Source organism: Myxine glutinosa, chromosome 2 (assembly GCF_964187855.1).
Source record: "Myxine glutinosa chromosome 2, kmMyxGlut1.1, whole genome shotgun sequence".
Lineage (NCBI taxonomy): Eukaryota > Metazoa > Chordata > Myxini > Myxiniformes > Myxinidae > Myxine > Myxine glutinosa.
This window is the reverse complement of record NC_136262.1, coordinates 128484755-128613818: the sequence shown is the minus strand read 5'-3', so window position 1 is coordinate 128613818 and position 129064 is coordinate 128484755. Positions and strand designations below refer to the sequence as shown.

The following is a 129064-nucleotide window of genomic DNA, read 5'->3' as shown; positions in this document are numbered from 1 at the left end:
AGGAGAGCGAACAAGCAACGTGTCCGGAAGGAGAGAAAGAATCAATATAGAATTCTTTGTCTCAGGAGGTGAGGTGAAGGGGAGAAAACAAAATAAAAGAAACGAGCAATACAGCGAAGGAAATAACCCAAACCGACAAAACACCGACGGGGGGAGGGAAGCCCCAAGTCACCAGGCCGCGCACGAGGTACGACCCAGAAAACGATTAACTACACACAAGTTTGTACGAACCACAAACCAACACCAACTAGAAACGCACAATAACACGTACACAGCAAAATAACCAGTGGAAATTTGACAAAGACAAGAATGGGAAAACACTCAAACTTCGATGCCGTGGAGAGCTCGAAGTACGCCTCACTCGCTCGAGGAACCGGAAGTCTCTTACAAATACTCTTACACTCCGATATACTCTTACAAATAATCCCTCAAATAATCCTGAGCAGCCCTCTGAAGTTTTAATGAAAATTAATGAAACAAAACCTTTCCTTGATGAAAATATACCAAATAGTAAAAAAAAACTAAAAAATTAAACACAAACTTTGGAGTATCGAGAACTAACTAGACTAACCAACAAGAACGGCACTCTTCGACGTCAACAGATATGCTTCCGCCCACATTCTTTCATCATTATACGTACTTGGACCAAGTTTGATTTAAATCCCTTCAGCTGTTCTCAAGTATCACATTTTTACCTGACATGACCTCTTACTTTTGACCTTTGACACAAAAATGTAATCAGATCATATTTCCATCATAATATGTAGTTACACCAAGTTTGATCAAAATCCCATCACTGGTTCACAAGTTAGCACAGTAACAGAATATTTACAGTGCATTCAGAAAGTATTCACACCCCTTCACTTTTTTCACATTTTGTTATGTTGCAGCCTTATGCTGAAATCGTTTAAATTCATTTTTCCCTCATCAATCTACACTCAATACCCCATAATGACAAAGAGAAAACAGGATTTTAGACAGTTTTGCAAATTTATTAAAAAGAAAGAACTGAAATATCACATTGACACAAGTATTCAGACCCTTTGCGATGACACTTGAAATTCAGCTCAGGTGCCTCCCATTTCTCTGGATCATCTTTGAGATGTTTCTGCATCTTGATTGGAGTCCACCTGTGGTAAATTCAATTGATAGGACATGATTTGGAAAGGCACACACCTGTCTATATAAGGTGTCACAGCTGACAATGCATATCAGAGCAAAAACCAAGCCCTGAGGTCGAAGGAACTGCCTGCAGAGCTCAGAGACAGGATTGTGTCGAGGCACAGATCTGGGGAAGCCTACAAAAAAAATCTCTGCTGCATTGAAGGTTCCCAAGAGCGCAGTGGCCTCCATAATTCTTAAATGGAAGAAGTTTGGAACAACCAGGACTCTTCCTAGAGCTGGCCACCCGGCCAAACTGAGCAATCGGGGGAGAAGGGCCTTGGTAAAAGAGGTGACCAAGAACCCGATGGTCACTCTGGCTGAGCTCCAGAGATCCTGTGTGGAGATGGGAGAAACTTCCAGAAGGACAACCATCACTGCAACACTCCACTGATCTGGGCTTTATGGGAGAGTGGCCAGACGGAAGCCTCTCCTCAGTGAAAGACACATGAAAGTCCACTTGGAGTTTGCAAAAAAGCACCTAAAGGACTCTCAGACTGTGAGAAACAAGATTCTGTGGGCTTTTTCGGTTCGGCACATCAGAAAGCTCCAGAAGAAGTCCACAAAAAAGCATGGTACACATACACACACATGACATACAAAGACAACACACACACACACAACAAACACAGACATAACACACACATGACATACCCAGCCATGATACACACATAGATATGACACACACACATGACACACACACACACACGACACACACAGACATGACACACACACACAGAACACACATGACATACACACACACACAGACACATGACATACACACAGACACATACACAGACACATGACATACACATACACACACGTGTGTGTGTGTGTGTGTGTGTGTGTGTGTGTGTGTGTGTGTGTGTGTGTGTGTGTGTGTGTGTAGGAGACCAGATGGAAAGGAGACAAGGCAAGGAGACAAGGCAAGGAGGCTGGTTGGAGGCTACAAGCTGTTGCAGGCAGGTGGGGATGAAAGGAGTAATGCCATGGGAATAATAGTATCAGAAGAGATCAGCAAGCAGGTGGTCAGAATGGAAAGGTGGGAGGGTCAGGTAGTCATGGCAAGGGTGGAGATACAAAGGCAAATGGTGTGTGTGGTGTCGGTATATGGACCACACACAGGAAGGACTGGGCCGAATTCAGAGCAGGAATTCAGGGACACACTGGAGAGGATGATGGGAATGGTTGAGATGGAGGTGATGCCGTGCATTGTGGGGGACTTTAACACGAATGTCTGAGCCAGGTTAAGAGGATTGTGTTGGTAAATTTAGTTGGGGAACGAGGAATAGAGAGGTTCAAGAGCTGGCGGAGCAGGTAGTGAGGAATTATATGGCCATAGCTGGTTAATTCTTTCAAAAACGGGAAAGTCACAAGAATACCAAGAGGAATGGAGAGAACGGAACTGGTTTTGGTGGTGGTAAGGAAGCAACAACTGTGAAGGGTTAAGGATTGTAATGCAGTGGTGGGGGAGCATGTTGCCACCCAGCACAAGTCTGTGGTGTTTGTGGTGAGGATGAAGAAAAGGACCGAGGTTAAGAGCAGGGTTCGGAAGGTTATTAGGTGGGGGAAGTGCAGGGGAAACATTGCCGAAGACAACAAGTAGAGGGTGAGGGCCAGGTAAAAGCAACTTAGCAATGAAGCGGAAGGGTTGTAGGAGGAGTGGAAGAAGTATGGTGAGGCATTGAGGGGACTTGCAGAAGTGTTGCATGGAGGACGTCAGGAAAGGGGCACCGTCTCGGGATAGAAACCAGGCATGGTGGATGGAGGAGGTATTGAAGGCAGTTGGTGAAAAGAAGGTTAGAAGAGGATAGATTGAGGCAGCTGGATGTGGGCTTGCTGCACCTGTATGGACAGAAGAAGAAAGCAGCAAGGAGAGCTGTGGATAAGGTGAGGAATGATATGGAAGAGGAGGTGTACAAAAAGTTTTAAGAGGATGGTGGGTGGAAGATTATCTATGAATTGGTGATAGGTACAAGGATAGCAAGGACATGGAGGAGATTGGGACATGGATGGGGTGATTAAGGATGGTGGCGGGAGGCTAGTGACAGAGAGGGGTGCGGTGTTGAAGGTGTGGGAAAGATATTTCAAGGTTGGACTCGGAAAGAAGCAATGGCGAGCTGGTGATACCGAGTTATGTGGAGGGAAAAATGGAGTTTGGGGAAATCACGTAAGAGGAAGGGTGGACAGCATAGAGGAGGATGAAGAAGGGGAGGCGCCAGGCATTAATGAGGTGTGTATAGAGGTGATAATTGCAACAGGAGAAGTCCGAGTCAGTTGAAAAAAGGTTGTTGAATGTAAGTATGCATGTGTATGAGAAGGTTCAATTCTGGAGGGTAAATTTTTTTTTTTTTTTGTATACAGAATCGAGGCTCGTGAAAGAGCTAACATTAATCACACAAAAAAAATCAAACAGACACACAAAACATATAATAAGGGTAGCAGTAGACAAGATGGGGAGCGAAGGGGAAGCACACAAATGCAACTTTTGAGAGCAGGGACATCGGGAGATCTGTGGGAGGGCTTGGGGGGAGGAGGCGTGGGAAGGGGGGGGGTGGGGTGGGAGTAGTATAAAACACAAGGACACCAAGGACTTCCAGGAAAGAAGTCGGTATTTCAAAAAAGTGAATCTGGGGTGAAATTATCGGGGGAAGAAGAGATCAAGGTTTTGGATGGGGAAAGATAAGAGATGGTGGTGAACAGCTGTTTTAAAGACCTGGAGGGAGGGGTGGGATTGAAGGAAGTGGGGAGGTTTGTTCCAGAGGCGGGAGAAAAGAGGAATGAAGGAGTGAAGGTGAGCAGAGAGCAGAGATTTTGGCAGTTTAACCATTAGAGGGTTGCAGGCAGATCTTGTGCGACCTGTGGGAATATTTGGGGGACAGAGCAGAGAGAGAGCTGGGGGGCAAGGCCGGAGAGGAGTCGGTAGAAGATAGAAAGACCACCAACCTGCCTGCGGTGAGCAAGTGAAAGGCCCTCGGAGTTAGCTTCATCACGGGAGATTCCAATGATTCTGAAAGCTTTGGTTTCAACAGCGTGAAGCCGAGCTAGGTGTGAGGCAGGAGCACCGACCTGACCCAGAGGGGAGAACCGTATTCCATTGAGCTGCGGATGAAAGCCTTGTATGTGGTGAGGAGGTCAGGTGTGCCAAGGAAGGACTTCGCACGATGGAGGATGCCCAGTCGGCGACTGGCTTTGGAGGCCAGATTTGAAATGTTGTTTTCCCAGGAAAGATCATGGCAGATAGTGAGACCCAAAAGCTTGAGTGACAGAACTTCTTGGAGAGGATTATTCAAAAAGTAGATGGGAGGGTTGTCCAGTCGGTCTTTTCAGAGAGACATAAAGTTGTGCTGATATGGAAGAGGAAGGGAGATGTTCAAGATCTAGGGAAGTACAGATGAATTACACTCCTTTGTCATGTAATGAAGGTGCTGGAGAGGGTTCTGGGCAGGAGGATAAGAAAGAGTGTGTTCAGATGGAGATCAGTGAAGAGCAGCAGGTGTTAGAATGGGTAACGGGATGATGGATGGGATGTTCATGCTGAAACAGAGGGTGGAGAACAGGTTGTCGGTGCAAGGAGAAATGGCATTGGTATTTGTGGACCTGGAGAAGGCCGACAACACTATCCCGAGAGAGATGCTGATGGCAACACCAAGATGAATGAGTGCCGGAAGCAGAAGTTAGGTTGGTGGAAGGGATGTACAATGGAATGAAGGGAAGGGTTTGTTAGATCCTGGGATGTCGGAGGAGTTCAATGTTAACATCGGTTTAAGGCAGGGAAGAGCTCTCAGCCCACTCCTGTTTATCATGGTGATGGAGCAGGTAAGTAGGAAGGTGAACACGAGTGGAAGTATGGGGAGTATATTGTATGTGGACGATCTGGTTGTTGTGATGGAGAGTGGGCAGGAGATGCTGGAAGTACTCGGGGAGTGGAAGTAGTTATTTGAGAACCATGGAGGCAGCAGAGAGAATAAATGAATATCGGGTTTGAGGAGAAGGAGATCAGACAGGGGAATTGGCTTGAGTATCTGAGGGGGGAGGGGAAAACAGGGACCAGGGAGGGTAAGACTGAGGCAGAGGAGCAGAGTATTCAGGTGGGTGCAAATGTGTGGAGAAGGGTGGAGGGAGTAATGGCAGACAGAAAAATATTGTTGCGGAACTCTGACGTCGGCTCTCCCCTTATCAAGGGGGGTTAATCCCCTTGTCCTTTTATCTGGCCGACGTGAGTCCTGGAAGTTATAACGTTCCTTCCGGTCGGTGGTAAATAGGGTTGTTGGTCGATTTTTAGTCCTATTACCTAATTACTACCACCGACCGTAAAGCAAGGAAATAACTCCCGATCGAACCACGGATATTGATGGGATTTGCCGAGCGGATAGCAATCCGCGATCCGAGCTGTTAACAGGTGACTAGACCCGATTGTAGCGGTTCCGAATCGTGCCACGCTTACCCAATTAGAGAAAAGATGGATGCGATCGGATAAGAGGAAACCAGGAAGAACAAGGCAATTTATTACAAATGTACAGAAAGAAGAGGAAACGAAAGAAGGGAATGTACAAGGAAGAGGAAGAAGCAGATACACAGGGCAGTCTTAATTACAGGCTTAACTTATTCCCTGGACAAACGGGCCCGTCTCTCACACACAGACACTCAAACGGGGATTGTAGAGCAACAGGTTGATGGTCACCAGCGTGTCCACTGTCCAGGCTCCAGTCCAGCTCCGGTCCAGGCAATGAAAACCCCGGCAGGCAGCTCTTCACAGTGTAACGCGAACGGACAATTATATCACGGGGGGGAGGCTGGTATCCTGGCGGCGTACGTAATAGTTGCACACTCGCGCCAAACGCCTCCTCTCCAATGTCCTGTGCGCAAGCGCCAATTGTGCAAGTCCTTTCAACCACGATCAAGCGCATTCGTCCTCGCAGTGCTGTTACCAGTGCGCTCTCCCAACAAGTCCTCGCAGCGCACGCTTTCGCTGGAAGTTCTCCAAAATCACAGTAGTCCTTTTACCAAGTGCTCTCCCAACAAGTCCTGTTAAATGTGCGCTCTCCCAATAAGTCCTTTTAAATGTGCGCTCTCCCAACAAGTCCTTTTAAATGTGCGCTCTTCCAACAAGTCCTGTAAAAGGGCTTTGTGCGCTCGCTTTTATAATCCAGCCAGTGATCGCTCCGCGAGCCCAAAAGCCATGCCTATCAGGCGATGTCCCTCCAGCCCTGGTTGGCTGGTTATGGCTTACTGGCCCCGCCCTGATGGTTGGGTGACGTGGCCACACCTTCTTCCTGGCGCTCCACCCCCTTTTTCTGGGCTTCACCTCGTGGCTTATGGCGGCGTTTGAGCAAGCTCAAGCTTAAGGGCAGCTAAGGCTGCTGGTTTGGGTGGAAGCCCAGCGAGGTTGCACACGCCGCTGGCCCTAAAGGGCGAGGGCGATGGCTAGCGCTTAATGGCATCGCTTGGAGGGAGGCTGGCAAAATGGATGGAATGAACGCAAGGGGGCCTATTCTTATTTGATTGGCACAACGCAGATTCAACTATTGGAAAATGGCCTTATCTAAACACGTACTAAGGAATAACTGAAGTCCTATGGTGACCTATGTGTTGCTTGTGGCCTATCTATGGGGTGCTACCTTTAACCTTTAATGATGTTTATATTTACAAGAAGTGTGGGTTCTCAAAACCGCAACAATATGAAGGTGATTGAAAGGGAGGGTTCTAATGTCCTGCGTAACACCAGCCTGTCTTTACAGTCTGGAGACAGTGGTACTGACAGACACAACAACAGAGGCTGCGGGTTTGTGAGAACAACTGGGTAAGGAGGATTACAGGAGTGAAGAGGGTGGATAGAGGGAGAATGGATGAACTGAGGGAGGAGATTGAAGTGCAGATGAGCTTGACGGGGAGATTGGTGAAATGTCGGCTGAGATGGGCTGGACACTTGGTGTGGATGGGGGAAGAAAGGATGGCAAAGAGAATGGATAGGTTGAGGGAACAAGGTAGGAGGAAGAGGTAGACCACGGTTGAAATGAGAGGATTGTGTGAGGAGGGATATCAGTAAGGTGGGGGTGGTTGGAGAGTGGAGAGGATTGGCTGAGGACAGAGTTATGTGGAGGAGTATCGTGGTGAAAGCAGGGCAGAAGCTTGGTACCATCGGACCTCACACATTATAGAGAGAAGAGAAGGAGAGAAGTATCTTTACCGATGAACCACCGATTCTCCCTAACCAAGGGCAACACTCACACGAAGGTAGAAATCAGGAATTACCTCCGCCACCTAAGGTGGGTGGAGGTTATGTTTTCACCCTTGTCTGTCTGTGAACACTATATCTCAAAAAGTTGTGGATGGATTTAGACAACATTTGGTGGAGAGGTTGGGTGTGTGACAAGGACGAAATGATGAGATGTTGGTGAAGATCCGGATACGGATCCATATACTATAAAAAAATTTTTTTTTAATGATTCTTCACTATTGAAAGATGGGGCCAAAAACGAAATATATCATTATATTTTAAAAAGTTGGATGTATTATGACAACTTGGTGAATGAGTTGGGTTGGTGACACAAACAAGTCGATTCGATTTTGGTTCAGGTCTGGATCCAGATCCGGCCTATCAGTGGGATACAAAACAAACTGTTCCACCTGGGTGATGTTCTCGCTCACACTGAAACTCCTACTCTCATGGAGAGCTGTGTGATGGTGAATGAGAGACGAAGGAGGGAAGGTAGAAAATTGCACAGTATTCGTGATTGATGTCTCAAATGATGAAGTTTATTTTGAATGGATGTAACACACACACACACACACACACACACACACACACACACACACACACACACACACACACACACACACACACACACACACACACACACACACACACACACACACACACACACACACACACACACACACACACACACACACACACACACACACACACACACACACACACACACACACACACACACACACACACACACACACACACTTGTATTCAGTTCATTGTCAGAATGGGGCAGGATGTAGATGACGAGTACATTGATAAACTTCAAAGGAGTAGGGTTTAAAAAAAAAGAAAGAAAAACAATTGCTTCTTGAACACTAGAATCTACATTTAGTGGAAATAAACAAATTATGGAAATAATTGAGAAAGTTAATGCAAATAAAATGCAAATATAATCAACAATTGTCATTCATAGGTAAGTAAGCCCCCTAGCCCCCCAACCCCCGTACCCTACCCCAATGCTGGAGCTACACATCAGTTACCGTAAAACTGGAGTTACGAAGCAAAATGTGACCCCCAAGTTTAAATCCCATGTACTATTAATGACCACTACATCTGTAACAGCCCCAATTATTCCCACCTTGTGGGGTAGGCTGGGGAAATTTTTTTGTCAGGCCTTTCACGAACCGGCTGACAAGGCCAGACGTTTGACTGAGGTGACAGGAATTTGTAACATGTTCAGGGCGCCGGCGATAACTCGCCGACTCTTCATCAAATACACCGCGGGAACTTTAAAGCCCGCCAGCTTACGCTGGCAGATGGGACGCCCGGCTTAATGTCCATCCGAGGAACGGCGCACTTTGCAAATAATAAATTTTTCTAATTTTATTGTCAACTCACACGCTGAAAAGACCAGGGAGAATTGCCCATGACTAAACATAACATGCATTTGCAAGCTGTGGAAAACACATGACAATCATACAAACGGGTTAATGACCTTCTTCAACAACAGTCAAAAAACAAGGACAACATATCATGATATCTCGATCTGTTTACAAATCCGAGGTGTCGGCTCTTTCCAGGAGCTCCTGCGATATGTGCCAGCCTATATCCCTGTAAATGCACATAAGATAGCTCCGCAAAATCCTTCAATGCACTCGGAAAGCAGTGGGCTGACGGGCCACCACAGCGGAACAGGAAGTTGTATACTGCGTCGTATCTTCTACAAATCAATGTCTTGCCGAACTGATCCTGGCTTCCTATAGATGTTTGAGGTGACCCTGGAATGGTCAAAAGGAATAACGGGGGAAAAAGGAATTTTCAAACAATGGCAAAAATTACTCATACACCTGGTGCATCAAAAAAATTAATTTCAAGCCAAATTGTCATTAAAAAAATAAGGAATTACAAGAACAATGCAAGTTTGACATCACCTTTTGTTGCGCCAGAAAACATAGCATGCCACCAGCACAGCCGCGAGGCAGCCGAGCCCAAGTAGCACGCCCAAAATGATGCCAACGTGCGTCTCTACAAAGGAAAACAATCATATAAGGTAAACTACAAGCATCTATCAGCACGTGTCTACTCACTGCAGTTTCATTTTTCATCAACAGTAATCGCCCTTAGACTTGCCTGCAATGAGCATCTGAAAGGTGCAAGAAATGAGCTAACATTTTGAAGTAAGCTAACAAGTACACATTTGCATAAATGAACACAAACCAATCACCAGACATTTGAACACAATAAAACAATTCCAGAAGCGGTCAAATTTGGTGGTAAGGCTTCTTCTTCTTCTTCTTCTTTCTGACGTCATCAAACAAACTTAACTCAGAAACGTTATCAACGGCACATTCACCAGCATGCAGTGCATTCATAAAGTATTCAGTCCCCTTCACTTTTTTCACATTTTGTTATGTTGCAGCCTTATGCTGAAATCGTTTATATTCATTTTTTCCCTCATCAATCTACACTCAATACCCCATAATGACAAAGAGAAAACAGGATTTTAGAAAGTTTTGCAAATTTATTAAAAAGAAAAAAACTGAAATATCACATTGACATAAGTATTCATACCCTTTGCTATGACACTTGAAATTTATCTCAGGTGCCTCCCATTTCTCTTGATCATCTTTGAGATGTTTCGACACCTTGATTGGAGCCCACCTGTGGTAAATTCAATTGATTGGACATGATTTGGAAAGGCACACACCTGTCTATATAAGGTCTCACAGCTGACAATGCATATCAGAGCAAAAACCAAGCCATGAGGTCGAAAGAACTGCCTGCAGAGCTTCAATGCAGAGACAGGATTGTGTCGAGGCACAGATCTGGGGAAGCCTACAAAAAAATCTCTGCTGCATTGAAGGTTCCCAAGAGCACAGTGGCCTCCATAATTCTTAAATGGAAGAAGCTTGGAACAACCAGGACTCTTCCTAGAGCTGGCCACCCGGCCAAACTGAGCAATCAGGGGAGAAGGGCCTTGGTAAGAGAGGTGACCAAGAACCCGATGGTCACTCTGGCTGAGCTCCAGATATCCTGTGTGGAGATGGGAGAAACTCCCAGAAGGACAACCATGACTGCAACACTCCACCGATCTGATCTTTATGGCAGAGTGGCCAGACGGAAGCCTCTCCCCAGTGAAAGATACATGAAAGCCTGTTTGGAGTTTGCAAAAAAACACCTAAAGAACTATCAGACTGTGAGAAACAAGATTCTGTGGTCTGATGAAACCAAGATTGAACTGTTTGGTTTCCATCTGGCCATTTCCGTCTGGCACGTTGGAAGCAGGAACACCATTCGTGACTCTAAAAGGAATTCTTCGAAATTGGTACAACCGCTGCCCTGATTCATAGGCGGTATAAGGTCGATTGGCTTCTCTAATCGGTATCTGATGATACGCGCTGCAAAGATCTAAGGTGCTGAACACCTGGTAGGTAGCCACCTCCCGGACCATATCGTCCATCTTTGGGAGCAGGTAGGGTATAACGATTCCAACTGAGTATAACGATTAATCGTTTGTGAGTAGTCAATTACCATTCGCTTCCAGTGGTTAGGACTAGCGACCACGAGTACTTGGGCTCTCCACAGCGAAATACTGGTCTCGATAATTCCCTACCGTAACAATCGTTTGGTTTCGCTCTCAATAAATTGAGCGTCCGCCCATGAATACCGTCTGAACTTCACCATGACCGGATGGCAGTCGGGAGTTAAACATGGAAACAGCAATGGGGGGGGGGGGGGGGGCAGTCGATGGTCATTTCTGTCAAACCGCATACCGAGAAGGTCTTGGCACTGGCTCTGTCGAATTGCAATTCCAGTCTCCTGTGACGGTTTCAAAAATTGTGACCCAATAGCACATGAGCACAGATTTTGTAGTACTAACAGTTTAACATCCGTATACATTACTCCGTTGGCCACCAGATTTACAACACAGATCCCCTTGGTGCTTGGCGGACGCCATATAGACCCGGGTAAGTCACCGGGTCGGCATGGTGGGACATCCGTGGCTTCGAACCAGAGCGTAGCTGACAAAACTGTCACTGCTCCCCGTGTCAATCAATGCATCAGCATCCCGGCCGTTAATCTCCACAGGCATCACAGCTTTGACTAGCCCGAGAGGAGCAGTCATGGTGAGCGGGTCGGTTCGTGACATGAAAGTCCCCGCCAGTCACCCGCTTGGCTTTGCTCGATCGGCAGACCTTAGCATAATGGCCCTTCCAGCCACACTTTTGCACAGCGTGTCTCTCGCCGGACAAATGGACCTCAGATGTCGCCTCTTGCCGCAAAAATAACATTTTGCCGTCGTCCTTGCAGGATTCACCACAGCAGTAGTTATAAGTTCGTTCTCCTCTGCATCCGAACTCACGACGAGCGATTCATCCCAGTGGGTGTTTGCCCGCGCGGAAGCACTATCCACGGAGATGTCGGCCTCCGGGTGCTTTGTGGCAACAGCTGCACTAGCCGTCATGTAGGGTCTCCTGTAGGTTTCGGATCTAACCTGGGCTAGTTGAAGTACCCGGGCTTGGTCAGTAAAGACGCAGTCTCAGTCTCCAGCAAGCGCTGCTGAATGGCCGGCGACTGAAGTCCAGTTATGAAAACATCCCGCATGAGATCGCCGATGACCTCGAAGGCCATCCGATCAGGCAGCCTAGTCTTTGCCGAGCCGTACATATTGCTCCAGGGACTACGTCGTCACCTGTCGTCGGGTAGCCAGAAGATGCCGGGCATATATCGGACTCTTCGGTTTCACATAGAGTGGGCGCAAAGTTGCTATGGCCACCTCATATGTCTCACAATGAGTGAAATAATCATAGACCGTGTTTGACACATTGCAGTGGAGAATGGTCAACCTCTGCGAGTCCGAGAGATCCGGAACAGTCGACATATGGTGTCCGAGAGCTCGTTCCCAATAGGTCCATTGGCTTGAGGCATCGCTGGCATGTGGATCGCCATTGAATCTTTCCAGCTTAATCAGCTTCTCCATGGCTCGTAAAGTCAAGATGTATGCATGTTTGCTTTCTTTGTGGAACTAATAATCTGCATTCTTGTGTTGTAAGATGGGTAGAGATATAGTTCAATAAAGCCTCATTTCTAGGAAGAGGTCTGAGTTTTATTTCACAACACGTACCTTGCCTTGGAAACAAGATCTACTCAAAAGAATTAACAAATATAATCAGAATCTGTATTCGGATTTGAGGACCAGATCTTTTTTTTTTTTTTTTTTTTGTACAGAGTCAAGGCTCGTAATGCTACCATATTACACACGAAAACATGCTGGGAACCATAAAATGTACAATAAATAAAGGGAGTGGGAGAGAAGATAAAGGGAGTTGGAGAACCAGAAAACAATATCTCTCCACTCTCAAGACTGAACTCTCAAATATGTCTCCCTCCTCCAAATCCTGGTGGTGTCTGTTCAAAACTGTGTCTGGTGTTTGTTCCCCACCCATCCCCTCCCTTACCGCAAACGGCTACACAGCTGACACCGCAAATGACAAATCTGAATGCCTCAACTCTGTGTTTGCCTCAAAATATTGTGTCCCAAACCCATCTCTCTCTGTACCCACCTTACCCAGTCGAACCCAGCTGCTCCTGGACTGTGTCCTTCTCTCCTGACAAGGTGGAGAAGTTTGTCAAGCTTCGACTCCGATTCTGCAACTGGAACAGATGGAATCAGCCCACGGGTCCTAAAATCCTGCTCTACCGCTCTATCTCACCCTCTCTCTCTGTTCTCTTCACCCTCACTTTTGCTCAAGGGCATCTGCCATCTGCCTGGAAATGAGCCAACATTACAGACCAATCAGACCAATTACAGACCAATCACCCTGCTCCAAATAATCAGCAAGGTCATGGAATCCATCATCACTTCTGACATCATATCCATCCTCTTCACCAATGGCTTCATCTCGGATCATCAATTTGGATTCAGACCAGGTCACTCTACTCTGGACATGCTGCTCCTGCTGTCTCAACAATGCATGGAGGTCCTCAATGCCAAACAGGAAATCAAAGCCGTCTCCCTTGACATACAGTCACGTGAAAAAGTAAGTACACCCCATGTAAAGTTTTGACTTTTTCAACATATTTCAACATACAGCTATTTGATCTTCATTTCAACAATATTAATAGATAAAGGTGATATAATATAACAAATATCATGAAACATTTACATTTTGTAGTCCATTGTATAATTTAAATAAACATAAATGTAAATTTCACATGTGGAAAAAGTAAGTACACCCCTACATTTATCACTACTTCAAATACCTAAAATTAGAATCAGGTGCACCAGCTCAGGTGCAAATGATTAGAACATCGTTAAAGGATCTTGGAGGAACCCGTCTTAATTAAACCTCAGACATTTAGTTTGGTTTGCTCTTTGTTGTTGAAGTGTGCGGCGTCACCATGCCTAGATAAAAAGAGCTCTCTGAGGCCTTCAGAAAGAAGGTTATAGATGCCTACAGCTCTGGGAAGGGATTTAAAAAGATCTCCAAACAATTTGAAATCAATCATTCGACTGTCCGGAATATCATCTACAAGTGGAGAAGATTCCAAACAACTGCCAACTTGTTCAGGCCAGACCGCCCCAGCAAGTTCAGCCTGAGAGCAGACCGCAAGATGCTGAAAAAAGTCTCCAAGAACCCTAGAATGTCATCACGGGACCTACAGGTAGCTCTTGCCACTGTTGATGTCAAAGTGCACGAGTCTGCCATTAGAAAGAGGCTGCACAAATTTGATCTACATGGGAGGTGTGCCAGGAGGAAACATTTGCTGTCCAGAAAGAACATCAGGGCAAGACTAAAGTTTGCCAATGAACATCTAGGCAAAGACCAGCACTTCTGGAACAATGTGCTCTGGACAGATGAGTCAAAGGTAGAGCTATTTGGCCACAGTACCAGAAGACATGTTTGGCGAAAACCAAAGACAGCATTTCACCACAAGAACCTGATACCAACTGTAAAGCATGGTGGTGGAAATATTATGGTTTGGGGAAGCTTTGCTGCATCAGGGCCTGGGCAGCTCACCATCATAGAATCCACTATGAATTCTTCATTGTACCAGAGGGTGCTTGAGGATAATGTGAGGCCATCTGTCGGGAAGTTGAAGCTCAACTGAAGGTGGACCTTGCAACATGACAATGACCGTAAACATACCAGTAAATCCACCAAGGAATGGCTGAAAAGAAAGAAATGGAGGGTTCTGGAATGGCCAAGTCAAAGCCCGGATCTAAATCCCATCGAGATGTTGTGGGGGGATTTGAAACGAGCTGTGCATGCAAGAAACCCCTCAAACATCGCACAGCTGAAAGAATTCTGCATGGAGGAGTGGGCAAACATTTCTCCCAGTCGATGTCAGAGACTGGTAGACAGTTATAAGAAACAGCTACTTGAGGTTGTTTCTGCCAAAGGGGGCAATACCACCTATTAGAGCCAAGGGTGTACTTACTTTTTCCACAATGCGAAATTTGCATTTGTGTTTATTTAAATTTTACAATGGACTACAAAATGTAAATGTTTCATGATATTTGTTATATTTTATCATCTTTATCTATTAATATTGTTGAAATGAAGATCAAATAGCTGTATGTTGAAATATGTTGAAAAAGTCAAAACTTTACATGGGGTGTACTTACTTTTTCACGAGACTGTATCTCGTGCCTTCGATACGGTCTGGCACGCCACCCTGCTCACCAAACTCTCCTCTTATGGTATCCAAGGTAACCTTCACACATGGCTTCCTCACCTCCCCTTCCCCTTCCCTCTGGTCGCAGTCAACGTGTGGCCCTGAATGGAATTCTCTCATTTCCCCCTTCTTGTCCAGGCTAGAGTTCCTCAAGGCAGGGTTCTGGGCCCTGTGCTATTTCTGGTCCTCATGAATGGTCCCTCTGACTCTCTGGAAAATCCTCTCTGTGTCTTTCCTGAAGACTCCACTCTCTGCAGCTCCATATCTCAACCATCACATCGGCAGGCAGCAGCCTCTTCACTCTCTACAGACCTGGAGAAAAATCACAAACTGGTCAAACAAGTTGAACATGTCTTTCAATCCTGACAAATCTCACACTCTCACTATGTCTCTTCGAAAAGACCATCTGGACAACCCTCCCCTCTACTTTCTCAACAATCCTCTACAAGAAGTTCTGTCAATCAATCTCTTGGGTCTTACAATCTGCCATGATCTTTCCTGGGAAAACCACATTTCCAAGCTGGCCCCCAATGCCAGTCGCCGACTGGGCATCCTCCGTCGTGCGAAGTCCTTCCTTGGCACACCTGAGCACACATGACCATTGACCACATATAAGGCTTTCCTCCACAGCTCAATGGAATAATGCTCTCCCCTCTGGGCTGGTGCTCCTGCCTCACGCTGTTGAAACCAAAGCTTTCAGAATCATTGGAATCTCCCGCGATGAAGCAGATTGTGAGGGCCTTTCACTCACTCACTCCAGGCAGGTTGGTGGTCTTTCTGTCTTCTACCGAATCCTCTCTAGCATAGCCCCCCCCCCCACGCCCCCCGCCACAGCCACAGCCCTGTCTGTGCTCTGTCCCCCAAGTACACCTACAGGTCGCACAAGATCTGCCTGCAACCCTCGTCTGGTGAAACTGCCAAAATCGAGACTCTCTGCTCACCTTCACTCTTTCATTCTTCTTTTCTCCCTCCTCCAGAACAAACTCCCTCACTCTCTTCAATCCCACTCCTCCCTCCAGGTCTTTAAAACAGCTGTTCACTACCATCTCTTATCTTCGCCCATCCAAAACCTTGATCTTTTCTACCCCTGTTAATTCACCCCAGATCCACTTTTCTGAAATACCAACTTCTTTCCTGGAAGTCCTAGCAGTGTCCATGTGTTTTTCTTACCTCACGCCCCCCATCCCCCTTCCGACGCCTCCTCCCCCCAGGCCCTCTGCCTCCCACGGGACTCCCGATGTCCCTGCTCTCAGATGTTGTGCTTGTGTGCTTCCCCCTCTCTCCCCATCTCGTCTCCCGCTCCCTTTATTTTGTCGTGTCCTTGTTTTTTTATTTTGTCATTAATGTGAGCTCTAACACGAGCCTCGATCTTGCATACTACAAAAAAAAAAAAAAAAAAAAAAAAAATTGGTTTCCCACAATTCAGTGAGCCACTATGCAAATGTTGTTAAAATTTGAAGTCAATCGGATGAAAATTGTTGATTTTGGAAGTTTGACCTAGAGTTGACATTTGACCTTTTGACCTGAAAAATAGTTCGATTCCCAATTCAGTGAGGCACTCTGCTAATGCTGTTAAATTTTCAAGTCAATCGGATGAAAAATGGCGATTTTAGAAATTCGACTTCCAGATGACCTTCAATTTTTGACTTGCGAAGTCCCTAAAATAAGTTGTTGGCCTATGATGACCTCAAAAATAATCGGTGGTTGGATTCAGTGACCTGGTATGCAAATCATCTTAAAATTTCAATTCAATCAGATGAAAATTGAGTATTTTAAAAATCTGGTCTGTGTTGACCTTATGGCCTATGTTGAAATACTTGGTTGTTGAATTCAGTGACCAGATATGCAAATACTCTTAGAAATTCAAGTAAACTGGATGAAAATTGAGGATTTTAGAAATGTGACAAAGTTGGTGACCGTTGGCCTATGTTGACCTATTGACCTTTTGACCCCTAAAACAATAGCCTTCTTGCTTTTGACCAACTCTACCATTTGGTGAAGTTTCGTGAAGATCGGTTGAAAATTGTGGCATGTAGGCGACTGACATACAGACAAACAGACAGACAGAATGAAAAATCGGTCAGAGACCGAGGACTTGCCGGAATGTACTTTTTTATCGGCCATTTTGGACAAATAACGGCCAAACCACGTGACCGATGACGTCATCATTATTTGTTTTCTAAACTAATTTATTCCTTGATGATGCTCAAGAAATTTCATCTTGATCGGATGAAGTTTTGTACTTGTCGAATTATGACGTCATAATGGAGGCACCGATGACATCATTAACATATTTTATTCCCCATGGAGAATTCTTTACAATGTGCCATGTCTCAATTTTTTCTATTGAGCACTTTCGGATATATAGAGGTGCAAAGTTTTTCGGTTTTTCCAAGATGGCGGCCGAACCACGTGACCGATGACGTCATTGTTTTTTTTCTCCACCAGTTTATGCCGATATGGCACTCAAGAAATTGCATCTTGATTGGATGAAGTTTTGTACTTGTCGAATTATCAAATTATGACGTCATAATGGAGGCCTTGGGCCGAGAGTGTTAAAAATTGGGCAGTCTATTGCAGGGTAAGACAAATATGTGTGTAAAGTTTGGCGATTCTATGTGCAACGGTGTAGACGTAGTACTGCGCAAAGTCAGACAAACAGACAAACAGACAAACCAACCAACAACATACTTGCTGGAATCTTTTCCGGCAAGTAATAACACACAAGACCAACCAATATACTTGAAAAATCTTCGATTTTGCAAGTAACAAACAGACTCAAATGCAATACCATCTCCTCTGGAGAGGGTAAAAAAACAAAAAAGCTGAAGGAAACATTTGGATTTGAATGGTAAACACCAAGCCAGCTTATTGATGACCTTCCAGATAGGCTAATCTGCCTGCTCCTCGTAATCTGGGTGACACGTGATATAAAATCCACAACATGTGACTTAGGACAGCATTGGATGGGCACCAAAATGATGTCATCAAAAAGGCAGCACCACCCAAACATCACCCAAACCCAAATATCAACTCTCATTGAGGTGAAAGTTTACAACTAGTGTCCAGGATTATGGTCACATGTTCCTTGTACAATAAAAAAATAAAAAATGAAAAAGAGGAAACACACCAGCTGTCTTTGTTTTGCCAAACGATGCCAGGACCTCACGAGAGTTCAACAGCTGTGCTTTGCGGAAGTTTCTCTCCAGAACCGTTGTGGTTTTTCCCTCGTTTGAATGCAGAACATCATGCCGCAAGTGGTTCAGCTGGAAAAGACAGATGAGACCCTTCTTAACCAATGTAGAGTCCATGTAGAAACCCACCCACACACTCCCTGCAGACAAAAACATGAATTCATTGCACAATTGCCCTGTCAAGAGTGCCGTCACCCATATTGCCCCCAGAGGTGATGTCGCCCCAGCCTTATAATGTGCTCACTTCAGCCAATGCCTTCGGTAATTCAATTGCACATTGTTTCATTGAAAACCCTGTGCCAGATTTTTTAGGGTGAAGAATGTCGTCAGACAAACTAAACAGTACGTTCACGATTCAAGTTCGGTATCTTATTTCAGCTATTAACCTTAAAAACTGCTATTGCCAGTCAATTTAATGGGTTTTTTTTCTAAGGTAACATCCTGGACAATCAGGGCAAAACACACTGACTACTCTGGGTCACATCTGCCACTCAACCTTGTTCAGCAAAGCCTCTGAAACGAATGTTTTGGAGATTATTCCGAGGAGAAAGTCAAACAGACAAATTATGGATCTGACTCTGGAAAATCCTCTATGAAAAATCCTCTTCCCTGATGACTCCACCCTCTGCCGCTCCATATCTCAATCCTCAGATCGGCAGGCAGCGACCTCTTCACTCTCTACAGACCTGGATAAAATCACAAACTGGTCAAACAAGTGGAACATGCCTTTCAATCCGAACAAATCTCACATTCTCACTATGTCTCTCCGAAACGACCATCTGGAAAACCCTCCCATCTACTTTCTCAACAATCCTCGAGGAAGTTCTGTTGCTCCAGCTTTTGGGTCGAACTATCTGCCATGATCTTTCCTGGGAAAACCACATTTCCAAGCTGGTCTCCAAAGTCAGTCACCGACTGCGCATCCTCCGTCGTGCGAAGTCCTTCGTTGGCACGTCTGAGCTCCTCACCACATACAAGGCTTTCATCCACAGCTCAATGGAATACTGTTCTCCCCTCTGGGCCGGTACTCCTGCCTCACACCTAGCTCGGCTTCACGCTGTTGAAACCAAAGCTTTCAGAATCATTGGAATCTCCCGCGATGAAGCCAATTGTGAGGGCCTCTCACTCACTCACCGCAGGCAGGTTGGTGGTCTTTCTGTCTTCTACCAACTCCTCTCCGGCCTTGCTCCCCCAACTCTCTCTGTGCTCTGTCCCCCAAATATTCCTACAGGTCGCACAAGATCTGCCAGCAACCCTCTTATGGTGAAACTGCCAAAATCAAGACTCTCTGCTCACCTTCACTCTTTCATTCCTCTTTTTCCCGCCTCTGGAACAAACTCCATCACTCTCTTCAATCCCACTCCTCCCTCCAGGTCTTTAAAACAGCTGTTCACCACCATCTCTTATCTTCCCCTATCCAAAACCTTGATCTTTTCTACCCCCGTTAATTCACCCTAGATGCACTTTTTTGAAATACCAACTTCTTTCCTGGAAGTCCTAGCAGAGTCCATGTGTTTTTTTTACCTCTCCCACCCCCTCCCCCCTTCCCATGCCTCATCCCCCCAAGCCCTCTCCCTCCCACAGATCACCTGATGTCCCTGCTCTCCATCGTGTTCTCCCGCTCCTTTTATCATATGTTTTATGTGTCAGTTTGTCTTTTTGTGATCAAAGTTAGCTCTTACACGAGCCTCGATCTTGTATACATTAAAAAAAAAAAAAAAAAAAAGACCATGGGACTCCTTAACATTCACCAACGAATGTGGGTACATTTCAAACCCAGTTTAACATCCGTTGGAGGGATGGCACACACATTGATGATTCAACCAGTCTGTGAAACACCAGGATGACAGTTAATAGCTGGGCCGAGATTCAAACTCAGGCTAGACAGTTTTGAGGTGGGTGTGCCACTGTGCCATCCTCTCAGCCAGGTCGTATCTTATTCTTAATGCACTATTAATAAACAAGCAGCGAGTCCATGTTGTACTTGTATCTTTAAAATGTATCTCGTCTGGTATGATGTGGTTTTTTTCTGGTTGAATGGTGAGCTTCGCCTTTGTACGGAGCTTTTCAAATGCAGGACCGAAAGCGGCTGCTGGAAACTAGGGACAGCCAAACGCATATACAGACACCAAACGTCGCATTATATAAATATATAATTCTTCCTCAACAAGTTTTAGACATATCCGCCTTTATTATTCCTAAGAAGAGCCTGCATTGCCAGTCCAGTCACAAGCCAAGATACCTGATAAAAACCCAAACATACCTGTTCTTTCGACACCTTGATCGTGCCATTGAAGACCGTCCACGTGACTACTTCTAAGCACGGTGGTGAAGTGAGTGATCCCGGATAACGAAAGTATCGTCCAAGATCATCTGGCAAGAGGCCCAGCACGTTGAAGCCTGGTATTGAAGTCGACTGCCCTGCACAGTACAGACGAGGCTTATAAATAAATAACTCTCGATTCAGAAGAAAGACAAGAATGACTGCACTTTGGTTACAACCTGTGACAAAATCCAGTAATGGGCTTATTGGGAAACGTACATTTAAAGCACTCTTAAAAGATGAACAGCATGATTGGGAAACATACATTTAATGCACTATTAAAAGATGAACAGCATGATTGGGAAACGTACATTTAATGCACTATTAAAAGATGAACAGCATGATTGGGAAACGTACATTTAAAGCACTCTTAAAAGATGAACAGCATGATTGGGAAACATACATTTAAAGCACTCTTAAAAGATGAACAGCATGATTGGGAAACGTACATTTAATGCACTATTAAAAGATTAACTCAACACCTCTTATCCATGTCAGCCTCCACCACAGTTATATTAGAGCAAGCTGATTCATCACATGGTCACACATTGTTTAACCCCAATATGGGGCTGTTCAAAAATTATGTAACACTTATTTTATAGGGAAGTGCATACTGATGGGCTTGATTAAACCTTACTAATAATTTTTATTCGACATAAGCTTTGATTTTTTGGGGTCCTTCATCATGAGTAACACTCGACCCAAACAAAGCCAATGGAAATCTGACGCAACAAACCCAGGCAGTGTATAATTAGAGGCAGAGGATGTCTTCGGCCCACCAGGAAACCAAGATGGCGCCCATATCATTTTGTTTCGGTGCCATGGTGGGTGGAGTCTAGCGACAAATGTACATGGGGTTCTGCAGCTGTCCGACCAATGGGTGCACATTTCAAAAATCGACCCCGCATAAGAAGAACCACAATAACAACAACCACCATGTGGAGCTCTTGTAAACCTGAGACTTGACACAGGTAAAAACAAGTTAGTTTTATATAACTAAAATGAGCTGGGGCATGAGATAAACCTGAAGGCAGTTTAAATACAACACAGACCAAGGCCAAAAGTCTGTAAAGGTCTGAAGGGCCTAAATTGTCAAAGGTTTGAAAAGATTCAAAGGGTCCAGGGGCTTAAAGTAAAATGTCAGTAAGGTCTAAGTGATTCAAAAGGTCTAAATGTCTCAAAGGTACATTATAATAGTATGTAATTACCTCTACACACACATGAACAGTTGGGTAACGACATGGCACCCATTGTAAAATTTGCCAAACTATTATTCTATGGCATTGGGTGGCACTGAGAGTGGGATGGGCAGAGGAGGGCATTATAATGAAAACTGTTGAAAGTACATGGCTAGCACCCTTGGTGTGAAACAGTGATGGATTACACTTGGCCATAATCCCTAAAGACAAAAAAAATGAAATTACTATTAGAGGGCTTATGGGAGATTTTTGCCAATGCGAATTTCGACACCAATTACAATATAAATTAGAAAGAGCATTCAGAGATCGCAGACTCCCACCAGGACTTTTTGTGTGGTGTTTGGGTGCTGGTGTATTTGTGTGGTGTGTAGATGATACAGACGACAAATGGCCCCACTGCGGCAGGCCATGTGTTACGTGCTCCTCCCCAAACCCCGGTCACCGTGTACCTCCGAGCCCCGAGAGGAGTCACGGCAGAAAGATCTGTTATACTGTGTGTCAAAGATCAATGGTGAAACCACACCAATTGTTACCAACAAAGAAGTATTGTATTAAGGTCACACAAGAATAACAGTACAATAACAATATTAATCAATTGTACAACCAATATATCATTCCTATGATGGTACAATCAGTTTCGTACAATATAACTCACTGTGCTCCAAGTGAGCGAAAAGAACATTCCCAATGTCTCTGTCCCGGCATCAAGCCAAAGTCGATCCATGCTCCAGTGATCGTCAGAACGATGACGTATCGAGACCAGAATCCTGTTCGGTTGACAGTCACACTGCCAAAGATAGGCAAAGGTGTCCTCAAGAGGCGACTGGGAAATCACACCTTCGGGTATGGATGTTCAACGGCTCCCCACATGGTGAACCGCAAGTTCCCACTCGAAATCCACGTTACACATGCAAACCAAGCTAACGGTTGGATGCGTTGAAATAGTTGGAGCGAGGTGAAAAACCTGGAGCGATGCGAAATCGGGAGCGAGGCAAAATGGCCAACGGTCCGTTCTCGAGACGTAACAACACTCCAATGATTCTCTTCGGAATCAACCGCAAACCCTGTTACGCAGGTTTATCTGTCACAGTGATAACAACTCTGTCGCAGGAATCCCTTTCCCAGGAAACCCCAAAATTCGCTAGTGACCCCCGTTCGCCAGCGTTTGCTCCAGACCTCCAAGCAGCTCGGCTCCTTCTCTGATCTCACTTGCTCCGCCTCCTTTTTCCTCTTCTTCCTCCTCTTCTTCTTCGTCCGGTTCCAGATCCGGTTTCCGGTTTCTTTGAAAACATTAGCTTTTTTTAGCTTTTGAAAACAGTTATCTCTATTTCACCTAAGTGATAACAATAATAGTACATGCAACCAAAAATGTTTACAGTGGATGAGAACCACAACAACGGAAGTGACGAATCCGTAACACTTGGTACAATCCCTCAGGCCTTCTTCCACCATCTTGCGTCCTCAATGAGGAACAGTTGCCAAGCGTGTGTCAACGCAAATGGTGGTCAAACCAGATACTTAGCTATTAACTGACTGCTGGCCGCACCCCTCTTTGAGCCTCTGGAGACACGTCTTGCACACACGTGTTGACATGTCAACTGCATCAACAGCTACAGCTACAGCCACGCCACCAGAAAATAATTTGAAACTTTATTATTGCTATTATGGCTTTATTATTGCAATTATGGCTTTATTATTGCTATTATGGCTTTATTATTGCTATTATGGCTTTATTATTGCTATTATGGCTTTATTATTGCTATTATGGCTTTATTATTGAAACTCCTGGCATTAGTAAACAGCATTTCTATACCTTTTCCATTTCTGTAATTACTTTTGCTGCCTGACCTTATCAATCATGTTTTTATTCTCAGTACCTTCATTTATAGCCTTTCCACCCTCCTCTACCCTAGAAACACCATTCATTCTCCAATTCCCACTGCTAATAGTGCTGCCCCTCTCCGTTTGGCCTATGTATGTAGCCTATTCTGGAAGTTCACCCTTTGATTGTTTCCTGAACCCCCAAACCTTGCTACCGACACTAATCTTCGTTTGTTTTACACCATTTTAGACCGACACCAAAACCTTGCCGAAACATCTATCACTTTACTTATGAATCACATTCCCTTAATCTCAGAATACCATAAAATATTACCTCACAGCCATTTGCTTTCAGTCACCTAAGCTATATATCCTTTACCTATTTATTTTAATCCTCTGGGGTCAACATTCCCTATATAATTTGGTCCAACGTGTATTACAGCCACTGTTACTGCTAGGACCTAACAAAATATCATTTGACGTTCCTCCATTGTCCCCAACTCCCGCTCATTTGGAACAACACACAACTCTACGTCTATGATACTTCATGCAGGATTATGTGCACATATTTAACAGTTTCATTGCCAATAAAAACACCATCCTTCAGGCCTCAACCCTGTCTGCACTCACTCTGGCATTCCAGCTTTACCCAAGCCTGCACTTGGTCTAACCTCAACCCTGCCCACGCTCGCTGCATCATCACTCCCAAACTCTTCTGCAGACTCGGTCCACAAACGGAACGACTCGGCCAGCCACCTTAACCGTCAAGCCAAGGGTGCAAGGTGGTGGAAGAAGGCCTGAAGGATGTCATTCCAGGCCTGTACCAAAGCCTGCCACAGCGGGGCCAACGTCATCAGCTGGTTTTGAAGACGGCGCAATCGTCATTCCAATTCATCCCACACATGTTCGATGGGTGAAAGATCAGGTGAAAGAGCTTGCCTGGGAAGTGTGGGAATGTTCTGTTGCGACGAAGTAGGTGACCACTCGTGTTATCCTGTTGAAGTGTGCTGTGATGTACATGAACCTTCCTTGGACGTGAGGATGGAGAACTTCATCACGGTACAGAATACCTGTCAAATTGCCATCAATAACTCGAGCTACGTTCTGTAATGTTCGGTGATGCCTCCCCACACCACCACAGTTCAGCTGCTGAACGACCAACGTTGCACAATACATGCGCCAGTGCAACGTTACCCTTCCCATCGGTAAGCACGACAACGACCATCACCACTGTCAAGATGGAAAATTGACACCTGTAAAGAGGAATGCAGCCCAATCCTGTCTTCTGAACCTCAGACGTTGCCTTCACCAAGCTAGACGCAAATGTCGATGATGTGGAAACAAAATTGGATGTACTACTGGTCATCGTGGTCAGATGTTATAATCAGCACCGATTGGCCGCATGCCAGGGATGCTGTGAGCTGTCAAACTTCTTGTCTGGAACACATTCCTAAGGTAAACCAACCGGATATGGTTATCCTGTCAACATGACGTCACACGTGGTCGCCCAGAACGTGGACGGTCTCCGATGTTGCCAGTTTGTTGATAACGTCTCGAAAGTGACAGTGCGGCGTTCCGACGAACACCAAAACACCTAGCCACAACGTCTTATGGCATTCCTGTCTGAACGACGCCAATAGCAGGAAGACGTTCATTTTCGGAAAGGAGTGGCATTCACATGTACAATGTTTACATGTCAAAATGTTTTTCACAGCTGGGATTGTTCACCGGATCGTGCTGCGTCGCAATTTGCCCAGTGCCACGTGTAGCAATGTCATGTGACTCGGTACACATGCATGCCAATGTGTGCGTGCAGTGCGCAGTATACACGTGAAAGTTCTGGATATTTATGGGTAAACATGTCGAGGCCATTTTGGCTGACCGTCATATTGCTCGGGTACATGTCAGTATCATTTTGTGTAAACATTTTATGGTGCTCAGGAACTGTTTTCTTGGGGGAGTGAAGCTTGGGGGGGGGGGGGGGGGGGAAGAGTTCATGGAAAGAAGTTCATGAAGAATTCAGAAGGTCAAGTGGAAATGGAAAAGTATCAATTATGGGGGATTTCTCTTTTCCCTGGATACATTGTGCCCATGAACAAGGAAAAGGCAGAGATGGTGAGGATTTTCTAGGTCTAGTCCTTTTTAAATAAGCCCACGAGGGGGTCCGTTGTTCGACCTCCTTTTCAGTTATGACCACATACGATAGAGGAAGTGAAAGTAGGACAGCACTTCCGACAAAGTGATCATAGCAGCATAGTATGTGCAAGTGTTCTGTTAAGAGTTACAGTTCAGGATAGTAATGGCTATTTTTCATTTTTCCAAAAAAGATGGATAAAATGAATGAGGGGGGGGGGGTGGGAAGAGATTGGCGGGGGGGACACAAGTCCTTTCCTCGGAATACTAGTTTGGATTTTAACTCCTAAGGACAACTGCATGCAATTTCTTATTGCGGTGGAAAACAGTGCTCCACTGCAAAGGATAAAGAAGGAAACTGTGGTGAAGGTTTTGCCAGAGGACAGAGTTAAGGCAAAACGAATGGGTGTTGGCAAAGGTGAATAAAGTACAGGTCTAGCCAGTTTCACCTAAGTCCTGCCAAATAGGGTAAATCCACTTTCATAAGCATGTAAATATTCCTCAGTGTAAGGAACGAGCTCACAGGGATGGTGAAATCTCCTGTAAGCAACTCTAGTTACCATCTGAAAGCCAAACAGCAACAACGCTGCATGTTTGGTAGAGCGCACACCTCCACCAGGCTGAACGGTTCATGTTTTGTATCCCACTGACAGGCCATTTTGGCCTGTCAGCACCGATTGGACCCAGACACCGACTGGACCCAGACACGAACAAAAATCGAATTGGCTTGTTCTTGTCGCCTACCCAACTCATCCCCCAGGTTTAGTCATAACTCGCACACAACGTTTTGAAATATCATGTTATGTATCACTTTTTGCTCTATAACTTAATGCTGAAGAATCACTTACAAAATTAAATAACTCTCATATCCAAATCCATATTCAGATCTTCACCAAAATTGAATCGATTCGTCCTCGTCACACCCAACCTGACCACCAAGTTTCGCCAAATGTGTCCACAACGTTTTGCGATATCGTGCTATGTTTCGGTTTTGCGCTTTCTCCCAATGGTTAAGAATTACTTGAAAAATTCTCGGATCTGAATCCAGATCTTCACCAAAATCGAATCGTGTTGTCCTCGTCTCAAACCCAACCTGTCCTCCAAATTTTGTCCGAATCCGTCCACAACTTTTTGAGCTATCCTGTTCACAAACAGACAGACAAACAGACAGAGGTGAAAACGTAACCTCCATCCACCTATGGTGGTGGAGGTAAATATCATGGGAAAAGACGAAAGTGTTTATTTAAGAAATAAAATCGAAAGTATAACCTTTAAATTTAAGGTACACCGGCTTGTAGGAGGTGATGGGGTGAAGGAGGGGGTGATAAAACAAAATGCGATAGTTGAGTGGAATGGAATGTACTGCAGACAAAAACAAAAAAACGAAATTAAGGTGAAAAGGTGAAAAAAAAGGAACTCCCATGCAAAGATAATAAAACTTTCAGTGAAAATTAACCACACATGTTCAAAGTAAAACCAAAATGACGAAATCGCTTTATCCCATGAAGGGAGCTTCGTTCTGCCATTGAAGGCTGAGGTCAAGAGATTTCATCTGATGACAATGGGCGATGAAGGAGCAGCTGGAGTATTTTCAATTCCCTTGTTACAATTGTTCTTTTTTCGATGCAGGATCAAGGCTCATGGAAGAGCAATGTTGTCATACCCTTCCTCCCGTCCATGGTACACTGAAACGTGTGGTGGGGCAGTTGCCCTAAAACAACTTGCCTTTGCCTCTTGGAAGGCAAATCCAACTGAAGGCAAATCTCAGTTCCTTCCACCAAGCTCGGAACAAGTGTGTGTCTACCCTCAGAAAAGCCAGGAAACACTATCTGTCTACTCTCAAGACTGAACTCTCAAACCTGTCCCCCTCCTCCAAATCCTGGTGGCGTCTGGTCAAACCTGTTTCTGGTGTGTATTCCCCCTGCATCCCCTCCCTCACCTCAAATGGCTACACAGCCGACTCCGCACGTGAAAAAGCCGAATGCCTCAACTCTGTGTTTGCCTCAAAATCTTGTGTCCCAAACCCATCTCTCTCTGTACCCACCTTTCCCAGTCGAACCCAACTGCTCCTGGATCTGTGTCCTTCTCTCCTGACAAGGTGGAGAAGTTTCTGACAAACCTCGACTCTGATTCTGCAACTGGACCAGATGGCATCAGCCCACGGGTCATAAATCCTGCTCTGCCACTCTATCTCACCCTCTCTCTGTTCTTTTCACCCTCTCTTTTGCTCAAGGTCATCTGCCAGCATCCTGAAAATCAGCAAACATTACCGCTTTACACAAAAAGATGCAAAACAGATCCTTGCAACTACAGACCAATCAGCCTTCTCCCAATTATCAGCAAAGTCATGGAATCCATCATCACTTCTGACATCAAATCCTCCTCTTCTCCAATGGCTTGAATTCGGATCATCAATTTGGATTCAGATCAGGTCATTATACTCTGGACATGCTGCTTCTGCTGTCTCAACAATGGATGGAGGTCCTCAATGCCAAACAGGAAATTAGAGCTGTCTCCCTTGACATATATCGTGCCTTCGATATGGTCTGGCACCCCGCTCTGCTCAACAAATTCTCCTTGCATGGTATCCATGGAAACCTCCATGCATGGCTGGCGGACTTCCTCTCTAGTCGTCAACGTGTGGCCCTGAATGGATTTCTCTCATCTCCCCTTCCTGTTCAGGCTGGAGTTCCTCAAGGCAGTGTTCTGGGCCCTGTGCTTTTTCTGGTCTTCATTAAGGATCTCTCCGACTCTCTGGAAAATCCTCTCCATCTCTTTGCTGATGGCTCCACTCTCTGCCACTCCATTCCTCATCCCTCAGATCGGCAGGCAGCAGCCTCTTCACTCTCTGCAGACCTGGATAAAATCAAAAACTGGTCAAACAAGTGGAACATGTCCTTCAATCCTGACAAATCTCATGCTCTCACTTTGTCTCTCCGAAAAGACCATCTGGACAATCCACCCATCTACTTTCTGAACAATCCCCTTGAAGAAGTTCTGTCACTCAGGCTTTGGGTCTCACTATCTGCCATCGGGGTACACACCGTGATCATTCATCCCAGCAAGCTGGTACTCATGATCTTTCCTGGGAAAACCACATTTCCAAGCCGGCCTCTAAAGCCAGTCGCCGACTGGGCATCCTCCGTCGTGCGAAGTCCTTTTTCGGCACTTCTGATCTCCTCACCAAATACAAAGCTTTCATCCGCAGCTCAATGGAATACTGCTCTCCCCTCTGGGCTGGTGCTCCTGCCTCACACCTAGTTCGGCTTCACGCAGTTCAAACCAAAGCATTCAGAATCATTGGAATCTCCCGTGATGAAGCTGAATCTGAGGGCCTTTCTCTCTCTCTCTCTCTCTCTCTCTCTCTCTCACCACAGGCAGGTTGATGGTCTTTCTGTCTTCTACCAACTCCTCTCCAGCCTTGCTCCCCCTGCTATGTGCTCTGTCCCCCAAATATTCCTGCAGGACACACAAGATCTGCCAGCACCCTCTTCTGGTGAAACTGCCAAAATCAAGACTCTCTGCTCACCTTCGCTCCTTCATTCCGCTTTTCTCCCACCTCTGGAACCAACTCGCTCACTCTCTTCAATCCCACTCCTCCCTCCAGGTCTTTAAAACAGCTGTTCACCACCATCTCTTATCTTCCCCCATCCAAAATCTTGATCTTTTCTACCCCCGTTAAAACGCCCCAAATCCGCCTCTTTGAATCCCCAGCTTTTTTCCTGGGGTTCCTAGAAGTGTTAATTTGCTTTGTACCGTGTATCTCTCCCTCCTCCCCAGCCCTCCCGCTTCCACAGATCTACCGACATCCCTGTTCTCTTCTGTTGTTGTGCTTGTGTGCTTCCCTCTCTCCCCCTCTTGTCTCTAGATCCCTTCATTGCACATTTTGTGTGTCTGTGCATGTTTTCATGTTCAATGTGTTAGCTCTTACATGAGCCTCGATTCTGTAAAAAAAAAAAAAAAAAAAAAAAAAAAGGTTGAACTAACAGTGGAACGAACATCAAGGGAATGATGGAACAGGAAGAGAGGATCGGGAGTAAGCAAGGAAACACTGAAACTTGCAAGTAAGATGGTTGGGTAAGGAAAGGTTAATGGGGGCAATAAAGATCATGGATCAGAATTAGGGATGGCAACAGATGCAGGTGCACTGCTTGCCAGAGGTCGTGGAGGGAAGAGCGATACAGAACAGCCTTTGGAAGGTCGTTTCTATAGACAGGAAGAACAAGGAAAAAAAGTGTTGAAGTTGGCAGTCAGATATGTGCATCCTGGAATGGATAGGGAGGGTCAGAGCACTGAAAGAGCAGAGGGGGCAAGATCGGAAACTAGATGGAAGAAAACAAAGACTACTGCGGCCTGCGGTGTGACAGCAACAGGCAGCTTTGGCCTCGTCACGGGACATTCCAATAATTACTCAGCGCACACAAAGTCAATATCAGGGTTAAGCAAGGAGTTCACTTCTGTCTGTCCTTCTGTCAATATCTAGGAATAATTTAATTTCATCTGAAAGTTACATTTTGAACACGAATCAGAAAACGCCATCTGTAGTTTCGGAGTACTTTGGCTCTGAATTCATCCTGATCGGGCATGCGAAGAGAGTGGGATAATGTTTTTCCTCTGCCTCGTAGTTAAACAAGATTGAAAATCATTCCAAACAGGAAATTTACTGTTTTTAAGGACATCATAAAGGACACAAACAACAGGCACAAGTAACTAATTTAACGTGTTAAATAAGGTGGCGTATAAGATGCTTCATTAACGGCGGTGAACTTCGGGATTTTTATTTTCTCCAAACTTTGAAATCTTTATTTTATTTGAATTGAATTTTATACTTGAACACTAAAGAAAACAAGTCACCTTTTTGGTACTTCCAAAACCCTTCAGTTTATCAGTGCTTGGACAAAATATTACGGCATTTTACATCATCACAACCAACCAAATTTGAAGCTCATAGACGGCGTCCATTTCCTTGTTTCTCAAGACAGCATGGGGTAAGGTGTTCGATGAACTCTCTAGTTATGAGAGCTTTAGATCCCAGATAATCCAGGAGAGACATGTGATGCTGGAGCCCCTAGCGGAGAGCAGTACTCCTTGAGCGCCAGACAAAGGCCTTGTATAGTGCAAACGGTGTTGTGTACAGTGTTTTACATTCGTAAATGGTGTAAACCTCGATTGCTGTCCTCACGTGTCGAATCTGTTTTTGTTTACTTGCAGTTTCAATTGGTTTGGGCCATTTCAGTTGGCCAGGTCGTTCATTTCCCGTTCCCACATCTCTGCTGTCGGCCATCCTCCCCACCCTGAAACTGTTCTTCACATCTTGTGGATGTCCTGTGCATTAATTGCTGTACTCTACATTCTGTTAATCATTCATTCTTCACGTGGTCTGAATTCTTCCTCCATCTCCACACTCTGCTCACTTTCCTCCCTCTAGTTCCTTTTACTCCCAACAAAATAAAAAATAATAAAAAATAGTAATTATTTTTATTTAAAAAAATAAAAAATTCCTCCCGTCTGACATGTATTATTCCTTCTTTTGTTCACTCCTAATATCCTTCTTTGTACATAATTAGGAATATATATTTTTACAAGGGTCTAGACTCATGGAGGAGCTAAACGACAAAGGGCAGTGGGTATACAAAGTACCAAAGGGTACTAGCGGTATGGCCATATGCAAGAAAGAAATAAGGAATAACATCGAAACGGGTAGCAATGGCAAGCAGAGGACGGAATGGGAAGGAATCAGCAAGTGCACAGGAGATCATGCAAGTGCATTGGCGAGTACATGTGACAGTAATGGGCAGCGCATTTGAAAGACAGAAGTGAGAAGTACGAGACAACGGAGACAGAGAGGCGATGGCACAATTGCGAGAATAAGGGGATGAATGAATGCAGGTTGGCAACCATCTTGAACTTTGGGAGCGTCAGCAGGCCAGGGTTTCTTGAAGAATGCATAAGACCTGGGGTGGCTTGAGCAGGGCAGAGCTAGAAGAGGGTCGGAGGAGCAAGGCCAGATGTGAGCTTGCATAAAATAGAGAGCTGCCAACCAACCTGCTGCCAGTAGAGAGAGGCAGTCCTGAGGAATTCACCTGTGTCTTGAGATTCCAATGGTGTGAAAGACCATGTTTTTGACTGCTTTAAGAGGAGCAAGGCGGGAAGCAGGAACATCAGTCCAGAGTGGGGAGCCTTACTCCATATAAAAGTCTTATAAACCGCGACGAGCTCAGTGTGGCTCAGGAATGCCTTAGCTCTATGGAGAATACCCAGACAGCAATTAACCTTTGATGTTAGTTACCTCCACCACCAAAAGTGGATGGAGTTTACGGTTTCACCCTGTCTGTCAACTTGTCTGCCTGTTTGTCTGTCTGTTTGTCTGTCTGTTTGAACAGGATATCTCAAAACATTGTGGAAGGATTCAGACAAAACTTGGTGGAGAGCTTGGGTATGTGACATGGATGAAATGATTGGATTTTGGTTCCGGTCCGAATCCGGATTTGGCCTATCAGTGGGATACAAAACAAACTGTTCAGCCTGGTGGAGGTATGCGCTCTACCGAGTGACCTTCTAGTTTGCTGATAAAATCCTTCGATGAAAGGTTATGGCAGATAGTGAGGCCAAGGAATTTCAGGCGCTGCATCTCTTACAGTAGCTGTCTAGAGAAGCTTATTGGATCGTTTAAATTGTCGATCTTTGTGGAGCGCTAGTGAGAATGTGTGAATGAATGACTCGAGAGATATCCAGAGATGGTCACAACCTCGTACTTGTGGTTTACGGCAACAGGACATTGATTGAAGTATGCTAACAACCATGGGAAGAAAGGAGACGTTGACGTTTCGGGCGTGAACCGTTTTGCTCCGATTAAGGGTTGGTGCATGAAACCTTATGGCGGTTAGCAGACTTCAATCAATGTCCTGTTGATTTAATCACTTGTTCTACCTGTTTGCTGATGCAGATCGACACCATCATTCACCAGCAAGACCAGTTCTCAATATGAATGGTCTGTAGTTGAAGGGATCGGTTTTGCAACCTTTATTTTGCATAAGAGTGATGTTGCAACTTTCCAAGATGGAGGAAGTAGCCCAATCAATAAAGACCTGTGAAAGAGGGAAAGGAGAGATGGTTCATGATAGGAGTGCAGGACAGTTAGACCATCAAGAATGGTTATGGAAGAGGTGTTTAGCTAGGGAGGAAACTTCACTATAGCAGGGGAGAAGCCCACATGCTTTGGGAACATGGAGGGTGAATGAATGAATGAATTTAGGACCTTTGTCTATCGAGTGAAGATACATTTTCTTGTGCAATGACCAACATGACTCCATCCTTTCGGAAAGAAGGAATGGAAGGCCAAGTGTACCAGACACATACTCAACCATCTCCCACCAGGCTTTGGAGGATGGTGAGAGGCTGGAGAATTTGGATCATAGGTGATCCTTGTAAGGTATCTCGACAAACTACGATCGATTGTAGCACACGTTTATTCACTCTGCCGATACAGGCCCGATTAACTGCAGCGCCATCCGAGCTGGGCCATAGGGATACAATGCGGTCACGGTGTAGGGATACAACGGTGAATATTTGCAGCTTCATACATGACAATCCTGAAGTTAGCTATTCGTAGGATAGATACACAATGGCTAACAGTTGTCATCAGTAGTGTATACTTTCCAGGAGAAAAATGAAAGATGTTTTCTTGCAATGGCCTTACAATGCACATCACTGTACCAGGGTCGAGCTGACGGACAGAACAGTACTCAAGATGATCTCGAGACGAGAGAATGGTCCATTGCAGAAGCAATTCCTCCTGACATTATCTGTTTGGACAGAAATCTCTCAGACGAGATGTTCTGCACTCATTTGTGTCACGTCCAACCTCACCTCCAACCTCATCTCCCCCCTGAAAAGCTTGCATTCTCCAACCGAAAGGCAAACCCTAATGATGGGAACCTAAAGTCCCTCTGCCTCACCACAAGCAGTGCATACCGGTCCTTCGGTGAACCAAAGTCCAACATCAAGTTCACCGACTGCAAACCTCAAGTCTCTCACCATCCTCCGAAGACTGGCAGCAGATGATAAAGACCGTCTCTGGTGCACTTAGCCCTTCTGCACTTCCAATCCTAAAGTATCCAGTCATGTTGGACACTATTCTGGAGAAAACTGAAGCAAAAAAAATGGAACCCAAAATTATTGAAGCAAATAAAGAAAATGACTGCAGTGAAGTAAAGCCTGAAGCTGTTTCCAAGTTTGACATCATCCTTCAAGTTAGAGAGGGCATCACAGGCAAGATTCAGAAGGCCTCGGAGTCTTTAATAACCCACTGATCTTAGTCTGTGCTGGCACTCTTCACACATGCCAAGCAGTTCTTGCAGAGAAGAACCTGTGATTTAAGAAAGTTACTAAAGTATGTTCAACGAAAGTTTGTCAAACCTTCCGTTATTGTGGAATGCCTAGGGGGCAAGGGGATCGTCTTCTGTCGATTTAAAATATCCAAGCAACCAAGTGGAGGATAAACACATTGTTTGATTCACATGACAAACAGTCGGTCAGCTTCATCACAATGGAGACGTCCGACGTCAGTTTGCAGCCTTCTTCAGGGCAGCCAGGTGTTTTATTTGAGCTACAGAGAACCTCATGAAGTGATGCCCTTTGGAAGATGACCTTTTGAACCATGCTACCTGGGGCTCCTGAAATCTGCCCTGAAATAAACCTGGACCAATTCGAGGAACGATTTCTGAATTACCAGATGTTGGTGACAGGATATTCTTACAACAATCAAAGTTCTGGTGTCAAGATGATGAATCACACGCTGTTGATGTCTGCCAGGGTTAACTAAGGGGCATAAAGAGGCACAAACTGCTAAGACTACGGCCCACTGATCAAATTTGCAGAAGCTGTTATGACCTCCAATGCTGGAGAGGAAAGTATAGTCTCCCTCATCAAAAGAACACCCCGAGCATCACCTTTCACACCTTCGCTGTGGACACCACCCACAACTTTAATACAAACATATGACACCATTCACTTGATGACACCACTGACGACACCTGCAACCACCGCTAGGCCATTCCACACACAATAAAACACATCATGGACGACTGTGTGGTCCTGGCTTCACATAGGCAAGAACACAACATCTTGGATGTGAGGGATCTCTGGGTCACTCCTGTGAGATTGATTGGCTATCTCCGTGCTGCGAGTCTGTTCAACCAGAACTGACTGGGGCAACACAACAACAACGACAACAACAACAACAACAACAACAACGACACCCATAGCAGGAGGTCCTCGAAACTAGATGGCACAATGTCATCTCTGATGTTTGTGAAGACACAAATAGGGAATCCATTATATTGAAGACCCCGAGAAGATCTCAAAGCAACGTAAGCTTACAACACAGCACTCGGACTCCACTCATTCATATGTGTGGAGTGCTGTGTGTTGTAGTATAATATCAATTTTAACAGTGAAATCGGAAATTATAAAACTATAAAATTATTAGAAACTATAATAAAGTATAAAATTGTAAAAAATTTCACACATTACAATTTGAGGGTGTTGTCGGAAATGGTTTGGCCGTGACCGGCCTTGATGGTGCTGACATTCAGAGTTCTCTTCGATCTCGTGCTGTAATAATTTTGCAGTATGTGATAATGTGTGCCTCCCTGTAATGTACACTGCAGCATGGTAAACTCAGTACAGCCTGTTTATTACCACAATACTATGAATAGATGGACATTACACCATCTTAGAGCCTTTCTGAAAGTTGAGGAGTGCCCCCTTCTCCCCCTGGATCTCCAACAGAGACCTACGCAGCTCCCAGAACCCTCACCATTGGGAATGGGTATGGGCCTCACTACAGACTATAATCACAAGTTGAGAAGTCTGCAATGGAGTACTGCTGTCCACTATGGGCTGACACTCCAGCATCACATATGTCTCTGCTGGATTCTGTGGAATTAAATCTCTCAAATTTATTGGAGTCTCCCACGATGAAGCAGAGGCACAAGGTCTGTTGCTCTCACATGACAGGCAGATTGGTGGTCTCTGTTTTCTACCGTCTATTCGCCAACTTTGCTCCGTCTGCTCTCTTGGTCCTCTGACCGTCCCCAGTTAGCTCCAGGATGCACATATTCATCCAGTAACCTCCTCCTGGTTAAATTCCCAAAACCCAGGCTTTCCATTCACTTCCTTCACTTCCTTTATTCTTCTCGTTTTCTCACGTTTATGGAGCCGCCTTCCAGAGTTACATTACCTTCCAGAGGCAGCTACATTCAAATGTAAGGTGTGCACAGAGGGAGCTGCAGATGGAGGAAATGTTGAGTTGGATTTGGAGACGGCATGAAGCTGGAAGGTGTGAAAACCTTTTTGCTACCTAGGAGACATGCTGAATGGAGAAGGTGGATCACACTCGGCAACGGTTGCTGGAGTGAGATGTGCATGGAAGAAGTTTCGGGAACTGAGTGGCGTGCTGATGAGGAGGGGAGTGTCATTGAAGCTGAAGGGAAAGGTGCATGCTGTATGTGTGAGAAGTGTTATGATTTATGGGAGTGAAACATGGGTCATGAATGTAGAGCAGCAACGACGGCTGGAAAGGGTGGAAATGCGAATGGTTCGGTGGATGTGCGGAGTATTGTTGAGAGAGAGGAAGACAAATGATGAATTGTGAAAGATGGTGGGAATATAGCCTGTGATTGATGCTGTGAAGAGGAACAGGTTGAGATGGTTTGGTCATGCGTTGAGGAAGGATGAAAGTGACTCGTTGAGAAGAGTGATGGAAATGAATGTAGAAGGAAGTAGAGGACGGGGAAGACCGAGAAAGACTTGGCTAAAGATGGTGGAAGAAGAAATGCGGGCAAGGGGGTTAACAAGGAGAGATGCAGAAAATAGGGCAAAATGGAGAAGATTGTCATGGGGACCGCAAGGCTAACCCCCACTCTAGCAGGGAAAATGGCCTTAAAATGCCTGTTGTGTGTTGTGGTGTCTTCCAGAGATTGTTCAGTCTAACTCTTACCATACACATCAACTCCCACCCCTACCTGCAATTGTTCATATCCCCATTAACTCCTCCCAAACCAACCCTCTTACTTGCAGATGTTTCCCCCCTCCTTTATCTCCTTTTTTTACTGTCCATTCATTCCCTCGCTTTTGTATCCAACTCTATCCCCACTCCTCTGCTCTTTATGCATTCCCTTTTTACCCTCAATCACCTCGCTCTTCCATGCATCTCAATCTTTTTTTCCAAAATAAAAAGGCCATTTACTCAAAGCTTCCAATGAGCCAGTGCATTATATGCCTGCAATAACATTTGATCGGATGCTCACCTGTGTTCTTGACCTTGTCCAATCTCTCTGTAATGGTCTTCAAATATTCATTTTCTGTGGAGCCTTGCTAAAGATGACAAAGGCAAAAAAGAGATTTACAGCTCAGACCAGTCTGCAGGTAAATAAGTGGGACAAACGAGACAATGGAACCTTTACCTTCATCAATTATTAATATTCTTTGAAACAACCCTGTCAAAAGAATGACAATCATGAAAGAAAATGGAAGAATGAAAGAACAACAAGTACCTGATACTATCTATCGCCCCCCCCCCCCCCCCCCCCCACCTTTTAAGTGCTATGAGGAATAGATATCTGCAATATGAAAGCTAAATGTTCAACGCTTTTTGAAATGTCGAGTACACAAACGTACATGGACGGATGATTGGTTGATCGGTTGGAGCTCATTCTAATTAGCCCCACCCCTCCGACAAAGGACAAAATGGCATTGTTAGCATGTTGTATTCTGTGTGAGAAAGGGGGTAAGGTGGTGGGGAGTTTTTCTTTTTACATCATCACTGTCAGGGCCCAAAGTGCATGTTTAGGTGACTCATGACCTTCGTTCCATCCACCAAAGAGACCGTAGGGGTTTGAGGAAATGTCCAGAAGGAGTCAGGGAAGCTCACCGATAACGTCCGACTCACGTCTTACCTCTAGTAGAATGCTGAGGACAGCCAGACCATCAGGCTCGTCCAAGGCCTTGCTGAAATTGCCATAACTTTCCTTGTAATGGATAATGTGAATCTGAAAACGAGATACAATAATAGGATAAAAAGCAACGCCAACGGTACTCACAATTAGAATGCAAACTAGAGTTGTTTTTTTACCAAGCATCACATCACTTAGGTGAGAATACGTGGCTGGCGGAAAAATAGCAACACCGGCGAATCTGGTACCAACATGAAATTACTTTACACATGGGGGAAATAAATAATGTAATAAAAATTTTCAAATGCATTTCTAAACTTCTGTTTTGTACTCACTTGCCAAAACTTTATACCTTGGGCATCAGTTTTCATAAATGCATAAAATGCAGTTTAGAAATATAAATGAGGAAATAAAAACTTTCAACAGAGGAGGCCATTAGGCCTATCACAATGTGCTGTGGTCGCCAACCTATGATCTGTGCTCCATCCTTTTTCCATGCTGATCGTCAAGCAAGGAAAGCAGCACTTACCATTTCTAAAGACTTTGGTATGACTTAGCTGGGGTTTGAACCCCCAATATCCCAGACTCGAAACAGGCGCTCCAATCACCAAGGTAAAAAGAAGAAAAACAAGAAGAAGGTAAACCGCTCCTTTCGCATCTTCAGGCACACCGAGCTGCCAAAGCAGTTTTTCATTAGCGAGGGGGCGCCATCATGGACGGGTCGCCACTCCTACGCAGGATCCTCAAATGGACCATTCTTCCCAGTGAGCTGGTACTCATTTTGCCGACCGTGGAAGGATGGCAGGCTGAGTCAAGCCACCTGTTTATACTTCAACATGAAGATGGCATAGGGACGTGCAATTTTTGCCTGTACACATGGAATAGTGCAAGTAGTTTAACCAGTGACCCCTGTTAGAGGGAGCAGGTATTACTAGTTTCAAGAAAATATGTTATTCATTTTTTATCTTAAAAATAACATAATTCTGTAGGATACAGTAAGGATATGCAACAAGAAGAGGAAGTGAAGAAGAGGAGACCAAGTGATTAGGAAATGGATATAAGGGAAAAGGAGGTCAAAAAATGTGAAAGTTTGCTTAACACAATGTTACACTCTGCTCAAATGAGTGCCACTCGTTTCACTTCATTTAACAAACATGTCCTACGAGGATATATTTTAGGTTTGTATTCAATGCAAGTGCGTTCGACTGTGAGGGTGCATGTGAATGCAGGTGAGTGCACATTAGAGTAGAGGATAACCCCAGAAAGAAAGCCTGTTGTTGTGCATGAGTATTCAATATTATACATCCCAAACCGATGGAGGAAAGTGCAGGAGAATAGAGTATTGTGGAGATTGATACATGATAAAGCAGAGTACAGGGCAGCACGTTATGCACGGCGCAGGGCAGCATGTTATGCACGACGCAGGGCAGCATATTATGCACGGCGCAGATCAGCAAAGTATGCATGGCACAGATGAGCAAAGTATGCACGGCACAGATCAGCAAAGTATGCACGGCGCAGATCAGCAAAGTATGCACGGCGCAGGGCAGCATGTTATGCATGGCGCAGATCAGCAAAGTATGCATGGCGCAGGACAGCATGTTATGCACGGCGCACTGCGCAGGGCAGCATGTTATGCATGGCGCAGGGCAGCATGTTATGCACGGCGCAGATCAGCAAAGGATGCATGGTGCAGATCAGCAAAGTATGCACGGCACAGATCAGCAAAGTATGCATGGCGCATGGCAGCAAAGGATGCATGGCGCAGGGCAGCCAGGTATGCACGATGCAGCGCAGCAAAGTATGCACGATGCAGCGCAGAAAAGTATGCACGGCACAGATCAGCAAAGTATGCACGGCACAGATCAGCAAAGTATGCACGGCGCAGATCAGCAAAGTATGCACGACGCAGGGCAGCAAAGTATGCACGGCACAGATCAGCAAAGTATGCATGGCACAGATCAGCAAAGTATGCATGGCGCAGGACAGCATGTTATGCACGGCGCACTGCGCAGGGCAGCATGTTATGCATGGCGCAGGGCAGCATGTTATGCACGGCGCAGATCAGCAAAGGATGCATGGTGCAGATCAGCAAAGTATGCACGGCACAGATCAGCAAAGTATGCATGGCGCATGGCAGCAAAGGATGCATGGCGCAGGGCAGCCAGGTATGCACGATGCAGCGCAGCAAAGTATGCACGATGCAGCGCAGAAAAGTATGCACGGCACAGATCAGCAAAGTATGCACGGCACAGATCAGCAAAGTATGCACGGCGCAGGGCAGCAAAGTATGCACGGCACAGATCAGCAAAGTATGCATGGCACAGATCAGCAAAGTATGCATGGCGCAGATCAGCAAAGTATGCATGGCGCAGGACAGCATGTTATGCACGGCGCACTGCGCAGGGCAGCATGTTATGCACGGCGCAGGGCAGCATGTTATGCACGGCGCAGGGCAGCATGTTATGCACGATGCAGCACAGAAAAGTATGCACGGCACAGGGCAGGATAGAAAGCACGGAGCAGGGCAGCAAACTATGCACGGTGCAGATCAAAGTATGCATGGCGCAGCGCAGCAACGTATGCACGGCACATGGCAGAATAGTATGCACGGCGCAGGGCAGCAAAGTATGCACGACGCAGGGCAGCAAAGTATGCACGGCGCAGATCAGCAAAGTATGCACGACGCAGGGCAGCAAAGTATGCACGGCACAGATCAGCAAAGTATGCACGGCACAGATCAGCAAAGTATGCACGGCGCAGTTCAGCAAAGGATGCATGGAGCAGATCAGCAAAGTATGCACGACGCAGATAAGCAAAGTATGCACGACGCAGGGCAGCATAGTATACACGGCGCAGGGCAGGATAGTATGCACGATGCAGCGCAGCAAAGTATGCACGACGCAGGGCAGCAAAGTATGCATGACGCAGCGCAGAAAAGTATGCACGACGCAGCGCAGAAAAGTATGCACGACGCAGCGCAGAAAAGTATGCACGACGCAGCGCAGCAAAGTATGCACGACGCAGGGCAGCAACCTATGCACCACGCAGCGCAGCAAACTATGCACGATGCAGCACAGAAAAGTATGCACGGCACAGGGCAGGATAGAAAGCACGGAGCAGGGCAGCAAACTATGCACGGTGAAGATCAAAGTATGCACGGCGCAGCGCAGCAACGTATGCACGGCGCAGGGCAGAATAGTATGCATGGCGCAGGGCAGCAAAGTATGCACGACGCAGGGCAGCAAAGTATGCACGGCGCAGGGCAGCAAAGTATGCACGACGCAGGGCAGAAAAGTATTCACGGCACAGGGCAGCATAGTATGCACGGCGCAGGGCAGCATAGTATGCACGGCGCAGGGCAGCAAAGTATGCACGGCGCAGGGCAGCAAAGTATGCATGGCGCAGGGCAGCAAAATATGCACCATACGGCATGTTATACCTTAGCACAAAATAGGTTAAAGCAGCATGGTGTGGCAAGGCACAACACAGAATAGTAAAGTATATAATACACCATACTATAGGTCGATACAGCATGGCGAAGTATCACAGCATCGTACAAGTCAACACAAACTCCTTGATTTTGTTTTTTGGTGAAATTCCTTCAGCTTTATTTCTGGGACAAACTGCTGCTTTATCATAAAACTAGCTTGGTGTTGGCTTAGCGATGAAGGTGGCTGGCTCGAGATCTTAGGGTCCTGAGTTTGAGCCCGTCGTACCGCTCACTTCGTCTGTCATCCTTCCGAGGTCAGCAAAAAGAGTACCAGCTTCGTGAAAACAGGGCACTGCATCAGTGGCACAGTCGTGCTCCCGGCAATGATGCAACCAGTGGCCCAATTCTGCATACGAAGTAATAAATATAACCATAAAACTATATTTCATGATGTGCGTCTTCTTTACTACAAATAAATGTGATATGGGATTTTCAGTGCGATTATTCTGGAAATTGGTGTTTTAAGTATTGGAATCATCATCTTCATTCGTATGTGGCACAAGACTGCAGGGTGGAGTCATTGGCTGAGGATGTGGCTATGCCACTGATGCAATGCCCTCTGCTGGGTAGGACAGGAATTTGGAATTGGTCCATGGTGCTGGCAATAACACGCCTACTCTTCATGGAGGACACCATGGGATCTTTAACGTCCACAAACAAATTGTGGCAGACGGGACGCCCAGTCTATCCATCTGAGGGACGGAACACACTGATGAAGCACCCTGTGAAGCACTGGGATGACAGTTTATAAATGGGTCAGGATTCGAACCCAAGCTAGACAGCTTAGAGGTGAGTGTGCGTACCTCTAGGCTATCCTGTCAGCCCTAGTATTGGAATGAGTATTTTTTTTTTTTAATTATTAACTGGAGATTACACGATAAGGGTAGGAAAGGAACCACAGTCATTAACAACGACTTCCTGTAACAAGGCAAAGGAAATAAAGTCAACCACAATTTATCAATTTGCATCACATATCGACCAGAACAGGTGGGGCAGGCAAAGGTCATTAATGAGTCAGGTGTGTTTTTAACGGCACTCCAATAGCGACAGTTCAAGACTCTCGAGACGAGTTTTTACTCCCTCGATGTTGGCTTCAATATTCACACCACAGCTGCCTTCAGGTTAATTTGAGCAGACAACCTCCTCGATCACATTCCAGTGTCCTCACAAACAGGCCACCACTGCACACAGATTATCCATCGACCACCATTCCACAAGATGATACTTTTCGTTTGAGATTCATGTCTGATGTATAATTTTATGCATAATAAAAGCCTGACGACCTGTTTATGAAGTCATCTGCTAAATGTGCAATTTCCTGTTACCAAGGCAACTATCAACAATTGGATCAATGGTTTACAGCCAATGGCCTTATGACTAACAAGTACAGGTGTATTTGATTTCGTGTGGAACAATGAGTGAATGCAACCACAAAAATCTCTCTGCTTTTGAGTAACAAAGAGTTTCTGAGATATAATTGGCAAAGCAAAGAGCTTGAACCAATACTGAAAATCATGCTCGTTTTCCTTATTAGTCAAATTATGTATTTAATCAAAAACATACTGTCGATACATCCGTCTCTTTAATCCATGCATTTCATATCTACGTTTAACGCTCCGCATGCTCTTTTCAGACGCATACTCAATGCGTACTTGCTTCCTGTACATCGCGGAGAAATAAAACAAGCAGTCACTACTACTTGTTTACATCGGTCATGGTGAGTGAGAGAGTGAGAGAGTGAGAGAGTGAGAGAGTGAGAGAGTGAGAGAGTGAGAGAGTGAGAGAGTGAGAGAGTGAGAGAGTGAGAGAGTGAGAGAGTGAGAGAGTGAGAGAGTGAGAGAGTGAGAGAGTGAGAGAGTGAGTGAGTGAGTGAGTGAGTGAGTGAGTGAGTGAGTGAGTGAGTGAGTGAGAGAGAGAGAGAGAGAGAGAGAGAGAGAGAGAGAGAGAGAGAGAGAGAGAGAGAGAGAGAGAGAGAGTGAGAGAGAGAGAGAGAGAGAGAACCATGTTGACTTAAATTAGAAGGCCAAGTAAGTCATCTTAACTCGTGCTTTGAATGGTTTTGATACCGAGATTAAACACTGAAGTTTGGTTCATTTAAAATTCTTTGTTCAACAAATAATCACGATGTTTAAGTCCTGCAGCGAAAGCAGACTGTTAGATCATATGCAGAGTTCTACAAGACTGTCACAGCGAGTCCGAGTATGTTAAGCAATATCGGGTTTAAAGACTCGTCATTGTTTCCAAGGATACTCCACCACTTCTTGAGTTTGACCTAATAATATATGAATGAGCGAAAAAGGAGAGAAGAGGAAATGCTGAGTCTGTACAACCTTTCCCCAAACAATCATGGCATGAGACTGATCTTGTCTAAGGCCCAAAACTTCAATGTCTAAGGAAATTAAAGTCATTTTGACACTGCGTACAAGATAATTTTGTAGGAATTCAACCAGGCACTTAAAATATACATACAGGATATTACTTAAAGCTAAAGTCAAAAATAACGAAACCACAGATATAGCCAACGACCCAACCGTACAATAGGATATATTCACCCCACACCTCCCTCTCCGCCCAAAAGTTTGGGCCTCAAATTATACCAAGAATCAACTGATCTATGGTTCAATGGTTCAAGACATTAAATTGCACAAAATGAAAAAAAAAAATTGCAGTGATATTTTGTGAAATAAATTGTATAATTGTTCATTTAAAACACACTACAGTATGTTTCCACTCTACGTCATGGATGCGTTCCTAGAAAGGAAAACGTTAAGCAAAACGATGTTGCACACACAAGATATTTCCATGAACGTCGTGTTATAATGGCGGGTGGTGTGGTGGGTAGGGTTGGGAGGAGAGGGGTGGTGCTGTGGCATGGCACATGATGTGGCATGGTGATGTGGCATGGTGATGTGGCATGGCACATTCCGGCCCCCTTAGCAACTTTAAACGCACTCAACTACATACTAGAGGCAATTATTTTAAAAATCAATAATGAACACAAATATATAATAAAATGAATTCATTGGAATCTCCCCCGATGAAGCTAACTCCAAGGGCCTTTCACTCACTCACCACAGGCAGGTTGGTGGTCTTTCCGTCTTCTACCGACTCCTCTCTGGCCTTGCCCCCCCAGCTCTCTCTGGGCTCTGTCCCGCAAATATTCCTACAGGTCGCACAAGATCTGCCTGCAACCCTCTTATGGTTAAACTGCCAAAATCGAGACTCTCTGCTCATCTTCACTCCTTCATTCCTCTTTTCTCCCGCCTCTGGAACAAACTACCTCACTCTCTTCAATCCCACTCCTCCCTCCAGGTCTTTAAAACAGCTGTTCACCACCATCTCTTATCTTCCCCCATCCTCTCCAGTCGTCGTCAACGTGTGGCCCTGAATGGGTTTCTCTCATCTCTTCCTGTTCAGGCTGGAGTTCCCCAAGGCAGTGTTCTGGGCCCTGTGCTTTTTCTGGTCTTCATCAATGATCTCTCTGACTCTCTTGAAAATCCTCTCTATCTCTTTGCTGATGACTCCACTCTCTGCAGCTCCATTCCTCATCCCTCAGATCGGCAGTCTGCAGCCTCCTCACTCTCTGCAGACCTGGACAAAATCACAGACTGGGCAAACAAGTGGAACACGTCTTTCAATCCTGACAAATCTCACACTCTTACGATGTCTCTCCGAAAAGACCGACTGGACAACCCTCCCATCTACTTTCTGAATAATCCTCTCCAAGAAGTTCTGTCACTCAAGCTTTTGGGTCTCACTATCTGCCATGATCTTTCCTGGGAAAACCACATTTCCAAGCTGGCCTCCAAAGCCAGTCGCCGACTGGGCATCCTCCGTCGTGCGAAGTCCTTCCTTGGCACACCTGAGCTCCTCACTACATACAAGGCTTTCATCCGCAGCTCAATGGAGTACTGCTCTCCCCTCTGGGCTGGTGCTCCTGCCTCACACCTAGCTCGTCTTCACGCTGTTGAAACCAAAGCGTTCAGAATCATTGGAATCTCCCGCGATGACGCTATCTCCGAGGGCCTTTCACTTAATCACCGCAGGCAGGTTGGTGGTCTTTCCGTCTTCTACAGACTCCTCTCCGGCCTTGCTCCCCCAGCTCTCTCTGGGCTCTGTCCCCCAAATATTCCTGCAGGTCGCACAAGATCTGCCTGCAACCCTCTTATGGTTAAACTGCCAAAATCAACACACTCTGCTCACCTTCACTCCTTCATTCCTCTTTTCTCCCGCCTCTGGAACAAACTCCCTCACTCTCTTCAATCCCACTCCTCCCTTCAGGTCTTTAAAACGGCTGTTCACCACCATCTCTTATCTTCCCCAATCCAAAACCTTGATCTTTTCTATCCCCGCTAATTTCACCCCAAATCCACTTTTTTGAGGTGACTTTTGACTTATTTCCTGGAAGTTCTTGGTGTCCTTGCGTTTTATACCTATCCTGCCTCCCCCCAGGCCCTCTCACTCCAAAAACATCTCCCGATGTCCCTGCTCTCAAATGTTGTGTTTGTGTGCTTCCTCCCCTTCTCTCCCCATCTTGTGGACCGCTCCCCTTTTTATATACTTTGTTTGCTTGTTTGTTTGATTTGTTTGTTTGATAAATGTTAGCTCTGTCACGAGCCTCGACTCTGTATACAAAAAAAAAAAAAAAAAAAAAAAAAAAAATCCAAAACCTTGAACTTTTCTACCCCCGCTAATTTCACCCCAAATCCACTTTTTTGAAATACCAATTTCTGTCCTGGAAGTCCTTGGTGTCCTTGTGTTTTATACTTCGCTGATTGCTTCTCAGCCTTTGTGTCTCGGATGGACTGCTCGAACAATTTGTGGACTGGGAAGGAAGGGGGAGGTAAGCCCGGAGAGATACATGCTCACCTCGCCATGATCGGGCTTCCAGGTGAGTCGAGCGGCAAATCTGGAATCAAGATGTCTCAGGTCGAGCTAATCAAACAGGCCACGTGGTGAATGCGTATCGGAAAAGTCATCACCGAGGTGTCCCAATGTGGTGTGATCAGAGCACTGGGGAAATACGAATGTTTGTACGAAGACTAATCTTGTGTTGAGAAAAGTGTATTAAAAAATTTCAACAAAATTTTTTTACACTCTACTATTCAGAAATCATTGTCTGGAACGTTTGCCGATTGGGTGAGCAATTAAATATTAATCTAATCACTGACGCCTGCAATATTATCCAATCATTATGTGAAACGTGTTCAGAACTGGCATAATGCATTGCGGACCACCAAGAAAACAAAGATAGCTGAGAATAGGTTGAGTATTAAGTTTTCATTTCCATCAATCAATTTATTTCCATTCCTATTTCCTAAATTTTTTTTCCCGAAAATCACCCATTTCCATTCCTAATTTATCCGAAAGGTCATCCCACAAAGTAATTCAAATAATATGCACAACACAGCATATTAAAATTCCTAGCCCGTTGAAGTATCGAAGCTAGCGATGCATTTTGTGCGGGTCAGGTCAAGAATAAACACTATTGTCATTGGCATTGACACTCTATTGTTATCGACACTCTATTGTTATCGACACTCTATTGTTATCGACACTCTATTGTTATCGACACTCTATTGTTATCGACACTCTATTGTTATCGACACTCTATTGTTATCGACACTCTATTGTTATCGACACTCTATTGTTATCGACACTCTATTGTTATCGACACTCTATTGTTATCGACACTCTATTGTTATCGACACTCTATTGTTATCGACACTCTATTGTTATCGACACTCTATTGTTATCGACACTCTATTGTTATCGACACTCTATTGTTATCGACACTCTATTGTTATCGACACTCTATTGTTATCGACACTCTATTGTTATCGACACTCTATTGTTATCGACACTCTATTGTTATCGACACTCTATTGTTATCGACACTCTATTGTTATCGACACTCTATTGTTATCGACACTCTATTGTTATCGACACTCTATTGTTATCGACACTCTATTGTTATCGACACTCTATTGTTATCGACACTCTATTGTTATCGACACTCTATTGTTATCGACACTCTATTGTTATCGACACTCTATTGTTATCGACACTCTATTGTTATCGACACTATTGTTATCGACACTCTATTGTTATCGACACTCTATTGTTATCGACACTCTATTGTTATCGACACTCTATTGTTATCGACACTCTATTGTTATCGACACTCTATTGTTATCGACACTCTATTGTTATCGACACTCTATTGTTATCGACACTCTATTGTTATCGACACTCTATTGTTATCGACACTCTATTGTTATCGACACTCTATTGTTATCGACACTCTATTGTTATCGACACTCTATTGTTATCGACACTCTATTGTTATCGACACTCTATTGTTATCGACACTCTATTGTTATCGACACTCTATTGTTATCGACACTCTATTGTTATCGACACTCTATTGTTATCGACACTCTATTGTTATCGACACTCTATTGTTATCGACACTCTATTGTTATCGACACTCTATTGTTATCGACACTCTATTGTTATCGACACTCTATTGTTATCGACACTCTATTGTTATCGACACTCTATTGTTATCGACACTCTATTGTTATCGACACTCTATTGTTATCGACACTCTATTGTTATCGACACTCTATTGTTATCGACACTCTATTGTTATCGACACTCTATTGTTATCGACACTCTATTGTTATCGACACTCTATTGTTATCGACACTCTATTGTTATCGACACTCTATTGTTATCGACACTCTATTGTTATCGACACTCTATTGTTATCGACACTCTATTGTTATCGACACTCTATTGTTATCGACACTCTATTGTTATCGACACTCTATTGTTATCGACACTCTATTGTTATCGACACTCTATTGTTATCGACACTCTATTGTTATCGACACTCTATTGTTATCGACACTCTATTGTTATCGACACTCTATTGTTATCGACACTCTATTGTTATCGACACTCTATTGTTATCGACACTCTATTGTTATCGACACTCTATTGTTATCGACACTCTATTGTTATCGACACTCTATTGTTATCGACACTCTATTGGTATCGACACTCTATTGGTATCGACACTCTATTGGTATCGACACTCTATTGGTATCGACACTCTATTGGTATCGACACTCTATTGGTATCGACACTCTATTGGTATCGACACTCTATTGGTATCGACACTCTATTGGTATCGACACTCTATTGGTATCGACACTCTATTGGTATCGACACTCTATTGGTATCGACACTCTATTGGTATCGACACTCTATTGGTATCGACACTCTATTGGTATCGACACTCTATTGGTATCGACACTCTATTGGTATCGACACTCTATTGGTATCGACACTCTATTGGTATCAGCACTCTATTGGTATCAGCACTCTATTGGTATCAGCACTCTATTGGTATCAGCACTCTATTGGTATCAACACTATTGGTATCAACACACTATTGGTATCAACACTATTGGTATCAACACACTATTGGTATCAACACACTATTGGTATCAACACACTATTGGTATCAACACTATTGGTATCAACACACTATTGGTATCAACACACTATTGGTATCAACACACTATTGGTATCAACACACTATTGGTATCAACACACTATTGGTATCAACACTATTGGTATCAACACTATTGGTATCAACACTATTGGTATCAACACTATTGGTATCAACACTATTGGTATCAACACTCCATTGCTATTGACACTCCATTGTTATTAACACTCTAGTGTTATCAACACTATTGTTCTTGACAGTTTGACTAACTAACGTAGCTGATCTAGCTCGTCTTATACTCCAAATAGACTTATGAATGAAGGAAAGAAAAATGGGAAAATTAGCCAATTCGACTTGTACTCCACAACAACTTAAAGGCCAAAAAAATACGGTATTTTTAAACCACGTGTACAAACAATTGCAGGAAGAAGTAGGATATTTTGCCAATGAACGAGTCATGCTTGCTGATGGCATATTGCAGAGCAAGAAAATTATTGTTTCACAAAATAAAGCCAATTTCGCAATTCCCAATTTTAATGTCACTTACAACATGCCAGTCAAGGTCAAACAATTTTAAACAGCATTCTGAGTATTGCGCTGCAATACATGTCCCCCTACCAAAGTTCAAAGTGCCATAACTTTGTCAAAAATGATCGAATATGCAAATTTATGCACGGTTGATGCTGGTTTTCAAACTTGATCTGAGGTATGCTGAGACACGTGTCACGCCTCGCCTCGTTGATAAGCCCGCAAGGTCGCTCCGTGGAGCGGCCTGCACGTATTGCACTGTGTGAATTATATAAATTATCACCAACTCACGGTCTGAGGTACTAGCGATTCAAGAGATATCCATTTTAAAAAAATATTTTCGTTTAATTAACGATATCTGCCAAACCACGTGCCCTATCGCAAATTCCAAAAGGACATTTTAGTAGGCTGACATGCTGAACAGATTTGTGAAGTTTCCCCTCGATTGGATCAAAATGAGGGAGGGGCTCGGTTTTAAAGGTTCATGCTTAAAAACGTCATAACTCTGAAACCATCAGTAATTTATTATATTTTTCGGTTCACGATCAATGATCGATGTGTATATATATATATATGTTGCTCAGCTTGGCTCCGCCCCTCCTGAAAGCACGCGCTGTGTCGCGCTGTTGACGTTCGCGAGACGAGGCTGAGGACGCGCAGTGCGGCTTGAGGAGAACTCGAAAATAAACAAGAGATATCCATTTAAAAAATATATATTTTCGTTTAATTAACGATATCTGCCAAACCATGTGCCCTATCGCAAATTCCAAAAGGACATTTTAGTGCTGAACAGATCTGTGAAGTTTCCCCTCAATTGGATCAAAAATGAGGGAGGAGCTCGGTTTTAAAGGTTCATGCTTAAAAACGTCATAACTCTGAAACCATGTGACGCATGACGTCATGCTCGCCGACTTTTTTGTTCGTCATGGGTATGCGATTCTGCCTGCAAAGTTTGGCCTCGATCTGTTCAGCCGTTGCAGGGAAAAAGGGGTTTTTGTGTTTTCACGAAAAACAATATGGCGACCGAACCACGTGCCCTGTAACGTCATAATTACCATTAAAATATTCTACAGACCGAGTCCATCATATAGTGAAAATATTATCTCAATCGGTCCTATTATTGCAGAGAAATTGGTTTTTAAAGGAAATTAAAACTTAAAATGGCACTGAGTTAAGGATCATCAGAATTATCAGAATTCCCAAAGGTCAAAGTGCCATAACTTTGTTAAAAATGATCGAAACTTCGTGAAGTTCGAACCTGATCTGTAAGTTATCATGAGGAAACCATGTGCCAAGTTTGAAATCATTAGCATTAAGAGTTTAGAAAAAAAGTCCAGAAAACTGTTCTTTGCGTGACGGACTGACGGAGTGACGGACTGACGGCGTGCAAACCTATAGTCCCCTCCGACGTACACCGGTAGGGGACTAATAAAGAGCAAAGCAGACTCAGAAAATGCACTTTTCCCTCTTGACAGAATATTACTTAACCAAAAATGTGGATAAATCACATCAGTGTAACTTACAGGACTTGTATTTAAAACAACCACAACATTGTTGTTATTTTGTCACATATACACCCGGGGGAGCGCATCCAATCGTGAATAATTTGTTAACCTTTTTGAATAATTTAACAGCAACGATTTGCCTTTTGTCACAACCCGTCCACAACTTTATTGAAATATCATGATATATGTCGTTTACGGCTCCATCTCTCAATGGTGAAGAATCACTAACAATTCTTAGGAATCCCCAGATAGTTCTTCCTCAATGTGTGTAAGGTAGACTTTTGCCCCATGGCTAGGGGTTCGGGAATGGGGGCATGCATTATTAGAATAGTCTATGTATTTCCGTTGTAATGTCTCCCCATTTCCAACTAACTTTCGTTCCAGCAATTCTTCTTTCAATCGGTCCATGCAACAATCTTTCTCTCAATCCACAACCGGTTTGTTCTTTCAATCCACCCTCGGCCCGCTTCACCAACCATCAATTCACCAACAGCTCCTTTACTCCATCAGTCATTCCTTCAACCCCCAAACGGTTTATTCCCTCACTTTCAATCCATCCATTCAACCCCACGACCAGTTTATTCACATTAAATCCATCTGTTCATCCGACTCTTCACCCTTTCGTTATTGACAATTAACCTCCGTCCAAACTCGTACCGAGCCCCATATTAGTAACAATTAATCACATTAGTAATAATCCTCTGGATCGGCCATATGCCTTCAGAAAGTATTCACACCACTTGACTTTCTTTTTTTTTTTTTACATTTTGTTGCGTTACAGCCTGAATTTAAAAAGGGTTGAATTGAGATTTATTTGTCACTGATCTACACATAATACCACGTAATGTCAAAGTGGAGCTTTTATTTTTATTTTTACAAAACAATTAAAAATGAAAAGCTGCCATGTCTCGAGTCAATAAGTATTCAACCCCTTTGCTATGACACTCCAAATTGAGCTCAGGCGCATCCGATTTCCTTTGATCATCCTTGAGATGTCTACAACTTGATAGGAGTCCACCTGTGGCAAAGAAACACACCTTTCCATATAAGATCCCACAGTTGACAGTGCACGTCAGAGCAGAAACTGTACCAGGAAGTCCAAGGAACTGTCCATATAAATCCGAGAATTGTAAGGAGGCATAGCTTTGGGGAAGGGTATAAAACCATTTATAGAGTGTTGAAAGCTCCCAAGAGCACAATGAGCTTCATCATTAGGAAATGAAGAGAATATGGAACTACCCAGACTCTTACTTGAGCTAGCCGTCCAACCAAATTGAGTAACCGGGCACGAAGAACCTTGGTCAGGGAAGTGACCAACACCCACTGACAGAACTACAGAGTTCATTGGCTGAGATGGGAAAACCTGCCAGAAGGACAACATTCACTGCAGCACTTCACAAATCTAGGTTTTATTGGAGAGTGGCCAGATCGAAGACACTTCTGAGAAAAAAAAGCACATGACAGCACAGCTGGAGTTTGCAAAAAGGCATGTGAAAGACACTACATGAGGCAAAATATTCTGTGGTCCAAAATGTGAACTCTTTGGCCTGAATGCAATGCGCTATGTCTGGAGGAAACAGAGCACAGCTCATCAACCATCTAACACCATCCTTACCATGAAGCATGGTGCTGGCAGCATCATGCTATGGAGATGCTTTTCAGTGGCAGGGACTCAGAGACTTGTAAGGATAGAGAGAGAACAATGAACGGAGCCAAATGCAGGCAAATCCTTAAGGAGAACCTGCTTCAGGGTGCAAAGGATCTTAGACTGCAGTGAAGATTTACGTTCCAACAGGACAATGACCATAAGCATACAGCCAGAGCTAAGGCAACACTGGAATGGCTTCAGAACAAGAACATGAAAGCCCTCGAGTGGACCAGCCAAAGCCCAGACTTGAATCCCATTGAAAATCTGTGGAAAGACTGTTGCTGTTCACCGACGCTCCCCCATCTAACTTGACAGAGCCTGAGCAAATCTGCAAGGAAGAATGGGAAAAACTCCACAAATCCAGATGTGCAAAGCTGATACAGACATACCCAAGAAGACTCAAAGATCTCGAAGATCGCTGCTAAAGCCGCTTCTACAAAGTATTGACTCATGGGGTTGAATACTTATGTAAATTACATATTTCTGTTTCATTTTTAATTATTTTGTTTTCAAAAAAAAACAAAGAAAAAAACTGCCATTATGGGATATTATGTGTAGATCAGTGACAAAAAATGTCAATTCAATTCATTTTAAATTCAGGCTGCGACAACAAAAGTGAAAAAAAGTCAAGGGGTGTGAATACTTTCTGAAGGCCTTGTATTAGTCAATATTGAATAAAGTGATAAATGTGGAAGTTAGCTAAAAGCTACAAGTTTACATGTGTGCAAGCACCTCTGCAGACAGCCTTCGACCATCCATGAGGTGCTCAGCACCACCGGTGGGATCATCAATGCCTCCCCAGTGCAGATGAAGTTCAGAAGCCACATAACGTTCTGGGAGCCCCTGGGTGATGACCATTGAGTTAGGGAGCAGAATCATAACTGGAGAAGAAAAGCAAAGTCCAGGGTCAAAATAGCATATGGTGAAGTGGGAGAGAATCAAAAAAAACTTCTAAAACCAATAATTTCCTCAAAATGTTGTTCGGCTCCGACAAAATTCAAATCGAGAAAAGAAACAGCTGCTCAGCAATCGAGACCATTGGTTTCCTTCTCGTACAACAAAATGTTATAAAATGTTGACGTTACATTATAGAGAAACAGCTATACCTGCACACATTTGAAAGTATTGTGGGGGATACCCCATAGAGGCATAAGTCACTGGCGCGGGACAGTGGCTCTATTGACGGTATGGGCGTGGCGTGCGCTCGGCTGTTGGAGCCACACCCCTTTAAGAGGATCAGGCGGAAGTCATGTGGGTTATAAAAAAAGATGAGTTCCGGTCGAGTTTTTAGTTCTATGGAAATAAAGGAGCCTTGAACAAGTCAAGAAGTGTTTTACCCTCTCGTTGTCTGCAACTCCTCCAATATAAATGCTAGTGAGGGAACAATTTCATCAGAAGGGCAATTCCACGGTTACTCACATTACAATACATTAATGCATCTATATATATATACATACATACATAGATATATATATATATATATGTAATGTGAGTAACCGTGGAATTGCCCAGAGGCTCGAGCTCGGTGAAATCAACTTAGCACGTCTGTAGTGAATTACACTGTTGTGGTTTTGGAAGGCCCTGGGGAGTACACTTAACACATAAGGGATCCTTAGTTTGATATTGCATTAGTAATACCTTTTCAGTTAAATTCCCATCCCCTCATACCAGGGACGGGGAACATGTGCTGTGCATGTATAGCGAGTCTGAATGTTGTCTGTGTCTCTCTCCATCTCTATCTGTGTATCTGTGCGTCTGTGTCTGTGTCTGTGTCTGTGTCGGTGTGTCTCTCTCTTTCTCTGAGTGATTGAGGCACGCATGTCTTATGTATACAAGTTAAGATTGTCTGAGGGGTTATTTGCATGCATAGGGCCTAATTGTTTTTTTTCTGTGCGATATTGCATTCTGTAACTACTTGTTACTACCTGTAAATATGTGCCTTTACCTCCTATATAAACCGTTTCCAACCTGCTCGATTTTCCGTTTCCCTATTGGTTAGATCGTGTATGTAATAATTATTGGACAGGAGGTTGTACCCCATCAATTTGCTGTACTGGATTAGCCAGCATCCAACCTATGGTTTCGCTCAGTCGTACATAATAAATAGATAAAGGTGGAAAGCCATGAGCATAGTGCCCTTCTAAGCTAACTAAATCAACGGAAAGGTAACGTAAGAGTTGGACGCAGGGACCCTGTCTGATTTAGTAACCTTCGATAGCATCCGTAGTTGCTTAGCACCCCATCCGGTCACAGAGTTATCCGTGGCTCATCGGCTTCAGGGTCCGAGGTTGGGAAGCTGGTCCAAGTCACCCCTTCATTTACGACAACATCCTATGGCATGTTGTCGTAAATCAAATAAAATATGATATTACTTTTCATCCCAGCCATTCCCCACTGGTGGGCAAACAGTAGTTAAGTGATGGAATTCAATATAATTTGGAAAGTTAATTCGTGAAAATTAGCAGCCAATGTCTTGACACAAGTTCACATCAATAAGAAGTTTACAAGAGCAAGTTACAAAACAGCTATTTTGTTCTTTTTCAAAAATGCCATTAAATTTGTTCAGATAAACATTATGGCTGTAGAGAATGGAATAAGAAGGCAAGGGGAATGATAAAGCTCAACATCAGTGCTCGACCTCACGAATGCTCTTGTGGCTGAATGGAAGCAAATCCCGCAGCAATGTTCCGACGTCTCGTGGAAAGCCTTCCCAGAAGAGTGGAGGCTGTTATAGCAGCAAAGGGGGGACCAACTCCATATTAACGCCCACGATTTTGGAATGAAATGATCGATGTTTAGGTGTCTACATACTTTTGGTCATGTAGTGTATGTATCGTGTAGCGCCTACTCCTAGTATGAGAGGGTATTACAAGTCCCACCTTTTATAGTACAGTATTCCCGTCCCCGTGTTTACCAGTACAGTGAGGCGTTTTTAATTATAAGCACAACATGTTTTTGCTTCATGCATGTAACCCAGGTTTTTTGTTATTTTTGGGAGAGATTGAAGGAGCTGTCAGTTGCCTATACACCACCCAAATAAAGGTACAGTCACGTGAAAAAGTAAGTACACCCCATGTAAAGTTTTGACTTTTTCAACATATTTCAACATACAGCTATTTGATCTTCATTTCAACAATATTGATAGATAAAGGTGATATAATACAACAAATATCATGAAATATTTACATTTTGTAGTCCATTGTATAATTTAAATAAACATAAATGCAAATTTCGAATGTGGAAAAAGTAAGTACACCCCTACATTTATCACTACTTCAAATACTTAAAATTAGAATCAGGTGCACCAGCTCAGGTGCAAATGCTTAGAACATCGTTAGAGAGGATCTTGGAGGAACCTGTCTTATTTAAACCTCAGACATTTAGTTTGGTTTGCTCTTTCTTGTTGAAGCGTCACTTTCTTGTTTGATCTAGGCACGGCGGCACCATGCCTAGATCAAAAGAGCTCTCAGGCCTTCAGAAAGAAGGTTATAGATGCCTACGAGTCTGGGAAGGGATTTAAAAAGATCTCCAAACAATTTGAAATCAATCATTCGACTGTCGGGAAGATCATCTACAAGTGGAGAAGATGCCAAACAACTGCCAACTTGTTCAGGCCAGGCTGCCCCAGCAAGTTCAGCCCGAGAGCAGACCGAAAGATGCTGAAATAAGTCTCTAAGAACCCCAGAATGTCATCACGGGACCTACAGGTAGCTCTTGCCACTGTTGATGTCAAAGTGCACGAGTTTACCATTAGAAAGAGGCTGCAAAAATTTGATCTACATGGGAGGTGTGCCAGGAGGAAACATTTGCTGTCCAGAAAGAACATCAGGGCAAGACTAAAGTTTGCCAATGAACACGAAGGCAAAGACCAGCACTTCTGGAACAATGTGCTCTGGACAGATGAGTCAAAGGTAGAGCTATTTGGCCACAGTACCAGAAGACATGTTTGGCGAAAACCAAAGACAGCATTTGACCACAAGAACCTGATACCAACTGTAAAGCATGGTGGTGGAAATATTATGGTTTGGGGCAGCTTTGCTGCATCAGGGCCTGGGCAGCTCACCATCATAGAATCCAGTATGAATTCTACATTGTACCAGAGGGTGCTTGAGGATAATGTGAGGCCATCTGTCGGACTGTTGAAGCTCAACCGAAGGTGGACCTTGCAACATGAAAACGACCCTAAACATACCAGTAAATTCACCAAGGAATGGCTGAAAAGAAAGAATTTGGAGGGTTCTGGAATGGCCAAGTCAAAGCCCGGATCTAAATCCCATCGAGATGTTGTCGGGGGATTTGAAACGAGCTGTGCATGCAAGAAACCCCTCAAACATCGCACAGCTGAAAGAATTCTGCATGGAGGAGTGGGCAAAAATTTCTCCCAGTCGATGTCAGAGACTGGTAGACAGTTATAAGAAACGCCTACTTGAGGTTGTTTCTGCCAAAGGGGGCAACCCCACCTATTAGAGCCAAGGGTGTACTTACTTTTTCCACATGCGAAATTTGCATTTATGTTTATTTAAATTATACAATGGACTACAAAATGTAAATGTTTCATGATCTTTGTTATGTTATATCACCTTTATCTATCAATATTGTTGAAATGAAGATCAAATAGCTGTATGTTGAAAAAGTCAAAACTTTACATGGGGTGTACTTACTTTTTCATGTGACTGTATGTGTCAGAAGAACGTATCACTTGCTTAGAACAAGATCGCCCATAAGTGCAGGTACTGTGCTAGTATATTATAAAACAAGAGTGTCTGTCCATCGTCAAGAGTATCGAACTACTCCCTCAGTTTTGGGGCTAGCCCCACCAAAACTTCTGTGGAATGTTTGGGGGTCCCAGCATGTGTCCTAATGTAGGTGGGAGGTTATATAAATTCCTCAATAAAATTATGATTTGGACTTTCGATCTGTACGAAACTAGTCCCGATCTGGAAGTAAACACAATAACGGGTTTCAGCAGAAACATTCGCTGGTTTGATAAGATCTCAATGCAATTGTGATTTAGAGTTTCCATCTATATGAGGTGTTACGTATCTGCCCTTGCTTATCGGCACATTCGTCTGTATTGGTTATCACGTGAGAACGGCATCGATATATTCGTTTACCTCAAGAGTGTTTGCCACATTGTATTTTGTTATATCAATGCTATAGTATTAATTTGGAATTGGAGTGATGTTGGTTGGAATGAAAATATAGAGATCGAGTTGAAAACAGAATGAGGAAATGATGTGCGTTTCCACCTGTGATATTCGCCGATTCAGCATTTGTAGTTTCACCATTGAGCCAGCCCCACCAAATTTTCTGTGCTGATATTTAAGGTCCCTGCACGTGTCCTAAAGGGGGTAGGAGTTTTCATAAAATTTCTCAAAACTTTTTTATTTTTTTGAGATCCTGACCTCCCTCCCATGCGTAGTGCACAGGTACCTCACTAGTAATTTATAATGTAAGAAAATGTCTCTCGGAAAACAATATTCTCATGTCAAAACGTTTCATGAAACTGCCAGTGCACAAGCCTCGCCTCTCCAGTACGATCCAGAAGCGTCCGTATTCCGAACAATATTGCAGTTGTACGTGGAGCTGTTCATTTTAATCCATGCAGCTTGACAAGAAAACAGTCACAGGCAATGCACATGGAGAACATCCCTTCAGACCAGGGTGAAGGACGATTTGCACATGTTTCTGTACAAAATGAAAGTCGTTCACAAACTCGGTGATATTGATAAACGAAGCAGGATGGAATTTAGTGACATTACTTCGAATGAGCGAGGATGATAACAGGTTTATTGAGAGACTAATCACGGCAGATGAAGCTCATTTCCTGCTCCCAGGTTATGTGAACAAACGGCACACCCATTTTTGGACAGGAAATGCTGAGCAGTTCCACCAACAACCTTTACACAGTGAACGTGTCAGTGTGATGTGGTATCTCATGGTGTAAATACAGACATGAAAATCGTGGACTCTTAGAAGTCATCGTCTTCAAGACCTAGCTCGCTGATGTAATCGCCTGAGACTGTAGTTTCTTATCATCATATGCCATATTCTATTAAAATTCATCTTTTTAACATTAAATATAAATACGTCAGATATTTCATGGCCACCTTACATAATGAGCCCATCCATACATCTGTTTCCAAAACAACGATGGTAATACTCTGAAGACCTGAACTCCAGAGCAACACTCAAGTATTCAGTGCCTACATCCAAATTGCTTCATCATTTCCATCAATTACACATCTCAAGGGTTGGTATCGTTTACATCATGGTCTTAAAAAATGTTAATATCACTCAAGACTACGAAAGTCAATGCATTCATGATTAGGCCATAACCGAGGCACAACGTACCGCTGTGACCATTGTTGGAGAGATGAAGGTCGGAGAAGTTCGAAAGGTCATAACCTTCCACACTAATTGGCAACAGATTGGAGTCGTGACTCACATTGTTGGAAACAATGTTCACGGGGGACTGCTTCGCTCCACCGCATTCCACATATTCTTTCTGCCAGGATGCCTGTTCTGATTCGGAAGAAGGAAACATATTACATGTGTTACGTGCTCCTCCCCAAACCCCGGTCACGGTGTACCTCAGAGGCCCGAGAGGAGTCACGGCAGAAAGATGTGTTATTCCGTGTGTCAAAGATCAATGGTGAAACCACACCAATTGTTACCAACAAACAAGTATTGTATCAAGATCACACAAGAATAACAGCACAATAACAATATTAATCAATTGTACAACCAATATATCATTCCTATGATGGTACCATCAGTTTCGTACAATATAACTCACTGTGCTCCAAGTGAGCAAAAATAACATTCCCAATGTCTCTGTCCCGGCTTCAAACCAAAGTCGATCCACGCTCCAGTGATCATCAGAACGATGTTGTATCGAGACCAGAATCCCGTTCGGTTGACAGTCACACTGCCAAAGATGGGCAAAGGTGTCCTCAAGAGGCGACTGGGAAATCACACCTTCGGGTATGGATGTTCAACGGCTCCCCACACGGCGAACCGCAAATTCCCACTCGAAATCCACGTTACACATGCAAACCAAGCTAACGGCTGGATGCGTTGAAATGGTTGGAGCGAGGTGAAAACCTGGAGCGATGCAAAATCAGACTCGAGGCAAAATGGCCAACCGGCCCGTACTTGAAACGTAACGGCACTCCAATGATTCTCTTCGGAATCAACCGCAAACCCTGTCACGCAGCTTTATCTGTCACCGCGATAACAACTCTGTCGCAGGAATCCCTTTCCCAGGAAACCCCAAAGTTCGCTAGTGACCCCCGTTCGCCAGCGTTTGCTCCAGACCTCCAAGCAGCTCGGCTCCTTCTCCGACCTCACTCGCTCCGCCTCTTTTTCCTCATCTTCTTCGTCCGGTTCCCGATCCGGTTTCCGGTTTCTTTTAAAAACTTCTTTTTTTTTTTTACCTTTTGAAAACAGTTATCTCCAAATCACTTAAACGATAACAATAATAGTACATGGAACCAAAAATGTTTACAGTGGATGAGAACCACAACAACGGAAGTGACGAATCCGTAACATGTGAAAATTATCCATCATTACCACATGTACAAGGTAAGTCATGCATGCTATTGACAGTGTATCTTTTATTAAAACGACAATGTCATAGCCGCCATGGTTTTAGTAATCTTGCTGAATGGAGTTAAAGGCCGTCAGTTGGCAATCTTTGGTTGGATTCCAAAACAAAATCTTCTGCATATGTATACTGTCATGTGTTGTCTTTGTGCAAGGTTTGAACAAAATCTGTCTATGCATGTGCAAGAAATGGTTGGGGACATGTTTCAGAAACAAAATGGCTGCCAGTCGGCAATCTTGGATCTGATCTTGAAAACAAATGACATACCTATGTATGCCATCATTCATTATCTGTGTGCCAAGTTTGAACAAGATAAGTAAATGCACGTCCAAGAAATGGTTGAGGACGTGTTCAATATCGGATAATTTTTTTTAACAACTAAAATAGCCGCCAGTCGGCCATCTTTGATCACATCACGAAACAAAATGATATGCATATGTATACGATCATGTCTTGTCTTTGTACAAAGTATGAATAAAATCGGTCCATACATCTCCGATATATGGTTGCAGACGTTCTCACGCACAGACAGCTGGACAGACGAGAGCCAATTCATAAGCCCCCATCTCGGACAAGTCCAACAAGGGCTAAAAATGACTCGGATGTTTAAAATATACCAGATTGGTGTGGGGTTGGGGGAGGGGTAAGCTACCAACACATACATAGTGCCTTAAGGGGAGGGACAAGAAAATGTTCTGCAGTGTTGAAATATTTTATAAATATGTGCCCCCAACAATAAAATAACATAAAATAAAAAATGAGTGAGTTACTCTCAAAACAACGTACGAGACCCACAGCCGTGTGTCAAGGAAGTCTTCTTTCAAGCTTGTTTAGTGTTACCATCTGAATGGATAGCTCGGGATTCTGGGAACCCAAGTTCAGATCCTACTATATATTGCTTTTACCTGTGACGTGTCCTAGGTCTACAAGAGCTCCACATGGTTGTTCTTGTTGTTGTGGTTCTTGTTGGGGGGGTTGATTTTTGAAAAGTGCACCCATTGGTCAGACTGCTGTTGGGGCCCACCCACATTTGTCACTTGACCCCACCCACCATGGCAATGGCACCCAGATGAAATATAGCCACCATCTTGGTTTTATTGTGGGCCTACGACATCAGGCCTGTAGGCCTCTGCTGTCTATACACTGCCAGGGTTTGTTGCGTCAGATTTCCATTGGCTTTGTTTGGGTCAGGTGTTACTCATGGTGAGGTACACCGAAAAATCTAATCAACGTCGAATAAAAATTGTTAGTAAGATTTAAGCAAGCCTTTCAGCACGCACACTGGCACCTCCCTAAATAAATAGCATTGCATATTTTTTGAATGGCTCCATATTGGGGTTAAGCAATCTGACTGACGAAACAGCTCGTTCCGATATACCCGTAGCAGAGGGTGACATTGGTAAGAGGTGTCGAGTTAATCTTTTAATAGCGCAATAAATGTGTGCTTCCAATCTTGCTGTTCATCTTTTAAGAGTGCTTTAAATGCACATTTCCCCAAGGATAAATAAAGAGATGTGGCGGGCACAAGGGGCAATAATTCCGCGCACCAGTGGGTGGCGCGAGCGCCCAGGCGGGGACCGATGGCACATGCCCCGCCCTTCGACTGATCGGCCATGCCCGGGGACTAGGCATGGCCTTGGCACATATATGCGGGCTCCAAGCTCGAGCCCGCACAGTGCGAGCTTTCGAAATAAAGACTTTTGTTTTAACAAAAGCGTTGTGGCCTACCACTTTGGCAAGCAAGTTGTATGTGTGCAGCACCACACTTCACTGGTGACCCCGATTGGTTCAGCCGTCGCTGACCACCGAACGTGCCATGGCCACCAATGCCGTCGCAGTAAAACTCCCAGAGTTTTGGGAAGCACAGGCCGATGTGTGGTTCGTGCAGGCCGAAGCTCAATTTCAGCTTCGAGGCATAACGGCGGACGAGACCCGTTACTACCACGTGGTCGCCTCCATCGGGCCCGGCACTGCCGCCCGAGTCGTGTCCATCCTGCGGCACCCGCCGGTCGACCACACGTACGAGGCGCTCAAACGTCTCATCGCCACGTTCGGCCTCACGGAGATCGAACGGGCCGACCACCTCCTGGACCTTCCCGAACTCGGCGACACACGACCATCCGTGTGGATGGATTTTATGCTGTCGCTGCTGGGTGACCAAGCCCCGGATTTCTTATTCCGGGCGCTTTTCCAAAGCCAGCTACCTCTACAGGTACGCCTCGCGCTGGCCGGTTCCGAAATAAAGGAACCCCGCGCCCTGGCCGTAGAGGCTGACAAGTTTTTCGCGGCTTGCGACACGCGGTCGGTTTACGGTGCTGCCGTCGTGGATCCCGGGGCAGAGGCTACAGTGTCCCTCGTGGCCACTGCCACGCCCCGCCCACCACCACCGAGAACACCGCGGCCACCGCCGCCCCCACCGCCGCAAGCCTGGTGCTATTTCCACGCCAGGTTCGGCCACAAGGCTAGGACGTGTCGCCCGCCATGCTCGTTTGACAAGTCGGGAAACGACCGGGCCGGTGCTCATTAGCAGCCCTGAGCATCGGCCATTCCGGCAGCCTCCTGTTCATTACGGACACCTTGTCCGGGCACCGTTTCCTCTGTGATACAGGAGCGCAGGTAAGCGTCATCCCCGCCTCCACGTCCGACAAGCGAACCGCGGGCCGGGGCCCCGCGTTGCTTGCCGCCAACGGTACACCCATCCGAACATTCGGGAAGCGCTGCCTCCCCCTGCGGTTCGGATGGCAGCACTTTCAATGGTCGTTCGTGACCACCAGCATGCCAATGGCATTGCTTGGTGCGGACTTCCTATGTGTGAATGGGTTGTTTGTCGACGTGAAGCGCAGACGGCTCGTCCAGGCCGAAACCTTTAGCTCGCTCGCTTGTTCGCTGAGCGGCTCGTTGAGCGGCTCACTGAGCAGCTCACCGAGCGGCTTGCCAAGCGGCTTGCTGGAAGGTTCCGTCCCGGCGAGTTTAGTTTGCACGCTTCTGGCAGCGGACGACTTTTCCCGCCTCCTCGCCAGTTTCCCGGCCCTCACGCGGCCCACCTTCTCAGCGGTGGCCGTTAAACACGGGGTGGAGCATCACATCCCCACGGTCGGGCCGCCGGTCTACGCCCGAGCACGCCGACTCAAGCCCACGAAGCTCGCCGTGGCGAAGGTGGAGTTTGCCACGCTGGAGAGGCTGGCGATCGTACGGCGCTCCAACAGCGCTTGGGCTTCTCCGCTGCACATTGTGCCGAAGCCCGGCGGGTGATGGCGGCCGTGCGGGGACTACCGCCGGCTCAACGATGCCACCACCCCCGACCGCTACCCGGTCCCACACATTCAGGACTTTTCCGCCCGGTTGGCCATCACGACCGTGTTTTCTAAGGTGGACCTCATCCGGGGCTACCACCAGGTCCCCGTCCAACCGGACGACGTCCCGAAGACGGCCGTCATCACCCCTTTCAGCCTCCTCGAATTCCTAAAGATGCCCTTCGGGTTGAAGAATGTGGCTCAGGCGTTCCAGCGGCTTATGGATAGCGTCTTGCGCGACTTACCTTTCCTGTTTGTCTACCTGGACGACATCCTAGTCGCGAGCGCGTCCTGGGAGGAGCACCTGCTCCACCTCCGCACGCTTTTCGAATGCCTGGGCCAGCATGGCCTAATCATCAACCCCGCCAAGTGCCGTTTCGGCGTCGCCACCATCGACTTCTTGGGGCACCGCATCAACGAGCACGGGGCCATCCCATTACCGGCCAAGGTGGAGGCGGTCAGGGATTTCCCGCGGCCCCGCACGATCAAGGGGCTCCAGGAGTTCCTGGGCATGGTAAACTTTTACCACCGCTTCGTGCCCCACGTCGCTCGGCTCTTCCGCCCCTTGCACGAGGCCCTTCGGGGCAAGCCGGGCAAAGGTGACATCGCATGGTCGGAGACGATGGCCGCGGCGTTCGCGGGCGCAAAGCTGGCTCTGGCTGAAGCCACCATGCTGGCGCACCCGGAGCCTGATGCACCGATCGCCCTCACCACCGACGCGTCGGACTATGTGGTGGGCGCGGTGCACGAGCAATGGGTGTGTGTGGTGCTTGGCAACCGCTGGCGTTTTTCAGCCGGCAGCTTCGGCCGCACGAACGCCGTTATAGCACCTTCGACCGCGAGTTGCTCGGGCTCCACCTGGCGGTCTGACACTTCCGCCATCTGCTGGAGGGCCGCCCGTTCACGGCCTTCGATGACCACAAGCCCCTTGTGTTCCCGATGGCCAAGGTCGCCGAGCCATGGTCGGCACGGCAGCAGCGCCACCTCTCTGCCGTGTCCGAGTACACGACGGACATCCGTCACGTGGCGAGTAAGGACAACCCGGTGGCGGATTGCCTTTCCCGATCCGTCGTGCACGCGGTCCACCTCGGGGTCGACTATGCCCGGATGGCGGAGGCCCAGACCACCGACCCCGGCGTCCAGGCCTTGCGGACCGCCATCACGGGCCTCCGCGTCACCGAGGTGCCATTCGACGCTGCGGGCACGGTCCTCCTATGCGACGTCTCCCTCGGCCGGCCTCCCCCCATCGTGCCTGCTGGCTGGCAGTGCCCAGTGTTCGAAGCCATCCACGGCCTGTCCCACCCTGGCGCGAGGGCATCCCAGAAACTCGGCGGTGCGAAGTTCGTCTGGCATGGCCTCAGGAAGGACGTCCGCGACTGGGCCAGGACGTGCCTCACGTGCCAGCTCGCAAAGGTCCACCGCCACACCCGGGCACCATTGGCCCCGTTTACGGTGCCCGAGCGGCGGTTCGACCACGTGCACGTCGACTTGGTGGGACCTCTGCCCCCCTCGCGAGGGTTCACCCACCTCCTCACCATGGTCGACCACACCACACGGTGGCCGGAGGCCGTCCCATTGGCGGCGACGTCTGCGGCTGAGGTGGCGCAAGCCTTTATCGCCACTTGGGTTGCCCGGTTCGGTGCCCCCTCGGACATCTCGTCCGACCGCGGCCCCCAGTTCACCTCGGAGCTCTGGGCCGCGGTGGTGCAAGGGCTCGCGGTGAAACCACACCGCACCACGGCCTACCACCCCCAGGCCAATGGCCTGTGCGAGCACTTTCATCGCTCCATGAAGGCCGTGCTCCGGGCCAGCCTCTGCGACGGCGGCTGGGTCCTGCTGGGCCTCAGGACGGCGCCCAAGGATGACCTGCACGCATCCTCGGCGGAGCTGGTCTTCGGGCAACCACTGCGGGTACCGGTTGAATTTATCCCCGACTCCACGGCTCCTTGGTCCGTGGCGCAACAGTGCTCCGCCCTTCAGGAGACCGCCCGGAGGTTAGCCCCGGTGCCAACGGCACACCACGGTTGCCCGCCTTCCCACGTCGCCCCGGAGCTTTGCACGGCAAAGTACGTGTTCATCCGGCACGACGCCCACCGGGCACCGCTACAGCTCCCGTACAACGGGCTCTTCCGCGTGCTGGAGACCGGGGACAAATTTTTCATGGTCGACATCGGCGATGCCCCGGATCGCATTTCCATGGACCGCCTCAAGCCGGCCCACCTCGATCCGGACCACCCCCCGCCAGCAGCTCTGCCTCCGCGTCGAGGCCACCCCCTGGCGGTCGGACCCCCGGCACCCCCGCCAGCAGCTCTGCCTCCGCGTCGAGGCCGCCCCCCGGCGGTCGGACCCCCGGCACCCCCCAGCCCCACCGGCCCGCTACCCCCCAGCCCTGCACCCATCGCCAAGGGGCGTTTCGGCCGGGTCATCCGGCTTCCCCGCAAACTCACCCTTCAGGTGCGCGGGAATTCTGGGGGGGGGGGGGGGCGCGTGTGGCGGACACAAGGGGCAATAATTCCACGCACCAGTGGGTGGCGCGAGCTCCCAGGCGGGGACCGATGGCACATGCCCCGCCCTTCGACCAATCGGCCACGCCCGGGGACTAGGCGTGGCCTCGGCACATATATGCGGGCTCTAAGCTCGAGCCCGCACAGTGCTGCAGTTCGAGCTTTCGAAATAAAGACTCTTTTGTTTTAACAAACGCGTTGTGGCCTACCTCTTTGGCAAGCAAGTTGTGTGTGCGCAGCACCACACTTCAGAAAGATGTATTTGCGAAACGCCGTTACAATGGGAGACGCAAATTGGGTATTACTGTATCGGGTTCCAATAGTAAAATGTTCCGGCAATTCCATGTTTGTGTGGGGCTTATTTTCTCTGGCAAGGCATGGGTCCACTCATTCCATTCTAAGGCAGGGTCGATCCCGCACGCCTCGTTACCATCATGAGCGCTCATCTGCATCCCATGATGCAGCATTTCTTTCCTGCTCAGAGGAGCATCTTTCAGGATGACAACGCTCCAGTCCACATGCATGTGTTGTCACCGGGTGGTGTGAGAAGCACGAGGGCTACGTTGCACATCTTCAATGGCACAGATCAACCTAAGACAGTAGTTTCAACCTCCATTAAACCAACGTGAATTGGTCGACTTCCTTGTGGACGAATGGTGTCACATTCCTGCAGATCCATCTCAGATCCTTATTGACTCAATGCCAAGTCATATCTATGCCATCCTGGTTAAATACACGATTAAGTGACATTCTTTTGACGTTATAATTTTTGTTTGCCCACTACCTGTATATTGACAGCTTTCGCTTCGCCAGATCATAAGGTATTTTTTATAAGTATAAGTCTCACGTGTTTTGATACATTGGCCAAATTTTCTACTTACATTTAATTGAATAATTATCTCTACCTGCGTGCAGCAGGTGCGAATGCTAGGATGTGAATACAGCATAGCACAAGACTTATGGGCCAAGTGGCCCTTACCTGTGCCCCAATTACCGAGTGAATTATATTCATCTTCGTGTTACAGTTGACATCATCACTATCAACGCACCTAAAGAGTTGCGTTTCCTGCTCGCGAGTCGCGATTGTCAGCAATCGCAAGTCAATAAATGTCTACCATCCGGAAACCAAATGACAAGCCGAGAAACTAGGACAGTGAAAAAAAACAAAATCCTGGACAACAAGAAAATGGCGTAAAGATAATTTCTGCCATTAAACAAACGTACAATACATTGCAAACAACCATCAATTAGCGATAATTTGTGATGAACAATGTTGTAAACATCAACTTACAAAATTGGAAAGCGAATTTTTGTGCACGCAATTACGTTCACAAACGGTGATGCATCATTTGGTTACTATAGCAACTCTGTTTACAACCTATTTGGTGACACCTTTGGGAGGTCATAAATTACTGAATGTTAAACACTCTATACTACTTATGTCAATTCAATTGTGATCAAAAGATATCAGAAGAGCAATTCTGGTATCAACACTGGAAATGGTGGCCTAGTTAAAACATAAACCTTTAATTACTTAAATGGTCTGAAATGTTTGTAAACAAATGAGCAACTAGAACGGCACTCAATACAGAACATACCACTGCTTGGTTGGCCATATCACTCAATGGTGAAGAATCACTTAAAAATTATACTAGCCGGATCCGGATCTTCACCAAAATCGAATCGATTCGTCCTTGTCACAAAACCAACCTCTCCAACAAGTTTCATCCAAATCCATCCATAGCTTTTTGAGATATCCTGCTATGTATAGTTTTTGGCCCCATCTCCCAATGGTGAAGAATCACTTTTTAAAAATACTAGCCGGATCCGGATCCGGATCTTCACCAAAATCGAATCGATTCGTCCTTGTCACACACGCAACCTCTCCAACAAGTTTCATCCAAATCCATCCATAGCTTTTTGAGATATCCTGCTATGTATAGTTTTTGGCCCCATCTCCCAATGGTGAAGAATCACTTTAAAATTATACTAGCCGGATCCGGATCTTCACCAAAATCGAATCGATTCGTCCTTGTTACACAACCAACCTCTCCAACAAGTTTCATCCAAATCCATCCATAGCTTTTTGAGATATCCTGCTATGTATAGTTTTTGGCCCCATCTCCCAATGGTGAAGAATCACTTTTTAAAAATTTTACTAGCTGGATCCGGATCAGGATCGACACCAAAATCTAATCATTTCGTCCTTGTGACGAACACTACATCTCTGCCAAATTTCGTCCGAATCCATCCACAACTTTTTGAGATATCTTGTTCACAAACAAACGGACAAACAGACAGACAGACAGGGGTGAAAACATAACCTCCATCCACCTTTGGTGGTGGAGGTAATGATTACACACAGGTGTCGAGTCGGACGAGTGCGCTTCATAACATTTAAAAGTATCATCATAAATGTAACGCACTCTTTATAGAGCGTTGGTGCTGCCAAAGCAGTCGGTTAGCAACGGGTATGCTGGGTGTTTTGCCATTGTCTTCCTCGGGGTCGTTCAATACAGGAACCTGGAGTTTGGCCAGGGTGCCGGTGACGGCTCACCTACTCTTCGCGAAAGACACCGCGGGATCGTTAATGCGCATCACTGACAAGGAATGGCAGACGGGCCCTCCGGATTAACGTCCTTGCGATGGACGGCGCACACATTTATGCCTCGCACTGCACGAGACACACCAGGATGATGGTTTACAGCTGGGTCGAAATTCAAACCCACACTAGATAGCTCAGAAGAGTACGCGCGTACCTTTCGGCTATCGTGCCAGCTCGCAAAGGTATAATACGAACACAGATATCAGAAATTAACTTCCTCGGTGCCAAAGGCTACTCACGTATGGAGTGCGGCTCTATCATGTAAAAATTTCATCACAAAGACCCATTTGAAACATTATGCAGAATGTAGCGGCTCGTTTCGAGAATGTGGAGGACTTTAAAACCCGATTGCATCACCTCTCTAAATTTTAACATATCCACGCTCCTACACCCATAACATCTTGGTTATCAATCCAACACAGTGGACTGAGACAGCCTGGTGTTGGCTTAGCGGTTAGGGTGCCGGCTTGGGATCCCAGGATCCTGGGATCCTGGGTTTGAGTCCCGGTCGATCGCCGAATTAACGCCAGGGGGGTTGACTCAGCCTGTCATCCTTCCGAGGGGGGTTGGCTCAGCCTGTCATCCTTCCGAGGTCGGCAAATCGAGTACCAGCTCACTGGTAATTCCCTGCGTGTCGCAAGAGGTGACCAATAGGGTCAGCGGCAGGAAGGGTGTCCGGAAGCAAAACGTTGCTCCAAAAAAAGGGAACCATGGTGCCCCAAAAAAGTCCAACTCCTGCTCTGTGGGGACAAATGGCCTCTAAAGGTGGTTCAACAATGGCCTGTGTACTGTCGTCTCTCGAGCTCAAACGCTCGCCCTAGTAATTGGCTGCATGACAGTAACCCGTCCATGGTCTTTCGATCAAAATAAAACAAATAATTCATTAAAGACAGATACAGTTATTTCCTGGACCATCTTTTCAAAAAAAAATCCTTTTAATTTTCATCATTTTTTTTTTTTCTGACACATTCTGGAGTAACCGGAACTTACTGTCGAATCAACAGCTTCAAGGAAAGATTGAAACACATTCCATGAATTTGTAACTTGGATACACATCGCAGGTCTACAAGAGCTCTGCATGGTTGGCGTATTTGTTGGCGCGGGTCGATTTTTGAAATATGCACCCATTGGTCGAACAGCAGCCGGACCCCACGCACCTATCATGGCATTCAGACAAAATGATATGGCCGCCATCTTGGTTTTCTGGTGGGCCTAAGACACCAGGCTTGTAGGCCTCTGCTGATTATACACTGCCTGAGTTAGTTGCGTCAGATTTCCATTGGCTTTGTTGGGATCGAGTTGTTCATGATGAGGGACCCCAAATATATAATTATATATCAAATAAAAATTAGCAAGCTTTAATCAGCCCTGTCAGCTACGCACAGAACAGAACGCGCCTCACTAAAGCCGTTCCTGTGGTAATTTTGTGTTAAACATTATCCCATTTCCATCGGCTTTGTTACTCATGTGGTCCACATGCATCATCTTTGAATCTGATCTCAAAAATAATAATAATAATAATAATAATAATAATAAGTCATCATTCATTATCTGTGTGCCAGGTTTACGATCATGGTTGAGGACGTGTTCCACATCGGGTTTTTATTTTTACAACTAAAATGGCCGTTAGTCGGCCATATTTGATCAAAACGTCAAACAAAACAATGTGCAAATGTATACTGTTGTGGCGGACACGAAGGCTCACTGGCGTGAGCAAAAATTCCGCGCACCAAGTGGGCGGCGGCCACGCCCGAGGGGTAGGCGTGGCCGCGGATATACACCGGGCGCGCAGCCCGGAGCGCTCCAGTGCTACAGTGAGCTCTTATAATACAGACTCTTAAACTTACTGCGTTGTCCGCTTCCTTCTTGTTGTACAAGTAAGCGCGCGTAGCACCGCGCTTTATTGGTGACCCTCCGACGTTGGATCAGCCGTCGCTGACCGACCGAATACACCATCGCAATGGCAAACAACGCGGTTACAATCAAACTCCCCGAGTTCTGGGAGGCGCAAGCTGAAGTATGGTTCCTGCAGGCGGAAGTCCAGTTCCGACTTTGAGGCATCACGGTGGACGAGACCATGTACTGCCACGTGGTCGCCTCCCTCGGGCCCGGCACGGCCGCCCGCGTCGTGTCGGTCCTGAGGAACCCACCGGCCGATGGCAGGTACGAGGCGATCAAGCGTCTCCTCCTCGCCACATTCGGCGTCACGGTGGACGCTCGGGCCGACCGCCTCCTGGACCTCCCCGAGCTCGGTGACACGCGACCGTCAGTCCGCATGGACCATATGCTGTCATTGATGGGCGACGAAACCCCGGACGCTCTATTCCGGGTGTTGTTTCGACGCCAGCTGCCGGCACGAGTCCGCCTCGCGTTGGCCGGTTCTGCGACGACGGAACCCTGAGCTCTCGCTGCCGAGGCCAAAAGGGTCTTCGCGGCTCTGGACACCCAGGCGAGGTTTGGCGCGGCCGTCGCGGCTCTCGGGGCTGACCCTGATGCTGATGCACCACACCTCGTGGATCTCGAGGCTGATGCGCATTTCGTGTCCGCCGCCACGCCCCGCCCACCGCCGCGGAGAAAACCGCGGCCTCCGCCGCAAACCTGGTGTTTTTTCCATGCCAAGTTCGGCCACGAGGCTCGGCAATGTCACCCTCCGTGCTCATTCGGCAGGTCGGGAAACGCCCGGGCCGGCCCTCGGTAGTGGCACTGAGCGCCGACCGTGCAAACAGCCTACTGTTCATCACTGACACCTTATCCGGGCACCGTTACCTGTGCGACATGGGAGCGCAGGTGAGTGTCATTCCCGCCGGTACGTCCGACAAGCAGTCCGCAGGCCGGGGCCTCCATTCGCACGTACGGAAAACGCTGCCTTTCTCTGCGGTTTGGAGGGCAGGTTTTCCGGTGGTCGTTCATCACTGCCGACGTGCCTATGGCACTGCTCGGCGCGGACTTCCTGTGTGCCAATGGTCTACTGGTGGACGTCAAGCACAGAAGGCTTGTCCAGGCTGAGACGTTCAGCTCGCTCGCTTGCGCGCTGCCCGCCTCGTTGAGCAGCTCCCGGAGCGGCTCATCGATCGGCTCGCCGCGCGGCTTGCTGAGCGGTTCGGTTCCGGCCAGGTTCATCTGTACGCTTCCGGCAGCGAACGAATTCACCCGCCTCCTCGTGGGTTTCCCGGCCCTCACGCGGCCCACCTTCTTGGTGGGGGCCGTCAAGCACGGGGTGGAACACCGCATCCCCACCACCGGGCCACCGGTCTATGCCCATGCACGCCGCCTCGAGCCGACGAAGCTCACCGTAGCTAAAGCGGCGTTCGCTACGCTGGAGCGGCTCGGCATCGTGCGGTGCTCCGAGAGTGCTTGGGCGTCGCCGCTTCACATCGTGCCAAAGCCCGGCGGGGGATGGCGACCGTGCGGGGACTACTGGCACCTCAACGACGCCACCACCCCCGACCGCTACCCCGTCCCCCACATCCAGGACTTCTCCGCCCGGTTGGCGGGCATGTCCTTATTTTCGAAGGTGGACCTCATACGCGGCTACCATCAGGTCCCCGTCAGGCCGGAGGACATCCCGAAGACGGCGGTCATCACGCCGTTCGGCCTTTTCGAATTTCTTCGGATGCCCTTCGGTTTGAAGAATGCGGCTCAGGCGTTCCAGCGCCTAATGGACAGCGTCTTGCGCGACTTGGATTTTGTCTACGTGTAACTGCACGACATCCTCGTCGCCAGCGCGTCCCGCGAAGAGCACCTACACAATCTCCGCACGCTCTTCGAACGTCTGGGCCAGCATGGCCTCATTGTGAACCCCGCCAAGTGCCGGTTCGGCGTCGCCGACATCGACTTTTTGGGGCACTGCGTCACCAGGCACGGGGCTGTCCCCTACCGGCCAAGGTAGAGGCGGTGAAGGGGTTTCCGCGCCCCCGCACGATCAAGGGGCTCCAGGAGTTCCTGGGCATGGTAAACTTTTACCATCGGTTCCTGCCCCGCATCGCCCAGCTCCTGCGCCCCTTGCACGAGGCCCTCCAGGGCAAGCCGGGCAAAGGTGACGTTACCTGGACCGAGCAGATGGACGCGGCGTTCGCGAGCGCGAAGTTCGCCTTGGCTAACGCCACCATGCTCGCGCACCCGGCGCCCGATGCACCGATCGCCCTCACCACCGACGCCTCGGACTACGCGGTCGGCGCGGTGCATGAGCAATGGGTGCGTGGTGCCTGGCAACCGCTGGCGTTCTTCAGCCGGCAGCTTCGCCCGCCCGAACGCCGTTATAGTACCTTCGACCGCGAGTTGCTCGGGCTTCACCTGGCGGTCAGGCACTTCCGCCATCTGCTCGAGGGCCGTGCGTTCACGGCCTTCGTCGACCACAAGCCACTGGTTTTCACGATTGGCAAGGTCGCTGAGCCGTGGTCGGCCCGGCAGCAGCGTCACCTCTAGGCCGTGTCCGAGTACACGACGGACATCCGGCACGTCGCGGGGAAGGACAACCCGGTGGCGGATTGCCTTTCCCAGTCCGTCGCCCACGCAGTCCACCTTGACATCGACTATGCCCGGATGGCGGTGGACCAGGCCGCCGACCCCGGCGTCCAGGCCTTGCGGACCGCCGTCATGGGCCTCCGCGTCACTGAGGTGCCGTTCGACGGCGCGGCCCTCTTGTGCGACGTCTCCCTCGAGCAGCCTGGCCCCATCGTGCCCGCGGGCTGGCAGCGCCAGGTTTTTGACGCCATCCACGGCCTGTCCCACCCAGGCACGAAGGCCTCCCAGAGGTTGGTCGCCGACAAGTTTGTCTGGCATGGCCTCCGGAAGGCCGTCCGCGGCTCGACCAGGACGTGCCTCGCGTGCCAGCGCGTGAAGGTGCACCGGCACACCCAGGCCCCATTGGCCCCATTGGCCACGTTTACGGTGCCGGCACGTAGGTTCGACCACGTGCAGGTGGACCTGGTGGGACCTCTGCCCCCCTCGCGGGGTTTCACCCACGTCCTCACCATGGTGGACCGCACCACCCGGTGGCCGGAGGCCGTGCCTTTGGCGGCGACGGACATCGCGCAGGCGTTCATCGCCACCTGGGTCACCCGGTTCGGCACCCCCTTCAACATCTCGTCTGACCGCGGCCCCCAGTTCACCTCGGAGCTCTGGGGGGTGGTCGCGCGGGGGCTCGGGGTCCAGCTGCACCGCACCATGGCCTACCAGCCCCAGGCCAACGGCCTGTGCGAGTGGTTCCACCGCTCGTTGAAGGCCGCGCTCCGGGCCACCCTCAGCGACGGCGGCTGAGTCGACAGGCTCCCCTGGGTCCTGCTGGGCCTCCGGACGGCGACCTAGGACGACCTGCGCGCATCCGCGGCGGAGTTTGTCTTCGGACAACCACTGCGGGTGCCGGGCGAGTTCCTCCCCGACCCCACGGCACCATGGTCCGCGGCGCAGGAGCGCTCCGCGCTGCAGGAGACCGCCCGGAGGTTCTCCCCGGTGCCGACGGCGCACCACGGGCACCCGCCTACGCACGTCGCCCCGGAGCTTCGCACCGCGGAGTACGTCTTCGTCCGGCACGACGCCCACCGGACACCACTGCGGCCCCCGTACGACGGGCCTTTCCGCGTGCTGGAGACCGGGGTGAAACCTTTCACCTTGGACATCGGCAGCACTCCCGACCGCGTCTCGGTGGATCGCCTCAAGCCGGCCCACCTCGACGTGGACCACCCACCGCCGGTGGCTCGGCCCCCGCGTCGGGGCGCCCCCCTGCAGGCGGACCGCCGGCACCGCCCAGGCCCGCCGGCACGCCGCCCCCTGGTCCTGCACCCATCCCGGGTGCAACCGGAGGCATCCCGGCTGGCATCCCTGCACCCCGGACGCCGCCAGTCGCCAGAGGGCGCTTCGGCCGGGTCATCCCGTTGCCCCTCAAATTGGCCCTCCAGGTGCGCGGGAATTCTGGGGTGGGCGCGTGTGGCGGACACGAAGGCTCACTGGCGTGAGGGCATCATTCTGCGCACCAAGTGGGTGGGGGCCACGCCCGAGGGGTAGGCGTGGCCGCGGGATATACACCGGGCGCGCAGCCCGGAGCGCTCCAGTGCTACAGTGAGCTCTTACAATAAAGACTCTTAAACTTACTGCGTTGTCCGCTTCCTTCTTGTTGTACAAGTAAGCGCGCGTAGCACCGCGCTTTACTGTCATGTTTTGTCTGTGCCAAGTATGAACAAAATTGGTTCATACATGGCCGGGTTATGGTTGCGGACGCACACACTGACAGACAAGACCAAATCCATAAGCTCCCCGTCCCTTTTGGACGAAGCCCAACGGGGGCTAATGAATGTACAGCAAACTAAAGGCATGAACAAGAGGTCACCACGTTGGCCCACATGTTGCGTACGCATACGGGCTGTTCAAAAATTATGTAACGCTCGGGATTGGGGAGGAGGGGGGCGTATGTCCAAACGTTACGGAGCATTACAGGGGGTTTGAGGGTGGTGTTTTCAGTGGTGTTGCGTAACGCTATTAACCAATGCCAGTGCACACCTAGCTACACGTGGTTATGCTAACATGATCAATCTCAACTTCTCAGTGCCAAGCCAAGATGGATATGTGCGGGTTGCATCGTCAATCGGGAACTCACCATCGTACGACCATGTCCCGCCTCCTGCAATGCACACATGCACACACAATTTGTCATCAAACGTCAAATTCTTCCATGAGCCTCGACCATGTACACAAAAAGAAAATCTGGCGTTGGTTTAACGGTTAAGCTGGCCATCTTAAAATCCCAGGGTCTCGAGTTTGAGCCCCATCTTCGTTGAATTAACACCAGGCGGACCGACTCCGAGATCTGCAAAATGAGTACCAGCTAGCTGGTGAGGCACAGCGGCGCATCATGCACTGCATCAGCGGCACAGCGGCGCCCACAGAAAATGATGCAGCCAACCAGACACAAGCTGCATAGGAATAAATAAAAGCACAAAAAAAAAAAAAAAGGACATTGCAAGAAAAACCGTTTCACCTTTACTGTATTCCCACCAGGAGCTGCCAACCCACAATGCTCCCAGGACTATTTCTGGACAAATGATGCCATGGAATTCTTTGGGCGTGCCGTTTAATCAAGCCATGAGGACCAGGATTCCAAACTGAAGACTGCTTTATCAAGGTATCAAGGTAAGCTTCGCCCTGGGTCCAACGAAGGGCAAACTGCCAAAACGCGTGCACCTTTTACCTTGCTTCCCACGGTGGCTAGCACACCTTTGTCAACTTACAGTTGACAACACCTACCTGTCAGCACACAATACCCTGACGTCAGCGCAGCAACTGCACGTGCACAGGTATATTGGATACAATAAAATGTTAAATTTCACATTTATTATTGTGTGAGACGATTTGTTGTTGTTGTTGTTTTTTCCTTAACAGCTTCAATCCAGCGGATTCAATTGCTTTCCAAATTCCAAACGTTCCTATTGCAAACTTGCAGATTATGTGGAAACAAATCACCTGTATAATTGGAGATATTTACTTTCACGTCGAATCCTCCAAGACTTTAAGACTTTAAAATGAAATCAAGAAAACGATTTATTTATACCATCGGGGATGATCACGGGGGTCCCGGGAGATGTCTGGCATACCGCATACATACCTTGGTGGGAGGACCAGGATCTTGGCGGAGCCATGGAGAGCAGCAGCAGCACACACAGACTAGCTTGACTGTATTTGAGCAACAACATTATACTGTAGCTGGATTTAGGAGATCGAGACGCAGGAAGGATCGGGACTCGTGAACGAGACGAGTGAAGTAAGTAATGAAGGCAGATGGTGGGGGCGGGGCTTGCGACTCCATTTAGAGTGGGAGGGGCTTAATAATGGACGGCCAATCGGAGCACTTCATGCAAACTCGGTAGTTATGGCGGTTCCGTATAAATGAGCAATTAAATAGGAGACGTCTATTTATTATGTACGCACGGAGGCGGTGGGGATTACGTGTACATACGTATACACATACACATGTATACACACATATACACACATATACACGTATACACATAGACACACACACATGTATACACACACACACACACACACACACACACGTATACCTACACATACACACATACACACACATACACACACATATACACACATACACACACATACACACGTATACACACACACACACACACACACACACACACAAACACACACACACACATACATACACACGTATACACACACATACACACGTATACACACACATACACACAAACACACCATATTTAGGTGCTGAGCTGGTGATAAACACCATATTTAGGTGCTGAGCTGGTGATAAACACCATATTTAGGTGCTGAGCTGGCGACAGAGGGGGATTGATTGCAGGTGAGTCACCCTTGGTGGTTGAAGGTGGGGATTTTAAATGGGAAGTCGGTGTTAACAGACGCACCTGCAGTTTGATTGCAATGCACGCATGACGCACCTGCAATGAGTGAAGGTTTGCATTATAAAAAGAGAAGGAAGTATTAAATACCTTCACTGCCGAAGGTGGACGTTTTCACACCTGTCTGCCTCTTTGTCTGTGAGCAGATCTCAATAACCTCTGGACGGATTATGACAAAACTTGGTGGATGAGTTGGTCAGGAGACAAGAACAAGGTGATGTTTACATTGTGGTGCAGAATCCAGATCCGCCCTATCAGTGGGATACAAAACGTAAACTGTTCAACCTGACGAAGGTGTGTTCTCCACTGAGTGCTGTTGTCGTTGCAGTTGTATTTGAACTTTCACTTTCAGAGAGAAAAAGAGAATTACCTCCATTAAGCTTTAGAATCCATCTTGTCGAGATGTGGATGGAAGGGATGCCGGAGGGGGGAGGGGCGACATGTGGGAGGAGCCACATGTGGGAGAGGCGATCTTACACGTGAGTTTTGTTTGACACTACACGTGGTTAACGCTCTATGGTAGACTTATTTACAGGTAATGGCAGATATAATTTACAGGTAATGGGAGGGGGGGAGGGGGGGAGAGGGGGGGAGGGAGAGAGGGGGAGGGGGAGAGAGGGGGAGGGGGAGGGGGGGAGGGGTTAGGGTTGTTAGGGTTAGGTTAGGTTAGGTTAGGGTTATTTTGGCCCAATTTTGGGGCCAAAACACTAACCTCATCACCCGTCTACTCACTACTGCCTCTCGGTGCGCCCATTCCCGTCCAAAGCCCGGCTTCGTAAAGCCGAGCAATGAATGCGGGTTGTTCCGTGCCAGCGGCTGGATGCGTCCGGCATTCGGTGCAGGGACGGTGTATCGATCCAAGCAGCAAGCAGCGAAAGTGCAGGCCCACAACTGCGGAGCCAGCACCTCTCTCTCCTCTCTCTCTACCCCAAAGCCAGATCCTCGGAGGTGGGAGACAAAAGAAGCAGACAAGTGAGTAAGGTGGTAAGGGCGCAAAAGTGCACGCAATACAAGATGATGCACACTGGGGGCACATGGGAACCAGGTGAGACAGGTACGTTCCTATCGTACGCCCCCCCCCCCCCCACCAGGTAACCTACATGGCCCCTCCCTTACCCCTTACTGTATCCACAAAACACAACACTACCCATAAACATCTACTTTACAAATCAACAAACGTCCCTACTGTCTTCCCCGTTCCTCCCATAAACCAAATTCGTCTTCTCTCCCTCCTAACCAATCAAATTTGCCATTTTCAACTCTCATCAAAATTTGCCATCTCCAACTGAACATCAAAATTTGCCATTACCAATTCATCATCAGTCCCTCCTAAGGAGGGAGAGATGGAATCACCCCAATGTCTCATCCACGTCGTGATGCGTCTCACCAATCCACAGCAATCTCATTTCCTGCAACAAAACAAAGAAAACACAGGTGTGGAGTCATCATCACCACAGGTAAGTGGCTGCGTATGGTGCGACAGGTTCATCAATCCTAACTATTTCCTAAATGACTAACAACTTTACATTACCCGGGGTCTTTCTTCTGCCAAACCATTGGCCCTCTTACACTATGGGTTCTAAAAACCAATTCCCATTGAGCAAACTGTGGTGCTTTTCAATTTGGGGTCTCACTCCCCCGATTCATCTCCCGGTGCCCTCGCACAATTTCTGGGCTGTGGCGTGTACCTCTCCCAGCGGGTCTACCCACCTGCACACCTCCACCACTGCAGTTGCCTCCGAGCTTACCTGCTCCTTACCCTAACCTAACTACCTGGGGAAGGCCCTCTGGCGCTCTCCCCACTCGGTGCCCTCTCTGGCACTGGGCTACCCGGGTCCGTCCTCCGGATCCTCGGGCCCCACTGACACTAACGGCTCCCAGAGCCCACCTGCGGCCTCACCTGGCCGACATCCTCACAGTGGTGGAGTGCCCAATCAACTACACACACTAACAGGCTACACGCCCAGCCATTTCCACAACACTAATGCACCCATCCAAATACCATTCTTTCACCTCGCACCACAGATGCCAATATCCAACCACAATTTACCTGTACCCTCTACCTAACACTTACACTACCCGCCCCGGGTACTCGTGAAAGGGGTCCACTCTTCCCCCATCCACACCTTCGCACCATGCACACCACTCCGTACCACTTACTCCAACTCTCTCCACACACCTGTACCTGCACACCTGTGCTCTCACACCTGGTGCCACCTGCACCCTTCTCTCCCCAAGCGCATTCGCGCTGATCCACAACACTCACTACTCCACACACCTTTCCAGTTCTCACACAGCATCATCTCATCTAACTACTCCCCTCTGAAACTTGCGCTTCCCAGTCGTCCCTTTAAACTATTGCGCTCCCTCGTCATTATCATCCATACTAATCTACCTGCGTCCCCACTACAGGTATCAGTCACTAACTAACCTTAACGTTACCTAATGTCATCTTCTAGGTCCCTACACACGATATAACCTAACCCACCCGGGCTAGTTTTCACTGCCATACACCCCATAAGCTATAGCGCATTTGCCCCCACATGGGAAGGGTGGCAGGGATGCCACCCTTACCCACCGGGCCCATCGCTCACTACCAATTTTGCACATCAAATTTCAACAAATCAAAAATTTGCCCATCATCTGCCAATCATTACTGCCAATCCTTTGCCAATCATCAAATTTTGTTTTTCTCTAATTTTGGGGCAAAAACACTAACCTCATCACCCGTCTACTCACTACTGCCTCTCGGTGCGCCCATTCCCGTCCAAAGCCCGGCTTCGTAAAGCCGAGCAATGAATGCGGGTTGTTCCGTGCCAGCGGCTGGATGCGTCCGGCATTCGGTGCAGGGACGGGGGCTTACCCGTGCCGAGATCCCACGCACCATCTCGGCACGGAGCCATCCAATGTCCCGCTCTCGACCTGCCGGCACGTCTCACCAAAAAGTGGTCGCCATGACGACCCTTTCTATCGGGCTGCCAGCTCCGCCTAGTGGAGAACGGACGCGGCCGTTCAAAGCGAGGCCCGGCACGCACCGAGGGCCCGATTCGGCTAAAAGTCGCTCTAACCTCTAAACCGGTTACCGTCGATGCTTCACCTGGACGCTTACACCCCGCAGCCCGTTCCTTGCTCACACATCCAGCCGTTTCCATGCTCCTCGTACCTTTCCTTACACACCTCGGTACTCTCATTCCACTCACAGCCTTGGTCACACACCTGACCACCGAACACTTTGGCACACATTCGTTGGTCGCACACCTCACCAACACACCTTCGCGCCCCCTCCTCTGTGACAATCACAGGTGTGCTCTCATTCGCACACCCAACCACGTGCCTCACCACCAACTCCAGCGTGCATTCCCACTCACGCTCTACCATTCCAGGTGTGCATCCTTCCATCCCAGGTGTACATCCTCGCTCACCTGTCACAACCAACTTACGCTCCTTGTCACTCTCACTACTCTCACCTCCATTCTTGACAGCGCACTCACCCTTACTCTTGACAGCGCACTCTTTCCTCATGCACCTGTCCGTCACACACCTTTCTCGCGCACACTCTCCCGTTACACCCTCTGTAACACTCACCACAGGTGTGCATTCTTCCTTGCCTTTGACAGCGCACTCTTTCCCCATGCACCCGTCCGTCACACACCTTTCTCGCGCACACTCTCCCGTCACACCCTCTGTAACACTTACCACACCGCGCTTCCATGTGCTCCCTCGCACACGCGCTACGACCGACTCATTCTCGCCAGCACCCTCACTCCTTGGCACGCACTTTTTCCTCACACACCCCAGAGTCGGACTTTCTCGCACACCTCCTTTTTCGCACACCAGACCTGTCGCACACTTCACCCACGGCCTCTCACGAACACCCGGGTCCATCTCGACCCCCAAGCTTCTTAAATCCCCTGGCGCATCATACGCACGACCATATTGGTCACCACTTACACCGGGTCCTCTTCCTCTTCGCTTCTCCTCCATCACCTGCGAATCCCTCATCCGGTTAATGAGCACATCATCACGATCCAAACACAGACTTTGGACCAATTCTTTTATCTCCTCTTTTATCTCTTTCTTATCCCCTCTCCGTCGCTTCTTAATTTCACACACCCCTTCTTCCACTTCTTCTAATTTCTGCTTCACCTCTTTTATTCCCCGGTACGTCTCCTCAAGCTCGTCCTCCAAGGCTACCTTGACCGTTTCCATGTGCGTCCTCACCTGCCGGTCCTTCGTCTCCATTACCTCTATCACCTCGTCCAACCTCGTTGTCAGTCCCTCACGTACCATCTGACATTCCCTCTTCGTCGCTACCAAGTCATTTTTTTGGTCATTTTGTGTCGCTTTTAACCCTCCTATTACCGCTGTGTTCTTCTTTACCTGGTCCGTTAGTTCTTTTTGTCCCTCCGTCAGCTGTTCCACCTCCTGCGTCAGGTCCTCTATGCCCCCTTGTAACTTTACAGTCCCCTTTCTCACCTCCTTCTCCATGTGCTCCTTACAGTGCCTCACCTCCTCGCGCACTCCTCCGACCTCCTCACTCACACCTCTTCTGATCTCCTCTCCCATCACTTGCATCTCCTGCCCAGATGCCACCCTCATCTGCTCCATTTCCTCCCTGTGAGCATCCAGTTTGGTTTCTACCCCCATTCTGACCCCCTCTATCTGCTGCCCCATTTGTTTAACTTCCCTTTCCGCTTGGTCCCTCATGTCCCTCAATTTGCCTTCCATACTGTTTTCTAACCCCTCTAACCCATTTTTCACTCCCTCTATCTGATTCTCCTGGGCAGCCATTCTATTTTCCACCCCCATTAACCCATGTTTCACCTCTTTTATCCCGTTGTCTAACCCCTCACCAGTACCCCTCGCTTCGTCCCTCATTACCCCCATTTGGTTTCCCATTACCCCCAATTGCTCACTCCGAGCCCTCGCTTCGTCCCTCATTGCCCCCATTTGGCCCTCCAATCGCTCACTATCAGCCCTCATTCCCACAATTTGGTTTCCCAACCACTCACCCAATCGCTCAATTTGGCTCCCCATACTCATCTGTACAGCTGCCTGCAGCTGCGCAATGAGGGCCTGCATGTCAATCGGCTGCATGTTAAAGCCCGTTGATACAGCGGGCTCGGCTACCGCGCGCTCTTGCGAGGCGCCATTTTGCGCGCCCGCAACGTCGGGCGCAACGACGCTATTTTGTGCGTCTGCTACCCTCACTGCTTCGCTCTCCTCATGTCCCTCAATTTGGTCCTGGATCGACCCTGCCTCACTCTCCTCTACCGGACCCCAGCCGACTTGGTCTGCCATAGCGCGACTTTCAAAATTCGGGTTTTTATATTTTGTAAAACACAATCAAATTTCGCCGTTATAATTTCGAGCGCGTAAAACGCGCTCCGGATCGAATCTCACTCCTCGACACCAATTGTTACCCTAATGGTACAATTGGTGTTCCAAAATTTGGGCTAAATGAATTTAGTCCCAGGTCTGAATCCGACACTCCTGACACCAATTGTTACGCACACGACTTTGATGTTATGGTGGGCCGAGCGGAATGGCCGCCGTGTTCGCACAAGTTACCCGATTATACTCGAACCTTGGCCGAGTCGCGCTACGCTAAATCAATTGAGGAAAGGACACAACGGCTGGGTTTAAAATGACACGACACCAGGGGTACAGTTCTCAAGACCTCCGGAGGAGGTTATAATATTGCGGAATGTTAGATTACAGGGATGAGAGAGACAGCATAGAAAGATAGGCACTTAATTACGGTCTTATAGTAGCCCCGACCGACGACAGATAAACAGGACAAAACTGACTCACACGGGGATTGATGGCAAGGAAAGGCAGGTAGTCGATGGCTCAAGGTGCACTCTTGGCTCAGGGACAGGATACAGTACGGTCCAGTAGATGCAGGGAGGTCACAGCGCTCGGAGGTCGCGACTGGTTCTTCTTCGTGGCTGAGGCGCATCTCTCCTCACGTCCGGTAAGTGGCTGCGTATATCCGGCGGGGAGTGACACGCCCTCGGCTCGTTAGCTCCGCCCCAGATGGAATCGGCCCATTGCTTCTCATTGGGTGCGGGGGGTTACCGGGCTCCGCCCTTGACGAGGGGCCGACAGGCAGCCCCTTCGTGGTAACCCCGTCGGCGCACATGGGTAATGGCGGCTAACCGAGCCGGAGTGTGGACGCACACTCCCCGCGCGCTGTTGTGGTAGTTGTTGTTGTAGTTGTGGTTGTTGTGGTTTCATGAGGAAGATGGGAGGAGGTATGGGGAGGTCCTAAACTCACTACTGGTGCCATACAATCACATTCTGGTGCAACGAAGAGTCAGAATTAATGGAAACGAGTCCTTAACTGACATAGACTAAGAATAACTAGCAAGATGTCCGAAAGTTGTCTACGTGAGATGCGGTGGACCTGGGCACGACATTTAATGGGGGAAAAAGGGGAAGGTCGGTTCTATAGAGTGTTGTTTACAGACAATGGGAATGGGGGATTGGGGATAGTTGGGGATAGTTGGGGAGTATTAGGGAAATAGGGGAATATTTACAAGCGGATATGGAGGCCAAATCCCATATCCGCAACAATATATATATATATACATATATATATATTGTTGCGGTTTTGAGAACCCTCCACTTTGTAAATATTTGTAATAATCCCTTATAAATAATCCCCTGTAATCCCCATTTTCTAATGTTAAACGAGAGCACCCTAGTTAGTCCACAGCAACACGTAGGACACCATAGGACCTTCTATAGTTATTTCCTTAGTCTATGTTTCAGGTAAGGCTGTGTTCCCAATAGTTTGACTCTGCGTTGCATTAAATAAATAAGAGTAGGTCCCGTTCCATTGTGCCTCCACCCTTCAAATTCCACCTCGTTGGGCAGAATCCCTCCCGCGCCCCATTTGACAACTCACAGTTTGTTACGCTTGGGATGCTCGCAGTTTGGGATGCTTGCAGTTTGTTACGCTTTGGGTGCCAGCAGCGTTTGCTACTCTTGGTTTGCTGGTTTGCTGGAACTAGCCCAGCCACGAGGTAAGGCCCAAAAAGGGGGTGGAGCGGCAGCGAGGCTGAGATCGGATCGGCAGCAGGGGGTCGGTAAGGGCCACCAGCCAATCAGGGCTGAGGCGACATCGCCTGACGGGGTGTGGCTAGAGGTTCCAGAGGGTTTGCCGGGCATGGCAATAAAACCCTTTGTGCGAGGCCCCCACGAGAGAGAGGAGGGAGGACGCGCTGTGACAAGTGGAGAGAAGAGAGAGGAGAGTGGGGCTGCTCACATTGCTGCAATAGGCTGAGGCCTTCTAGACCGCTCGGCAATTTCTATCTTGTCCGGGTCCGAGTAGGGAATTATATCCCAGCTTTGCGGAGGGATTGGCAAAGGTATCTGGGAACCCATTGACCAATCACCCTAGCCAATCTCACCCCGCAAAGGAGCGTGTAATTTCCAGGACTGGGGGGAAATCGGCCAGTGTAAAAGACAAGGGGATTAACCCCACCCCTCTCCCCCCTTAATAAGGGGAGCGCCGACCCCGGATCCTCAACAATTGGTGTCTGGGAGTTGGATTGAACCCGAACCAAATTTCTAATCCATCTTAAAGAATTTGGTCGAAATTACGAGCGGCCGAAATTTTGTATAACATCCAAATTGAGTCGTGCCATGGATAGTCAAGGCGATCGGATGCCGGTGGGGGAGAATGAGGAGGTAAATGAGGAGGTAGAATCGACCCAGGACCCCAGGGAAGAGGTGGGAGTAATTAATGAGGGGATTGAAGAAGGTGTGGTGGAGGGGGTTGCAGGCACACAAAATGGTGGCGCCTCGCACATGGCCGCGGCGAGAGCCACGCCCGCAGCACCAATGGATCTGCAATCCTATATGAGCACTTTCATGGCGCAATTCATGAAAGAAATAGGGGAAATAAAAAACAAAACCCGGGAAATGAAAGAAATGATGGGCGCCCAAAAGAATGACATAAATAAAATAAATGGGAGAATGGACATCCAAGAAAAAAAGATGGATGCAATGGGCAATCAAATTGGGGGGCTAGAAGCCAAATTTGAGGGATTAGACAGTAAATTTTGGGGATTAGGAAATAAATTGGTAGGATTAGGGGGCCAATTGGAGGACGTGGGTAGCCAAATTGGGGAAATGAAGGACGGGTTAACAGGATTGGAAAATAGAATGGCCACCCAGGAGAACCAAATGGAAGGGGTGAAGAATGGGTTAACGGGGTTAGAAGATAAGATGGGGGGCAAATTGAGGGAAATAGGGGAGCAATCTGCCCGGGAAATCAAACAAATGGGGAATCAGATAGAGGAGGTAAGGATTGGGTTAGAAACCAAATTAGACGCCCACAAGGGGGAGCTCGAACAAATGAAGGTGGCGTCTGGAAGGGAAATGGGAGAGATGGGGGAGGAAATAAGGCGAGGTGTGAGCGAAGAGGTCGCAGGAGCACACGACGAGGTAACGCGGCTAGAGGAGCGCAGGTTGAGTGAGTTGGAGCAGAGCGCGGTTAAAATGACCGGGATAGAAATCGCGACCCGGGGTATGGGGAGGCCGGCGACCGCCGAGGTAGAGGAGAAAATTGTATTAGAGCCGGCGGTCATCGAGGGAAAAGAAACTAAAGAAAAAGAATTACTTCACATTGGGAAAGAAATAATTGAAATTGAAATAGTGGAGACGGCAGAGATAGGAAAGGAATCGGAGAAAGTAATGGAAATTGTGCAAAGTCTGTATTCGCATCCTGATGCCGTGCTTGCTAATCCTTATACAGATTTGCAGGTGCGTGTGGAGAGGAGGATCCCGAAGGTGAGTCGGGCTGTGTATAGGGCTGAGAGATTTGGTGGGAAAGTGTTTGCCGCGAAAATAATTTTCGCGCGCTTGGGATCGAGACAGCACCCGGGCGTTTGTGGAAGGTCCCTTGTGAGTGGTGTGAGTGCAAATGGCACGCGTGTGCGAATGGTGCCAGAGCGCGAGTGTAATACCGAGTGCGAGGGCGAACGCACGTCGGAGTGTATGTGTGATGAGAGTGACACGGAGAGTGAGTTGATTGTGGTGAGTGAGATAGAATGCACACCTGGGTTGGTTGTGGAGTGCGTGACTGGGTGTGCGATAGGGGGATTGCACACCCGTGGGTAGGTGTGTGCTGAGTGGGTGGATGCAGAGGTGCACACCCGGGAGCGTTACGGAGTACGTAACGGAGGCGAGGTGTGTAACAGAGTGTGTAATGAAGGAGTGTGCGAACAGCGAGTGGTGTGTAACAGAGAGTGCGGTGGTGGGATTGAAGGCATGTGTGGAATGCATGAGACACGCTGAGACGCTTGGATGTGTGAATAAGAAAAAGAACGCATGGTGTGAGCATGCAATGGGAGCATCGACGTTGACCGGGACAGCGTTTAGGCTGACAGGTAGATGACGCGAGCTCTCGGTGCGCGGTGTTCTTTGTGTGCTGTGGGAGCCGGCGGGGATCGGTGTCGCGTCGCTCCTGCTCGGGACGCCGTGAACGATTCGGGCCGGGCCCTGCCCTGTACAGTCGGTGTCGCGCTTTGTTAGGCAAAGCGACCAGCCCGGTTCGAGAGGTAGGAGGGGTCGGAGAAGCGCCCCCTTGTGGTGGTGACGTTTCGGCCGGGCAAGGCTGGGCCATCGCTCATGGGAGCGCAAGGCGTTGCGCCGGGATGGTGCCTGGTGCCTTGGCCCAACCAAACCTCCTCCCCTGAACCGAATGCCGGATGGACTCAACCTACAGTAGACCAAACCACCCGCATGCATTGCTCGGCTTTGCGAAGCCGAGCTGTAAAGAATGCATTGACGCACCGAGGAGGCTAAAGTGTAGCGGACTGTTGTGATGATGACAAATTGTGTGGAATTAATAGGGATTTGAAATTGGAATTGGCTTGAAATTACTAGCGATTCGAAATTGGGAATAGTGATGGTTGGAAATTGATACCCAGTGTCGGGGGGTGGTATCTCTACCATCCCTCACATTGTTTGGGGCACATGAGCTATAGTTTTATGGGGTATGGCAGTATCAAACTAGCCCGGGAGGGTTCGGTTATAATGATTAGGGATTTAGAGATGACAATAGGTAACTGTAGAATTAGGTAGTGACATTGATACCGGTAGCGGGGACGTAGCGTAGGGTAGTTGGTTGATAATGACGTGGGATGTGCATCGAATAAGGGATGACTGGGGGAAGCACTAAGTTAGAGGGAAACCAGGTAGCCAGATGATGCAGTGTGTTTGTGGTGAGGGTGATGAAGTGAGGCAATGCTCGTGAGAGATGTTTGTCATTGCTTTGAGTGAATGAGCCTGGAGGAAAGGAGGGTGCAGGTGCCACCAGGTGTGCAAGTGCCACCAGGTGTGCAAGTGAAGTACAGGTGAATGGAGAAGGGTTGTATGGAATAGATGGGATGGAGTAAATGGAGTATGGAATGGATGGTGTGGAGTGATTGGAGTGTGGAATACGTGGAGTGGAGTGGTTGATGCGAAAGGAATGGATCGGGAAGGATGGACCCCTTCATGAATACCAGGGCAGGGTAGTTTAAAAGTAGGTAGAGGGAGTAGGTAAATTGTGGTTGGATATTGGCATCTGTGGTGCGAGTAGTTGCACAGAAGTGTTGTGTTGGGTGCATTAGTGGAGTAAATTGGCTGGGCATGTGGCCTGTTAGTGTGTGTGATTAAATGGGCACTCCGCCACTGTTAGTCTGTCAGCCAGGTGAGGCCACAGGTAGGCTCTGGGAGCCAGTTAGTGAGTTGTTCAATGGGGCCCGAGGATCCGGAGGATGGACCCGGGTAGCCCGACGCCAGAGAGGGCAGTAGGGGGTGAGAGCACCAGAGGGCCTTCCCCAGGTAGGTTAGGGTAAGGAGCAGGTAAGCTCGGGAGGCAACTACAGTGGAGGAGGTGTGCAGGTGAGCGGACCTGCTGGGAGTGCCACACGACCCAGCCCGGAAATTGTGCAAGGGCACAGGGAGTAGAATCGGGGGAGTGAGACCCCAAATTGGTGAGCACCACGGTATGTTCAATGGGAGTTCGGTTCTTAGAACCACATAGAGTAAAAATGGCCAATGGTTTGGCAGGGAAAGACCCCGGGTCGTATAAAGTGTGTTAAAGTCATCTAGAAGGTAGTTTAGGATTGAAAATCTCTTCGCACCATCCACATCCACTCACCAAGGTGACAGGACTCCACACCACCGTTTTTGCAAGTGTCTGGGATGTAAGACGCATCATGACGTGGGGGTGACATTGTGCTTGTGATTCCATCTCTTCCTCCTTAGGAGGGATTGATGAGGAATTGATTGATGGCAAATTTGGGTTAGAGGGATTGATGATGAATTTGGTGTTAGGGGAGATATGGGGAAGACAGGACGTAGAGACGAATTTGTAAATTGTGTAAATACAGGGTAGGGGCAAGGGTAGGTTAGGTGACAGGGGGGGAACGTACGCTAGGGACGAGCTTTCGCCGCTCGTTCTCCAGTGCACCTCACCTTGCATTGCCTTGTTTTAATGTGTACTCTTGCGGCCTTGCCCCGCTGCTTGCTTGTCCTCCTTCCCCCACTCACGGATTTGTTCATTTTGGGCCCGGGGGGAGTGCGCAGGTGTTCGCAGTTGTGTGCCCGCACCCTCGCTGCTGCCTGCCTGGCCCGGTACACCACTTATGGACCGCATGTCTTGCGGCCTTGCACCATATGGATCACATGTCTGTGGCCGAGCACCACTCATGGACCCCACATTTTGGGGCCTGTCACCTCTGCTGGGGACCGGCCATTGTGGCCAGCGAGATCTTGCTTGTGGACCACGGTTGAGGTGGCACCTAAGCCATGCAGGTGGACCACCCTAAGTTGGCCCCTGCTGGCCATAATTTAAAAAGTGGACGTGTTTTGTGCCCTTTTATTTTTAAATAGGCAGCAAGCAGGAAAACATCAAGAACCAGCGGCCCAGCAGAGTAGACGTCGCACGGCATCATTATTATTATTTGAAATGTATGACTGTGCACTGGATGGTGCTTTTTGTGCATGGTGGTGTGTTGGTGCTTTTGTGTTTTGGTGCTTTAAGGTGCTTTTGGTGCTTATTTTGGTGTTTGGTGCTGGTTGTACCGGTACAGAAAAGTGCATGGCATGATTTTCTCCTTTTCAAAAGTTCTTCTTTTGTCTCCCAAAAAGATAGGTCCTGGGTGTAGTTTTGTAAATACCAAATAGTGTTCTTGTAAATAATGCTCCCCACCGTCAATGTTTAGCTTGAAAATTAATTCCGTAATTCGGTTATTCTGTGGGCGTGAGTCTGATAGATAGAATGCAACGTAGCAGGTGGGACATACTTAATTGTTTTTAAAATGTCGCACTCAGGGTGAAGTTAAGAGTAGAGGGTTACCACACATGAGTGTCACACTAAGTTAAAGTTCTTTCGTGCCGGGTCGGCCCTGGAGGAAATGAGGGTGCTGTGTTGCAGTTTTGAGAACCCTCCACTTTGTAAATATTTGTACTCGTAGGTATCGAGTATTCTGCGGCCTAGTACTCGTAGGCTTGGACTACCGTACCGTCTCCGACCTTGTGGTTTGTTTTTCTCTCAGCGATTCGTCGAATGCGCTGAAATTATTTTCGTTCACTGTTTCGTCCCAGTCGTTCACCCCGTACCTCCTTGTTTAATATCTGTACTCACAAAAAAAAAAAAAAAAAACCCAAAAAAAGATTTCCTTCCCAGGTCTTATTCATTTATTTGTTCTTTTTGTCCGTTCGTTCTTCGTTCGCGATCACGCGGTTAGAAATGTATAATCTCTCCCCTGAACAACTATTTTCTCTCATATATTATAACACCTTTTTCTTCTTCTCCTACAAAAGGATGCCTTCGTCTTGCTCACCAAAGCTATTCATTCCAAAAAATATATATAATACCATCTCTTACAGTTCCTCCTTTCTACATTCCCTAAACTATCCAGAACTCCATCCCTCCTCCAGTGTCCTCAAACGTATTTTTGACTCGAAGGTCTCAAACTCATTTTGCAAAAAATGTTCGTTTCCCATGAATCGTACACTTTTCAAAATCCAATCTCACCCCTCCCCTCCAAATACTCCCCATCACCCATCCCTTTCAAATCTCCCCCCTTGCCCCTTCCCTCCCCTCCCTCCTAAACTCCCCCCACACCCCTCCCCTCCGAGACTCTCCCTCGCTCCTCCCCTCCTAGACTCCCCTCTCACCCCTCCTCCTCAAAGCATCCTCCCTGCTTCTTCCTCCTTCCAACTTTCACCTTCATCTCCCCAAACCTTCTGCCTTGCTCTTCCCCCTCCTCAAATAACACCTCACTGTGCCTCACCCAATCTCCATCAAACCTTTTGTCCGCCCCATTCTTCCCTTTCTCCAAGCTATTCTGAAATCTCTGACACACCTTCAACAGCTCTCCCTACCTCTTCCTCCTCTTCCACATCTTACCCTACCCCTCCCCCCCCCCCCTGTTCTGGACCCGATGCTCCCCCTTCCTCTTCATTAACGGTATGGACCTCAAACATCCGGGGCCTTCGCTCAAACTTGACTGACCTCTCCATACAGGTTGCTTCTGACAAACCAGATGTGATCTGCTTAACAGAAACTTTCCTCCTTCATGATGTCTCTGATGCCTTGGTATCTCTCCCAGGTTACTCCCTCCTCCGGTATGATAGACCTGAGCCTCGTCCTGGAGGTGGGGTTGCTATCTTTATAAAAAACTCTCTTCCTCACTCGCCCTCCACTGCCCTCTCTCCACCTCACCCCCAGGAATACCTTTGGCTACGGCTTCCCCTTCGCTCCCACCTTTTGTTCATATGTGTGTTGTACCGTCCACCAATCAGCGATGACTCCATCTACATCTCACTGTCTGATAATATGGACCAACTTCTATCTACCCATCCCAACTCTCTCTTCCTCATATGTGGTGATTTCAATTGTCACCATGCCAGTTGGCTGGGTGTGGGTACCTCTCTCACCAGCCATGGCTCTTCAGCAAAGGACTTCTGCGACTCACTGGGACTGACACAATCTGTCAATTTCCCGACCCGGATCTCAGTCAACGGAGCATCTTCTCTTCTGGACTTGGTTATGACTAACTTCCCTGAAAATGTCTGCTGCTCTTCTTCTGCTCCAATCGGCTCATCTGATCATGTGCTTGTCAAAGTGGACATCTCTCTGACCATTCTCAGAGAGCCTCCTCAGCGTCGACGAGTCTGGCATTTCACTCAGGCCAACTGGCACGGTCTTCAAGCAGCCATCAATCATCTGGACTGGTCTCCCATCTCTACCGCCTCTGACATCAACTCATCCTGGGAATTCTTTCAAAGTAAATTGCTCTCTCTCATGCACAGATTTATACCATCTCATCTTCAGTTGTCATACCCTTCCTCCCGTCCATGGTACACGGAATCTTGTGGTGAGGCTGTTGCCCTGAAACAACTTGCTTTAGTCTCCTGGAAAGCAAATCCAACGGAAGGAAATCTCATTTCCTTTCACAAAGCCCGAAACAAGTGTGTGTCCACCCTCAGGAGTACCAGGAAACAATATCTCACCATTCTCAAGACCGAACTCTCTTATCTGTCTCCCTCTTCCAAATCCTGGTGGCGTCTGGTCAAATCTGTTTCTGGTGTTTGTTCCCCCTCCATCCCCTCCCTCACCTCAAACGGCTTAACGGCTGACTCCGCACGTGAAAAAGCTGAATGCCTCAACTCTGTGTTTGCCTCTAAATCTTGTGTCCCAAACCCATCCCTCTCTGTACCCACCGTACCCAGTCGTACCCAGCTGCTCCTGGACTCTGTGTCCTTTCCTCCTGACAAGGTGGAAAAGTTTCTGTCAACCCTCGACTCTGATTCTGCAACTGGTCCTGACGGCATCAGCCCACGGGTCCTAAAATCATGTTCTTCTGCTCTTCCACTCCCTCTTTCTGTTCTCTTCACCCTCTCTTTTGCTCTAGGTCATCTGCCATCTGCTTGGAAATCAGCCAACATCACCGCTTTGCACAAAAAAGGTGCAAAAACAGATCACAGCAACTACAGACCAATCAGCCTTCTCCCAATTATCAGCAAAGTCATGGAATCCATCATTGCTTCAGATATTAAATCTTTCCTCTTCTCCAATGGCTTGATCTCTGATCATCAATTTGGTTTCAGACCTGGCCACTCTACTCTGGACATGCTGCTTCTGCTTTCTCAACAATGGATGGAGGTCCTCAACGCCAAACAGCAAATTAGAGCTGTCTCCCTTGACATTTCACGTGCCTTCGATACGGTCTGGCACCCTGCTCTGCTCTCCAAACTCTCCTCCTTTGGTATCCATGGAAATCTCCACGCATGGCTGGCGGACTTCCTCTCTGGTCGTAGTCAACGTGTGGCCCTGAATGGGTTTCTCTCATCTCCTCTTCCTGTTCAGGCTGGAGTTCCCCAAGGTAGTGTTCTGGGCCCTGTGCTTTTTCTGGTCTTCATCAATGATCTCTCTGACTCTCTTGAAAATCCTCTCTATCTCTTTGCTGAAGACTCTACTCTCTGTCGCTCCATTCCTCATCCCTCAGATCGGCAGTCTGCAGCCTCCTCACTCTCTGCAGACCTGGACAAAATCACAGACTGGTCAAACAAGTGGAACATGTCTTTCAATCCTGACAAATCTCACACTCTTACAATGTCTCTCCGAAAGGACCGACTGGACAACCCTCCCATCTACTTTCTCAACAATCCTCTCCAAGAAGTTCTGTCGCTCAAGCTTTTGGGTCTCACTATCTGCCATGATCTTTCTTGGGAAAACCACATTTCCAAGCTGGCCTCCAAAGCCAGTCGCCGACTGGGCATCCTCCGTCGTGCGAAGTCCTTCCTTGGCACACCTGAGCTCCTCACCACATACAAGGCTTTCATCCGCAGCTCAATGGAATACTGTTCCCCCCTCTGGGCTGGTGCTCCTGCCTCACACCTTGCTCGGCTTCACGCTGTTGAGGCCAAAGCTTTCAGAATCATTGGAATCTCCTGCGATGTAGTCAACGCCGAGGGCCTTTCACTCACTCACCGCAGGCAGGTTTGGTGGTCTTTCTGTCTTCTACCGACTCCTCTCCGGCCTTGCTCCCCCAGCTCTCTCTGTGCTCTGTCCCCCCAATATTCCTTCAGGTCGCACAAGATCTGCCTGCAACCCTCTTCTGGTTAAACTGCCAAAGTCTAGGCTCTCTGCTCACCTTCACTCTTTCATTCCCCTTTTCTCCCGCCTCTGGAACAAACTCCCCCACTCCCTTCAATCCCACTCCTCCCTCCAGGTCTTTAAAACAGCTGTTCACCACCATCTCTTATCTTCCCCCATCGAAAACCATGATCTTTTCTACCCCCGGTAATTCACCCCAGAGTCCTTGCAGTGTTCATATGTTTTAATCCTCTCCCACCTCCCCCCAAGTCCTCCCGATGTCCCTGCTCTCAAATGTTGTGTTTGTGTCCTTCCCCCTCTCTTTTGTGTCCTTCCCCCTCTCTCCCCATCTTGTCTACCGCTCCCCTTGTTTTTTGTGTTTTGTGTGTCGGTTTGTCTTTTTGTGTGATTAATGTTAGCTCTTTCACGAGCCTCGATCTTGTATACAAAAAAAAAAAAAAAAAAAAACATTTGTAATAATCCCTTATAAATAATCCCCTGTAAATATCCCCATTTTCTAATGTTAAACGAGAGCACCCTAGTTAGTCCACAGCAACACGTAGGACACCATAGGACCTTCTCTAGTTATTTCCTTAGTCTATGTTTCAGGTAAGGCTGTGTTCCCAATAGTTTGACTCTGCGTTGCATTAAATAAATAAGAGTAGGTCCCGTTCCATTGTGCCTCCACCCTCCAAATTCCACCGCGTTGGGCAGAATCCATCTCGCGCCCCATTTGACAACTCACAGTTTGTTACACTTGGGATGCTCACAGTTTGGGATGCTCGCAGTTTGTTATGCTTTGGCTGCCAGCAGCGTTTGCTGCTCTTGGTTTGCTGGTTTGCTGGAACTAGCCCAGCCACGAGGTAAGGCCCAAAAAGGGGGTGGAGCGGCAGCGAGGCTGAGATCGGATCGGCAGCAGGGGGGGCAGTAAGGGCCACCAGCCAATCAGGGCTGAGGCGACATCGCCTGCCAGGGTGTGGCTAGAGGTTCCAGAGGGTTCGCCGGGCGTGGCAATAAAACCCTTTTCGTGAGGCCTCCACGAGAGAGGAGGGAGGATGCGCTGTGACAAGTGGAGAGAAGAGAGAGAAGAGTGGGGGTGCTCACATTGCTGCAATAGGCTGAGGCCTTCTAGACCGCTATTGAAGCCGAGGGTCGAGAGCAGAGAGAGGGAGAGACGGTGAGAAGGTCGGTCCGCCACCGCTACAATACTGACCGCACTGCCTGCCGGGTTTCGCCGCGAACCAAAGCGTGGACCGGAGTGGAGCGTGAACCTGGGGCCGGACCTCGATGCCTACCATCTGCTTGGACCCTTCTCCTCCTTCCTTCCTACCATTGCCAACTCCCGTGTAAGTCTGTCTGTATTGTCCTGGGCGTGATAATTAAGAGTGGATAAGGATTGCCCTGTGTCTTCTATTTCCTTCTGTATATTCTTGCCCTTTCGTTTCCTCTTGAGTATTGTATAATAAATCATATTTGTTCTTCCTTCACCCATCTGATTTCCTCTCATCTGATCGCTTTCATCCTGTCCCCAATTGAATATACGTGGCATGATTTGGCCAACGATCCGAATCGCGTTAGTCAACCGCTAACGGCTCGGACCTCGGATTGCTGAAACCGCTCGGCAATTTCCATCTTGTCCGGGTCCGAGCAGGGAATTTTATCCCTGCTTTGCGGAGGGATTGGCAAAGGTATCTGGGAACTCATTCACCAAACACCCTGGCCAATCTCACCTCACAAAGGAGCGTGTAATTTCCAGGACTGGGGGAAAAATCAGCCAGTGTAAAAGACAAGGGCATTACCCCCCCCCCCCCACCTTGGTAAAGGGAGCGCCGACCCCGGATCCGCAACAATATATATATATATATATATATATATATATATATATATATATACATACCTTTTTTTTTGTTTTTTTGTTTTTTTGTATACAAGACCGAGGCTCGTGAAAGAGCTAACATTAATCACACAAAAAGACAAACCGACACACAAAACACAAAAAACAAGGGGAGCGGCAGACAAGATGGGGAGAGAGGGGGAAGGACACAAAAGAGAGGGGGAAGAGGGGGAAGGACACAAACACAACATTTGAGAGCAGGGACATCGGGAGGACTTGGGGGGAGGTGGGAGAGGATTAAAACATATGAACACTGCAAGGACTCTGGGGTGAATTACCGGGGGTAGAAAAGATCAAGGTTTTCGATGGGGGACGATAAGAGATGGTGGTGAACAGCTGTTTTAAAGACCTGGAGGGAGGAGTGGGATTGAAGGGAGTGGGGGAGTTTGTTCCAGAGGCAGGAGAAAAGGGGAATGAAAGAGTGAAGGTGAGCAGAGAGCCTAGACTTTGGCAGTTTAACCATAAGAGGGTTGCAGGCAGATCTTGTGCGACCTGAAGGAATATTGGGGGGACAGAGCACAGAGAAAGCTGGGGGAGCAAGGCCGGAGAGGAGTCGGTAGAAGACAAAGACCACCAACCTGCCTGCGGTGAGGACCCTTCTCCTCCATATATATATATATATATATATATATATATATATATATATATGTATATATACTAGCTGAAAGCACCCGGCGTTGCCCGGGTTATTTTTGAATGAATTTACTACTATAATTCAGCTTTTACTCGCCGCTGTAGAAGATTAACTCCTATAATTCTGCTCAGCTTTTAATTGTGAAATGGGCCCAGCTTGGCCGATGCGGCCTCGACCGGCCTTGCCACCTAGCCTATAACCTTCCCGGGGCCCGTCCCGACATTTTTGGTTCTTTTTGAATGAATTTACTACCATAATTCAGCTTTTACTCGCGGCCGTAGAAGATTGACTACTATAATTCAGCTCAGCTTTTAATTGCAAAAATGGGCCCAGCCTGGCCGATGCGGCCTCGACCGGCCTTGCTACCTCGCCTATAACCGTCCTGGGGCCCGTCCCGACATTTTTGGTTCTTTTTGAATGAATTTACTACTATAATTCAGCTTTTACTCGCGGCCATAGAAGAATGACTACTATAATTCAGCTCAGCTTTTAATTGTGAAATGGGCCCAGCCCGGCCAAAGTGGCCTCAACCGGCCTCGCAACCTAGCCTAAAACCTTCCCGGGGCCCGTCCCGACATTTTTTGTTTAGAGGTTTCCTCCTATCTTTCACCGTTCAGGAGATTAGCTTGCGCAGACAAACAAACAAAAACTTTCTTTTATAATATAGAGAGAAGAGAGAAGAGATAATAAAATACTTCTGGCAAATAAAATACATTTACTTTAAAATAAAATAAATATCTAAAATATTGAAAAATAAATAAAAATAAATAAATAAACAAATATTTAAAACAAATATCTGGCAAATAAAATACATTTACTTCTTCATGCAGGTGTACGAATCAAATTGGCACCCATTTATATGAATTTTCTGGAGCATTACTTGGTTCCTCCTAAGAACACAAGGGTAGTACAGCATGCACAAGAGATTTTTTTGAATGTCCAATCTTTTCTGTTGTTTTATAATGTGCCGTCTTAATAAAGATTCTATATAGTTTGCCACATGGCACATACCATATAAAGGGGACTTTTCTATGCCGCTGGCATTTTCCACAGGAATATCCCTTCTTTTCTATACTCTGCCACATGGCACATACCCTTATATAAAGGGGCCTTTTCTATGCCCCTGGCATTTCCCCCAAGAATTAAGATTAGATCTCCTCAGTAACGGTCGGGCAGCCTTTCGAATCGAATAAAGATTTATTTTAAATATTTTTGATTATTCATTTTTAAGCATATGTTTGACGATATTCAGGTGGTGTCGACTTCTCACCGTTGAGGTAAAGGATAAGAGTCAGAAAAGTCAAGATGGCCACCATAGAATCGACAAACTCAACTTGCATTGATATCTTTGCAACTCGAAAAGGTACAAACATGATTATATTGGCCTTTTATATGTTTTCTGACATGAGGAATCTGATGCCACCGTTATTTATTTGACAAAAGCATAAAATGGCGGCCATATCTGTGCAGCATATTAGCACCGATGTGGCGAAAGATGACGACATATATCTCAATTTCAGCAACCAGATAACATAAATAAAGACCAGTTTGTTTTGTATCCCACTGATAGGCCGGATCTGGATCCACACTTGAACCAAAAGCGAATCGATTCGTCCTCATCACACACCCAACCCATCCACCGAATTTTGTCCGAATCCGTCCACAACCTTTTGAGATATCCTCTTCACATACAGACAAACAGACAGGTGTGAAAACATAGCCTTCGTCCACCTTCGTTTGTGCAGGTAATGACATTTCAACAATGTTGTATTTTTAGCCGCAAAGGTATTAGATAAAGTTTTTTGCGATTCAATATTGGCAATCTTGATTTTCTAAGACTCTTCTCATTTTCCGCACCTGTGAGGAATCCACATCTACCTGTATATCAAAAATATTCTGGAAATTAAAATCTAGTAACAGATGTCCATAACCATCCTTGACCTTGCTGTGGTATGCTGGCCGAAGCCCTCATTTTTTGTTCTGTCCTCACTTTTTCACCTTTATATTCGTTTTCTCCACAACCACCTGACCGATTGACACGAACCTTTCAACATTGAAGCACCTCATCAGAGAATCTTTTTTTTAAACCAAAGTTACATGATGATTAGATGGAAAATGCAGTTGTAGGCCATGGGGCATAGGGCTAAAATGTGCTCAATTTGACAATTTCGTGCAACAACGCAGGGGATTACTTAAAATTGCTATAGATGGGTTGGGGATGTGCTCCTGAACAAGAAACACCATGTCCCCAGACACCAGGGGTGCTCATTAATTTTTAACGCGCACTTGATGAAAATGCAAGTAAATATATATTCATCAACTATACGTTACTGCATTTTCTTTTATTTCTGGATAGTTTGAGGAGTAAAATGAAAAAAATTGATTGTGATATTGTTTCTAGACCTCCTTTTCACTAAAATACACCAATAAACATGATATTTTTGTATCTAGATAGTCATAGCGATAAGTTGAAAATGAATCCAATCTGAAAATATGGTCCGCCGCAGCTGAAACACATGTTGTGCCGCAAATAAATCATTTTTATTTTACTTTTTTTAAATTAACTTCTCACTTCTACCTTCTATGATCAGTTCATCTTCTTTGATTTGAAGAATGGCAATGAGTGGCAGTTGACGGCTGACTCCTTTTACTTTTTAGAAGATTCATTTTCAACTTATTTATTTAAAACAGTACAACATGTATACATTACGCATGTCATGGAAAGTGCTTGCATGATTAACAGTGTTTAAGAGTACTGTTACTTTTGCTTCGTTTCCATGTTCAATACATAATGTATACATGCCAGGATAAGGCAGACAGACATAAATAATTGAGACAATCAAATTTGTTTATGATATCCATTACATTATAATTTACATCATTGTTCAATTTACAGCTTTCAAGTTTGAGAAATTTGTATTAACTATATTCACAGGTATAAGGTCGAAATCATGAACACAGGACTTTCATTTAAAAAATGATTGTACTTAAGAATAAATTAATTTTAAACATGTCAACCACACATAGATGACAATCAGTGAAAAAATCACTGATCATCCAGGATTCGAACCTGGGAACCTGCGCTTTACTAGTGCGACGCCCTAACCAACTGAGCTATACGATCAGATGGAGAAGAACGGATGATTTTAAATCAATAGGTCTTCAGTTTTGAACTGGGGTCAATGGCTTGCCAGGTTTACTCAAAAATCTTGTGTAGTTCTTGTAGCAGCCATGATGGTACTGAAGCTCCCTGGCAACCAAGTCCTCCCCTTCTATTTGATGCAGCATTTGTACATCCTCTTTTGCTTTTGCAGCCTTTAGAAGTTGACCTCCACTGATGAGTTCACATTTTACTAGCCTTACCATTGACCTCTTTCCTGAGATGTGACTGCGCTTGTATTGGTTGCTATGGCAGAAAATGCACTCTTCAGGAAACATATGTCGCCTGCTCCAATCTCTTTGGCTGCTGTTTGCATCTGAGGAACGCAACATTCTCTTTCTGCTGGGCTCTCCACTGCTTTCACTAACTACAACTGGACCATCGTCAAGTTCGTTCATGTCTGTCCCGGCATCTGCATTAAACAGAAGGAAGAAACAATTTTTTTTTTTTTTTTTTTTTTTTTTTTTTTTTTTTTTTTTTTTTTGTATACAAGATCGAGGCTCGTGAAAGAGCGAACATTAATCACACAGAAAGACAAACCGACACATAAAACATATAACATAGGGAGCGGTAGACAAGATGGGGAGAGAGGGGGAAGGACACAAACACAACATTTGAGAGCAGGGACCGAGAGACATGGAGACATCGAGAGATCTGAGAGAGGGCGAGGGCTTTGGGGGGGGGGGAGAGGTATAAAACATATGGACACTGCCAGGACTTCCAGGAAAGAAGTTGGAATTTCAAACAAGGTGGATCTGGGGTGAATTAGCGGGGGTAGAAAAGATCAAGGTTTTGGATGGGGGAAGATAAGAGATGGTGGTGAACAGCTGTTTTAAAGACCTGGAGGGAGGAGTGGGATTGAAGGGAGTGAGGGAGTTTGTTCCAGAGGCGGGAGAAAAGAGGAATGAAAGAGTGAAGGTGAGCAGAGAGCCGAGATTTCGGCAGTTTAACCATCAGAGGGTTGCTGGCAGATCTTGTGCGACCTGTAGGAATATTTGGGGGACAGAGCACAGAGAGAGCTGGGGGTGCAAGGCCGGAGAGGAGTCGGTAGAAGACAGAAAGACCACCTACCTGCCTGCGGTGAGTGAGTGAAAGGCCCTCAGAGATAGCTTCATCGCGGGAGATTCCAATAATTCTGAAAGCTTTGGTTTCAACAGCGTGAAGCCGAGCTAGGTGTGAGGCAGGAGCACCGGCCCATAGGGGAGAACAGTATTCCATTGAGAGTGATTAGAATTTAACTTTTTTTCAACAAATATGAAACATGTATTTATTTTCTTCCTACCTACCAACCATTGAATTATTGTCTAAACATAAATATACACAATTGTTTTCATTTTTTTTCTTCCAGTTACTTGTATACCCAATTTTTTCTGACAATATATTTAAAAAAATATATAATACAACAATTATATTTTTGTTTGGCCTTTAGGATATCATGGGATGGAACGTGCAATTTGATGCAACAATAAAAACTTGTGCCATCTCACGTTGGTATTTGCCCCAAATAAAGCCGGCAGCATCATCCATGCATTGACAAAATAGCGGTCACACTCAAAGTAACTGTGCAAGTAAACATTTGCACCTTAAAAGTATACATGCACACTGTGCACAAAAAATTGTCGATAGCTCCGACGTCTTCAAGGATTTCTCGGGAACTGTTAAAAACAAAGTGGGGTTTTTTTTCCGCCACCAAGACGGCAAAGTGTTTTTTCATATCTAATGTATTTCATTGATATTCAGTTGTTGTTTTTCTACTCAGATCAGTGAGTAAATTTTCTTTTTTGCCTCAATAGTAGGTGACGTTTTTTTTCTTCAAAAAACTTCCATGTCCCCCCCCCCCCCCCCCCCCCAAGAATCTATTGGTGCATCCCTTGTTATACATTTGTACACGCTTTGCTAGTAAAAATATTAATGACCATGACCACCGCGCAAAAAAACAACAACAAAACAAAAATACAAAATAAAAATAAACTCAACATGTGTTTATTGTTTATAATTATAGAGTTTAAAATTTTGCAAACATCTGTCTTTTTTAGTAACAAATATCAAATCATGGTTTTTTTTAACAACTTCTCCGACAAGGTAAACATACTTTTTATTACCATCATTTACAGGACAGTAAGAAGTACCTACCGTACAATTTAGTAAAAATGTGTAGTCTACATGTACAAAATTATTTCTTAATTCTTTGTGGATCCTAAAAACTGTAATGAGGTGTGACATGAGCCTGATGACATAAACCACAATATCCCCACATATCATGATACTATTACTAAAGTAAAAGAGCATGCTTGCAATAGTACGATTTGTATTATAAATTGTAGTCTTGAAATAGATAAACAAAATCATAAAATGTACATTTCATCATGCATGACTTGCTGAGTCTGCTGTACATTTGTCAATTGAATTTGAAGATACTACTCTTCTAAGGCCAACTCCAAATCTTCCGAAACTTGTTACTAACTTGCTTGAATCAAGCATGATGATTTATTTGATCATGATATATGGCAATGTAATGTGAATTCTATCATCACGATCGGATTCTATCATCATGATCATGTCTATGTTTGCAGAACAATTGAAACTTTTGGCTAAACTTAAAGCTTACTAAAAAAATTACTACATAATCATATTAACTTACCATGAGATGTAGATGTTTCGGTCTTTTTCTCCTTCAGCCTGTTCACTTTACTGATGTCACAAAAGCGACGTGAACAATCATAATGGTAGCCAATGTTGGGATTTTCTGGTTTGGCTTCAATGCAGGATTGTGTATCGGCAAAATCAAGCCCCAGCTTTACCGCACAGTCGGCCAGTAAATCGCGTTCTTTACAGTCATAGAGCAACCATTTACTCGCAAATTCAACAAAGCGGGCCCAGTTTTTATCATTGAATTGAATGAAATTGCTTTTAGTTTTATGGACAACATGCATCACGCAAAATTTGGACGAAAATTGAACAGGTTTTCCTGTCACTGCCGAAGCAATGGGCGTCGCCATCTTGGTTTGTCAGCTACCGAACGGAGCTTAGTATGAGCTGCGTGATTGGCCAATTACGGCACCTGACGTATCTGGAGCGCTCATTCGCTGAATTTATCACGTGAACAACCTTGTCCGCGAATTTTAAACCTGATTTTTTTATCGAAATTCTTTCTTTATTTGTATTTTAATGTGCAGGTATATTTATTGGGGACATTATTATATCGAATGGAACGAATATTTTGCTGATTTTCATGAATAAATCAAGTAATCCCCATTCCTGTTGCACGAAAAAGTGGATTTTAATGGTATGCCCCATGGCCTATTGGTATTCCAAAAAGTCTGTGTTCTGTTGGCATGGGTTGTAGAGTTTTTCACTTAACAGGAATAAACGGCCTCGACCTCGATTTACTTAGCCAACAAAAGAATCAACAACAAAACATGAAGACGTCATGTAGAGAAAAATCCACCCTCCCCCCCCCCCCCCCCCAAAAAGGTTGCCATGGATACATCAAATTGTCCATTTCATTGAGATTAAAATTGACGATCTTGATCAAAGCTCGGGTCAATCCGATTAAAATTGATGATTTTTCAAATGAAAATTGATGATTTTAGAAGTTTGACATTGAGTCGACCTTTTTACCTCAACAATATTTGATTCCCCAATTCAGTGATGCACTATGCAATTGCTGTTTAATTTTCAAGTCAATTGGATTACAATTGATGACTTTTCAGAGGAAAATTGATTTTAGAAGTTTGACCTCGAGTTAACCTTTGACCATTTTACCACAACAATATTTGATTCCCCAATTCAGTGATGCGCTATGCAATTGCTATTTAATTTTCAAGTCAATTGGATTACAATTGATGACTTTTCAGAGGAAAATTGATTTTAGAAGTTTGACCTCGAGTTAACCTTTGACCTTTTTACCTCAACAATATTTGATTCCCCAATTCAGTGATGCACTATGCAATTGCTATTTAATTTTCAAGTCAATTGGATTACAATTGATGACTTTTCAGAGGAAAATTGATTTTAGAAGTTTGACCTTGAGTTGACCTTTGACCTTTTTACCTCAACAATATTTGATTCCCCAATTCAGTGATGCCCTATGCATTGCTATTTAATTTTCAAGTCAATTGGATTACAATTGATGACTTTTCAGATGAAAAATGATTTTAGAACTTTGACCTTGAGTTGACCTTTGACCTTTTAACCTCAACAATATTTGATTCCCCAATTCAGTGATGCCCTATGCATTGCTATTTAATTTTCAAGTCAATTGGATTACAATTGATGACTTTTCAGAGGAAAATTGATTTTAGAAGTTTGACCTTGAGTTGACCTTTGACTTTAAAAATAGTCGGTTCCCCAATTCAGTGATGCACTATGTAATTGCTGTTTAAATTTCAAGTCAATTGGACGAAAAATTACAATTTTAGAAATTTGACCTCAAGATGACCTTTGACCTCAAAATGACAAATTCAATAGACTTCTTCCTTTTGACCAACTCTATCTGGTTAAGTTTCGTGAAGATCGGTTTAAAATTGTGACTTGCAGGTGATTGACAGACAAACAGAATTATGCACAAGACCAACCAATAGATGTACTTGTAAATGTTACATTTTGCAAGTAAAAAAAATATTTAAATAACCTTTCGTTGAATGTTTTCCCATTGTCTGCCCAACCCGAGTGGAGTTGAAAGATTACACGTTTTAACAACATTCTGAATGTTATTGCTCACTGAAGAGTAACTTTTTTTTTCTTTTTTTTGTACACAGAGTCGAGGCTCGTGAAAGAGCTAACATTTATCAAACAAACAAATCAAACAAACAAGCAAACAAAGTATATAAAAAGGGGAGCGGCCGACAAGACGGGGAGAGAAGGGGAGGAAGCACACAAACACAACATTTGAGAGCAGGGACATCGGGAGATGTGTGGGAGGGAGAGGGCCTGGGGGGAGGCAGGATAGGTATAAAACGCAAGGACACCAAGCACTTCCAGGAAAGAAGTCGGCACCTCAAAAAGTGGATTTGGGGTGAAATTAGCGGGGGTAGAAAAGATCAAGGTTTTGGATTGGGGAAGATAAGAGATGGTGGTGAACAGCCGTTTTAAAGACCTGGAGGGAGGAGTGGGATTGAAGAGAGTGAGGGAGTTTGTTCCAGAGGTGGGAGAAAAGAGGAATGAAGGAGTGAAGGTGAGCAGAGAGTCTTGATTTTGGCAGTTTAACCATAAGAGGGTTGCAGGCAGATCTTGTGCGACCTGTAGGAATATTTGGGGGACAGAGCCCAGAGAGAGCTGGGGGAGCAAGGCCGGAGAGGAGTCGGTAGAAGATGGATAGACCACCAACCTGCCTGCGGTGAGTAAGTGAAAGGCCCTCGGAGATAGCGTCATCGCGGGAGATTCCAATGATTCTGAACGCTTTGGTTTCAACAGCGTGAAGACGAGCTAGGTGTGAGGCAGGAGCACCAGCCCAGAGGGGAGAGCAGTACTCCATTGAGCTGCGGATGAAAGCCTTGTATGTGGTGAGGAGCTCAGGTGTGCCAAGGAAGGACTTCGCACGACGGAGGATGCCCAGTCGGCGACTGGCTTTGGAGGCCAGCTTGGAAATGTGGTTTTCCCAGGAAAGATCATGGCAGATAGTGAGACCCAAAAGCTTGAGTGACAGAACTTCTTGGAGAGGATTATTCAGAAAGTAGATGGGAGGGTTGTTCAGTCGGTCTTTTCGGAGAGACATCGTAAGAGTGTGAGATTTGTCAGGATTGAAAGACATGTTCCACTTGTTTACCCAGTCTGTGATTTTGTCCAGGTCTGCGGAGAGTGAGGAGGCTGCAGACTGCCGATCTGATGGATGAGGAATGGAGCGGCAGAGAGTGGAGTCATCAGCAAAGAGATAGAGAGGATTTTCAAGAGAGTCAGAGAGATCATTGATGAAGACCAGAAAAAGCACAGGGCCCAGAACACTGCCTTGGGGAACTCCAGCCTGAACAGGAAGAGGAGATGAGAGAAACCCATTCAGGGCCACACATTGACTACGACTAGAGAGGAAGTCCGCCAGCCATGCGTGGAGATTTCCATGGATACCAAAGGAGGAGCGTTTGGTGAGCAGAGCGGGGTGCCAGACCGTATCGAAGGCACGTGATATGTCGAGGGAGACAGCTCTAATTTCCTGTTTGGCATTAAGGACCTCCATCCATTGTTGAGACAGCAGAAGCAGCATGTCCAGAGTAGAGTGACCTGGTCTGAAACCAAATTGATGATCAGAGATCAAGCCATTGGAGAAGAGGAAAGATTTCATATCCGAAGCAATGATGGATTCCATGACTTTGCTGATAATTGGGAGAAGGCTGATTGGTCTGTAGTTGCTAGGATCTGTTTTTGCACCTTTTTTGTGTAAAGCGGTGATGTTGGCTGATTTCCAAGCAGATGGCAGTTAACCTTGAGCAAAAGAGAGGGTGAAGAGAACAGAGAGAGGGAGTGAAAGAGCGGAAGAACAGGATTTTAGGACCCGTGGGCTGATGCCGTCAGGTCCAGTTGCAGAATCAGAGTCGAGGGTTGACAGAAACTTTTCCACCTTGTCAGGAGGAAAGGACACGGAGTCCAGGAGCAGCTGGGTACGACTGGGTACGGTGGGTACAGAGAGGGATGGGTTTGGGACACAAGATTTCGAGGCAAACACAGAGTTGAGGCATTCAGCTTTTTCACATGCGGAGTCAGCTGTGTAGCCGTTTGAGGTAAGGGAGGGGATGGAGGGGAACAAACACGAGAAACAGATTTGACCAGACGCCACCAGGATCTGGAAGAGGGAGACAGATAAGAGAGTTCGGTCTTGAGAACGGAGAGATATTGTTTCCTGGCTCTCCTGAGGGTGGACACACACTTGCTTCGGGCTTTGTGAAAGGAAATGAGATTTCCTTACGTTGGATTTGCTTTCCAGGAGACGAAGGCAAGTTGTTTCTGGGCAACAGCCTCACCACAAGATTCCGAGTACCATGGGCGGGAGGAAGGGTATGACAACTGAAGACGAGATGGGATAAATCTGTGCATGAGAGAGAGCAATTTACTTTGGAAGAATTTCCAGGATGAGTTGATGTCAGAGGTGGTAGAGATGGGAGACCAGTCCAGATGATTGATGGCTGCTTGAAGACCATGCCAGTTGGCCTGAGTGAAAGGCCAGACTCGTCGACGCTGAGCAGGCTCCCTGAGAATAGTCAGAGAGATGTCCACTTTAACAAGCACATGATCAGATGAGCCGATTGGAGCAGAAGAAGAGCAGCAGACATTTTCAGGGAAGTTAGTCATAACCAAGTCCAGAAGAGAAGATGCTCCGTTGACTGAGATCCGGGTCGGGAAATTGACAGATTGTGTCAGTCCAGTGAGTCGCAGAAGTCCTTTGCTGAGGAGCCATGGCTGGTGAGAGAGGTACCCACACCCAGCCAACTGGCATAGTGACAATTGAAATCACCACATATGAGGAAGAGAGAGTTGGGATGATTAGATAGAAGTTGGTCCATATTATCAGACAGCGAGATGTAGCTGGAGTCATCACTGTTTGGTGGACGGTACAACACACATATGAACAAGAGGTGGGAGCCAAGGGGAAGCCGTAGCCAGAGGTATTCCTGGGGGTGAGATGGAGAGAGTGCAGTGCAGGGCGAGTGAGGAAGAGAGTTTTTGATAAAGATAGCAACCCCACCTCCAGGACGAGGCTCAGTTCTATCATACCGGAGGAGGGAGTAACCCGGGAGAGATACTAAGGAATCAGAGACATCATGAAGGAGGAAAGTTTCTATTAAGCAGATCACGTCTGGTTTGTCAGAAGCAACCTGTATGGAGAGATCAGTTAAGTTTGAACAAAGGCCCGGATGTTTGAGGTCCATCACATTAATGAAGAGGAAGGGGGAGCATCGGATACAGAACAGGGGGGAGGAGGGATAGGGTAAGAGGTGGAAGAGGTAGGGAGAGCTGTTGAAAGTGTGTCAGAGATTTCAGAATAGCTCGGAGAAAGGGAAGGATGAGGCGGACAAAAGGTTTGATGGTGATTGGGTGAGGCACAATGAGGTGTTATTTGAGGAGGGGGTAGAGCGAGGCAGAAGGTTGGGGGAGATGGAGGTGAGAGTTGGAAGGGGGAAGAAGCGGGGAAGATGCTTTGAGGAGGGAGAGTGAGAGGAGGGAAATTGAGAAGAAATGAGGGTGGGGAGATTTGAAGGGGAGGGGCGAGGGGGGAGTTTAGGAGGGAAGGGACAAGGGAAGGGATTTGAAAGGGATGGGATTTGGGGGTGATTTGGAGGGGAGGGTGAGGGGGGAGTCTAGGAGGGGAGGGTGAGGGGGGAGTCTAGGAGGGGAGGGGCGAGGGGGAGTCTTGGAGGGGAGGGGTGTGGGGGGAGTTTAGGAGGGAAGGGGCAAGGGGGAAATTTGAAAGGGATGGGTGATGGGGAAGATTTGGAGGGGTGATGGGGAAGATTTGGAGGGGAGGGGTTATGGGGAAGATTTGGAGGGGAGGGGTGAGATTGGATTTTAGAAAGTGTACGATTAATGGGAAACGAACATTTATTGCAAAATGAGTTTCTTGTGACCTTCGAGTCAAAAATACATTTAAGGACGCTGGAGGGAGGATGGAGTGCAGGAGAGTTTAGGGAAGGTAGAAAAGAGGCACTGTAAGAGATTGAATTTTTTTGGGGGATGAATTGATTTGGTGAGCAAGTCATAAGCAACCTTTTAAAGAAGAAGAAGAAGAAGAAAAAGGTGTTATAATATACGACGGAATACAGAACTTGAGGGGAAAGTGTAAACATTTTAAAGTTTAATAGTGAAAACTATATGGGGAAATGGGGGAGAAACACGTGGTCGAAGAACAAACGAACGAATAAGAACGAATAAACGAAAGAGAACAACGAATAAGAACAGAGAAGGAAATGTTTGTTTTTTTTCGTTGAGATTTTAAACAAGGAAGTAGGCTATGGGGTGAAAAGACTGGGAAAAACAGAGAACGAAAGTTATTGGAGCACAAACGATGGACCGCTGAGAGAAAAACAAAGCCTCAAGGTTGGACACTGTACAAGGCCTCAAAAGACACGACACGAATTAACACGATTTTCTATACAGGTATGAAAGATTTGCACCAAAAATCTTCCTCGGGACACACTATACGTACAACACCATAAAATAAATACAGTTATAACGAAAATACAAATGGGAACAATTACTTAACTTCGATTTCGATGGAGAGCATGGACAGCTGCGAATAAACGAAACCTCCGAAACCTCCCAACTTGATGGAGTAATTGAATAAAACACGTTTTTCTAGAAGTCACATCAAGACGGAGCATGAGGACTGAATTTTAATCCGTAAGCCAATATTGTTGGCGTTTTCTAGGAAGGAAATGGCAAACCAAACAGTATAACCCTTGCCAGGAAACTGCCTTCTGGCAGAACATAAAAATACGAATACGTGTTTTACAAATGCAAGATAGTTCAAGAATACATAGAATGTGGTTTGTCTTTTCAAATATTTGGTTGATTACGATATTGCAAGTGCAAATAGATGTCACTTATGTGTAGCGTGCAAGTGCATGGCCCAAAATTTGTAAGCCTCAATATTAAACCACATCCACCACTTCCCCCAGTGACTCACTATCTTACTATAATTCACCAAATGTCTGTCTGTTCCCAGGTACCGCAAAAACGGCTGAACCAATCACACCAAAATTTTGGGTGGATAATCCTGGGACCCCCTGGAGTAAAATAGGCCATATTGTTTTTCCAATTTTTCCAAACACGATGGAATAATATTTACCGATATGAACAGTGATGTGGCTTTTATTGAAATTCTACAAATACTGTTTAGATTTTGATGATTTGCGTGTGATATGATTTAACGGATGTTTATATGAATCGTTTAAAATAAAAAAGCCCTCAATTTCTGATATTTTGCCTTTTCATTTGGGCCTCCCAATTGAAGCCCCGCCCTTAGGGCAGGTACCGTTGCTAGTCAGTATAATACACATTTACCCTCTTGAAGGACCTCATGGCCTCCTCCTGCGTCAAAGTTACTTGTAAGGAAACCGATTATGGAGTATGTACAATAGTTCTACATCGTTACCCATTCAAATTATATTTGGTTTCGTGCGGATCTTTATAGCTCCAAACTCAGACAATTTCACAAAATATCCGAATTATTCATCAAACCTAAGTGGTACTGCGTTCGAGGTTCATTCGCAATCTTCACTTAAGAGGTTCGAGCAAGTGGTGCACCGCAATCGCATGTCATCCCCCATCCATATCCAGAATCTTTTCCACCCCATGAACTCGACATAATGCAACCCTATTACTCACAGGCTCGTTCTTACTTCCTGTTCCTGTTCCTTCCTGTTTCACATGCTTCCTGGTCCTGTTCTGTAATTACCTTTCACGTGTCAAACTGTGCCCCCATTGGTCCAGTGTCAGTACAATGCATATTTACCCTCAGTCTCCTCTCTCTCTCCCACAAGTTGATATTTTGTATGAAAAAAAAACATTTAAAAAGGAAAATCGCACAGGAAAAAAAACAAAAAGGAAATAGGACCGTTCTGATTTCGATGTACCATCCCTGTTACACAGCGTCCGTGCTGCCGAAGCAGTTTCTTGGCAGGGGCTATACTGGTTGGTTTGCCATTGCCTTTCCAGTAGTAGTCAGAGCAGGAACGTGGAATTTGTTAATGGCACCAGTCTAGGCCCTCATGTGGTCTACAGCTCTAGGCCATATTACATTTTTATGTCCCATTGCCTTCATGTTTGTTGGTTTTTGCTCTTCCATGAGCCTCTTGTCGAAAAAATAAATACAGCACTCCAAAACAACCTCAAACAAAGGCCAGAGACAGTGGAATTAGTGACTTTTGTACACATTGGCTCTCATGCAGACTTGTCAGAAAATATTTACTTTGTTGGCATAGCTCAGCTTACAAACGTTTGGAAGGCGATGCTCACTCATTCCAAGTTAGCTGCTCTCTTTTACTACGAAGTGAAATTTTTCATTGAAGAATGAAAGAACTCTAAATTAAAATAATATAAACTATACATGGCATCGTCCTGTGGGCAGGCTTATATGATTGCTTCCTTAGCAAGTCAAAATGGAGACCATGTGGCCACACAAGACATGGATGACATCCGGTACATTTGAGATGTAAACACCAGACAGTGTCGGTCGGTATTCAAGCTAAATTTGCACGATCCGGGCTCGGGTCCTATGTATTTGGTTCATACGAGTAATTCTTCTCAAGCATTTGTTTCGATTCTGGTTTGTCAGTTTTGAAATATTTTGTATCAGCACAATGGATAACCTACCAAACACCAGCATAGCAAGCAAGGGTGCATGACCATGGGTTTGTATTTCAAATGTAAAAATGGCATGACAAACTGTTGAATCTCCTTCCCCAATTGATCCATGATAAGAGATCTCTCCCACATGTGTTCCCATAAATACCTTCATACTTTCCTTACCAACTCCCACTTGTACATTTTTTTCCCACTGTTTTCTACAAATTTACTCCACATTATAACACAATCAGATGACATACAGCCGTGGCCAAAAATATTGGCACCCTTGCACTTTTTTCAAATAACACAATTTTCTATTAAAATACGTTGCAATTGACAAAAGTATTTGGTCTCCACAATTCTTTATTTCACTGTTAATATTCCAGAACCTTTGTTTTTGATTCAGAACTTAATGTATCCTTTTAAATAAAAAAAATCAAAAGAAATGGCATTGACGAAATTATTGACACCTGAGACTTAATATTTGGCAGCACAAAACAAAACCTTTTGGTAGCCTTTGGACAAAATAACTGCAGTCAGGCACTTCCTCTAGCCATGAATGAGCTTCCTACACCTCTCTACTGGCAGTTTGGCCCACTCTTCTTGGGAAAATTGCTCCAGTTCTACAAACTGCTCCAGTTCTCCAAGATTTGAAGGATGCCTTCTCCCAACTGCTGTTTTCAGATCTCCCGACAGGTGTTCAATGGGATTTAGATCTGGACTCATTGCTGGCCACTTCAGAACAGTCCAGCGTTTTGTCTTGAAGCATTCCTGGGTGCTTTTTGAAGTGTGTTTGGAGTCATTGTCCTGCTGCAAGACCCATGACCTTCGACGGAGACCCAGCTTTCTGACACTGGGTTGAACATTGCGCTCCAAAATGCCTTGGTAATCTCCTGATTTCATGATGCCATGCACACATTCAAGGCACCCAGTGCCAGAGGCAGCACAGCAACCCCAAAACATCACTGAACCTCCTCCATGTTTGACTGTAGAGAAGGTGTTCTTTTCTGTGAAGGCTTCATTTTGTTTTCTGAAAACATAGAGATGATGTGCTTTACCAAAAAGCTCTAATTTGGTCTCATCTGTCCACAGGACATTCTCCCGGAAGGATTTTGGCTTGTTGGGGTGTGTTTTGGCAAATTCCAGTCGGGCTTTCCCAGCAGTGGGGCCCTCCTGGGTCTCCTACCATAGAACCCCCTTTCATCGAGTTGGCGACGGATTGTGTGAGTTGAAACTGTCGTACCTTGTGTCTGAAGGTCACCTTGAATCTGTTTGGCAGTTGATCGAGGTGCTTTCTCCACCATTCAAACAATTCTTTGCTGCAATCTTCGATCAAGTTTTCTCTTCTCGCCACATCAAGGGAGGTTGGCTACAGTGCCATGGGCCTTAGACTTCCTGATAACATTGCGTACGGTGGATACAGGAACATCAAGATCTCTGGAGATGGACCTGTAGCCTTGAGATTGTCCATGCTTGGCTACAATCTTGTGTCTGACCTCCTCAGACAATTCTCTGGTTTTCTTTCTTTTCTCTGTGCTCATTGCGGTACACATAGTGACACAAAACAGCAGAATGACTCCTTTTCTCTATTCAAACTGGTTGAACGAGTGATTTTTATATTGCAGGCACCTGCAACTCACCACAGGTGAGTTCAATTCCAAAGCAAAGGAGATTCACCTACTTGATATATAATTATTTCTAACAACTTCTAAAAGGTGCCAATAATATTGTCCAGGCCATTTTTGGATTTCTGTGTGGAATAAGCTAAGATTTAGTAATGTTTTCAGCTTTTTTGTTTTGTTTCACTGCAAACCAAAGAAATACACATGTGGATACCAAAAGATTGTTTAATTTCAACAATTTTCTGGCAGAAATGGTGCATTATTTGAAAAAGTGCACGGGTTCCAATATTTTTGTCCACGACTGTATTAAAGTGGGCGTCACCTCTCATCAAGACCAACATGTGGGATGGCAGGATAGCAGTGAGGTGTGGGCAGTCATCTCTGAGCTGTCTAGCCTGGTTTTGAATCTCGGCCCAGCTATAAACTTTTTTTGAATCTCGTTTGTTTTGAATCAAAAGGAGCTGCTGCACAGAAATTGCTGTCGCTTAGTTCGGCATTAAACTGGGTGGCCAGTCTGCCAAAATTATTTGATTAAATTATAAGAGTAAATAAAATAAAAACACCTTTAATCCACAATCTTGCAAGATTCTGTCAAATCACAATTTTTCGGTTAAAAAAAAAGTTAAGCTAAATCAAGCTGAATAAAAAGCACAAGGTAATTTGTAATGGAAATAATAATGTACAACCATAACTCCTTGGACAAAGACCTTTGTATGATATGGGTTTAATGGACATCGGTTGAGTTGTTAGTGAAGAATCATCAGAAAGACATTCACACAAACATAATACATATATCAAACCATGGTATCTGTCTGTGCGTTTGCCTGTCTCCCGTTTATGGCAGCCGCTTCCTGCGCAGCATTTGAAAAGCTGCCGATTGGTTATTTTGCATTTTCATTTCACTTTTCTTGATGCAATAGTCACTCACTTTATTTTCCCTTCCAGTAATCTTTAAAATCGACATGAATATGTGGATTAAAGTGGATTTAATACAGATCTACATGGTGACAATTTAAAATAACTATATTTTGCCCTCGAGACAAATCCAACCTCCTCCCCTGATGTTGCACCACCATTTCACGGTTGCCAGTAGAAGTAACTCAGAGGTTTGGCTCTCAGTGAAACCAAGTGTGCAACACAATTAACCTTTTTAAGGTCCATTAAATAATTAAAATTCAATGATTAATGTTAAACTTTTCCCATCACTGTTTGACAGGTACTTTTACTGGTTATTTATATGGAAGATAGACTATTCGGTCCAAATATGATAAAATGCATTACTTTACTGCAACAGCCCTCTTTTGAGGCATATTTACTTTGCATTTCAAAGAACATATTACAAAGACAAGAAGCGGGCCCTTGGTCTCAATTGATCAAGGAGAAACAATTGATTAGTGTGAAAAAGTTGGCATATCGATCAACACCTTCGAAGAACCAGGGACTTATCAGCCATGAAAAGGAAGATGCTTTATGGCATCATGTTCGATGAGAGAATATTGTAAAGCTTTTATTCCTTTAGATTTTAGCAAAATAATTTGGTGAAGCATCAAATGTATTTTCACTTCTTCCACCAAAGGTGGATGGATGTTATGTTTTCACTCCTGTTTGACTGGCTGTATATCTGTAATCAGGATATCTCAAAAGGTTCTGGACGGATTCAGAAACTTGGTGGAAAGATTCTGTGTCTAACAAAGACAAGTTATTTAGATTTTAAACAAAGACAAGTTATTTAGATTTTAAACAAAGACAAGTTATTTAGATTTTAAACAAAGACAAGTTATTTAGATTTTAAACAAAGACAGTTTTTTTCGATTTTAAACAAAGACAGGTTATTTAGACTTTAAACAAAGACAAGTTATTTAGATTTTAAACAAAGACAGGCTATTTAGATTTTAAACAAAGACAAGCTATTTAGATTTAAAACAAAGACAAGCTATTTAGATTTTAAGTAAAGACAGTTTATTTAGATTTTAAACAAAGACAGGTTATTTAGATTTTAAACAAAGACAGGTTATTTAGATTTTAAACAAAGACAAGTTATTTCGATTTTAAACAAAGACAAATTATTTAGATTTTAAACAAAGACAAGTTATTTATATTTTAAACAAAGACAAGTTATTTGGATTTTAAACAAAGACAGGTTATTTAGATTTTAAACAAAGACAGGTTATTTAGATTTTAAACAAAGACAGGTTATTTAGATTTTAAACAAAGACAGGTTATTTAGATTTTAAACAAAGACAGGTTATTTAGATTTTAAACAAAGACAAGTTATTTCGATTTTAAACAAAGACAGGTTATTTCGATTTTAAACAAAAACAAGTTATTTAGATTTTAAACAAAGACAGGTTATTTCGATTTTAAACAAAGACAGGTTATTTCGATTTTAAACAAAGACAGGTTATTTAGATTTTAAACAAAGACAGGTTATTTCGATTTTAAACAAAGACAGGTTATTTAGATTTTAAACAAAGACAGGTTATTTAGATTTTAAACAAAGACAAGTTATTTAGATTTTAAAGAAAGAGAAGTTATTTAGATTTTAAACAAAGACAAGTTATTTAGATTTTAAACAAAGACAGGTTATTTAGATTTTAAACAAAGACAAATTATTTAGATTGTAAACAAAGACAAGTTATTTAAATTTTAAACAAAGACAAAGTATTTAGATTGTAAACAAAGACAAGTTATTTGGATTTTAAACAAAGACAGTTTATTTAGATTTTAAACAAAGACAGGTTATTTAGATTTTAAACAAAGACAGGTTATTTAGATTTTAAACAAACAAAAAGTTATTTAGATTGTAAACAAAGACAAGTTATTTAGATTTTAAACAAAGACATGGTATTTAGATTTTAAACAAAGACAAGTTATTTAGATTTTAAACAAAGACATGGTATTTAGATTTTAAACAAAGACATGGTATTTAGATTTTAAACAAAGACAAGCTATTTAGATTTTAAACAAAGACATGGTATTTAGATTTTAAACAAAGACAAGCTATTTAGATTTTAAACAAAGACATGGTATTTAGATTTTAAACAAAGACAAGCTATTTAGATTTTAAACAAAGACAAGTTATTTAGATTTTAAACAAACAAAAAGTTATTTAGATTGTAAACAAAGACAAGTTATTTAGATTTTAAACAAAGACAGGTTATTTAGATTTTAAACAAAGACAGGTTATTTCGATTTTAAACAAACAAAAAGTTATTTAGATTGTAAACAAAGACAAGTTATTTAGATTTTAAACAAAGACATGGTATTTAGATTTTAAACAAAGACAAGCTATTTAGATTTTAAACAAAGACAGGTTATTTAGATTTTACACAAAGACAAGTTATTTAGATTTTAAACAAAGACAAGTTATTTAGATTTTAAACAAAGGCAAGTTATTTAGATTTTAAACAAAGACAAGTTATTTAGATTTTAAACAAAGACACGTTATTTCGATTTTAAACAAAGACAAGTTATTTAGATTTTAAACAAAGACAAGCTATTTAGATTTTAAACAAAGACAACCTATTTAGATTTTAAACAAAGACAAGTTATTTAGATTTTAAACAAAGGCAAGTTATTTAGATTTTAAACAAAGACAAGTTATTTAGATTTTAAACAAAGACACGTTATTTCGATTTTAAACAAAGACAAGTTATTTAGATTTTAAACAAAGACAAGCTATTTAGATTTTAAACAAAGACAACCTATTTAGATTTTAAACAAAGACAAGTTATTTAGATTTTAAACAAAGACAAGTTATTTAGATTTTAAACAAAGACAAGTTATTTAGATTTTAAACAAAGACAGGTTATTTAGATTTTAGTGAAGATCTGGATCTGGATCCTAGATTTTTTAGTGATTTCTCACCATCGAGAGGTATGGCCAAAAACTATATACAACACGATATCTCAAAAAGTTATGGACGGATTGGACGAACGTAGTGGACGAGTTGGGTAAGGGACAAGAACAAGCAGATTAAATTTTGGTTCAGGTCCTTATCCAGATCCGACCTATCAGTGGGATACAAAACTGTTCAGCCTGGTGGAGGTATGCCCTCTACCGAGTGCCATTCTAGAAATGTTTTCGTTTTGGCAATCCTTTAAGAATGATCATAGCTCAAGCCGTGATCTGACCTTTTACTTGTTCTTCTTTGCAGACTTGGTTTTTGCAGGCACTGAACGATTCTCACCCGAGGATTTTCGAAAAAAAGCTGGTTCCAGGAAGGATGATTAAGCTTGTGGTATATTTAGATCCTGGCAAATATGGATGAAGGTACACATGCGATCCCCAAAAACACATGCATGAGCCCACACAAGTACTAACAGAGCTTATGTAATGTAAGATCAATTTGAAAATGTCAACCTTACAATTAATTAATTAATTAGATGACGATGCAAAGAACTAGCATTTCCAAGAAATTTGGGTCAACCAAGAAATTTCGTGCAGTAAGGAAAAAATTGAACCAAACTAAAAGAGAGCCAGCATAAGTATGAAGGATTAAAGAACTGCATGATGGGAATTCAGCATGAAAAAAAACCCAAGCATTTGAAAATCTTTATTTCAACAGTGATTGAAAAGGTTGCAGATCCGTAATACAGCAATCTAAGAGAAAAGCGCTTGAATCAGGAAAATGTGCTTGGAATATTCTTGTGTTTTCCAGTTATTGTCAGAACAAAAATGTTAATGGAACTTCCTAACAGGTAAAGATGATATTAATATATTACTATAAATACCTTCACAAATTATACAGGCCCACATACAGCTACAATTAATGTACACTCAGTTATCATAATTAGATTTGATCTTAATCTACTTGTCTATATTAGTGATATGATGGGAGGGGGGGGGCAAGGGGAGGGCGGTAGGGGTTTGGGGGGCAGCGCCAGTACAAAAACGAAACTATTTCTTTTTCTCCAAGCTGCTGCACAAACGTCATCAGATATCATTTTGTTTTACACTTTGAAGCATCTAATGATTGCATAGCCAACAGTGTAACAACTTCAGGAAGAAGTTTCTAAGAGTGCAGTGAAACCTCATATTTCGACATTTAGAGTGCATCTCAAATCTGATCACAGATTAAAATATTGACTTGTCCCATTACTAATGCTGCTACTTATTTAATGGCCCCGATTATTCACACGTTCTTGCAGGGTCGGCTGGGAAACGGTGAGAGAGGAACAGGGAGGACGGGCTGGGGGGTTTTATTTTGGCCCAAGTCTTTCATGAATTGGCTGGCCAGGCATGCCGTTCAACTAAAGGCTGGTATGAAGTCAAATGAGAATCCGCTATTCCGAAAATATGCCTCAAACCCGTAACAAAAATATTTTGCAAATCTTCTGGATAGAAAGAGTGAGCAAGGAGGGAGAAAGGACTGGAAAGAAAAACGTCATGGAGGAAATGAAAAAGAGATCGAGATGGATTGGGCATGCACTGTTCATGGAAAATAACAGTATCACAAAAAGAGTGACACACTGGAAGCCTGAAGGTTGAAGTAGGGTTGGACAACTGACTGATACCTGATGGTGCATGGTGGAATAGGAGCTGAGGGAGCTAGAAAAGACATGGAAGGCGATTAGTCAGTGGGCCCAAGCCATACGAAAATGACGCGAGGTCCTCAAGATGCTCCATGTATCCTTCCCCCCCCCCCCCCCCCCCTCCCAGGCATGAACTGATTGTAAGCAAATAAGCAAGCTGGCGATAACTCGCCTATTCTTCACAAAAGACACTGTAGGATCTTCAAGCTCCACCAAAACATGCCAGCAGATAAGACAATCAGTTTAACGTCTTTCCACAGGACATTTGTTGATGCTTCGCCCTGCATGCAAAATACCTCAATGGCAGTTTAGCTGGATCGAGATTCGAACACATGCTGCACAGCTCAGAAGCGAATATGCACACCTTAAGCCTATCCTGCCAGCCAAAAAAAAAAAAAAAAAAAAAAATTTTTTATGCTTCACAAAAATAAATACTCTGAATTCCCATTGATGATCTTCTATTTTTATTCCCACTAACTTGCCTTTTATTACAGGTCATGCATGTATGCACATCAACAGTCTGTCTATTCCTTTCCTTGAAAGTCAAACCCACCTCACTCTGCCATGACCCTCCACATTGTCGCTTAAAAAAAAAAGTTCAAGGGCAAAAATGAAGTCAATCAATGTGTAGAATTAATCCTATAAACAATCATAGACACAATGATAAACAATAAGGCATTCAAAACGTACAAACAAAACATTCACAAATACATTGTGACCAAAACAAAAGCAAATTGAAAATGTCACATCCATAATAATAAATATATGTGTGTGTATGTGTGTGTGTGTGTGTGTGTGTGTGTGTGTGTGTGTGTGTGTGTCAGTATGTCTCTTCCAAAACTCCAAAACCATGAAATCCAACAACCCGAAACTTTGCATGTGTACCAAGGTAACTCCAAAGAAGTGCCTGAATGAGAACTAGGTGTATCTGTAAATTTAAACACCCCTTTTGAAGATGATTAACGGCTTACCTTAATGAAAAAAATAAAATGCTTCTCTTTAGTCAACCAGACTTCATCTAGCTGGGGTCTTAAACTTCTATTTTGTTTCGACCTCCTAAAAAAGCCTTGCTTTGGCTTCTAATATTTGATAGAAGAATTAAAATTGTTCGATTATAATAATTAAATTATAATCTTTTCTAATTATAATCTAATTATAATTAATATAATTATAATCATAGTTATAATCTAATTATAATCCATTAAACCCGAGCAGCAATCCGTGTTTAGCTTCGGCCTTCGTCTGAGGATGTCTTGTTTTCTTTTGTTGGTACTTGAGTCGACGAAACTATCATCATGCTTAAGAATATTTTAGGTATCGGGAATAAGAAACAGCAAGACCCAAGCACCCAAGAAGGCTTACAGAAGCTGCGTTAGACCGAAGAAACGTTAACGAAGAAACAAGAATTCCTGGAAGGGAAGATCGAGAAGGAATTGGAAACTGCGAAAAAGAACGGGAAGAATAACAAACGCGCTGCACTTCAAGCCCTGAAGTGTAAAAAGATGTACGAGAAGCAGCTGGCACAGATTGATGGGACGTTGTCCACGACTGAATTCCAACGGGAGGCACTAGAAAATGCAAACACGAACACGGAAGTGCTCAAGTCCATGGGTGTCGAGAAGCAATCCGTGTTTAGCTTCGGCCTTCATCTGAGGATGTCTTGTTTTCTTTTGTTGGTACTCGAGTCAACGAAACCATCATCATGCTTAAGAATATTTTAGGTATCGGGAATAAGAAACAGCAAGACCCAAGCACCCAAGAAGGCTTACAGAAGCTGCGTGAGACCGAAGAAACGTTAACGAAGAAACAAGAGTTCCTGGAAGGGAAGATCGAGAAGGAATTGGAAACTGCAAAAAAGAACGGGAAGAAGAACAAAGTGCTAGTATCAAATATTATTGATACAAGAGTGCTTGTTTGTCAAACCCCAGTATTCAATAAAGTCAAATAAGAAAAGTGCGTTTCAACTCATTACAATGACCCGAGCTTCAGACTTCTATCTATTTTCAGTTTTGGCTACAACTTCATCATTTCCCACAAACAACTTTGATGAGTACTTGTTAACTCAGTCAGTTTGAGCTTGGACAACTTCATAGTTATTATATTCACAAAGGAGTGGAAGATGAATTGCCTAAAATTAGGTAATCGTTGCCCATTACGTTAGTTTCTAAAATGTGAAAGGTAGTGGGGGATTAAATCATCAATCTTAAGTAACAAGGAAAATAAATGCAGTTTTCAGATAACAAGGAAAAAATTACAAGCTGAAACCAGGAATATGTATTTTCTAACATTACTGCAGACAGATTTAAAAAATCCTGTGGATAGAAGATTCATTTTCTATAATAATTTTTTAAATCAACTTCTATGAAGCAAATCTATTAAATAACATCAAATCAAAAGGTTGCTCTACAATCAGCACAGACAAAACAACATTTTGATACATACAAGGACAACAGGCGCCAAATGACAACAGCGCCAAAAACCACTAAAAACAAACCATAACAAAGACTTGGTGACGATTCATTTACAATAATGACAGGCCTATTCTCAGCTACTCGAGATGAAGCCAGAGCAAGATACTGTTGAGGTTTTCCGCTCACCGAAGACAATAATGGGCTGGATGTGACGATAGAAAAGAGACACTTCATGGAGGAGTCCAACTTCCACTAACAGCATCAATCCATTTCAAGTAAGTACTGGCAAAGCGACTCTGCATGTGGTTCGTACTCTTCGCCAGAAAGCCAGCAGCAAACTCTTGTTCGGCCTGCAAGTCGTGCCGCTGCCAAGACGGGCAACGCTTAAGTCTCTTCCTCTCATGGCCGTCGTCGCGAGTCTCCAGAGTCTGCAACGAAACTGCCAATGGGCTGAGGGACCTCAAAGGGCCATTATAGGTCTCACAGCTCATTGCTCCAGCCACCTTGTGCCAAATGTGAAATAGGTATCGCCTGCAGAGCAAACAAGTCACCTTAAACTAAAAAAAAAAAAAACTGGGCTGATGTGGATAAAACATCTTATGAATGTTGATGACAAAGAATAAAATAATGAACTTAACCCAAATACAGAGCTGAGAACACAAATGCAAACATAAAAGTTGGTGCATATTCATGCCATTACTGATCTTCGTTCACGGCAACTCAACATAGAAAAGCTATATTCGGCAATGGTTGCCTGCACTACCTCGTTTACCTATTGTCCAACTGTCAGCTCATACGTCACTCTCCCATGAGCCTCAACCGTGTAAGGAAGAAAAAAAAAAGAAGAATAAAATATCATTCAATGTAATCGAGAGTAGGAATCAGTGAAGTCAAGTCAGAAGAGCGTTCCAACAAACTTTGAAGTATTCTTGGCAAATAAATTATCTTATTGAACATGAACATCTGAGCCTCAAGCTTCCCAGTAATATCATTAAACTTTTTTTTTTTTTCCCCAATGCAATTGTGGATTGGAAAGCCAAATGTCAATTCAAAGGTCTTGTCAAACTAAATAAATAGGTATAAAAATGTGGGTTGTTGTTGTTGTTGATTAGTCCCGGTCAATTCTGCTCAAAACGACTCAACCGGCACATTGATAGCATAGCTGGTCGATCTCCCAGGAACGACTCTGAGATCCCTCACATCAAAGATGTTATGCTCTTGTCTTCATGAAGCCAGGACCACAAAATCTTCCATAACGTTTTTTATTGTGTGTGGGGTGGCCCGGCAGAAAGTTTCAGGTGTCATAAAGTCAATGTTTGTACTGTAAAAGCTGTGGGTGGTGTCCGCAGCGGAGGCGTGAAAGGTGAACACGATCAGACACGGGGAGTAATTTTTCTGTGCGTCGATGGGTGTGGGTTTAGTGCCCAAGTTATTGATCGTGTTCATGGTGATGTGGGTATAGATGTTGTTTTTTTTATAGTTTTGTTGATCGGTTGGGGTTGGGGAGGGGGGGGGGGGGGGGAGATGTTTTGAAGCAGGTCGTTTTTGTCCTAGTGTGTCTAGAGGTTTGTGAAGATCCGTGAAGTACATGCAGTGGCACAGGTGGTTGGACATGCAGTGGCACGAGGGCTAAGGGTTGGTACTTGCACCTGCTGGTAACTGCACATCTCATGTCCAAGTGGTCTTTGATTTATTTTTCGTTGAAATGTTTACCTCTGAGTGCAGATGCTCGATGGGTTTTGTTAATGTGCAACCTGTGATGATGAGAAGGGCTTTGTTTTGTATGGTCTGTGCTGTAGGGTATTGAGATGTGTGTTTGATAGGCTGGAGGCCCAAGATGAGCTGGCATAGACAATGACTGATCAAATCGACTGTTTGTATACTCGTGATGTCTGAAGTTGGTGCCTGCGAGTGCCTTAAGTGTGTATATTTTTTGTACCCTTGCCAGAGGAGTGGGTATTGCATTTGGATCCGTTTGTCCATCTGGTTGTCTGTCTGTACATGTGCCAACATAGTGCACAATTTTTGCACGTTATCTTTTTTAACTGAGTACCCCTATAAAGTATGTACAATTAGAATGTGAGTACGTCTATAAAGTATGTACAACTAGAATGTGAGTACATCTATAAAGCATGTACAACTAGAATGTGAGTACGTTTTTAAAGCATGTACAATTAGAATGCGAGAACGTCGATAAAGCATGTACAATTAGAAAGTGAGTACGTCTATGAAGTATGTACAACTATAATGTGAGTATGTCTATAAAGTATGTACAATTAGAATGTGAGTACGTCGATAAAGTATGCACAATTAGAAAGTGAGTACGTCTATGAAGTATGTACAACTTGAATGTCAGTACCCCTTTAACGTATGTACAATTAGAATGTCAGTTCGTCTATAAAGTATGCACAATTAGAAAGTGAGTACGTCTATGAAGTATGTACAACTTGAATGTCAGTACCCCTATAACGTATGTACAATTAGAATGTCAGTTCGTCTATAAAATATGTACAATTAGAATGTGAGTACATAAACAAAACATGCACTATAAAACCACACAAAACAAGTCCTGGTGAGAGTCTGCAATCTTTGATTGCTTTTTCGTGTTACCTCCACCACTGAAGGTGAATGGAGGTTATGTTTTCACCCCTATCTGTTTGTCTGATATTTGCAAACAGGATATGTCAAAAAGTTGTTGATGGATTCAGATGAAATTTGGTGGAGAGGATGGGTATGTGACAATGACAAAAGGATTAGATTTTGGTGAAGATCCCGATCCGGATACGATAATTTTTTAAAGTGATTCTTCATCATTGAGAGATGGGGTCAAAAACGATATGTAGCATATTTCAAAAAGTTGAGGACGGATTATGACAAAACTTGGGGAATTAGTTGGTTAGGCAACAAGAACAAGCCAATTACATTTCGGATCAGTCCGAATCAAGTTCCAGCCTATCAGAGGGATACAAAACCTAAACAGTTCAGCCTGGTGGAGGTATGCTCTCTACCGAGTGCCCTTCTAGTTTAATGTTTATAATGTGATCTGAAAATGATGTGGAGGTTTCAAAAGTGACGCCCAGTATTTTTGTTTGGTGTGTGTTTGTGTGGGATAGAAATGTTGTTCAGTGTGATGTGGGTTGCAGCGTTCCTTCTTGACCTGTATGACATTCGATCTGAGCATATCGTTCATGATGCTGGGATCCAAGGTTCAAATCCCATGTAATGTTGGTATACATATTGGTACAGTCATGTCCAAAAATATTGGCACCCTTGCACTTTTTTCAAATAATGCACCATTTCTACCAGAAAATTGTTGAAATTAAAAAATATTTTGGTACCCACACATGTATTTCTTTGGTTTGTATTGGAACAAAACAAAAAAAAGCTGAAAAAATTACAAAATCATAGCTTATTTCACACAGAAATCCTAAAATGACCAGGACAACATTGTTGGCACCTTTTGGAAGTTGTTAGAAATAATGAGATTTCAAGCAGGTGATTCTCCTTTACTTTGGAATTGAACTCACCTGTGGTGAGTTGCAGGTGCCTGCAATATGAAAATTACTCATTCAACCAGTTTGAATAGAGAAAAGGAGTTATTCTGCTGTTTTGTGTCACTGTGTATGCAAAGCATGGAGAAAATGAGCATGGAGAAAAGAAAGAAAAGGAAAAAAAAAAACCCAGAGAATTGTCTGAGGATATCAGACAAGATTGTAGCCAAGTATGCACAATCTCAAGGCCACAAGTCCATCTCCAGAGATCTTGATGTTCCTGTGTCCACCACACACAATGTTATCAGGATGTTTAAGGCCCATGGCACTGTCGCAAACCTCCCTGGACGTGGCCACAAGAGGAAACTTGATCGAAGATTGCAGTGAAGAATTGTTCAAATGGTGGAGAAAGCACCTTGATCAACTGCTAAACAGATTCAAGCTGACCTTCAGACACAAGTGACAATAGTTTCAACTCGCACCATCCGTCGCCAACTCAATGAAAGGGGGTTCTATGTTGGGAGACCCAGGAGGACCCCGCTGCTGTGAGAGAGACAAAAGAAAGCCTGAATGGAGTTTTCCAAAACACACGTGAGCAAGCCAAAATCCTTCTGGGAGAATGTCCTGTGGACAGATGAGACCAAAATGCAGCTTTTTGGTAAAGCACATCATCTCTATATTTACAGGAAACAAAATGAAGCCTTCAAAGAAAAGAACACCTTCCCTACAGTCAAACATGGAGGAGGTTCAGTGATGTTTTGGGGTTGCTGTGCTGCCTCTGGCACTGGGTGCCTTGAATGTGTGCATGGCATCATGAAATCAGGAGATTTCCCAGGCATTTTGGAACGCAATGTTCAACCCAGTGTCAGAAAGCTGGGTCTCCATCGAAGGTCATGGGTCTTGCAGCAGGACAATGACCCCAAACACACTTCAAAAAACACCCAGGAATGCTTCAAGACAAAACGCTGGATTATTCTGAAGTGGCCAGCAATGAGTCCAGATCTAAATCCTATTGAACACCTGTAGGGAGATCTGAAAACAGTAGTTGGGAGAAGGCACCCTTCAAATCTGGGAGAACTGGAACAGTTTGCACAAGAAGAGTGGGTGAAACTGCCAGTGGAGAGGTGTAGGAAGGTCATTCATGGCTATAGGAAGTGCCTGACTGCAGTTATTTTGTCCAAAGGCCGTGCTACCAAATATTAAGTCTGGGGTGTCAATAATTTTGTCAATGCCATTTCTTTTTATTTTCTGATTTCAAAGGATATATTAAGTTCTGAATCAAAAACAAAGGTTCTGTAATATTAACACTGAAATAAAGAATTGTGGAGACCAAATAATTTTGTCAATTTCAACTTATTTTTGGAGAAAATTGTGAGTTATTTGAAAAAAGTGCAAGGGTGCCAATATTTTTGGCCACGATTATACATGTGTGGGGGTAGGTAAGAAAATACAGTAGGAAAGGTAGAATTGTATAGAAATAGTATGGACCATGTGATGCACAAGAGCATTTTGATGTGCATAAAGTAGGGAAAATGTAGCTCAAGGTTGTTTAAATGTTCATCATACGAGGGATGATGACATGTTAATTAGTAGTAGGGTTTAAGGTTAATTTCCCCTTTTCGTGAAAATCTGTGGCCATCCCTAACATTTTTGCCAGTATCACCGGTGAAGCTAATCACCCTGCATGGACACGATATAGTGAAGATCCTCCCAGGAGAGGCGGAGCGACCGTGGTACGGTTGGCAGGGGAACAGGGCCGGCAGGCCACGCCTCCCGAGTTACGCGGCCGGATGATGTGGGCGAGCTCGAAGAGGAAGCTTCGCGATTGGTTGGGTAAAGCAGAGAGTGTGTGATTGGTTCTTGCTAGAGAAGAAGCGGGGAGATGGTCTTCTGAGGAGAGCGCGTTGTCGGTGCGACCTAGGAGGCTCATTGTCGAGGGTGTGTTTGCGGCAGGACATTTTTCTTCCTTCCCCAAAAAGAAGGATTTATTTTCTTTATCACGCCGAAGGGGTGCGAAGCGGTGGACGGAGAAGAAGGGAACGAGGGCCGTGCTCACCAACCGCCTTGATACCATGCGCTTTCAACGCACAATGTTGCCACCATTTTGCCAGTCTTCACACCTGGTGGCTCTGGGCTTCGACAGCCGCCGACCTTACCACAGGATCCATTTTGGGGCCAGTCGAGTGTGCCGGACCATAAATTTAATTTTCTTACCTCTCCCTGTGTGCGTGTTTGTGTCCGTAAGTGAGGATCCTCAACTTAGCATTTTACCTCAGCCTTATTTTCTTTATTTTCATTCCGCGCCTCATTTTATTATAAATCATTATCGTTACATTTTCATTGTCGTGTTTTTGGTTGGGTTTCGGAATAAAGCCGTGTCTCTGTGTAGTTACACGCTTCGTGTCTCTTCCATCTCGTGCGTGCAATAACTGCCATAACTGGGAGGTCACCTCGGGAGTTATGGCTGGTTCGGTTCATCGGTCCAAGGCTGGTGTTAACTAGCTATGGACGCAACAATATTTTTCAGGAGGGGGAGAGAACACGTGATCGCGATGGCGACTCGTATCAACTGCCCTAAAATCAAGGCTGGGTGAAGGAATTATACCACTTTCATCTGGAGATTTGAACATCCAGTGGCTTTAGGTAAGATTTCAGACAACTGTGCTGCTTTCTGAGGCCACCCATAAGCCTTTGAGTGCAAAAGAAAGCCTAGCAGGCCTCACTTCACCCAACTGTGCTGGACCCTCTTGCTATGCTTTGATCTCACTCATGTTGCCTCACGTCACTCGTGTGTGCCAGCCACATATATGCCCACTGTTTCTATAGAAGCTACATTCAGTATTGGTCACCTACGTTGCATACTTAAAAATCACAGCAATGCAAAAATGCCACTTCTACCCTCAGAATGCAATGAAAATAAATTAAAAACAAAACTACAGGACTCCAGAAACATTACTGACCTGTGGCTCCAAAGGCTTTCATGTCCAGGGTAAGCAAGGTTGAGATCTGTGCAGAGGTCAAACTCATTGTGAATGTGTTGAGCTGCCAGAGATCCTCCTGGGCACATCTCTACTGCAGGTATATTTGTGCTGGGATGCATATGCACACAGGCTTGTGACATTCCGACAGAATCAGCTGCCAGAGCACCGAGGAGGAACTGTCGGTAATGGAAGCCACTATGGTCAGATACGTGACTCTCGACCCAAGCCCGAGTGCTCTCAAGCTCAGCCTGCAGTACCTATGTGGGATTGTAGCAGCGGAGACGTTGGTAAAGATGAGAGGGAGAGGAATGAAGGATATATTGAACGGCCAAATGCAAATATTACAGATTCAACCAGACACTGGTTCAAAACGAATATCAGCATCAATCAAAGGCAGCGTGGCCATCTCTAGGAAATGGATTGTGAGAACTGTAAGATAGCTTGACATACGTCCTGCAAAGTTTTCCATGTCCACATGCAAGTGCAATCAGAGAGACAACCAGTATAAGGTTCCATCTTAAAGATGTTTGTTCAGTCAATCCAGATCAACATTCCATAATCTAGTGCTTGGCTGAATGGACTGAGATATCACTTGCAGCTGGTATGGTAATGAAAATGAGAGGTCCTACCTTATGGCAACAGCCTGCAAGGTGCTGCACTACCCAACATCGGTGTGACCATGCATTGTAGTTGCTGGGGTATCGGTCAGCAGCAGCTGTGCACACCATCAATTCACCACGCAAAAGAGTTTGAAAGGCCTCAGACAAATCTCCACTGGGAGCTTCGGCCATCTTTTTAGCAGCTACCAATTGCTGCAGCAGCCACCGCCTTGGAAGGGAAGGTAAAGTTAATGGTAAAAAGATAGATTAACAAAGGATTCGCAAAAGCTGGTTAACAAATAATCACGGACAGTCACCTTAGCATGCAGTTTGGGATATATATTGCTACAGCTGTCGGGTTCGTCCAGTTGCCTGGTCCAAATCCTGATGCACGGTGTCAAAGCGATCATGACGACTGATTGCTTATATCATTATGAGCTCGATTACAGGCCTGTTTGCCACAATACTTAGCTCCAATGGAACCACCGAGCTTGTCGATGCATTACTCTGATCGGTGCCATGCATCCGTTACACTAATGGCGACGGAGAGAATCGCTTGACACCAACACAGTCTCGTCCTGCGTGCTAATCACCAAACCCAATCTGTCCTTCAACGGACATATTCAACCAAACTAGCGATGAAGCCATTGAAATTCCCCCAGACACCAAGTGGTTTTATAAAATATTGAACACTTGGGGAGCAGTAAGGAATGCAAAGGAATGCAATAATTAATCATAACCCAAATCCATATGTGCCCATATTAATCAACAGGAACCATATGTAATCCTTAAGGCCTCATGCATCCCTTAAGAGATGGACAAAGATGGATCCCACAAGACAGGAAATACCACTGCTGTGTCCTGTAGGATGCAGCGAGATCCAAGAGGAGCCACAGATTTGGTTGGAACATTTTAAGTCCATGACCGGAGCTTGGGTGAGCAGGGAGAGTGGACATGGCTTCTTGGGTGTGGGTGGGGGAGAGGAGTGTGAGCAGGCTGCCAGCTGTGCTGGAAAAGCCCGTTCTGCAGGAAAAACCCGTCTATGCACTTCACGCAAGCTCCCCGCCGAAGTTCCCTTTGCGAGTCCTCTCTGGCAGAGCCTAATCACCTAATTTTATAGAGTCTGCCCCCACCTGATTTTGTGATCCCCTTTATCCCATCGTCGGCTATTAGTTCAGGGCCAAGTTCGTGGTTCAGGCCATCCCCCTCCCAAACTGTCATTTAGCACCTTTGGTGCACTTAGCTGTCATGGAGGCCTTCCTGCTTAGACTCAAACTGATGGCCTGTCAGAATGCTTTAAAAAGCACATTTAAATACAGATTACGTTCTTTGGCGCACTTAGTAAGGACATGAAGAAGTGGAACGAAGGGAAAGTTGTTTTCGGCACAAACATGTGGGGAAGGTTCGCAACAGCTTTCTAAACATAAAACGATGCATATTCTATATCATAATTAAATTACCTCAGGTTTACCCTGAAACAAACAATATGGGAAATAACCAAATAATATGGGAAATAATCAATAGACAGTGTCTGTCTATGCAAAATTGCCCCCTAAAAGGCATTCTCAAATAGAATGCCACTTAGTAGAGCGCATACTCCCGCCGTGGGTCAAGTTGGAATAGTACGATTTCAGAAAAGTTTGAGGGAGTAGTTCAGTGACAACACAAGACAGACACTGCACAGATATATATTTAGAATATATAGAAGATAATGTTTAAAAAAACAGGGCAATTTCACTTACATTTTCGGATTCAGCATTCAATTCTATATAAGTGAGTGTATTTTGAGGCATGTGTGACTTCAAATAAAATTGTAAGCCAGAAAAACGTTCGTTTCATTCCTTAGGGTTACAACATGTAAAACTGGCCCAAACGTCAAAACAAAACTCGCTCATTTTAAGTCGTACAAGCTAATGCGACCACTCATTCTTCTGGGAAGAATCCCGTGCACATGCTTGTCACACTTATAACTCACCTAAGTCTTTATAAGTTCATCAAATACTGACACCGCAATTGACATTGGCTGAGGTAAATGTTGATATCTCTTCTGAGGTAAAAACAAACAAACAAAGAAAAACAGTTTTAAAGCATTATACGTATGAAACGATACATTTTATGAAACGGGGAAACCTAATACACACTTTGGTGGTTTTAAAATGACAGAATATGTCTTTATTAGAAAAAAAAAACAAAAGAACCTTGAAGATGACGCTGCTAACAAAATACACCGCTCTAACGCATAACCACGAGTTTAAAATACATTTACAACAAATATGAAAACTATTTTCATATCACAATGTTAAATATAGAATATACAGAAGATAATGCTAAAAAAAAGGAGCCCGATCTTCCAATGGTAAAAAAAATCCTTCAAAAAATTCCTGGATCCGGATGATTCCGGATCCGGAATAATATCCTGAGCTTCACCAAAACCTAATCAATTCTTCCTTATCCCAAAGGCAATCATCCCACCAACTTTTATCCAAATCCGTTCAGAACTTTTCCAGATATCTTGTTCACAAACACACGAACACACACACACACACACACACACACACACACGCGCGAATACAA

The 129064-nt window shown here is 45.6% G+C and overlaps 2 protein-coding genes across 2 annotated transcripts in view; both read right to left on the bottom strand.

The window, feature by feature from the left end:
- Nucleotides 1-7898: 7898 nt before the first annotated feature.
- On the bottom strand, nucleotides 7899-76163 carry LOC137421275 (carbonic anhydrase 14). The gene is made up of 10 exons (XM_068107171.2): nucleotides 75990-76163; nucleotides 74985-75008; nucleotides 58736-58906; nucleotides 53114-53262; nucleotides 37689-37781; nucleotides 37041-37107; nucleotides 20516-20673; nucleotides 18189-18324; nucleotides 9310-9403; nucleotides 7899-9156 (listed from the first exon to the last, which is right to left on the bottom strand). Exons 1-10 carry the CDS (start codon nucleotides 76075-76077, stop codon nucleotides 9099-9101), a joined length of 1038 nt encoding a protein of 345 aa, XP_067963272.2. The 5' UTR covers nucleotides 76078-76163; the 3' UTR covers nucleotides 7899-9098.
- Nucleotides 76164-116014: 39851 nt separating this feature from the next.
- Nucleotides 116015-129064, bottom strand: part of PTAR1 (protein prenyltransferase alpha subunit repeat containing 1) — a 43787-nt gene continuing 30737 nt past the window's right edge. The window contains exons 5-8 of the mRNA XM_068107174.2: nucleotides 126521-126719; nucleotides 125871-126148; nucleotides 119606-119950; nucleotides 116015-118855 (exon numbers count right to left, since the gene is read on the bottom strand). Coding sequence (XP_067963275.2) covers nucleotides 119650-119950; nucleotides 125871-126148; nucleotides 126521-126719 — 778 coding nt within the window. The 3' untranslated portion in view covers nucleotides 116015-118855; nucleotides 119606-119649. The remainder of the gene's footprint in view (nucleotides 118856-119605; nucleotides 119951-125870; nucleotides 126149-126520; nucleotides 126720-129064) is intronic.

What these genes read in the sequence shown, in the direction of transcription:
- LOC137421275 (XM_068107171.2), bottom strand. Translation starts at nt 76,077, where the DNA reads ATGTTGTTGCTCAAATACAGTCAAGCTAGTCTGTGTGTGCTGCTGCTG. An exon ending in CGGGACATGGTCGTACGATG is followed by an intron (nt 58,907 to 74,984) that starts GTGAGTTCCCGA and finishes CTTCCGAATCAG; the next exon opens with AACAGGCATCCTGGCAGAAA. An exon ending in GGACAAGGTCAAGAACACAG is followed by an intron (nt 20,674 to 37,040) that starts GTGAGCATCCGA and finishes TGTACTGTGCAG; the next exon opens with GGCAGTCGACTTCAATACCA.